At 36.2% G+C, this 126,569-nt stretch overlaps 3 protein-coding genes across 3 annotated transcripts; 2 read left to right on the top strand and 1 right to left on the bottom strand.

Annotated features, from left to right (window-relative positions):
- Positions 1-22,163: 22,163 nt before the first annotated feature.
- On the top strand, positions 22,164-23,477 carry LOC110116305 (cyclin-D3-3-like). Its single transcript, XM_020849836.2, has 5 exons — positions 22,164-22,415; positions 22,504-22,590; positions 22,678-22,969; positions 23,075-23,208; positions 23,289-23,477. Exons 1-5 carry the CDS (start codon positions 22,164-22,166, stop codon positions 23,475-23,477), a joined length of 954 nt encoding a protein of 317 aa, XP_020705495.1.
- An 8,911-nt stretch (positions 23,478-32,388) lies between these two features.
- Positions 32,389-91,439, bottom strand: LOC110116304 (calcium-transporting ATPase 10, plasma membrane-type-like). Its single transcript, XM_028694937.1, is given in 20 exon segments — positions 32,389-33,200; positions 34,306-34,604; positions 34,815-34,986; positions 43,128-43,286; positions 43,381-45,423; positions 45,426-45,482; positions 50,729-50,921; positions 56,390-56,616; positions 58,758-59,095; positions 64,736-64,847; positions 65,056-65,147; positions 68,070-68,198; positions 70,985-71,105; positions 72,450-72,545; positions 84,893-84,979; positions 85,110-85,210; positions 85,293-85,416; positions 85,538-85,711; positions 89,258-89,430; positions 91,288-91,439. Coding segments are annotated over 20 exon segments (5,016 nt in total). The 5' UTR covers positions 91,358-91,439; the 3' UTR covers positions 32,389-32,951.
- Positions 91,440-98,675: 7,236 nt separating this feature from the next.
- Positions 98,676-125,632, top strand: LOC110116303. The gene is made up of 6 exons (XM_020849834.2): positions 98,676-99,029; positions 99,114-99,209; positions 99,302-99,342; positions 99,478-99,595; positions 99,854-99,934; positions 125,307-125,632. Exons 1-6 carry the CDS (start codon positions 98,835-98,837, stop codon positions 125,379-125,381), a joined length of 606 nt encoding a protein of 201 aa, XP_020705493.1. The 5' UTR covers positions 98,676-98,834; the 3' UTR covers positions 125,382-125,632.
- Positions 125,633-126,569: the final 937 nt, after the last annotated feature.

Here is a 126,569-nt window from a genome sequence, read left to right as displayed (position 1 = left end):
ACACAATCAATTGCCCTATATGCATACAAGATAGGAAAGCTCTATCCTAGAAAGTCAAGGAATCATAGTTCAAGAGTTTTCAATCAGTGACTCTATAATATGCAGAAGGATATACCTAACGCCATGTATGATGCATGAAATGGATATGAAATATCCCTAAGTCTACTGATGTAATGCATGTATGTAAGTGGAGTACAATGTGAAGTAAGGTGTGTAAAAACAAATGCATGCATGACATCCAGAGTACAGAAAAAGTAAATAAACACACCAGATACCCTCCAGGCAAGGTATCTGCACAGAAAATCATCCTAGCAATGCCCACTTCGTATGGGAAAACAGCGATGCCAAATGGCACAATAGGTGGCCTACTCTACAGGCCTAAATGACTCTAATAGTCTTTAGGGCTCACAGAAAGTGGGGGATATCATACCCAAAACCAGAAGACCAAAATCCTAGCGATGCCCACTTCGTGTGGGAAAATAACAATGCCTAATGGCACAAGTAGGTGGCCTACTCTACAGGCCTAAATGACCCTAATGGTCTCTATGGCTCACAGAAGGGGGCAAGCTTTGACCTATAAGGCCAAAACTTCGTTAGTGAACTAACCTGAGGCTGGCTACCTAAACATACTAGAATACTTATTAACATGAAGTGTGTGATGTGAAGCAGTTCCGGTATATAATTAAAAAATTTGATTTACAAGTTGCAGAAATTATACCTGATTGTATGTGGCGCTGCCACTTAATAGCTCCAAGCAGGAAAATAATCTCAAATTGTGTCACTGCCACTTAAAAGCTCTTAATCAAATAGTCCCGCTTAATTCTTGATCATCAAGCTCCGATGTACCTCGCAAGATAAGATAAAAGAGAAATATGCATATATACTAGAATACCTATTAACAAGAAGTGTGTGATGTGAAGTAGTTCCGGTATATAATTAAAAAAATTTACTTTACAAGTTGCAGAAATTATACCTGACTGTATGTGGCGCTGCCACTTAATAGCTTATAAGCAAACGGTCCCGTTTAGTTCCCAATCATTAAGCTTCAATGTACCTCGCAAGAAAAGATAACAGAAAAATATATATATGAGCGTAGATGTCATTCAGAAAAGAAATGCAGGTAAATAATAAAAAAAAATATAACTAACAAGAACTTTAAGAATTGCATTTATAAAGCATGTGAATGTTATTGCTAGAACACAAAATAATATGCGAGTTAAATATTATTCAGGATTACAAAAAGGGTAGCCTATTGTTATTATTAAAAAAAAAAAAAAGAGTTATTATACTAACATATATATATGAGCGTTAAATACAACTCAATGATTTATAAGAGTTAATTCCTCAAATTGCTTGAATTATATGATTTCAACATAATTCGATATCTAATTAAGTATAATGATATAACAAGTAAACATTCAAAATAAATTAAGACATAAGATGCTTTGCAAGTATTTGCCAATCATGCTCAATTACCTACTTCTCCCTAATCATGAATTGTTGGATGACTTAGAAAACTTGTATGTGAGGTGATAATAATATATACTTTATGACATTTAAATCTTCAGTCATTAATATACTTACATTATTCTTATCATATTTGGAACAAAGAGGCTAGTAGTTATCACGATTAAAATCTAGTGTAATAAGAAAGGAAATATATGTGCCCAGAATTTATTAACATCAAACTTATATACAGTCTATGAGCGACAAATGTGTTTGAAACTTCACCGATCTTAGCCACAATTTAATATTTTATTAAATATTGAAGAATGCGTAAGCCTACAATCATCACAATTTAGTATGAAATGTATCCTCTTATTAGTCGAATAACAAAATTATCAAAGAAATAATAATAATAACAATAATAAGAATGATAAATAAAGTAAGCTAAACTTTAGTTATTTGAAAAAAAAAAAAGTAACTGAAATTAAAATAGTGACACACATACAACTATCAGGATGATTGGAGGGATTCTATATCTAGGACTTGAATAAGCAAGTTATCTTCCTCTTTTTAATAGTATTTAGTAAGCTGATTTACGACAATGCAAGGCTATAATCAATCTCAAATCTTTTATTAAGATAGGGTATTAGCGGAATTTATCTGTGTTAGCAAAAGAATCTCACATAGTATCAACTCCAACCCACAAATTTAACTACAAATCATTTGAGAGAATATATTTTGAGACTACAATTATTTTTCAATATAAATAAAATTATATATATAAAAATAATAATAATCTGATTACCAATTGAAAGGTTTCAAGAAAAATAAATAAATGAACCTTGTAAGTCATTAACACTAACGAGATAACGAATGAGTTTCAGTTAAGTAAAACAAACCTCATATTGGTTCTATGAGACACCTTACCAACAAAATATTTGCATGACATGTAAGATAATATTATTAAATATAGAAATTAAATTAAAAAAAATGATAATAATAATAATAATAATGAAATAGAAAATTTGAAACATAACTTTCCTTCGAAAACGATAGAGTAATGAGATAGTAGACTAAACATCTTAAAATTATTAGCATTGTATTCTGATGAAAGTAATCACAAAATTTAGACCACTACACGGGTACTGTATAGATTTAATTTTGACAAGAATATAACAGTAAAAAAAAAAATTCCAACAACATAATGGTTTGAAAGCTCTTTTCTCTTAGTTGATGAGGATAAACTTTCAAATGCTCATTGTAGAATAACATGTATGTAACTGATGTCATTCAAAATATAAGCAAGAATATTAATTACAAAGCAAATCCATGAAAGCATCCAAACTCGCTCAAATATTCCTCACGAGAATCAAATATACATTATGAGAATACGAATAACTCGATCATTTATTTATTTATCTTCCTTTTTTTTACACTCATTCTTTAAATAAATAAAATTTAGACATTATGTTTTCAAAAAAATCTCTTGATTTTATTAAACAAATATATTAAAATCAAAACAAAGTTCAAGAATATCATATTTGACCATATTATGATGCAGGACCTAAATACAAATTTGTCTAAATGTTATCACTATCTCACAAGAATATATCTTAGTTAATTTACTTCCTCTTGCAGAAAGTCTAATTGAATTTCAAGGCAATTAATTATCGACGATGACAAGGTTTCGCTCATGCAATTTAAATTATTATTATTTTTTTTTTGCTAATCACCATCCACTTCGATAACAAGGGACTTAGGAAATTAATCACATCGTAATATACAACTTGAATACTCAAACGAAGTAACGAAATTTAGTTAAAATTCATAATTTAATCTTAAGAAAAAAAAAGTCTAGAGGAAGATGAATATTCAATTTTAAATTAGCAGATATATGAATACGGGTTAAGATTCCTAAAACATGATTTGTGTGAAATAAGATATTTATAAGAGTTCGTATGTCAAGATAATATCCATTATGAAAGTATGAGCTTTGATCAATATACACAAATGCACGTGATGGAGCTTTAAACACCTACCTTTTTGACACAAATTTCTAATACAAATAAATCATAACATATTTGGTTGATGCATTTCATCAAACAGCTAGTAGGTGGTGCTTAGATAATGAAGGATGTAAGGCCATTGATATGAACTTCATGCTCGACACAAACAAGCTACTGGAAATAGTACTTTATCGAACTTGATATTTATAACAACAACATTCCATGTTTCATATATAACATCGCGAAATAGTTTAGATAAAAAAAATATTTATTTATTTTTATAAACAGTTTTAAACTAATCAAATTTATCCGATGGAAAGAAAGTAATAAATACATAAATAAATGAATAAATAAAGATAACATGGTCATTTCCTGTAAGCCTTACAATGCCATGACTCAACAAATAAAATAAAAAGAGTAAAGAAACAGGGAAGAATCTCACAAGGATAAGAAGAATCCTTCTTGTGGAGAGATCACGTACAGCTTCTCCTGATTGGCAAACTTTAAGGCATTTTGATCCTATCAGTTTTCTCAAATTTTCTTTGATAGGATTACTTGGCTGCTGTTCTTTTGAGACAAATGAATGGCTGCTGCTCTTGCTTGGCCGAATTGATGCCGATTTCTCTTCATTTCTTCCAGGAACTTGTGTAGGTAAATGGTACAAGAGCTGATTTTGTTGCCGCATTCAGGTCATAAAGCAGCAGCCTTCTTGCTTTGAACTACTTCAACCAAATGAGGAGAGACGAAAGGGAAGGTGACCACTGGACGGTAGGAGATGGTGATCACTGGATGGTAGGAGATGATCGAATATGTGCTTGTAGACTGGAGGTGTGGTCGAACTGTTGAAATCTAGAGAAGGAGAGCGTCATGGAGAGAAAAAACTCTCTCTCTTTGCGGCTGCAGTCTTCCCCTCTTTTTTTTTGGGTGAATTCCCTCTCTCAACCTGAAAATGAGAGCTAAAAGAAAAGCCCCCCCAAAACCCCTCATCCAAGGGTCCAAATTTAACCTCTTTTTGATGCCCTAAATCTAAGGGTTAAAATTAAATAATATCATTGACGAATTTTAACCATTCGATTTAGAAGTTTTTCTAGATTTAGGAAATAAAAAAGTAAGCCAAAAATGAACTTATATTTAAACTAAATATATATAAAATAATAATAATTAGAATGAGATATTATTATATATTTTTATAATATTATATAAACTTATTATTTCATATCCATATCTTAATTAAAATATGCTTTATTATATTTATTTAATAAACAAGCAAATAGAAGGTGTATTTTTATATTATATACATTTGAAAATAATGATAGTAATATAAATAATGATCTAAACCTCTCTCCTCAACATGCATGAAATGGTGTCCGATCCAAGCGCGAAAAGACTCGCTGAATTCGTCTCGACGAGCCGGATGTACTCAATCAGTCCATTTTTGCAAAACGAAGTTTCGATCAAAAGATATTGCACATAGAACGAACATGCGCGATAAAGGCCCAAATGCATGAAATCACATCGAATCGTTATCGACCCAACCACATGTATTTTAAAACATGATAAGAGGACAACATGTGATCAAAAGGACTAAATCCTAAGGCCGACGACGAGCCGATGTCGCATACGCAAGGTGACCTTTCATCAACACAGCGGTGCAACATACAAGCTGATGAATCGATCTACAAAATGCAAAACAAGATAGTGTAAGTGACCAATGCCGAAAAGAGGTCAACAAACACAACCCCAACATGTGCGGTGAACGGCAAGTGAATCGTACGTGTTGGCGTTGACCTCCTTATCTTAAAAATGGTACAACCCAACAACTACGAATGAGATCAATTAGGAAGATGCAATCCTATGCTTAACTAAAGAAATTCGCTAGGAAAGTGCAATCCTAAATCCTACGATGAAATAAAAAGACTCGCTGGGAAAATGCAATCCTACGATCTATTAAGGAGACTCGCTAGGAAAATGCAATCCTACGCTCAACTAAGGAGATTCAAGAAGCATACAATCACACAACAATCATGTAACAAGTGTCCCACCATGTTATGAACATACAATCACACAATGATCATGCAAGTGTGCAATGATGGATGATCATTCACTCATACAATCATCGTCAAATTACACTATAATCATATACAACCATAGAATCATTATATACTTATACCACATTGATCTTATCATCAAACTATGCAATAGTCATGTATTCCAATGATATTATACAATATACTCATGCCATAATAATGCAACATATAACAATAATCAAATCACAGCATAATCACACTATTATACAGGAACCGCACAACCATGCGATAAATATACGATAAACATCTAATCGTACCAAACCACATAATAATAAGCAAATGATCGTGTAATGGTCACTAACTATCATATAACTATGCAATGGTCATGCACTTACACAATCAACCAATCTTTGTTATGATTGCACAATAATGCAACTATCTAATCATGCAATAGTGATGCGGTCATTTAATAACACATAATCAAATCATAAATACAATCATATAATGCTCACATGATCACACAATAACTGTCTAGTTATATAATGATTATCAAACCATATAGTAAGCAAACAATCATGAAGTAATAACATAACAATCATATAATCATACAATGATTCACATGATCATGCAATAGCCACTCAATTATATGCTCACATAATCATACAAAAGTCATCAAATCATGCAAATGATCATATAATCATACCACAATTGTTCATTCATATAATGTTCACCCAATCATGCAAACATGGTGGGACAAAAGAAAGAAAGAAACCCATCATTCGTCTAACCAAATCGAAACAACGAACGAAGAATACTCAATGCTCACTTAATTAAACCAGGATATTGAGAAAGAGCTAAGAAAAGAAGCTCAACTATCTGCCTAATCACAACAACATAATAGAAGGGATAGCATGCGCGATAAAGGCCCAAATGCATGAAATCACATCGAATCGTTATCGACCCAACCACATGTATTTTGAAACATGATAAGAGGACAACATGTGATCAAAAGGAGTAAATCCTAAGGCCGACGACGAGCCGATGTAGCATACGCAAGGTGAGCTTTCATTAACACAACGGTGCAACATACAAGCAGATGAATCAAGCTACGAAATACAAAAGTGATAAGAATGTGCAAGTGGTCGATGCCAAAAAGGAGGTCAACATCTATTAGTTGCCGATAGAGGATCGAGTTCATTGTGGGCTTCAAGCATTTATTAGTGAATTTTTCTTGTTATAGATCTTGAATGCTTAATATGAATATATAAAACAAATGTTTCAGTTGACACTACGACCGTACATTTGTTTGATAGCTCGAGTTTTGTTTACTCCTATATGCTTACGTAGGAGGATTGGGCTTGAACTTAAGCTTATTTCTTGGCCCACAGTATTTGCAAATGTTACGTGTATACATACATCACGCTTGTTAGGGCCCATGCAGGTGTATGTCTTTGCATGTATTTTGTATAATATGTTCATACAATAAATGCTTGCATGTAGTACAAAATACATATATGACATATGCATGTTGCAATGCAAGCACGAGGGCATGTAAGGATATTTGTCGTTGATAAGTTATGCAGGCAACGGTCATTTGAATGTGCGCAACGCTTTATTTGAGAGCTTGTACATGTCTTATATCCTCTTGTGTGAATGTTGTGGATCTGGTGACGTGACATTATAGATTGAATCTCATCTTCCGCACATTGTCTTTTCTGGCATGCTATGTATGAGAATGGGTAGACGCCCTATGTTCGCTCGTATACATGTTGCAATATATGTGCAAGGGCATTTTAGATTATTTAGCGTTAATCAGCTACACGGGTAACTATCATTTGAATGTTTTCAATGTTCCATCTGAGAGCTTATACATGCATTATGTCCGCTTGTATGAATGTTGTGGAACCGGTGGCGTGGTTTAGCGGAGCTGCTGGTCCTTCGTTGCTTTTTGCAGGAAAACTGTCGCGCATTATCGAGTTTTTTGTGATTGTTGGTAGATGCTGCCATGTGCTACAGTTCATTTGTATCTTTATTGTATATGGCATGTTAAGTGTACAACGGTTCTTCTTCAACTTCTCACAGGTACTTGCATTCGTTACATGTCTTTCGCCTCTGCTTACAAGCTACATGTTGAATGTAAAATAGGTCTACTGCAGTGGCCCGTAGATACCTGCATTTGTTGGATATCATCCACCTTTACTTGGTAAAAGGCGATGTATTCTCTTGATGCTGAATGACGCTTGGCTGCACGGATGCTGTAACATCCATTGTTTGTCGTTTGCTATCATCTGTGTAGATTGTTGTGTGCACCTTGGATCTCCAACTACTTCCCATGAGCAACTCGCATTCACATGTGATGAGCTTCCTACAGTTGCCTGTAGATAGCATCATGGATGCATATTTGTATTCATAGAGGATCCATAACACTTGCAGTGTACTTAGCATACCATCGTCTAGCATTGGTTGTGAAGGATGTTATTATGTATGCTCATACTTTTTTTTGTGGTTGCTTGCAAGTACATTTTCACGCTCATTGCACATTGGCCCCTTCTATTTGTAGGGAATTCCTATACTTGTTGGAAGTTGAGTTATTGTCGATGATGTGGATGTTAAAAGATTCATTATGTACTCTTCATGTTCTACCCATGGACATCTTATGTAATTGAATTACATGTTCATTACATATTGATCGATTTGGATCGCGGAGGTTTAGTGCATTTGTTGCACAGTCGAGTAGCATTGTATATGCACTAGCTTTTATTCACTGCCATCATCTTGCCTCTCATTGCTGCTTGGGAGTAGGTCATCATATTCTTTACAATCCTCATTGGTTATATATATATATATATATATGGGTGATGTTGCATGTTACAAGTCTTTCACCATCCTTTGAAGATGAATTGTGGCTTGTATAGAGAACTCGCTTATTAATGTTTTCATTCCAATCAATGTAATGACTTCTTGATGTCTCATTGAGGTTTCATGTTTGTTGATTGCAAGCATATTGTTGCACTTTCCATTTAATTTTTATTTGCATAGTTAATTTTGTCATTTTGCAAGGTTGCTGTTTTTATTTTAATTGTTAGGGCAGGTTCTATGTAATTAAGTGTTTGGTTCCAAGTAATTCATTCAAGTTCAAGTCCCTTGCATTTGGTCTAGTTCAAGTCAAGTATTACAGTGGCCCGTCGATACCTGCATTTGTTGGATATCATCCACCTTTACTTGCTAAAAGGCGATGTATTCTCTTGATGCTGAATGACGCTTGGCAGCACGGATGCTATAACATCCATTGTTTGTCGTTTGCTATCATCTATGTGTAGATTATTGTGTGCACCTTGGATCTCCAACTCCTGCCCATAAGCAACTCGCATTCACATGTGACGAGCTTCCTACAGTTGGATGTAGATAGCATCATGGATGCATATTTGTATTCATAGAGGACCCCATAACACTTGCAGTGTACTTAGCGTACCATCGTCTAGCATTGGTTGTGAAGGATGTTATTATGTATGCTCATAGTTTTTTGTGGTTGCTTGCAAGTACATTTTCATGGTCATTGCACATTGGCCCCTTCTATTTGTAGGGAATTGCTATACTTATTGGAAGTCGAGTTATTGTCGATGATGTGGATGTTAAAAGATTTATTATGTACTCTTCATGTTCTACCCATGGACATCTTATGTAATTGAATTACATGTTCGTTACATATTGATCGATATGGATCGCGGAGGTTTAGTTCATTTGTTCCACAGTCGAGTAGCATTGTCTATGCACTAGCTTTTATTCACTGCCATCATCTTGCCTCTCATTGTTGCTTGTGAGTAGGTCATCATATTATTTACAATCCTCATTCGTTATTTGATATATATATATATATATATGGGTTATGTTGCATGTTACAAGTCTTTCGCCATCCTTTGAAGATGACTTGTGGCTTGTATAGAGAACATGCTTATTAATGTTTGCATTCCAATCAATGTAATGACTTCTTGATATCTCATTGAGGTTTCATGTTGTTGATTGCAAGCATATTGTTGCACTTTCCATTTAATTTTTATTTGCACATTTAATTTTGTCGTTTTGCAATGTTACTGTTTTTATTTTAGTTATTAGGGTAGGTCCTATGTAATTAAGAATTTGGTTCCAAGTAATTCATTCAAGTTCAAGTCCCCTGCATTTGGACTAGCTCAAGTCAAGTACCCTGACACCCTATCGCTCATTTAGGCCCCTTGTTATTTTTCTTAAGTTCAGGCCTCCTGTCAATGAAAATTTCGACAGCCTCCCGACATCTCCCCGTTTAGAGGAAATTCGATAGTATGGGCCTTACCACCATGCTATGAAGAGCATGTATGGTAAATGTCGGATGACATTATGGGTATGAATCCTTGACCCCCACCATGCTACGAATAGCATATATGGGTCTTCGAGGTATATGTTTAAAAATACACAATTATTTTCCCTGCAGGCTCTGAGGCACTTAAGAGTGTTCCCATCTATGATACAAAAAGCGTGTACAAGGAATACCCGCCTCATCGTTAGCGTTGCCCCGGGTTTCCTCCCATCATGCTACGAAGAGTGTAGGGGTCTGCTGGAGTGCTGCAAACGTTAAAAATAGGATTTTTTTGGATATTATGAGTTTTAGGGGAATTATACCTAAGCAAACAAGGTCAACGGCGACGAGATGACAGTGAGGTCAATTTCCTCGATTTTTGTGTTGTTGTCTTGGAGTTCGTGTAGTTTTTCTTGCACGACATTAGTTGAATAAATTGATAGTCATTTCTTGGTATTGGCGATGTTCCGAACGCAAGGCGAAATCCGCTTTACGATCAGACAATGTAATATATCTTGGAAGAAGCTCAGCTAAAGCAAGCTCAGACTTTATACTCAGTCGATTATGCATATATTGCACCTCAAGAATGGTATATGCTACAATTCGCATCCGAAGAAATTGGCTAACGGCCTCAAATTTTCATGTCTGACATAGGATTAACGAGAGCTCTACTTTATTCTTTTTTATTTATTAAATTTAATTTTAAGTGTTATATAGTTATTAAATAATCAATTTTTACTGAATTAATAATTATATATTTTTTAAATATGAATTCCATCTATACTCTGTACTCTGCAAACAAATTATTGTGCGCGGTGTACATTTATTTGTGGTTTTACCTACCCAGAATACTGTAGTTTGAACCTTTTTTTCTTTTTTTTTTTAATGAAGAAAAATGGTAATAGTTCAAAATTTATAAAAGGGGTCATCATTTAATACTTTATAAGTATAAATAACCTTATTTTTATGTCAACATCTTAAAATAGGGACAAATTACTGAGGGTCTATTTAATTCATTGTTAGTTTTTAAATTTTAAATTTTAAATTTTAAATTACAAGGTTACAGATAAAATTTAATTTGTCCTTTTTAATATTTTTTATTTAAAAATATATTATTATTTTAAATAATTTATTGTCATTAAGATAAAGTTAATAACTTAATATACTATTTTAAAGCCATCAATATTATGGTATTTAAATATGAATATTTAATTTAGCCGCTATTTAGTTTACATTTAAATTACTTCAATATCAAAAATACCGTCAAATAAAATATTACATTAAAGGTTGATTAAACCATACAAATTACACGGTTTTTTCTAAGTCATCATTTTCTTATTGTGAAATAGTAAATGCTGAAATAATATTATATAAGATTTATGACAAATTTTAATATAGTATTATAATTAAAAAAAAAATTAAAAACTGATGTTTGTTGTTCTTATTTATAAATTAGAATTTGCTGTAATTTTTATTCATAAAAATTTGAAGTTATTATTATTTTCCTAAACAATTAAGCTACATCAAATTTTATATGCGCAAATGCCCGCATAGAATGTTGCCCGTTTTTAAAAACGACCTTGAATCTGCTTTGGAACTCATGCTCTCTGCATTGTTTGATATTTAAAAGTTTCGGGTTGTGTGCCTCAATGAACATCTAACGAACGAATGACCCTTGTCCTTGTCGATATATGATACCACATGTTGAGCAATAGCATCCTCACCCTTGTCACTACCCGGCTCGGTACTGCTCAGTACCGTAGCTTGGTACCCGGCTCGATACCGCTGACGTGACATATTTTGATTGGCCTCTAAACAGTGAATTGCATTCAGTGTCCAAACAGAATAATCTCTCCTCCCTATGAGTGTCTAATTGTCTGCCACATGATAATCATAGCAATTCAATCCATTAAGAGCACTTGAATCAACTTATTATTTTATAAAATAATTCTTTAGTATAAAAATGTTTTAAACAAAAAAAAAATTATACTAAAAAATTACTCAAGCAAAAAAAACATCTTAAACAAAGCCTTACTCCCCAAAATAAAATTCAGTAGCAACATATTCTTATAGAAATTAGAACAAAAGATGATATAGCTAGGGCTGCAAGCGAACCAAACGTTTGACGAGCTACTTGTTGTTCGGTTCGATTAAAGCTCGTTTTTGATCGTTTAATTAGCTAAACAAACAAACTTGAACAATATTTTAAATATTCGATTCTTAAATAAACAAACTTGAACACTAATGCGTTCGGCTCATTTATGTTCGCGAACAACATCATTTGAAGTTCGTGAACAAGCTCGACATTAAGCTCGATTCGTGTTCGATTTTGAACTCGTGAATAAGCTGGATAAAAATAATTAATATTTGATTATAAAATTAATAAATATGAATAATCATTGCTTTTATTATAAATGTGTTTGTTCATAGATATGTTCATGAACATATTTGTTTGATAGTTAAAAAAAATTCGTTAAATATGTTCACGAACAAGCTCAATAAGCATTAAACGAACGAACATGAGCTGAACATGAACTGAACATTAACATTCATTAATTTAAATGAACCAAACATGAACACAAACAATGAAACTCGAACAAACATGAACCAAACTTGAACAAGCTGATATTAGATGAACACAAACAAACATGAACATTCACATACTCGGCTCGGCTCGGTTCTAGATATAGCCATTAAACATCAGAACCAGCAGAATGGACCTTTAGAAAAAAACAGACAATCATGATATAAATAATAATATTATATATAGCACTCTTCATGTGCTAATTACTAATTAATTAAACCAATAATAGGCGTCCCTTAAAAATTTATCGTCCAGTATCGAATCATCCATCGTTGCCTCATTTGAATCCACGGGGCCTGGAGCAGCTACAGGCGGAGCAACTGGAATGCCGGCGATCGCCGGAGCTGCCGTAGGAGGGTCAACGAGAGATTCCGCAGCCACAATGTCCTCTGCAAGCTCTGCAAAGGAATGCTGATGGTGTCGGTAATCGTGATGATGGTGGAGAATCTCATGCTCCGGGGCTTCCCGTCCTGCATCTGCAAGCAATCGTAATTAATTAATTAAATTTTATATTACACTTATCTAAAAAATATTTTTTTAATTTATTATGATGATCTGAATGTAAGAATAAATCGAATATTTTACCGGTGAAGACAGCGAGAGCTGTAAAACAGAGGAGGAACATGAAAGCCTTCATTTTCTTTGCTATTTTTATTTTTTTCTTCAGAAGGCTCCAGTTTGATGCAGTACTGTTAAGCTACTGCAAGTTGAAGCTTTGTGTGAGGAGATTATTATATATAGAGCAAGAGAGAATTAATTAGGAGAGAAAAAGCCCGAGAGAATAAATCGGTTCTTGAAACCTGGGAACGTTTCTTACCCCCCTCATTAAATTCCTTTAATTGCTGATGTTCCATGTGGCATAAAAATATATTAAAATTGATTAGCAAAATAATTTTTTTTTTGTAAATGCTACTGAACTCAACATTAAAATAATAAAATAAAAATAATCTATTTTGATATTCATTTTTTTAAGTCTGTTTTGGAGCGGCTGTAGCTTTTTATAAAATAAATTATAAAGCTGATGTTTTTTACAATAATAATAGGCCTTTATCTCATTATGTGGGGTCGACTACATGAATTTTTTTTCTCAATTATGTTCTATTAACAGTCAAATTCTCATATAAATCTAATAAAAAATTTTATTTCTAATTTTTTCTAATCAAGTCATTTTAGATCTATTTTTATCTTTCTTAACATAAGTTAAATCTTATACATCTATTATCTTAACCGGGTCATCAGAAGACCACTGTTTTATGTGACCAAACCATCCAAGACAACTCTCTCTAATCGTATCTTCCACTGGAGCTACTACAACCTTTTCACATATATGCTCATTTTGTATCATATTTCTAAGGGTAAAAAGCATATAATTTTTTTTTTAAATAACAAAAATTAATTAAATAAAAAAATATAATTACAGCCTCAAAGGTGAAGTAATAAGAAAGATGCCCCCAATTTTATATGGCTATGCTTTATTCTTTTTATTTATTAATTGAAGTAAAAGTACAATATTATAATAAAATTATCATTTTAACATTTGAGGAATAATATTGAAAAACAACTTAATTAAGATGTGCTGTTCAGATTTTTAGTTGTAATGTGTCAAAATTATTGAATTTAATTTGAAAAGAGTATAATATAATTAAAATTTGATTGAATAGTCATCTCAAATTTGATGAATTTAATACTTATAAAATATAGTATGATTAAAATTTGCTTAAAATATTCCGATAGATTTTTTTTTTCCATTTATATTAGCCAATTTTCCTTTTAAAAAAGCATTTATTCTCATTTAAATAAAATATTCTTTTTTATTTTTTTTGTGGTTTTACATGCAAGATTATAAAAAATCAAAATACTTAATTGTTCGTATTTGAGTTTTGGCACATTAATAAGCTCGACAATGACTAATTTTTTAAGATCATTTATTTAGAGTCAAAATGAATAAACTAAGATGCACAACAAATTTTTTTCTCCAAAAAATTTGAGCTTGCTTTTTACAGAAAGAGGATAATAATAAAAAAAATTTAAATAAGAGTAGCATTTTTTTAAAAAAATTATAAATAAGTATATCTAGTCTTAATTTTATGGCATGAATATTTTGAGACCTCGATCGATACTATTAGTAAAAACTTTTTTTATGCCCCTATTCAAATATTGTGCTGGCTGAAGAGTTAAGTGGCATATATATATATATATATATAAGAATCTGATAAATTTGTAAGGCAAAATAAATTTTTTTGAGGAAATCTTTTTTTTTTTTTTGTGCGCTTCTTAGTTTATAAAGACCAATATAATTTATTCTTTTTTATTTATTAAATTTGCATAGAAGTACAATATAACTATGAAATGAACATTCTAAAATATATTAGTATATTTTTTAAATATAGTAACAAACCTATATTTGTTTATATATAGTTTTAATGATGCTGAATAACAAATGATTTAATTAGCATATTCTAACAAAAAATGTTATAACAAAATTTCTCAAAAAAAATTATATTTATTTTAAATTTATTCATAATTGGGCGACGGTGGTCGAAAGATTGTAGTTGGACAGCAGTGGTTATAAATTGTAGTTGATCAATAGTGATCTGGAGACTATAAATGGGAGATGGTCAAGAGGTCTTAATCTGGAGATGACAGTCAAATGATCATAGTTAAGTGGTGATGGTTTGATGACCATAGCTAAGAGATGAAGGGAGAACTGTAGTTGAGTGACGTTGATCAGTTCGCAACACTTCCACGACAATGGTTGTAGTGGCGATTCAACAAAGACGGTTAAACGACGATGATTGTTCTATAGAGACTGTCAATCAATGGCAGTATATATGACAGTGATGGTCGGATGATGACAGTTTGATGATAGTGGTCTGGAGACTATAAATGGGAGATGGTCAAGAGGTCTTAATCTGGAGATGACAGTCAAATGTTCATAGTTAAGTGGTGGTGGTTTGATGACCATAGCTAAGAGATGAAGGAAGGATTGTAGTTGAGTGACGTTGATCAGTTCGCAAGACTTCCACGACAATGGTCAAGTATTGACGATTCAACAAAGATGGTTAAACAATAAAGGTGGTCAAACGACGATGGTTGTTCTATAGAGATTGTCAATCAATGGCAGTGTGACAGTGATGGTCGGATGATGACAGTTTGACGATAGTGGTCGGATAACGGAGGCCCGATGGCGGCGGTCAAACAGCGGTGGGCAGATGAAGGTTGGCAATTTATGATGGTTAGATGGCAGCGGCCTAACAACGATGGTTTATTGGTTTAGGGTTTAGAATGGTGATTGTCGGATGTTAGTTATAATATCCAAAAATATTCAAAATAATGTACGCATAAACTTTCTCTAAACGTTTATTTAATTTCATTAAATTTTACTTGTAATTCTGAAGCATTAAATCTCAACCATTTGTTCATTTCTTCCCTTCCCATTCACGCGTGAGAAGCAATTGTTGTGTAGACCGTGGGATAGCTGGGAGCTAAAGGAGATGGGCTATTACGTGGAGCTGAATTCTTCTATTGGTTACTGGAATTTGGTAAGACAACAGAGTGTGTTTATAGTTAGGAATTATGCAATTAGTAAGAACAGTTGGTGATGTTGTAGTTGCTGAAATTAGTGTGTATGTGCTGAAACTACTGGCTGAAATTCAGTAATTCAGTAAAGAATTTCTGAAATAAAGTAATTTCTGAATGCTAAATGTTGTTAATTGCTGAAATTCTTATATGTTGAAACCAGTTATTGCTTAATTCAGTCGGAAAAGAAAGGAAAAGTAGGAGATTAGGGAGAAGAACAGGGAAGGTTTTGGGTTGAAAGAGAAAGAGTGCTTTTGAGGTTATTTCTAAATAAAAAAGAGGTTAGAGTTTCAGAGAGCATCACCCTACTACCTTAAAGTAGTAGCAATTACATTAGTATTATATAATTATGAAAATGGACATGAAAATGAAAGAGAGTAGAAAAGTGAATTAAGTCATATATGAGGGATAAGCCCGCACAGGTAAAGACAAAAGACTTGATGAATTAAGCCTACACTATCTAAATTATAAAAGTTTGGAATTCGGACCCAACCTTAAATTGGAAAGTTGAAAGGGTGCAAAAGCTTATAGCGATCATATGACTTATCTAAAAGTATTGAATAAAAAATAAGATAGAAAGCGATTTTATGCATTTCTTATGTAGTATGAAATTTCAATGTATTTTAATTTAATTGTCGAAATATTATTATTATTTCTTATATATTGCTTACATATTTCTTATACATTGCCAGAAAGGGAAAAGAGCCAGTAGGGCACTAGACGGAAATTAAAGGGTGACTGTACTTTTTGGTATACATACATATTGAGTGTATATAGAGGTTCAAATGGAGGCTGTACAGAGACTCTTGGGGTTTGTAAAAAAAATTTAAAAAGTTTTAGTGAAGCTCTATAATTCTTTTTAAATGTGTATTGTATTTAATATTATTGGAGGTGTATTACATACTTATTGTTTTTAAGTATAAAACTTAATATGTTTATGAGAGTCTAAATTGATTATTATTCTTATTGTTATTTACTCATCCGATTTTTATATATGTAGTTCAGAATGGGTGCCAGTAAAAAGAGATATGTTTAGATTTTCTTTCTCTGTTACACTCTAGATTGATTGTTAATGGGTCAAAATAGGGAGCGACAAAAATTGGTATCATAGACAAATCACAATAAAATGGAAGCATAATTGGATTTAGCAATGAAGTAGGATAAGATATAATGAATTTGATTTATACATAGCTATAGGTTAGATTGAGGTTGAATTAAATTGTGCATTCATTCTAATAGAGTTGAACCAACATACATGCTTAATATGGTTAAATGTATTAAATGATCAAATATATTATATGAATTGTGTGTGTGTATATATATATGTCTAAGGAATTACCATAAAGAATGACTGGTCAATCATTCATGCTATATGTAGAAAATGCAAAAATAAGAATGCATGAGAAAAATAAGTCTAAGGAATTTTAAGATATTTTATATTTGATCTCACAAGTGGTGGATAAAATAACATGTTTGAAGAAATCTTTTACTAGTAGTGGTCTCAGATTTGAAAGTGACAGTGAAGTGTATTGACATTTAAAATTATTTCAGACTTTTAAACCGTCAGCCTTCAAAGGTGCAAGTGATTCAACAGTAGCTAAAGATTAGGTGTTAAAGACAGGGAAGATCTTAGATGGCATGATGTGTTCTGAAAATAGAAAGGTACCATTGGATACATTTATTCTAGAAGGCGAGGTGAAAAGGTGGTGGCAAGCACAACATAGAGAAAAATTTGGACATATATTTGTCACTATCATACAATAAGATGATATTGTGAAAGTCTTCAAAGATTGTTTCATTCCTCATTTAGCCAAACTAGCTCTTCAAGACAAATTCTTCAATTGACTTAGTGTTCAAAAACGATTATGCAATACAAAGCTGAGTTCACTTCCCTATCCCACTATGCTCCTCATTATGTTAGTACCAGAAGGAGAAGTGTCACATATTCTTGAGAGGCATTAGGGATTAATAGTGACTCTCATTGGCACATTTTGATATCAGTGAGTTCTCCGTCTTAGTGGAGAGAGATAGAAGGTTTGAAAATGACATGAATTTTTCTAAGCACTATTTGGAGCAACAACAAATAGGTAAAATGAAGATATTTGAAAAGAATGATCGATTTAGAAATAAGAAGCCAAGGTTTTAGGATAAGCAAAAGTAGAGTTAGCTTGAAAAAGCATTGTGTGAGTAGTGTGAGAAGCTGCATTTTGGTTAGTGTTTGATGGGATTTGGGGATGTTTCAGATGTGGTGAGTTGGGTCATCGTAGGGTGAATTGCCCTCAAGAGAGAAGAACTAATGTCATGCTACAAGGATATCAGGGGTATCAGGAGCAGACACAATATATGAGACATCTAGATGGAAATCAGGCATGAAAAACTCAATTTTAGAGAAGGTCAACAGTGCAAGAAAAACCTCCAATTCAGTTAAAACGAGAAGCATGAGATGCTAAAGGTAATCAACCTATAAAAGCTAGAGTATTTGCCATTACACCTCAGGTGGCCAAGGATTCAGAGGAGGTGGTTACATGTATACTTTTGATTTCCAATAAGTTTGACATATTTCTTTTTATTCTTGTGAGTCCCATTCATTTATTTCCAAAAACTTTTGTTCTGATTTATCTGTTGAGACTGTATATTTTACACCTACCTTGTATGTTATGATGCCAACGGGGGATAGTTGCCTATAAGAAGGCGCTTGGAATAAAGTGACTATAGAGAGCTGAATAAAATGACTATCAAGAACAAATATCCACTATCCCGAATAGATGGCTTGTTTGATCAGTTAGCAGGTACCATAATATTTTTTAGAATTGATTTAAGATCGATCAAGGCATCATTAAGTGAGAGTTAAAAAAATTAGATGTCAATAAGAAGGCTTTTGGGACCAGGTATGATCATTTTGAGTTTAGAGTCTTACTGTTTGGGTTAATAAATTCTACTGCTATCTTTATGGATACGTCGAATCAAATTTTTAAAGACTGCATAGATAATTTTGTGATTATTTTCGTTGATGATATTCTGATATACTTAAGGACTAATGAGAAGCATGCTGAACATTTAAGGATAGTTTTGGAGACATTAAGAAAAAAATCAACTGTATACAAAATATTCAAAATATGAATTTTGGCTAAGGAATATTTCCTTTTTGAGGCATATTATCAATAGTGAAGGAGTTTCAATAGACCCACAAAAAGTAAAAGCAATTATGGAATAACTTACACTAAAGAATGTTACAGAGGTTCGTAATTTTTTAGGATTGGTAGGATACTACAAAAGATTTGTTAAAGGATTTTTTAAAAATTACTTTGCCTTTGTCTAAGCTGGTGAGAAAGGATGTTCTGTTTGAGTGGACTGCTAAATATGAGCAAGTTTTTAGGTATTAAAGATACTTCTAACCACAACACTAGTATTGACACTTCCCTCAGGAACAGAAGGATTTCAAATTTATTGTGATGCTTCTTTGAAGGCTTGGGATGTGTTGTAATGCAAAATAGAAAGGTGATTGCATATGCATCGAGATAGTTGAAGCCCCATGAAAGAAATTATTCCACTCATGATTTAGAGCTGGCTACAATGATATTTACTTCAAAGATTTGGAGATATATATTATCTGTATGGGGTACGATGTGAAATTTTTACTAATCATCAAAGCTTAAAATATATATTTTTACAAAAAGAACTCAATTTGAGATAGAAAAGATTGTTGGAACTTGTCAAAGATTATGATGTAGATATTCAATATTATGTTGGAAAAACTAATATTGTGGATGATGCTTTTTCTCACAAATTTACAGGAATGATGAATTGGATGATTACTCAAGAAGTTCAATTGATCAAGGAAATAAAAAATCTATAATTAGAGATTAGAGATTTAAAAAATATGGAATATTTGCATCAGATGACAGTTAATTATTAAATCGTATTAAAGAATCTCAGAAATTCAGTATGGAATATTCAAAATTGACGGAGCAGGCCTAGTCAAGAAAAAGACCAGATCTTTCTGTTAATGTTGATGTAATTATTATGCACAAATTCCAGTTATGGGTACTTAGCGATCTGGATAAAGCACTCCGATTTTGACCTAGATAGGAGGGGAGAAAGAGAGCTATAGAGAGAACTCTTGTATTTTTCAGTCATCGCCATTAACGATCACTACCAGCTATTGCTGCTAACAACCATCATCACCACCGACTACCGACATAAAAAATCAACACCATCAACATAATAGTAACAAGATTTGACCATGTTGCTAGGTATCTTTGTCTTTCTATGGACATCTATTTCTATAATCTCTATTGAAAAAATTAAGCCTTGTTGTTGGTTATAGGCTATCCCTCTATGAAAGCTTTACTTTTGTACTCTCCCTCTTCTTCAATAGTAAAGAAGGGATGATATTTGTATCACTCGCTACATAGTAAATTTTATAACTAGGTCATACCCCGTGCTTTTTTCTCTTTTCAGTTTTTCCACGTAAAAAATGCTTTGCTCTTACAACCTTCATTTATACATATTGAATTTTTATACACTACTAAGATGTGCACACACTCTACTGACTCAAATTTTCTAGCACGTAATAATTTGGATGTGAATCAGATGAAATTTGGTTTTGTTAGATTTGTCTTTTCAAAATGTTCAGTTTGACCATAAACTTACTGTGAATCACGTAATTTTTTTTTTTTGAACGGAATATCCATCCACCGTCACCCCCGAAAGGGCACTTGGTGGCGTGACTAATTCTCGGCTGACCTAGAAAAGACACCCACCCCAAAAATATCCTCGCCCGCACTTAATTTGACCCCACTTAAGAATCGCTGCAGCTCAAAAGTTGCATTTCTAACTCTGGTAAAGTAATTCGTTTGAAAGTAACTAAGGAAAAAAAAACTCCATTAAGAAGTTCATATCTATTCTGAAGCAGCTGGGTCCTTGTCTTCAGTGATTGCCTATTCATGTAATATAAAATGCCTAAATTATCATGGCGACAGTATTTTGGATCTTGTGTTTGAATTTTGGTTTTTTTTTTTCTCGGAAATAGTTATCATTTAAACGGTTGAGATGTGAATTTGACCAACGCCCAACAGATCTAATGACTCTTTTTTTCTTTTTTTTCCAACAAAGCCCATGCCATAGTTATGGAGAGATTCCAGCTGTATATATGCTCCAGTACATTTCCAGTCAGGCATTCAGAAACCTTAATTTTATAATTTGAAGCTCCTTACTTAATATTCTTTGCTCTAATTAAAAAGGTCTGATATCTGCAGTTAAGAAATGATTAAGGTACAATTTAAGTTACATGCATCTTCAATCACCTCATTAAGAGCAATCTATTTTAACAAGTTTATCTATTATACTATAATCTAAATACATACTAATTATTGTCAATATGTCAGATAAAAAATAATGAGAAAATGCACATATTTTTAACTTTTTTTAATAAACATTTTAACATATCAAGAACAATTTTAATTATTCGAAACTTTTTTTTTTTCAATTTTTTAGATCTTTAGCATGTAACTTAAAACTCAACTGATATATATTTACATAAAAAAAATTTCAAAATAAGAATTGTGTGGTATATTTTACTAAGTAAGATTTTTACAAATCTAGTTGTTTTTTTCTGAGTCATTTGCTATTAAGGAACAGGAGCAAACTAAAATAAGTTGATGAAAGACATGCTTATTTTGTTCTTTTGCACCTTCCCAGAATAAAAAACACTTCTTTGGCACATGGGAAGTAGGACCAGTGAGAGTTGAATTCAAGTTCAAATTTTTAAATGCACATCAAAAGTAGAAAAGTAGGTTGGACGATACAAAACCTGTCTTGATCCTACAAAAACTAATTATTAGATTATAAGGTTCATATTTCACATGAAAATACTAAAAAAGTTATGAAATTTAACTGCTCTGTCTTGTTCCATATAGATAAGGAAACAAATTTTTGGTAGGCAATACTCATCATTATATAGAGTTGCTCCAAAAAAGTACTGCTTAAGAAGCTTTTTTTTTTTCTTAGAAAAATAAAAGACAAAAAAAGTTCAAATTTTGAACGATTCTTTGCTAGGAAAGAAGGCAACTCACATCTTTCATCCCTAGCCGTCCAGATCAAATTCAAAGGTCTTAGCTACAATGTAAAAAGGTTCCTTTGGAATAGTATAAATGGAGTTCTTTGTTTGGATATAGCAAAAGGAAAGAGCAATGGAGGATTCTGATTGCTCTCTTTCTATCTCCACCCTCATCTGCCATGAAGACCAAGCTTTCTCTATTGATGATGATGAGATACAAAAGAATGAACTGCCTCACCTTCCTTATAACTCCTTTCATTTAGACACAGACGACGACTACATAGAGACTCTAATATCCAAAGAAATTAATACCGAAAGCACAAATATTGAGTTCCTTCTTCACTGCGACTGGCTTCGCTGTGAAGCAATACAATGGATTCTAAGAGTATGTTAGCTTTTAATAGATTCACTCGCATCATATTTTCAATCTTTTTTGTTTTTCAGTTCACTAATAAGTATTTTATGTTTCCCAGATGAAAGAATGCTTTGGCTTCAGCCCTCAAACTGTCTACCAGGCTGTAAGTTATTTCGATCGTTTCTTGATGCGGCGAACCATTGATGTAAGCTAAAGAAGTAGTTTTTATACTGTTTTGTGATTTTTTTTCTTTGCTTCCAGTATTTTGTTTCAATGGTCGCTTGTTTTTCAGGATGAGAAATCTTGGGTGCTTCAGTTGTTAGCATTAGCTTGTCTGTCACTAGCAGCAAAAATGGAGGAAGTTACTACACCTGCATTAATGGATTATCATACTGAACAATGCTATTTTGATTCCATTACTATTCAAAGAATGGAGCTCCTTGTCTTAAGCACATTGGAGTGGCGCATGAGCTCTGTGACTCCACTTTCTTATATTAATTATTTCGCTAAAAAGTTCTATGGAAGAAACTTATCAAGAGAGTTGCTCTCAAAAACCATTGGTTTCATATTTTCAATACTTAAAGGTATGTTTTTGTCCTTTTTTTTTTGCATTTTCACAATATATATTTTGGCTTTTGTATGCTTTCTAGAACCCATTAATTTGTTTGTATCACTATTATAAAAATCAGATATCAACTTGGTGGAATTTCGAGCATCAGTGATAGCTGCTGCTGCTGTTCTTGCTGCAATTGATCAGAAATTAACAATAAAAGCACTAGAATCTAGGATGAAATCAGTCTCCTCTTCAGGGCTTGTGGAAACAGTAAGTTGGAAACTTATCATTTCTTAATGGAGGGGATAAGTATGACATTGTTAATGTTTGTAATTTAAAATTCACCGCAGGAACTTGTATATTCATGCTACAAATTGATGACATGGGAATCAAAGAAGAGTTCCATATTGTCAAATTCAATGGATTCCTCAGAGTTGTTTGAATCAACCATCGACAACTTTGTTGATGTCAGTGACTGTTCATCACTTGCTGGCAATAGCAATAAGAGAAGAAGGTTTCAGAAGTCTCAAATTGATTAAAGTTCACTTTACACATACTTGTGTGAATAGAGCAAGGTGTTATGATTCTGGTGCAGTTTTTTTTGTAGCACAATATAAGATGTGTCTTGTTTGCTCTTGTTTGAGGATGCTTTAGCTTTGATAGTAGTGTAAAAAGGAGAGGAAGAAGAAGAAAGTGGAGAGGAACTTTAGTTCAGAGGAAAATAAAGCTGACTGAGGAGGAGAAAAAAAGCGCTAAAAGGCCTACAAAGACTGGAGTGAATAGTGTTTGCAAATGGCCTCTAGGTCCACAGCTCTTATCATTCATGAATGAATTTATCTCTGATATGGTGAGTGGGCTTAGTACTTTGTTCAGTATATATATTTTTACTGACAATCTTACCTCTAATGAAATGATAGAGGTGCTTTGGATGCTTTTTTTTTTCTCTGAAAAGGATGGAAGTCTTTGATCAGAGTGTTTGCCTGCGCTTTGATGCACTTTGCTGTTGCATTGAAGTGTAAAGATTGATTTGATTTGATTTCTTTTGGATCTTCTTGGAAAGGAGGTGGTGCTTCCTGTGCTTCCTTTAGACTTCAAATCAGAACTATGTTTTTATAGTATCTTTATTTTTCTTTCAGCTCCTTTAGTTTCCACAATAAAAGGAAGAACAAATTACTTTGTTCAACAATGTGATTAGTATGATCCTAGTATAGTGTAATAGGGGGCATGAAGTATTTTCATTGATATAAGAGAGATTTTTCTTGCGTTAGCTCAAGAAAAATTCTTAAGCTAGTAGTATTTGTCAGTGTTTGGCTGGTATAATATTGTGTTACTATCAATATCAACCAATGCTAAGCACTATATTAACCATTAGAGGGAAAAAAATTTCTTGAGCTAAGCTCACATAAATGAACTATACAGTACTTTATTATTTTTTATAACTTTGTTTCAAATTCAAATGAAAAAAGTTATCTACAGCTAAATATTTCAATATTTTTACCGGATTAAACAACCCTATAAGGTAGGTATATTCAATCCTATGAAAAGATTCTTACAACTACAACTAGCTGGTAATTCAGAAGCAGAAAACAGTAGCTCCAGCATAGTAAATGATACTTATTGAGCTCTTTTTCCCTGCTGCTTGTGGTCATGGATGTTTTCTGCTTAGGCTTTGTTTGGGACAGCTTTCTTACTGCTTATTAAAGCGGCTTTCTAGTATAAATTTTTTAATTTTTGTACTAGAAAGCAGCTTTAAGAAGCAGGAAGAAAACCATCTCAAACAAAGCCTTAATGAAAGATAAGATCTCATGGTGACAAACAAGACTCCTGCTCCCAGTGCATGTTAATGCTAAGGTGGCTGGGTAATCAACCAAGTCAGCCACACTAATGCAGTCAAAGGGGAATATATATATATTAGCTTGATAAATGTGATGATTTCAAAGATTAACTCTTTGGAAGTAAGTGGTAGCTCTCTTGCTAGCTGGCCCTGTCTGCAGCAGAGAAGAGAAAATGATAGAAAAATAAAAGGAGAGCTTGACCAGTGTAGTTGGAATTTATGCAGTCTATTGTTGTTCTGCCCATATCTGAAGAGCTAAGGCATCTCTCTACACCTCCCAAATAAAAATAGAAACTAGTAAACAAAGGTTGGTTCGTCTTCAAAGCCCAAGAAAAGATAATTGGAAATCTAACTTTGACCTGGTCAACAATTCAATTTTTATAGCCTTTAGTGAATGATGATTCCTGACTTATTGTAGTTCATGAAAGCTAAGGCATGGATTAAAGAATTTAGGGGAGGAACAGGTGCTCTCTTAATGATTATTATTTTTTTTCTGCTTTGATGATGAGAATAATCGATTGGTGCCCCATAAAAGCAGGTTGCAGCTTATCCTGTGTTGCTGACATGTTGCACTAACTAGAGTTTATGGAGGTATATTCAGTGTTGGATATAGGGATTAATTATTCTGTGCAGACGCCGAACATCGTTCGGAGACCAACCATAATGCGCCATGTCACCCCTTCGATCGGTACCGCAGCTCGGTACTGCAGCTCAATACCGCTGACATGACGCATTCTAGTTGGCCTTCGGATGTAGTTTTGCGTCTAGTCTCTGCAATGGATCCCTTGTTTTCCTTCTCTTGGGTTCAAGTCTTCTGAATCCAAGCTTTGTTTTGAGATTATTTTGCTTAAGAATTTTGCTGTAGATGAATATGTGTGCTTGCATGCTAGTTCAGTATTTTGAATTCATGAGTTTTGCATGCTTGCCTTTAAAGGATTTTTGTTTCTTTTTTTTATTTAGCAAAGTACTCTTCAGTCCCTATGATTTACTTCATTTGCACTTCTCTTTGTATTTTAAAAATACACAGATAGCCCATGTGATTGAATAGTTTAATATTTTACTTCAATATTTTATTAAGGTCTGACGAGGTAAAATATAAATTTGATATTTTATCCAAATTACAAGCTAGTTATGATATAAGGGATAAGGGAATGGATATAAGAGTAATAAGCTCAGAAAAATAAAAAAGATTTTATGTTTATTAATTATATCTTTTTTATTGCGATAAGTATTGAATAGTTGCAGCAGAAGTTTTTCCAAGCCCAAGTAGTTATATTAACCAGCAATTTAAGAGGTCGCCAAACACTTTCATTGCTATAAACTTCAATAACATATTATATTTTTAGATTTCATTGAAGTTTCATTTGGAGCAATTTTCTTATTTATTTCGAAAGTAGTTTTTTAGTAAAAAGAAATTTTGAACTAAAAATTTATGTATTAAAATGTTTCTTTAAGAAGAAATAAGAAAGCTTTTCCAAACGAAACATAAATTAAATTTTCATAAGAAATTTGAAAGTTTGTAGAAAGTACTGTCAAATCTAAGGGTCTCAAAATGGGGTTTCTAGTTGGGTTTGGGTCCAATCCGAAATTGAATTGTCTTCAACCTATGACACGAACCAGACCCGATTTGCAAAACATGTCAGATTCTCAGACTCGAACCCAACCCAGGTCTAATTCGGGTCGATCCAACCAGACACGCCTACTCGCAATGCAACGACTACGAGATGTGAGAGGGTGGGAAACACGAGCGTGTGCAGGCGAGCTTGTGGGTGGCACATGCGGGTACGAGTGCAGGCTCGGAAGTGAATGTGGATGCAGGCACGGGTACGGGTCAATAAATGAAACCTAAGCCTAATCCGAACTCGAAATTTTTCAGATCGGGTTCAAATCGGATCAAACTAGATAAAATATTAATTGAATGGTTGGAATGATCATACATCTTTCTTGAGAGAAATTTGTTGTTTAACTTAAAAGTTAACTGCATGAATAAAATCAAAAGATTATTAATCTACTAATTAAACATTGAGTTCTTAAATATTATTGCATTAGTAACACTACAAATGGTTAAACTTCTGACCATTTTATTTGTTGCGGGCTAGAATACACGTGGCGATAGAGTTTGTAATTTTACGTCCAAGCGTTGTACGAATATTTAGCACACACAAACAGGAAAGGAAAAAATGAACACCAGGATTTTTACCTGGAATACCCGAAAGAGGGAAAAAACCACGAGGCCATGCCCAGGTGAAGTAATTCCACTAGTGTTTGTTTGAAGTACAGAGATTGATTCGTCCCACAAGTCAGGACGATCAGATTACAATCAGTTTCTTCTAAATTGAAACAAAGTTACAAAGTTTTGCAGAATTTCAACGTCTACCGAAAATCCGGCAGAATTCCGGCGTATTAAGACGGCGGAAAGAACTCCGGCGGTGGTCGAGGAGGAGCTGATTCTCCTCCTTCTTCTCTTCTCTTCTTCTCTCTCTTCTCACCTGAGTCCCCTTGTGAAGAATGAGGGCTCTATTTATAGTTTTTTCTAGAGTGGCATGACTTGTAAATAGGTGTGAGATCAGGGGTAAATAGTGAGTGGTCAAATGGACGGCCGATATTGAATCCTTCGATCGTACACCGTTCGTTGGACATTTGAAGGCCTTAGTGATGTAGGAATTTGGCGATCTTGGGCTCGTTGGATTCGTCTCGTCGAGCCGCTAGATTCGACTATAAGCTCGTTAAAATCGGAGATCGTTTGGTAACTCAAATTGTGGTACGAGCTTTCCAACAGCACTTCGGGTGCTTGATTTGGGCTCACTTGGGCTCGGATCGATTTGAATTCGGTGTCGTTGGGTTCGTATTTCCGAGACGCTCCGTTTGACTATAAGCTCACTAAAATTGGAGTTCATATGCTCCTGAATTTATTTTTTGAAGTTTATGGTTCGATTATGCCTCGAGATTCGTGCTTGATTAAGATAATTTTTTGAGAATATATCAATATTCTATTTCTCTCTTTTAATTTTTACTAAGTTTATCCTAATTAACATTTAGTACTATTCAACAATTTGTCGGAGCCGAACAGTACAGTTGCAGCCAAAATTTTTTACAAAGTTTATCCTAATTAACATCAGTCGCACAAATTTACTCCAGATAGTGTTGAACCCTTAGCATATATGCTTTATGAAAAAAAAACAAACTGAGAATATTCTGATCGAATTTTAATTAGGAAGAATTTTAAGGTTAATGATTTATTTTAAAATAAGTTAATATAAATTTTAGTTATTCATAATGCAAATTTAATACCTTAAAAATGATCCTAACAAAAAATTAATTAGTGTTGCGACCAGTAGGCTGCCTTGAACAATTGTAATCTCTATACTAGGAGAAATTTTTGAATGCGGATTAATAGGAGTATATAGTTGTGTGCTCTCTTTTTACTATGTCCATAATGGTGTACTTCTTGTATGCTCTAGTTTTTTAAAGTACACAACTAATACCCAATTATGTATTCAGATACTTTGCTCGTGGACACGTCATAAAAATTGTCTTGATTGGGCATGAACCTCGAGACTTTTTATTTTTTAAAGATATAAAACCCACTAACAGGGGCCTACGCGTTAATGAAAAGAATTATTACAAGTCCTTAATGAATCCAAAGCTCTCTAAAAATACATCATTTAAAGAAAAACCTACGAGCATTTGATTCAATCTAATTATAATAATCAAGTAAAAGAAAAGACAGCAAACCAAAAGTCAGAATCACATAAAGAGCCACCCATGAGAGGGTATCAGAAAGAAGCTAATGCCAACACCTCAAGAGGACCAATAAAATATCAACCTGTAAGAAATGAAACAACAAAGAAAATGCAAAAGGAGAAGACAATTAAAAAGAACAAGCCACCAACTACCCAACAGAACAACCAGCAACAAACAGAACTAGAGACAACATAGCCAAAGCAGAAAACACAACCACCCCCAGCCCAACAACACCACAAGATTGGACCAGCCAAATAACCACACAACCGACAACCCCACCCCACCAAAATAGAACCAACAGGAGAAGAGACCCCTCCATAAGAACAAGCAAAGAATAACCAAAGAAACAAAGCACCAACACACTCCAAGCAAACCGAAGAGCAGCACAAGAGAAAAGAGGAAAACAGCCAACTACCCAAGGAAAACAGAGCCAACAACATAACAAGAAAAAGGCAAGCAAAAGGAAGATTATTTCTTTTTATAATTCCTATGTCTTAATTTACCAACTTTTTTTTTAAAAAAAAAACCTTCCTCAACAATTTGAATAACATTTAAGTTATAAATTTCTCGAGAATCCACGCCATGTCATCAACTTCCTCCCCAACCTCCCAGTTAGCTGAAGAATTACAATCAGCTAACCAATCCCCTTGAGACACCTCATTATCCATCGAATTGAGAGCTAATTGAGATAACAAGGCATCATTAGTTACAAGAGAAATGGGCATATCAATGAGAGAAACTTCGACATTCATATTCATAGGATTAACACAATCGGAAACAACAACAGTGTTATGAACTGGAGCAGCTACAACATTAGCAAAAAACCCCAACTCAACAGGCACGACCACCCCAACATGCAACTGCAAGATACTCCCCAAGTTTCATGATGACATAAATAGGGTTAACATCAACACCATCACCAAAATTAGCAATAACATAATTAACATCAACACCATCACGAACATTAGAACAAGGGGACAAGATGGGACTAGCTATAAGGTTAACCACACAAGCATTAACACCCTTTCTTTTTTCACAAGCAACAGCCAAAGGCAAAGCATTATTCGACCGATTAGCTTCCTTCTCATCATGGTCGACAACATCCCCATTGTCAATAACACGAGGACCATTATCCATCAACACAATAATAAGAATCAAATTCGGGGTAGCTAAATTATTCAAAGTTTCCAAAACATTAGTAGTATTCCCAACAGAGCTAACACAATTAAGAGCAGTAGAAACTAGTTTTGACATGCCTAATTGGAGATTTAAAATACAGCATTCCTTTTTATCATGACCCAAAGCTTTATAGTGATCACATAAAGAAAGCAAATCTTCCATCACAACAAATTGAACACGCCCCAAGCTATCCAATCAAATCCAAATACAATGGAGATAACATTTAATGATATCCAACTCAACTAGAACCCACACAATCGAAGGACGAGAGCCCACAGTAGTTGCATTGTAAATGCGCAGAGACCGACCAAATAATGAACCCAAGCCATTTAAAATGTGAGGAGAAAAGAGGTGAGGACGCAAATTAGGAAAAGATATCCAAATAGGTATAATGGGAGATCAACTGTTAAATCCAAGTAAGGAGACCACTTAACCAACTTCATGAAGCAATTATTGACAAAAGCTCTACAGTAATCCAAATCATTCGTAAGTTTAATCAGAACATGCTTCACATCCAAGAGAGTCATAAAAATTTCACCAGCAAGCTTAAGATTAAAGAAGAACTTCCTAGTTGATTCAAAAGCTAGTCTCTTATTGGAAAATTTTCCAACCAACAAAAATTTAAAATGAGCAGCGATAGCCAAAATTTCCTCCTAAAAAATTCACAGTGATGGCATACCTTGATAGGTCAACATTTTAAGAGGCATGAAGGCCACCTAAGAGACACCGATCAAGGCATCAATAAATGGCCTAAAACTATTTTTACCACAAAGAAAATCAGGATCGCTCAAACAAACCCGATTAACTGCCATCCGACAAAGTCGGAGGAGGAAAATCAAGTAAGAAAAGAGCACATCCAGGAGAGGACATGAAAAACAAAAGAGAAAGAATAAGAAACTTCACTGACATGAGCTCTAATAAGGAAGAATGGCGGCTAGGGCGAAGCCTAACAGAGAGGGTGAGGAGACACACAAGAGAATGAATCTCGAGGCATATCTAAATTAGAAACTTCTAGGATTAAGTTTAGGATAATCTGAACTTTAATTTTAGCTAACTTATAATCAAAATGAAAGCCTTGATAGATAAACCAGCGACACAGAAAAAGATCCAATTCGTGCTCAAATTAGCTCAAATCAAGGGCCTGAAGTGTAATGTTAAATTTCATGACATTAATTGGATGACTTAATGATACACAAATATGGTATGCTTATAATCGAATCGAGAGGCTTGAGGAGATGAATCCAATGAGCCCAAGATTGTTTGATACTGATATAATTTATGTACCTAGGTGTTGAATAAATGGTATATGATTGAAAAATCAATATAAGTCGTGTGATAGAGTGCTACGGATTTTTTCCATATTTATGAGGCATGTCAATCCAAAAAATCTATAAATAAACCCTCACTTTCTACATAAGTGAGTAAAACGATAAATAAAATTATGATACATGATCTGTACTTAATAATTTCACTTATACAAAAGTACTTTTGTAACATGCAACACATACAGGATTGCTTAACCAACATAAAGTCCTTTACAAATGATTCTGCTAGGTGCCTAGCATCTTGAAAAGATTAAGGCTTCGTTTGGAATGATTTTTTTACTGTTTTTTAAAGTAGTTTCCTAATACAAAAATTTTTTGTTTCAAGAAATTCTTGTACTAAAAAACTGCTTTAAAATACAATAAGAAACCTATCCCAAACAAAGACTAAGGCTTCGTTTGGGACGGCTTTCTTATTGCTTATTAAAACAGTTTTTTCATTAAAAATTTTTAATTTTTGTACTAAAAAGCTGCTTTAAGAAGCAGTAAAAAAATTATCACAAACGAAGCCTAAGTTTGTTGCACACATGTAATTGTTTATGGTTCAATTTGGGTGTCACTTGTTTATAATTTGATTTACATTATCATGATTAGACTTCTAGAAAGATGCCATGGAACAGCAATGAGTCAACAAGTTAAGAGTACTATATATATATATAAAAATTGAGCTTGTCTCATTTGCTTGAGTTTAGGATCATTGAATAATAATTGAATTTCTTCTACAGGCTACACTGTTTTTTTATATTTGAGGAAGGCCAAGCTTGTGAAGAAGTAAACAGGAAGGTGAGGCTTTTATAAATGCAATGCACACAATGCAAGTTGCAAGGGCTTACTTAGATGGTATGTTGATATTTTGGTGGATATTTAGGCTTCATTTGATACGACTTTTATACTGCTTCTTAAATCAACTTTTTAATATAAAAATTTAAATTTTTATACTAAAAAATTACTTTAAAAAATAGTACAAAAGTCATCCCAAATGAAGCCTTAAAAAGCTTAAAATTTTGTTTTCTGAACATTTTAAGTTGATAAAATAACTTTTTTGACAACAAATTTTCAGTCCTCTTCATATAAGGAGAAAAATTCAGTCATGAGAGCCTATGTCTTGAACATGTTGTATTTGCCTCATAAACATTGTAAAAGTAGCCCTTCTTCAATAAATTTCAAAGAAAACCATGCTTTTTGCTGCAAAATTTTGGGAAAAATCCAATAAAAGGAGACTTTAATCTAAACCTCTTTGAATCCTCATATTCAAAAATTCCTTTTACAGTAATTATTACCATTGCATTTCTAGCTCAAAGCAAATTCTGTTATAAAACTTTTGGATATGGATCATTATTGTTAGCATTGACTGACAACTGGAAGCTATAGTTGAAGAAAAAACAACTTGCCATTTCAAGTATCATGGTTTGCATATGAATTTTTTAGTACATAAACACTCAACAATATATAAGAAAGAAAAAGAAACGACGATGACCAAAAGAAGTACAAGAAGACAAAATTGAGTTAAATATTTCCATTAAAAAAATGGAATCGTAGACAAAAGAAAATTGAAAAAAAAGTTTGTGGTCCTCGTATACAGTTTTAGAGCAGCCAGAGAGCAGATACAAAGGCCAGCAAAGAGATCTGAAAATTTTGGTTCTATCCGTTTCTCTGTCCCAGACAAAAGTACTGGATTATCTGCTGAGATACTGAAATGAATCAAAATAAGCAAATCTGAAACATCTATGTAGAGGAAGCTAAATGATCTTTTTTCTATTTGTTGGGAATTTTGATCTCAAGCCAAGGCTTTATTTGGGACGGCTTTTTTTACTGCTTAAAACGACTTTGTAGTATAAAAATTTTAAGTTTTGAATTAAAAAGACGTTTTAAGAAGCAGTAAAAAAGCCATCCCAAACGAAGCCTAAGTAAAGTCAGGTCTCCAGCACATGGCTTCACCTAGATTCAACTGGAATCAACTTAATCGCAGCAGCAATTGGCATGCTTAGGAACCCGATGAACACAGTAACAAGCCACTGCCATGGTGTAAGAGGTGTTGTACTGGCAAAATCACCAAGTAATTGAACAATTATGACTTGGAAGATGACAGTACTGATGACAACTCCAACAAAGATGTAGTTCTGTAGGATGCCATGGAGTACATCAATTTTTTCCATCTCTCTGGAGCTAATCTCATTGAAGACCTGCGTTGAAATCTCGTTTGAGCAGCAGAGTAGCATGCATAAATAAATAAATTATCAAAACATGAAGAATTTTTTTTCAAACATAAGGGTCATTAATCCTAAGGATTTATCTGATATAAGGTCTTTTACTTTGAAGTAAGGATTTTTTACACTTATACAAAGTGTTTGATCCAAATCTAGGAATCCTTGAAAGTTATTAGTTTTATATATGGTTTTATAGCAGTAACTCTAAATTTGAATTTGGCCGTATTTATAGCAGCAGATGTAGCTCATTCTTAGTGAATGATTTGTGCGCTAAGTATAGCATTAGTCAAATACTAAAGCTTTTCGGCTGAACTGAATCAATTTTGCTTTGCAAGTACAAACTGAAAACCTTTGATAGTAAGTTACTAGTTTTGTTTTCTTTGAATTTGAAATTGCAACTAGCATATCTGGTGGGCATCTGCCATGTGCATAAAATCATAAACGAGGGATTATTTACCTCTTTGATAACAAATTCATTCCTAATTATTGCATAGAATAAATACAAAAAATCATGGCATAAGTCCATATGTGCCTGAAAAAAAAAAGCATGAAAAAATATTCATAATTCACTCAATTTTACCTATGGAATATGGCTAAATTGATCATGTTCTTATTTTCCTCCAAATATTGGATGTCAGAAAGGAATGAAAAACATCCAAAAAAAAAGAGGAATCATCTTCTTCCAACCCTCTTATTCCGATCATTATTCGCTTTAAGGTTTTCATTCCCTTCAAACGGCTTCAAGATTGCAAAAATAAGTTTACCACTCTTCTTATGAGCACTAAGTAAGAATAAGAGAGAGGTTATTGTATTTTAGAAGAAGCACACCATGAGCCCGCTCCAGAACTTGTCCAAGGAAAAGGTTGTTTAGCGTGCCTATTAGGCACCATCTCATGCTCAAGTGGCAAGTTTTTTACTTAAGACTTCAAGCATATTTATCATTAAAAAAATATTGGTCCAATACAAACTATATTAAGTAAATATGCAGAGGCCTAAATTAAACTATCACTCCATTTACCAAGAGCTACCACAAGCATTACGAGATACCACAACAGAAATAAAGAGGTTTAGAAAGCCATACCTGACAGAAAACAAATGTGTTGAATATAAGTGTATTCAAGGTAAGTTCAGTTGTAGGCCCCTCAAGATGAAAAAGCCGCTTCCCTTCTGTCTGGAGGTACCAAATTACAATAAACTGGTAGAATGCTTGTCCTAAAATGTTTCTCCACATTATATTTGTGATAAAATTGCCTTTTCTTCCAACGGGTGTTCTTTTCATTAATTCATCATTAGGCGGTTCAGTAGCTAATGCAAGAGCACCTAAAGTATCCATAATCATGTTGACCCAAAGCAGCTGAACAGCAGTAAGTGGTGCATTTCCTAGAGTAACAAACAAGTGATGAAAAGAAGGAAATAAAAAAGGTGATTGAAGCTAATGAAGCGACAAATTTAGGCTTCGTTTGGGACGGCTTTTTATTACTTCTTGAAGCAGTTTTTTAGTATAAAAAATAAAAATTTTGTACTAGAAAGCTGCTTTAAGAAGCGGTAAGAAAGCAGTCCCAAACGAAATCTTAAGTTGTATTTGTTCACCTGTAAAGCAAGCTGACAAGAAATTAACAATCAGAGCAACAATATTCACAGTGAGTTGAAACTGCACAAATTTTTGGATGTTTATGTATACAGAACGCCCCCACTTCACCACAGTCACGATTGTTGAAAAATTGTCATCAAGTATTATGATATCAGCACTCTCCTTTGCCACCTAACAAAGGAATGCAAACTTGTCTCACTTATTGCGAGCTATGACATAGCTAATAATACAATGCCCATTATTCAGAATCATGCTAATATTAGCAATTTCAAACAATGCTAGTTTTCTATAGATGAAAGTGTCTTTCTGTAGAGTAACTACAAGTACATGAATGACTGAGAAATAAAGGAAGACTTATCAACCATTGCATGAATGATCTGCATATAATAGAATTAAAATAGAAGTGTCATACAAAGTGATAAACAGCTGCATACACAGGTTGTTAACTGATAAGCTCATAAATAAGCAAGCAACCAGTTCACTGATTCTCCACTCCACCTTGGCCACAGACCTGACAACAACAGCAGCAGAGCACCTTTGTCAGAATTCGGTTACAGCGCTGATGGCTGGATTTTTCTTTTTTGGGATATTTAGGCTAATTAAGGCAAATTATCACACACATTACATGCGCAAGACTCGAATCAAAGACTTTTTAGTTAGTAGTCAAAGCTCTCAACCAATAGTTAAGTTGAGTCGTGTACTGATGCCTGGATGACCTTTCATCAGCACCGTTAATCAGCAACAGCATACCTGATGCTTTCCACTAACTTTATAAATACTAAACTAGGCTGTAATAGAAAAACTAGTTTAAGCAATACAAAATTATTTCTTCTGCTCTGCATTCTTCCTCTTCTCTGTTCTTTCACTGATCTCTTTTTTTCTCAGTTAAGCAATTTCCTTATGGTATCAGAGCAGGGAAAAGCTTAGCAGCCTCTTCATTACCCAAGTAGAGGAGAAATTACATAAAAACTACAGAAATTCAAGAATAAAATATGCCACTACAGTTGGCACAACAGTATTGAAGGTCTATAAAGCATAATTCCTAATATAGACTCACTCTACAGAACAGACTCCATGGAATATTATGTGATATGTTCTTTTAAGAACATTTAGAAGTTAAATAAGTAATTTCCACTCTATTTGCAAACTTAGCCGTCTAGCATTTAATGTGCTATTTGTGGGCTCCGAAAATTCGCGCCTAGCCTCCCCTTTTTTTCGGGAGAAGTTTTAACACTTTAAGTTCCCGGGTAAATTTTCAGAAGGCAAATTGAGTTTGTAGATAAGTCACTAACAAGAGATTTCGCCCTCATTTTGACAGGACTTTATGATATGAGTTATGGTTTCATATAGGCGCAAGCCCCTGTAGTTAACTACCTCTCCCAATAGCGAGAGAGAATTTTCGATTAAGGGTAGTCATCAATCAGATACGTAAGATACATGTATCTGACATATAGTAGCAACATGGGTTTAGTATTTGAATGTTTGATATTTAAAATTAGAAATTTTATCATCTTGCACTTAAAGTGGATGGTGCGAGAATGGATGGACCCGATCAAGATCCCATGGTTCCATCATCCCATGTCATCATGGTTCCTGGTCTACTAATTAGTCAGAGTAGGTAATCGACCTAACCTGACAGAAGGATCCTTGTCGACAGCTATGGGTTACGTCGTCCAAGGGTATCTTGTAGACCTTGGGTGAGTATTTGTCTAAAAGGACAAATTTGAATCCACCTTAGCTGACAGAGGGCTTTGTGTCCTATTGATTATATCTTATTTATTCATGTGTCAAGATTTAGTGTCATTGGGGAGCATACAGACTCTGAACTTGATCGTAATTTAGTGGGGTCATTTGGCGGCAAACCACCCGGTTCAAAGGGCCCCGATCATAACCATTTACTTGCGGTGCCATTTGAGGAGAAAATCGCCAGTTAGAGGACATGTTCCACGCCCTTGCTGGCAAGAGATTGTTTGAGAATGAATCTCAGTGATATTCTCGACCAGACATTAACTCTTTGTGAGCTGAAATGATATTTGAATTTGTCCACCTCGACAAACTATTATGGAGGATGGATGAGTTTGGCTTTAAGTGTTTAGTGATTGATTTCAATTTTAAATATTTGAATTTTAGAACTTTTGGAATTTGGATTTTCATGGATATTGATGTAGTAAAAAATTATATAATCTTTTATGCTTGCTTTTTTTTTATATCCTATGATGAAAGACAACCGATGATCTTGCTAGGTTGGTGCTCTTAGGAATTTCTCTCCCTTTTCCTTCACTTTGTCCCTTCGATTTCTGTGTTGTTGTGTGTTGCTTCAGTTGTTGTTCGTTCCCCCCTTTTTTGCACGGCTTTCCCTATTGTGTGTTGCTTCAGTTTTCCCCTATCCCGCTATCTATTTCCCTCCCTTTTCATGGTTTGGTGGTGGTTGGTTTCCCGCTGGTTTCGTAGGCAAAATTTGGTTCTCTATTTACTTTTCTGGCGGTTTGGTTCCCCATGTTGTATGTTCCCCTCCCTTTGTTATTTTCAATGAAATGTTGGCTCTTATTTGATGCTTGTGGGTGGCACATTTATGGGGCTATTGGACTCTTTTTTCCCCTATATATGGGAGTTGTTTCTTGTTGTTGGAGAGGAGTTGTTGGTGAAGTGTTTACATACAAACCTCCGGGTTTTTAGCTTGCAAGCTAGTCTCCTATTCCCTTCTCATCTTATATTTCGTCTTGGTCTTCTTACTCTTCTTCTATTTCCATGATAACCGTCCAACTGTATCCTTCTTCTCTTGTGAACTTTAAGGTGTTTGCTGCAACATTTCGGTTGGTATTTACTGGCGAAGGGTGGTGATGTAAAACAAACTAGGAATTGCTTAAAAATTCATAAAATTTGATATAAGCATAGTAACATTAAACTAATGTTTCACCAAATGGTATTTAAGAATTTAAGGATATCAAAATTGTTACGATAATCGGTTACACAATAGAAGAACAAGAACTTAAAATAACTTCAAATGTAAACATAAACTTAAATGCTGTAAACTTTTAAATCCACCACATAACATTTAAAAAAGTCACCTCGAGTTTCCCTCACTCAGGTTCTTTAAAGGGATTTAATGGAAAGAAGATGCCAGCAATCTTAGTGATGCCACCAAAAGTGATAGGACACCAAGTGTCTTGATCCATGGGAAGGTAGACGGAGGAAGAGACGCGAGTGGATGTCCGACGATTTGTCACTGTTCGCAGGGTAGTTGTTTGTCGATATTCTCAGCTAAGTGGAATAGGATACAATCGACGTAATCGTCGACGGTGTCTTATATCTCCCAGTCATGGTTGAAGAACGGCGATTGAAGAATATCTATTTGCCCTTGAGAATCGTATGTGAAGCCGTGGTCTACTTCGTCGATAGTCTTCAGTCGATGTCTTATATCTTCCAGTGGGAAAGGATGAATGTCTTCTTCTTCTCTTGGAGTGTTATTCATGAAAGAAGAAAATCCAAGAGGGAGGAAGAGAGAAAGAGGGGCGGCCAAGGGAGGGGAGGGACTTGTTTTGTGAAGTTAGGGTTAGGGTTTGGAATAGGGGAAGGTGACTACACAACAACAACAACATCAAGCCTTTATCCCACTACGTGGGGTCGGCATAATAGGGGAAGGTGACTAAAATCTGAAATTAATTTCATATTTAGTAAAATAAGAAAGGGTTTTGAAATTTGATTTCAAATTCAAGTGGAGGGTAATTAAAGTGGAGAGAGGAGAGAGGGCTAGGAGGGGGTCGGCGGCATGTGTGGGAAGGGAGGGGATTGAGGGGAATAAAAAGCTTCTTAAATCATGAATCTAATTTAGGAAAAGGATAATTAAATCAAATCTAATTTAAAATTAAATTAGACTTAAATTTAGGAACTTTCCTAATTTAGCTTTAGTTAATTTAGAAAAGTACTTGAAATTCAAATTTGAATTTCAAATTGAGTTAATTTATTTCTCAAATTGCTTAGGCTAATTTAGGTAGGTAGTAATGATGATTGAAATCATCATCAATAGGGAAAGGAGGGTGTCGCCGGCGATGGAGCTTAAAAAAAAGGCTTGGTCGGCGGTTGTGGGGGATTGACCGGTGGCTATGTATGGGGGAGGGGTTAGAGGCTGATTGGTAGGAGGATGGTTAGAGGGTGGCCGGTGGTTGGAGCAAGGGGGGGGAGGCCGGCGGGTTGAAGGGGTGAGCGGTGGTCGGCCGGCGGGGAGAAAAGGGAAGAAATAGATAAGCCGCGAGCCACAGACTCTTCCAATGACTGACGGGTATTACATTCACCATCACCTAGGGTTCTCTCTTCTCTCCAGTGCACACACAAGAATAAGACAAATCTGAAATTTCATTCAATCATTCATCCCCAAAATACAATAGAGAGGGCTTTTATATATCGGCCTCAACGTGACAAAATAAAAGGACTAAAGTGCCCTCTGGGCTACAACATCAAGCTAATTACCCATAGGGGTAAAATAAGAAAAACTGAAATATAAAATTAAATAATACATAAAATACATCAAAAATAAAGGCTCCTGATCGTAGCCGTCGATCTCCGATGTCTCCTCTGATAAACTCGCCAAAATCTCCTGTTGATATCCTCATCAGATGGACTTGTGCCGGATCGTTTTAGTGGTGGATTCCGGGATAGATCTTTCTTTGAGCACATATCCTAAAATTTAAAAGCTTTGCAGGTGAGGTGACCACTTGTTGGTTGTTCTGAAGGTAACTTTATTTTACCTTTTCTTATTTGTTTTTCCTTTTGGATATCGTAGCAGTTTTCTAAATAGACTTATTTCTTTTTTGTGTTTTATTTTGTAGATGTTTATGAGTTATTGAAAGGAAGAATTCTCTATTTGCTTTCCTAAGTGTTCTCCATAAAATTTTTAGAAACTTAGGTCGCATCAATTTGGTATCAGAGAAAGGGTTGTTGTTTGAGTCGTATAAACTACGGTTCGTTCAAAAAGGATCATCGGACTTGAGCTCAAGTCCACTTTTGACCTGCGCAGCATCCTCAGATGCCACATGTGTATATACATGATGCTCGTCAAGGCCTATGCGAGTATATGATTTTGAATGCATTTTGCATGATGTGTTTGTATAATGGTTGTGAGTATGTAATGTAGTGGATGTACATGACATATCTATATGCTCACATACATATTTACATTCTCATCTACACGTTAACAAGCTTACGTATCCATTTGCATATTTGAAAGTATGTATGTATGATGCATTTTATATTTATGTATTGCTTAATCATGCTTACATGATATTTTGCATGTTGCGTAGTGGTTTAATGCAATAATATATGATAAGAATGCATAATACATCTATGCATCGCCTGTTTGCTTGCATAATGCATTTGCATGATGATTCAACGCTTTCGTATAATGCATAAAGTATTTGCATGTCGGCATAACGTGCTACCATTACACAGTGCATTATACATGTTGCATAGTGTACTTAATGCATTTCGTATGTTGCAATATGTATATGCACAATGAATTTTGCATGTTAATGCAATGTGTCGCCAAAGCGTGGTATATTTTGTACTTTAAATGGCATATTTGTATAATGCGTCCTGCATATTACAGATATATGCATATTATGAATTGTGTCATTGCGCACTTTAATGCATGAGGAGGTGTTCTATCTAATATTTAAATATGGTTGATGATATAAGCGATGATTTTTTTAAAAAAATATGCAAATTTCTATTTAGAGGCCTCTGAATATCTTCTGTCCGCTTGTATTAATTTTGCGAATTTGATGGGTTATTTAGCAACGCGTTGAGTTTCATTTTTCATGCATAGGTGGTGCAGTTTAGCTCATTTCATCTTTTGTATGATGTCATGTTTTTTAGTGTTCAGCCCGCAAGAGTGTACTGTTGGCAGACGAGTTGTGCGGTGCACCGGTAGCCTTCTACTTGTCGCTTGCAAGTAAGCTGATTTATTTGGTGTGATAGTCTGCCGCCGCAAATTTACTGTCTCATTTTATCAGTTGTTCGTAGTTTTTACTATAAATTCCATGTTTCTGCTTACAGGTGAATCTTATCGTTGTGTTATAAGTTATTTATTGCTTCATGCAAATAGGTCATCACGCAATGTGAGCTCTATTAACAATATTCGTGCTCCAACATTAGGTATTATGGAGCCACCAGTTGTTGCGTGTAGATGGGTCGTAACATTGCGCTGCGAGCCATTTGTTGCTTCTGCAGGCAAACTATTGTGCATTGCAAGCTTTGTTGGATTTGTTCGTAGGTAGTGTGTCATAGGCAACCAGTCAAAAGTCATCCGCTATTGCATGGAGTTGATTGCATTCAACGTATATTTTACTTGTAAGCTGGACTACTGTGTATATTTCAAACTTACGCTCCCTACTTGTGGGAAAGTCGTATTCGCCATGAATTTGATGCTTTGATTTGTGTGCAAACTTTTGTATGCATGATGAATCATCTATTGTTATTTGCAAGCATTGACACAGGTCATTTGCCGCTTCCTGCAGGCAGGCTGCCATGTGCAACGCAAGTTCTCCAATGCTGCTTGTAGGTTCTTGAACTTGTCACATATTTCTTAACCTTGCTTATAGCATGTTGTGCGCATTCCTATATTTATAGAGAGCTCATCATGCTTATTCATCTCCATATTTTAGGGTGTCGGATGCCGATTTTGAACGTTTTCAGCCGATTTGACTGAGAGGGGCTTCTTTATAGATAAATTTAACACTGATCGCAATAGCGCAGTCTGTTCGGAGATCGGAGGTCGTTTGACCACTTAAGTGATGCGTCACGCCTGTTGACTGTCACTCGAGTCGCCAAATCCGCTTCTTTTCATGTGTTTATTAGTGTATGGATCAACATACAGGAAGGCCACAAAGAAGCCTCAAAAAATTTAGATTACTAGCGAAGAGAGAAAAATCTGGGAGCAAACACATAGGAACCATCAAATCACAATCCAAGTGGCACCATCAACCCATAGAATGAAGCAAAACAATAAAAAATATATATAAAAAGAACCACTCAACACAAAAATATATAAAAAAATAATACGAAGGATCTAATTTAACTCTAGCATTAGCCATTATATTATATTGCTCATAACTATTCCATTGTGACATAGTTGATTCATGGGTCAACATTCATTTCTTACCCTAGGTTTGATTTCCCTCGGCTTTGTAATTCTATGATGCCACAATAGATTCAGTGGACAAACAAATTATTAGTAAATATAGACAGGATTCAAGTCTTTTAGGTCCCTCCAAGTATATTCATTAGGATATAGTCTAATGAAATTACTAGGCATCCATAGATTCATGGAATTCTCTGAATTTGTTTTGCTTAATTTCATGGTGTCACAATTGATTCAGCACAGCAGCATTGATTTTTTGCCTAAGGATTGAATTCCCTTGACTTTGTGCCACAATAGATCTAATGGACCAACATTTTTGGCTAGTAAACTACTTAAGATTCAAGCCTCAAAGGCCCATCCTAGCATAGTCTCCTTTAGTCCTAGTCTAGCTTAATTATGGACACTCATAGTTCTACCATTTGGACTTTAACTGCAGTAAGTTCACAACTTTGCAGGTTCCACTCAACTTCATTTTTCATCAAAAATGATAATGGCTGGCTTTTTTTATGAGTAACGAATATCACATTGATCAAAAATTTTAACCAAAGGTCTAGAAATAATTGAAACATTTCTCAATTAGTTCAAGAGTTATAAGGAAATTACAGAAATCTCCAAGATCAAGTAGTAGAGACAGGCTAAGGCAATATGTATAATTTAAGCATGATTAGGAGTGCCATTAAGCCAAGTTCTAGCAAGTGAACCTTAACTCAAATTCAAAAAAATTATTTTCAAAAAATGCTCTATTTTACTCAGATATTTTAGTTAACTCGGCCCAAGTTTCATAATTAACATAGAAAAGAATATTTATATATACATAGAAACACGCACATATTTGTACGATTCTAGTTGAATCAAATTAATCTTGAATAAGCCCTACTCAAGTCGAAGTAAATTGATTTCAATTTTGAATTAATTAAAAAATAACTATTTACTAAGCAAGCCCCCAGTTTCGAACAGAATTATCAACAGTATGCATAGTAGCTATATGTAACAAGGATGCATCATAAAATATTATGGTTGTAAGTTCATAATTGCCTTAACTAGGCCAAAATAGCAGTAGATGAACTTAATGAAAAATGAATCATCTACATCCAAACAATTGGGATTGAATTTTATTTCTAACAAATAAAAAAAGGTAGATATAGAGATATTGATGATCTAGAAAATGTGAGTGTACCTCCGTCCCTGCAATTCCCATTGCAAGTCCAATATCCGCCTCATGAAGTGCAGGAGCATCATTTGTTCCATCACCAGTCACAGCAACAACCTCATTACATGAAGACCTCAGGTGGTTTACCAATGTATGTTTATCCATGGGTGAAGACCGAGCCATTACCTGATACCCAAACAAAATCAAACCTCAACAAAGACATTATTGACACACCAAAAGTCCAAAACATTCTTTATCATTCAAAGCCATCAAATGTAACCTGAAGATTGGGGATCAATTGCATCAACTCTTCTAAACTCTTCTCCCTGAACTTGGGACCTTCAATAGCTAGACCCCCATCAGTAAGAATACCGCATTCCCTAGCAATTGCTTTTGCAGTATTTATGTTATCTCCTGTGACCATTCTTACAAAAATACCAGCTGACTTGCATATCGCTACTGATTCCTTAACACCAGGTCGCACAGGATCCTTGATACCAACAATTCCAATACAGGTGTATCCCGACACCGGTATCTGCTTTGCCGCCATGAAATTATCTTCAATATCCATATAGGCAAGGCATAACGTTCGAAGAGCTTCACTGGCAAAGTTCTCAATTGTTTCTTTCAATTTATTTGCAGCTGCTTCATTCAGAGGAACAACATTACCTTTATGATCTATAAACTTGTCACAAGCAGCCAAAATTATTTCTGAGGCACCTTTACAATGTGCACGATATCCTCCTTCAGCCAACTGAAGTACCACACCCATTCTCTTCTTTGTGGAATTGAAAGGTTCAACTTTGATAAGCTTTGTTTGTTGACGTACCGCCGGGAAATTTCCACCCAATGACAAACCAAATTCCAACAAGGCAGTTTCAGTTGGAGAGCCTAAAATCTCAAGCTTTCCATTTTGGTTTATCACAACTTCACCACTGGTGTTATTGAATAAGGATTCGAGAATAGTTTTTACAGCAGAATCAGGAAAGAGGGACCTTATGCTAATATCCTTCTGGGAATTGTTCAATTCATGGATATTTTCACAGATGCAAACTTTCACAACTGTCATGTGATTAGTTGTCAGGGTTCCAGTTTTGTCACTACAAATTGATGTCGCCGAGCCCATTGTTTCACAGGCTGCAAGGTGGCGCACCAAAGCTTTATCATTCATCATTTTCTTCATGGCAAAAGCCAGGCTCAAGGTCACGGCTAAGGGCAATCCTTCTGGCACTGCAACTACTACTATTGTTACTGCAATAGCAAAATATTCTAACATCTCTAATGCATCATCACCTGACCAGCTAAAATATTGGCCATCCTGATATTTAATGGTCAAAAGGCGTTGAGAAAGAACAGCAAATGTCACCACTGCAAAGAATAAACCAATTTTTCCAATTATAGTTGCAACCCCATTCAGCTTGACCTGTAAAGGAGTTTCATCATCGCCGCCTTCACAAAGTGTAGCCATCAGCTTACCCCACTGGGTTCTCATGCCCACAGTTGTTATAAGCATTTTACAAGATCCATCCAGAACTTTAGTTCCAGATAGAAGGAAAGGATTGTCGCAATTAACAGCAACAGGTTCGCTCTCCCCAGTGAGACTAGATTCATCTATCAATACTGAGAAGCCAGATACAAAGAGGCCATCAGCAGGTACTTGATCACCAATTGCTAGATGAACAATATCACCAGGAAGAAGATCATATATAGAAATCTTCTTTCTATAGCCATTTCTTGTAACTTGAACAAAAATCTTCTTTTTCTCCTTATCTAAATCTTTGAATTGTAAAGACTGCCGATAATCGCTTGTTGCAGTCACAAAAACAACTAATAGGATGCTTGCAACAATCCCAAGACCATCATGAGCTCCTTTTGGCCATCCTTCCGTGGCAACACCGACAATGAGGGATATAACAGCACAGACGGCAAGAATCATAAGAGTGGTGTCTTGAAGTGCTTCCCATACAAATACCCAAAAGCTTCTGTGCTGTCTTTCAGTAAACTTATTTATACCAAAGACATCCTGCCTGCATTTCAGTCTATCTTCATCAGAGAAAAGTCCATTTTCTGTTGATGTAGAGAGCTTGGTTGCAATACCTTCTATACCACCATGCATGTTCAGTTTCTTCAAGTCATGGCCTTCAACAATGGACCCCAATTCATCAGCATCAATGCCAAAGCCAGCTGCCTTCGCCTCGTCGGAAACAATGTACTCACTGCGTGGTAGAATGCCGGAGGATGCTGCCACTAGCATCAAGTATCAAAACAAGTACAATACGTCAAAAGTCAGTTAAGATTCATGGAAGCTATTAAAAAATTCAAAATACCTTGAATGAACTGCAATGCAGCTTTTGAAACAAGAACAGCTATCCGTAGCTTCTCCTGTAAATGTGCATGCTAATGTCAATATACAACAGAAGACATTCAGAAGTTCTCTCTTACTATAATACATTTCTTGTAGATATTTTAAGATACACCTGTAACATGATTCATCCCACACAAAGTATCATGCAAGTCGTTACAAGATGAATTATGTCAGCTGATTGATACGTTTACCTGTCAGTAAGTTCTTAGAAAGGCGATTCCTGAAATATAATTCCTTGAGGGAGGGTAGCTCACAATTATCTGGCTCCTAGAGTTATAACTTCAAAATAAACTAGGAACTGTCTTAGCTCACACAGAACAAGCTGGAAAGCCGGCAAACCTCTGTAATGTTAGAGGGGAGTACTATGAGGTGTTCCAATCGGTTCTGTAGAAAGAAGAGTAAATTCAGTGACTACTCATATGCTGGGAAAGTTGTTAAGGCCATTACATTAGTCAGATATGGATATTAAACAATTCAGGTTTTGTACTCTTTAGTTTATGTTTATATTAGGCAGAGAATTGGATATGTATTATAATGCTAAACTTATGGCTTCCACCTATTTCAGGTATATGGTCTGCCATTTCTGCATTGTCTCAATTTTGGTTTGGTCGGTCGCCACTCCTTGGGATACCACATGTCTTAAGTACTCCATACTAGACTGGGCAAAGTTGCATTTCTTCATGTTGGCTCTCAATTGATGCTCCTGAAGCATTCCCAAAACCACGTTCAAGTGTCCAAGATGCTCCTCCACTGTATTGCTGTACACCATAATGTCATCAAAAAATACCAAGACGAACTTCCTAAGGTACAACTTGAATACCCTGTTCATCAAAGACTGAAAAGTAGCAGGGACATTGGTAAGGCCAAATGGCATTACCAGAAACTCATAATGCCCTTCATGTGTCCTGAATGCTGTCTTCGGAATGTTTGTCTCCCTCATTCTAATCTAATGGTACCCAGATTTCAAGTCTAACTTGGAAAACATCACCGCCCCATATAACTCGTCCAAGAGCTCATCAATCACCGGAATAAAAAATTTATATGGTACACTCCCCTTATTCAAAGCTCTGCAGTCCACACAGAATCGCCAACTCCCATCTTTCTTTTTGACCAAAAGGACGGGACTAAAGAAATAACTCACACTCGGTCTGATGATCTCTGCCTCCGGCATCTCCCGGATCAACCTTTCAATCTCATCTTTCTGTATGTGAGAGTAACGATGGGGTCAGACACTGATCGATGTCTCTCATTCTCTCAAAGTAATGGCATGCTCCAACTCCCTTTGTGGTGGTAGACCCTATGGAGGTTAGAAACCTTGCTGAATTGTTGTATGAATGGATGTACTGAAGAGGGGATGTTTCCCTCTTCCTCCAATTTGACCCCCTCCAGGCGATGCAACTCAACCAAGTATCCTCCTCCCAATTCCTCTATGGTTCTGATCAAAGACTTGAGAGATACCCTAGTCTTAGTTAGCCCTGCATCACCCTGAATAACCATCTTCTTTCCCTTATCCACCAGTTTCATCCTCAATGTCCCCCAATTCACCTTGGTATCTCCCAAGGACTGTAGTCATTTCATCCCCAGGATAATATCAGTGCTTCCCAGTTCCAAGGGAAGAAAGTCCTCCCTTACCTTGATCCCCTGAATCATCAACACCACTCTCTTACAAACTCCCCTATCCATCTCTACCTTTCATGTGCCCATCATCAACCCATAGCCTCTTGTATCCACTAATTTCATCGCAAGCCGATCAACAATCTGGGTGGAAATGAAATTGTGGATTGTCCCATTATCTATTAATACCACTACCTCTCTATCCGCTATCTCTCCCTTCACTTTCATAGTGTGAATAGAAGTGAATCCCACTACAGGGTTCAGGGATACTTCGGCCACATCCAGATGCAACTTTTCCTCCTCCAATTCTAGCCCGCTTCCACCTCCCTCTTCAGCTTCCTCGTCATCACAAACTGTGAGAACCTAAAGAGTTCGATCCTTGTACCTATGCCCCGGCATGTACTTCTCATCACACCTGAAACACAACCCCTTTGTCCTATTCTCACGTATCTCTTTCTCAATCAGTTTCTAGAAATTTCCCCCTCCTCCGGCTCTCTCCCTGGGCACCTCCTTCATGCTCCCTGACGCTGGTCCCCTGGGAGGTAAAAAGGTGGTGGTCATCCTATACAACCCTCCTGAGTTGCTTCCCCTAGCCACTCTCTCCATCCTCCTTTGTTCTTCCACCATCTATGCCAACTCCATGGCTTTCCCTAGGTTCCTTGGCTCCAAAACTTTAACTGCTGCCCATATCTCTGGTTTGAGCCATTTCATAAAGTTTCCCTCTAGTGTCGTCTCTGAGATATGATCCAATCTGCTGGCCAAATACTCAAATCTGTCTTGGTAGTCAGCTACGGTCCCCTCCTGAGTCAAGGCAAAGAATTGCTCATATAAGTATTCTCATCCTCGGTTCGGAAACGTTCTAGTAAACATTCTTTGAACTCTTTCCAATTTCAGATGGGCTCCCTCCTTTCACGCCATTGATACCATGCAAGTGTCTTTCCTTCCAAACACAATTCTGCCACCGTCAGTTTCTCCTCCTTCGTCAACCCATTGACGGCGAAGTATCGTTCCACTTTATAGATCCAACCATGGTCGTCCTCACCCTCAAAGACGGACTTTTTTAGTTTTCTCGCCCTTGGATCACCCCCATTCCCCCGGAATCCTCCATAACCTCCCATTCCCCGAAAGGGAGGTGCTCTCCAATATTCACGATCCTCTCTCCTACGATTATGCCCAAACCTTTCATCGTACTCCCCCTCCTTCCTCCAAAATCAGCACCCTGACGGTAGAATTTTTCCCTTCTTATAAGAAAATCAGCACCCCTCCTTTCATATCCCATACTCATCTCTTCTCTAGAAAGCGGTTCTAACCGAGGCATTCCATCCTCTCCCTCGAGAACCTCCACTTCCGAATTTTCCCTCCCCCTAAATGGGTTCGGAATACCTAACCTTGGATGCCAGTGGTCTCCTTCGATTCCGATGTTGCCGGTTTTTGTTTGTCTTCAAGCATCTTCTTCATCAAATCTTTCAAAGTCGCGAACCTCCAATCTATCTTTTCATTAACAACCACAAATTAACTTTGAAAATCTGAAACTTTCTCCTCAAAACAAGTCTTCAATTGACCTATTTCTCTCTCCAAGACTTCAACTTTCCGTCCAGCCATAATTCCTTCGATGAGGCACCAAAAAATTCTTGCGTGTGCACAAAAACTGCTGAAATTATAAAATTTCAGCCTCTGATGGTCCCAAGACAAAGCAGATCGTATGGTTACCTGCATGTGGCACCTCCCAAGATCTTATGATTAAGTATTGTCTACAGTGGAGCACTTTATACCTCAAATTATGGTAGACCATGCTATGCAAAGATTCAAGCATTCGGAAATGCTATCGTACAATTTTATGAGACTAATGACAGCTTTATTTCATAAAGCACAACAAAATAGAAGAATGCCAAATGAAATGAAGTTTTCCCTCAACCAATGGCTAATCTTTTGAATTTGAGCAATGCTTAATTTTTTTTTTTAAAAGGATAGAAATCTATCCATATTTTTATTAGGCAGGCAGGCTCAAGGCCATTACAGATATAAGGTGAGCACAAGATCAATTACAAATATTAGGTGGGCACAAAGTCAATTACAAATATAAAGTGGGTAAATCCAATTGGGATCTTAATGTGCTATTGTATTGCACCGATACACCTATTTATGAAGGCGTGTTGTATCTGATACACCGATACACGAATATGCCTCCAATACGGCACCGATACATGTCAGATACGGCAAAGCCGTATCCAATTAAAATACTATTAAATTTCAAAAGGACACTCGTATCCGATATGCGTGTCCGTTGAAAAATAAAAAAAGACGCGTCGTATTTACTTCCGCGACTGCGAGTGAGGTTCTCTCATTTACGGGATTAATTTGAGTCTCTTGATGATATGGGAATATTAGAAATTGCAAATCTTTCACTTGATGAGCCTGAATTAGAAGCCATGATATTTATTGAAGATGATATAGAAGTTCAAAGGCAAACCACTGAAGAAGCTAATCATATCATTCCTTATATTGAATAGTTGAAACTTCATGTGCTAGACAATTTATGTTTATGCTTTTGTTGTTGTACTAGACATTTAATGCTTACTTTTATTTTGATATTATAAGCTACAAGGCTACAAATTATGTTGTTTTCATTTTTTTGTAATTTCAAATATTATGCTTTGATTGATTTCTTAATTTTTATGTACGATTTATAAATTATAATGTCGTGTCCGCGCCGTACCCGTATCCTATATTTTAAAGAATTGGCATGCCCCGTATCCGTATCGTGTCATATCTGTATCACCATATCCGTATCGGTGCAACATAGATCATAATTATATTTCTTGAAATTGATTCTTGAGACCTCTATTGTTAAAAATCAAGGAATATACCACTTGAACCAAGGCTATTTGGTGAGCGGTGTTTATGCCTTGCATATTTAACCCAATTTATGCCCTGCTAATCCATACCCACAACAGAAGGCAACAATAAATGCAACAAGATAAATATGAAAAAGAAAATGACTGCTAGGAAGATGCTGAATATTCCCAAAATATTTTGGAATAACACCTTCTATATATAAATAGCCCCTCTTTTATATTAGTTCAAATGAAATTGAGAAAATGGATATCGATGTTCTTGAAGACATTCTAATCATAGCATATTAGTCCACTATTGTTGGATTACAATGACATAGATCTTTCTTTTTAAAAATCCAACTTATGAAGGGATTTCAAATATACAAATAAACAAACAGAACATTCTTAATAGAAAACAAGTGCATTGATGGTGTAGAATATCAAGTTAGGAAACTAAGCTTACAAATTGATATGACCACCGTTGTGGATTGATCATTTTCAAAGACTATAACTTGAGAAGAAGGATGGAAGCTTTAAATCGCAGAACAATAAATCCATCTACGATGATGATATAAATCAAAACTTATAGGCCCTAATGTAATATAAATCAACCCCCTTGAAACATCTGTTCAGATCGAGCAAATTAAATAGGAAACCAAACTAAATACCCATTTCACTTTCACTTTAAAAAAAAATTATGACTAAGAATATCATGATAAATCCAATAAAACATCAAATTGGAGATGAATATATATAGAAAAAAAAGACTCAACTCATGAATGGCACCTTGTCAAGTGAGTAAAGAAGACAAATACCTGATTAGTTTTCTTCATGGCCTCGGCCTCGGACCTCTTGGAGAGATTAGCAGTGAAACGGAAGCGCCGTTTGGGGTTCTTCACCAAAACACAAAGCTTCCGCCATCGCCGCAAAGCTTCCTCCGAAGAATTCTTCGGCTTAACCCCGCTAAAGTTCTCGTTCAGATAGCTCTCCATTTTCCCCGTCCCACTTCAAAGCTCCTACCTTTCTTCTCCTACTCTTCTCGAAATGCTAACCAAAGAAGCACAGACGGCGTTGATTCGCTTCAAGATCGTACCTTGAACGAGGGCAGACAGGAAAGAAATTGGATCGAGAAAGTCGAAGATGAAGAAAAACCAAACAAAGCTTCTTTTTTGGTTATAGTAGAATCGAGAAGCGGGAGTCAACGTAAGGAGGGACCAACAAGACGACGAGAAGGAACAGATCCGATGGCAACCAGTGCAAAAATAAATACATAGGGAACTTGTGCAAGAAAAGCCCAAAAAATCACGGCAATGCGAATTGCAAAATAAATTGCAGAGATATTTTTTTGTCACGATCTTAATGTGCTCATAAAGAATTTTCTTATAAATAAATGAATAAATCGATCATGAGATAAAATTTACGAAAAAAAACAACTTTTATAATATCTTCTCTGGCATTTTGTAATACAAAATATATTGAGGCTTGAGTAAATAGGCTCATGGCCTGACTTACATTTGGCTTGATAAATGATTTATAAGTACTCCATAAGCTAATGAGTCAAATTTGAGCTAGCTCGGACTTGACTCATTAGCTCGCAAGCCAGCTCATTTAAAAAATATTAATATAAATATATACTTAATATATATTAGAATTCATGATTTTAAACACAAAATTATTAAAAATATTAAAAAATAATATCTCACTTTTTTATTAAGTTTTTTTTACTATAATTTATCATTTTTTTCACCATTTTATCAGAATAATTAATTAAATTAGATTAATTTTCTCTTTTTCGTAATATCGATTTATAGATTTTGAGAGTGGCGTAACCTGTAAATATGATGGATATCTGAAGCAAATTAAGAGTGTTTCATCGGACGGCTCATACTAATTACATCGATCATTGAGCATTTATCAAGCATTTAAGTATCTTAATGATGCAAGAATTAAGGGTTCTTTGATTCGTTGGATTCGTCTCATCAAGCCGCTCGATTCGACTATAAACATATCATAGTTAGAGATTATTTGGTCATCTAATTAATGCTTTGAACTTTTCAAATATGCTTCAGTCTCTTGATTTGGACCCATTTGAACTTTTCAAAGTACACCATGACGTTAGTATGTCGTTTGCCAGTATGATCTGAGTTTATTGTTTTTACTGTTGAAGATGATGATGTTTGTGATATGGTGCTCTCTCTTGCTTGCAATCAAATTCTTACACTTTATGTCGATGTTATAGAGCTACATGATTCTAGTAATTTTGAGCAAAATTTGATATCCCAATTTGTTCATTCATACTATTCAGAGGATCATGAATTCGATGGTTCTTTATGTTCAGTTGTTCAGTCTTCGAGGTACCAAATAGTGTTTCAAAGGAAGGAGTATGACCTTTGAGTCGGCAACCTGAAAGTTTGGAAGAATGTTATGAAACAATGAGTAGTGGATCTAGCGAGAATGTATCAGACAATGAAGATGATAAATTGATACCTAATTATATGAGAGGCAAATGTAGAAGTAAATGGTGATATATATGAGGTCGTTCAAAGTTATTGTTATAGAACAGTTGACACTGAAGAAGGTGTGGTTGTGAAGAATGATTTCATGCGTACATGTAGAATCACCCGTGAATGGGATAAAGAAATAACTTTTGACCTTTGGGGAATCAGGAGAGCAAATGGAAGAGGAATTTTGAATTCCAAATTAGTTGGTAGGGGCATGTGTTTCAATAAGAAAGCAAACCTAAAATTTGTATTGCAAGGATGGTCTATCAATAACATGGAGTATGTTGTGTTTGCCTCAAAAGGCAGAAGCTTCCAGTTGTATGTGCTCAGCAGGGAGCATCAGGAACTTGTTGCTTATGGTTTTTGCATGCTGGGCTTAGAAAATATTTGTATAAAAAATCTCATTTGTGAAGCATCAGTATACATGCACGAGTCCAATCCTTGCTGCTGGTCACCGTCATGAGTTATGTTTGAGTTGGACAACATTTGAAGTTATATTCAAACTCTTGTTGAATATACTATCAATCTCCTCCATTCAAAAAATCCTTCTTCTTTTTTTTTTACACATCTCTCATCAGCTTCTTGTAGGAGTCTAAAAGTCATTCATTATGTACATGATACCATTTATGATACAGAATATAGTGATCTATATCAACCAATAACCTTTCAATAATCACCTCAATTGAACCTTCTTTATCAGGTTTAATTTCATGAATTCGTCTCTTTAGTATGTCTAGCAAAACCAAACGTCCATCTTGTTCTATGAACCTCTACTACAAATATCTCCAACCCATGTCTCTATGATCATCGTCAGCCCAATATAAGTTTATTTTCATAATTTTATCATGTGTATGTCACAATAAGCAATCTTCATCTTTACTCTAAGAATATATAACACAACGAAATATTTCATTACTTTTTGCCTTTGCTTCAAGGCTCTCATCAGTACATAGCGTCAAACTTTCTTTCAATTGATTGCTTCCCTCATAAATCTTTTACTTCTTGGGGATGCTTCAAATCTTATCTATAGCTGACATATTTATTGCTAAGTTATTGATAAGAAGTTGCACAACTCTTGCAAAAAAACTTTTAAGACTAGAAGATGCAGCTTCTACTCATCCAAGGAAGCTCTCCATCAACAACTTATATAGCCTCATAATCACATGTAAATGATATAAAATATATAATATAAATCATTTAATCATATTAAATGCTATTGACTATATAACAAGTCAACACAAACGTCTATACCTGATTTGATAATACATATTGATTTTATAAGATAACTATAGCTCAATGAAAGTGACCACTCACTACAACTTTATGGCTCCATCAATACCTAAGCTGCCACCTGTACTAAGCACCTATAAAATATATCTCGTAAATATAACATTAATTGATTAATGTCTCTTAAAAAAAAATTAATTCATATAAGTCACCCATTTGACGAGCGACTTATCTTTAATCACCAGTCACCCGTCAAATGGGCAACTTTGACGAGTTTTAAAACTTTAAAATATGTTGTTTAATTACACAATTATATATTAAACTGCCCTTAGTTAAAAACTACCCCTTTGTTATTATGTTGTCTAGTTAGCCTTCAATTCTTCCTTACGTACTCTCTTTGGCCGCTTGTGGCTCTGAAAACTTGTGTTAGGCTTTGGTGGATAATTTCACCATTAACTTAGGGGTTCATTTGGCTACCCTCTCTGATTTGCCATTATGATTTATGACTAGATAGCTATTATGAGTCAAGTAGTTATTAACTTTAAAAAAAAAAACATGATTATCAAAATAAATATTTCTATCAATAGAGAGAGTTCTTATTTCAGATTTGTATGAAAATTTAGCACAAATACAAGTAAAAGAGAAGAATACAACATACACTAATTTTTATGTGAAAATTGTGAGAGGGAAAAAAACCAACTGGCTTAACCCTAAAATAACTTACTAAATATTTGAAATTATAGAAATTTGCTCTTATCTACAATCGGATAAGGAAGGACTATAAATTTTGATAAGATTTCAAATGCTCTTGTCATCAATTTTGCATTAACATGAAGAAAGAATGAAGAGTTTCTTGTTATTTTACTGCTATTAGTTATACTTCTGAGACAACATTGCTTCACCTGCATAAATGATTATTTTATTACTAATGTACTTAGCCTGCCAATAGTATGTCCATGCAAGTTTGAGGCATATTGATTATGTTTATACTTTGAAAATTTTATAATTTGATTCCACTGTATTGCCCTAATTTTAAACTGTCTGGCAATTTTTAGAAACAATACAAGTTGGATTTCTTATTTTCAAAATAGAGAAAATAAGTCCTTGTGGTTTGGTCTAGTCAAGAGACTGTAATACCCTTTCAAACAAATCTTTTCATACTCACGTATTACAGCTTGTTGGTTGACACGAATTCGTTCCTCCTCGCGAGCCCGAATTCGAAGCACCTTGACTTCCACATGGAGCATTCCCACTAGGATTACACCTCCCTAGTATTTGTATATGAGTGCGCTAAGATGCTCTAAACTAACCATGAATTATTTTCGTTAGTATGATTTTTTATTGGCTTATCAATAAAGTGCTTTTTGAAACTAACTTGATTATTTTCAATTGTTTTACTATAAGGCATCATGATTTTTAAATTAACTAATCAATAATGTAACTTTTTTATAGTGTAAATTTCATAAAAAGCATCATTTTGATGATAAAAATCACATAAAAAGGATTCAATTCAAGCATGTACACAAGCCAAGCTCAAGAGCTGATTTTTCGAGCTAGAACTACTGAGCCGAATTCGAGCTTGGGATTCAAATACACGAGTCGAACTCGAGCTGGACTTCGAGCCACCTGCATAATTAGCGAATCAGGCTCAAACTACATCTAGCTCGAGCTCAACTCGACTAATTTACACCCCTACCTAACTGTGCCATTCAAAATTTCCATGTCAGCTTCTTTTAATATCTGTGCAATTTCTGGGTTTTTCTCTCGTTAACAAAAACAAGTCTAAGAAATTTTGAACAAACATATAATAAATCAGACGCTGATAAATTTCAGAAACCTCAAGCATGAATGCGCAATGCAAATGGAATAATATAGCCTAATTAAATTTGAATAAACATATAACTGAATATTTGCATAAAGAAAAAGTAAAACAAGGATGTCCAACAAATCAAAAATAGCTATTCTAAACAATTGACGGCATTCCAATTATAATAAAGGATTTTATCGAACAAAAATTTAGGGAAAATCTATCGAACAATTGTTGGCACCAAAATAACCGTCTTCGAGCTAAAAAAGTTATTATTGGGTTACCTTTAACTTAATATTAGGTTAAAAATATATCAATAAATTATGGATCACAAGATCAAGTAGCAGATATGTACATAGTGAAAATGTTTCATATAGCTTATGAGTTTTTCTTGCACTTAGTGAAGAAAGCTTCAATTGGGATATGCTTGACCTCATTTGGCGGGCACTTTTGCTTTTTCCTTTTGCCTTCTCTATTATGCCCCACCTTCTGCACAAACCTAGGAAGTACATTCAACATGGTTAGCAGATGAACCAAAGAATGTCAAGATAAAACACTTAAGCTTTGTTTGGAACGGTTATCTTCCTGCTTCTTAAAACAACTTTCTAGCACAAAAATTTTAAATTTTTTGTACTAAAAAGCTGCTTTAGTAAGCAGTAAAAAAGCTGTCTCAAACAAAACCTTAATTGCTTATTTACATGACAGCACAAATCTGGATCCAACATAAATAACAGACGCAAAAAGGTATAACTGATTAATTTCATTTTTCCTGCATTTCTTGCATCTTATAAATATAATGCGCTCACAAATTATGCAACTCTAGCCATACAAAAAGCACTAGTACTTTAAGAAGCAGAAAGAAAGCCGTAACAAACGAAGCATTTGTTACCCCGTGAAAACAGTTCTAATATCTCAACGCTAAAGAAAGGCACATTTCGTACCTCTCTTGTGCAAGATGGCCTCTGCCACGCGAAGATTCCTCCTTCTGGAGCATCTCCGCTAAGTGATAATCAGAATGTTCTCGCCTCTCTTCAATAAAACTTGGTGGCAACTCTATACCACAAACTGAACAAATATAGTCATCCACCCATATCAAACCCACTTCCTCGATTAGTCTCTCAACTGAACAAGTTAATTCATCTGGTTGCACTGATTTGTTTGGTTTGGACTGGATTGAACAATAAAAAGAAGGGAAATCAGTCGAGATATTAGCAAACCACAAAGATGAGATTATATGAATCGTGGGCGTGAATTACTGATTTATGAACTAAAGAATCTCTGTAACCATGTTCTTATGAGGTGCAAAAATTAAGGTAAATGCCAAACTTGCATCAAGTTCTCAAGTAAGATCATCTGAAGTTGAGACAATTGACGCTATGATTCACAAATGCATAAAGAAAAACAGTTCGTCTGTGATGGGTTAAAAAGAATGTAATTATATGAAAAGTAGAGTTAAAGCTAGGGGTGTAAACAAATTGTGTCGAGCATGAGTCATCCTTTGCATAAGCTTGATTAATTAATCAAGTTTGAGCTCGAGCTCGAGTTTAATTGTGCGAATTTGAGTCTGCTCACAAGTTGGTTATTTTATTATGAGAGCTATGTTGCACCGATACACCTATTTATGAACACGTGCTATATTCGATACACCGATACACGGATACGCTTCCGGTACGGCACCAATACGTGTCGAATACGCTTTTCCATATCCAATTAAAATACTATTTAATTTCAAAAGAACACGCGTATCAGATACGCACCGTTGCGCATCCGATACGCGTGTCCGTTGAAAAACAAAAAAAAATCCAAAAAAAAAAAAAGACTGGTGGTATTTACTTCCGTGACTGCGAGCGAGGTTATCTCATTTCCGAGATGGATTTGATTCTCTTGATGATATGGGAATATTAGAAATTGCTAATCTTTCACTTGATGAGCCTAAATTAGAAGCTATGATATTTATTGAAGATGATATAGAAGTTCAAAGACAAACCACTGAAGAAGCTAATCATATCATTCCTTCTATTGAATAGTTGAAACTTCATGTGCTAGACAATTTATGTTTATGCTTTTGTTGTTGTACTAGACATTTAATGCTTACTTATATTTTGATATTATAAGCTACAAGGCTACAAATGATGTTACTTTCTTCTTCTTTTTTTTTTTGTAATTTCAAATATTATGCTTTGATTGCTTTCTTAATTTTTATATATGATTTATAAATTATAATGTCGTGTCCGCGCCGTACCCGTATCCTATATTTTTAAGAATTGACGCGTCCCATATTTGTATCGTGTCGTATCCATATCTGTGCAACATAGTATGAGAAAGAAAATGATTGAGATTCAAACAATTACTATAATGAAATGATAAAATGAATGAGAAATTAAAAGAAAAATAATTAAAAATCACTTTGTGTAAGAAGGTCAAATATAATTTTTAAATATTTTTAATAACTTTTTACTTAAAAAAAAATCCTAGTATATCTTAAATATATTTTATATTAATATTTTTTAAACGAGCCGTCTTATAAGCTGAGAGGTTGAAATAAGTAAGAGCACTGAATATTATCTGATAAAAAATATCACAAAGAACTAAAGATGTGTTTGGCAACGAAGACTAAAGAGGTGCTGTGTTTTTATGAACCAGAACATTAGGCAACAAAGAAATTAGTAACTGAGGCCTGAGAATTATAAGATTTATGTGTGGCAAAACTAAGAAAGCATGCAGGTGTTAGGAGTAGCTCTTAACAATGGTAATGCGATAAAAAATACACTTAGATAATTGAACATAAACAATGGAAAAAAAAAAGGTCAAAACAAGGATAGATCTAAGATAACATCACTAGAGGTTGTGAAAGAAAGCTAATATAAACTTAAGTTAAAACCATAAGTTGCACTCAAGGAACTGAATGTAAGAGAAAGATCCATAAAGAGTACTCAAAATAGTTCGGATAGCGTGGCTGTTGTACGTGATGATGACAATAATATACCAAAGAAAAGCTACAGTAAAGAAAATTGCAAGACTTTTAGACCAACTGTAACATTTGTTAACAGGTAATGCTCCCAAGCCATCAGAAAACGCAAAAACCACCTTCACCCATTATGTAAGAGAATAAAAGAATGATAACAAAAGATTCAATGCCGAAGACTGGCAAGCCTCTAGTATCGTATACTCGCATTAATATCAGCTTATTACTCAAATCTTTCAGAAACTCTATTTTCCATGCAAGCCACGATAGAATAAACAAATAATAAATAAGAAACGATGATTTTAATAAAACAAGAGATGGATTTTAAAGTTAGGCAAACACACCTCGTCCAAATACGAATCATTCATTTTGAAATTCTCTGCAATGCTGCTAGAAACGGAACAATGAGAATCACATAAAAGCGAAAATCTATCATCATTTTTATCATCAGTGTGATCATCAGCAACTCGAAAATCAAGTTCCACATCTTGCTTGGATTGCCCCTCGCTAAAATCTAAACCATCGTGATCCTCAAGCTTATCACCAACTTCTAAACAAACTTGTTTCTTGGGCGGCGTAGGAGTTGAATTTGCATCCCCACCAGACAAAAAAGCAACAATACTTTTCTGCATAGGATCCACATGACTGTTTTTGTCATCACTGAACTGTGACATGCGCAGACCTGTCAAGATAGTTTTATCTTAACGTTATTTTGAGTTATCACAAGAAGCAATGTTTAAAATTGTGTAATCGGGTATTGAGGCGTTTTTCATTCGTGAGACAAGGCGTAAGCCTCAAAATCAAAAAATTGTATAACCATAAAATGATAAATTTTATATATACTAAGGAGTAAATAATATATAAAACATAAAATGCACAAGATATGAAGTGAAATCAAAATATCTCAATAATAAGACAACATGAAATATAGTTCAACTCAAACTCCATCTTTCCCAAATCACAGTATCCTTTTCATTAACATATAATTCCAAAAATAAATAGCAATGACATATCACATAAGAACTCATAAATTATCAGCTTTGTCATCACTAAGGGAGTCTTCATTTGAATCATCAGTATAATGAACTGCTCTCTCCCCTTCCTACTCTCCTATAGAGTCCAATGTCTCCCAATTAGGTCCATCCTCAATATCAGTTATCTTCCTCTTCCCTAAATATTTTTGAACAATCTCAAAATAAATAAGTGTAATACATTAATAAAAGTCTAAGAAAACTTTATTATTTATATACTTTTTTTGATTTGTTCTTGAGTTGTGATGGAGGTAGATGATTTAAGACCATCAAAGAAATCGTTTGGCAATTGTATCCTTGCTTGTTGTAATCTAAAAAAACATTCTTTGTACCTAAAAGGTACCAATTGCATGTCAGCATTTGATCTTTCAGTTGCATCACTTATTAGCTGATCCATGCAATGATATAATCACAAGTTTATTTCAGGGTTTGTAGACTTATTTTCTACATATTGATACTAAGGGTTTAGGTAATAACCAGCTGCATGCAAGTGCCGGTGAAGTTGTAGCTCTCATCTATCATCAATAATATTCCAAATTTCCCTAAAGCTACTCTCTTCGTCTCCTAAGGTGGAGGCAATCATTTCTTTGGCGTCATCTATGACATTGTAGATGAAACCCATTGCAGACTTCTTCTCAACATCCACCATCTTTAAGACTTGAACTAAAGGTCTAGTGGTTATAATGGCATATAAGATACTTTGCCAAAATCTATCATTTAAAACAATCTTTATAATCTCTTTTTCCTCAGCCTTCTTCGCCTAAGCCCAACTCAACCACTGTGTAGATGTGAACATAGCCTCTAAAAGTTGTCTAGAATCCAACATGCTCTCTAAGGTCAAGTAAGCGGTGGCAAATCTTGTTACTGCTGGCCTAAAAATTTCTTTCTTTAAAAATTTTCTCATAAGAGCTAGAACCCAAGAGTGGTTGTAAATAAACTTTTTTTTTTTTGCTTTAGTAAGTGCATTCTTATGTTGAGATAGCTCGTCAAGCTTCTCAAGAATCAGATCCATACAATGTGCAGCACATGGAGTCCAGTACAGATGTTTCCTCTTCTCCATAAGTTTGTTACCTGTAGCCTTGTAAGCACTTGCATTATCTATCACAACTTGTACAACCAAATGTTCTCCAACCTCCTCAACAATACTATAAAATATGAACTCAACATCTTTGACCTGGTCAGATGCTTCAACTGATCTTAAAAACACAGTACCATAAGGATTATTAATGAGAATGTTAATTAGACTTCTATGTTTAATATCAGACCACCCATCTGAAATAATTGTTACTCTTGTTTGGGTCCAAGTCCTCTTAATTTCTTCGATGCTTTTACCAGTGCTTTCCAACCCCTTCAGAATCTATGTTCTCAAATCATACATTGTTGGAGGTTTGAACCCTCTCCCAAATGCTCCAACTGAACGAATCATGTTGTATTAGGAAGGTGATGTTGCAACATTAAATGGAATTGCATTTTCATAGAAGAATTGGCCTATATCCTTACACACTCTTCTTCGTGCCTCCCTTGCATTTTCTAGGGCCATCTTCTATGTAGTAGAAGGCATATCCTCTGATGTGTCCACCATATAATGATCCATAGGCCGTCTAGCACCCCTAGATGAAAAGGGCTTCATCGAAGAAGATGAATCCCTAACGCTGCGCTCACTCCCGTAGTAAGAGCCAACATTAACTCTATCCTCAAATTGCTTCTGTGCAAGATGTTTTGACGTGGTAGACTTATTCATGTATGACTTTATCTCTTCCATTACAGTATCAGGAACTTGGAGCATAGAACAACATTCTTGTGAGACCCTGAAAGGTGATCTTTCATCCTAGTCACACCACCCTTCACAACTTTATCACAGTAATTGCATTTTAGATAGATATATGTTTTATCACTTCCCCCTACATCCATCTGAGTGCTATGTTTCCATGATCGATCTTTTCTATGACATGACGCAACTTTATCCTTACTTCTGACCATCCTTTATGAGAAGAATATATTAGTGCAATATATTAAACCCCTAAACATAATGCTTCACTTATTCTATATTAAGAAAAATTATACAAGCATGCACTCATGAAGAAGCAGACTAACTCTAACAATAACTACTAAAGATGATGAATACAACAATATACCGGTCTGTCGGGGGTCCAAAGGGGCGCTACCCCTTAGCGAGGTTCGACATAGCTTTTAAAGTTCGTAAGTTATTTGTATGGAAAGATACCGCTCGTTACCGAGCATGTACCGCTAGTTACCGAGCATGTACCGCTCGGCACTGAGCATGTACTCAGCGGTACCGAGCATGTACCTGCTTGGTACCGAGTTGTACCGAGCAGTACCGAGCATGTACCTAGTGGTACCAAACATTGTCGTACCGAGTGGTACTAAGTATATATCTAGCGGTCTTAATGTAGAAGGAAGCGGACGCCGAACGAAGAGAGAAAAAGGTCGCAGTTGAAGATAACTCCAACCCATCTCGCGGTAGAAGACAACTCCAAGCAATAAGCGAAGAGCGACTCAATGTGGAAGGGCGCCGACGCCGAACGAAGAGGGAAAAAGGTCGCTCGAAGAAGAAGGGAGAAAACCTGTTTTCAAGAAATGACGGAAGGCCGCGCGGGGGTTGGGGGTCCTAACCGAACAAATATATATTATGTTAGTTTTTTTTTTTAGAGGGGAACGCCTCTCAACCGTGAGGTGCGCCTCAGTAAACTTGAGGCGTACGCCTCAAATCCTGAACTCATTGCGTAGGCTTTGAGGCATAAAGGGACGAAATTGCGCTAAGGCGCGTCTCTTATTGCGCAATTTTAAACCATGACAAGTACAGAAGAACATAAGGAAAGGTGCAAAATTTTATTTAACATAACGTTCTAGTGGCTAATATGGTACAAGCATACCACGCAATAAACTGAAACAAATTATGGAACTGAACTACATTACTATGAGCAAGTTGAACCACACTCAAATATTTCTCTAAGTACTAAATTTGAAAAGCATGTAGGATGGAAAAAAGTATGTGATTTGAAGCTATATGCTTAAAGTAATTTCAGAAATAAACTAGATAGAACAATTATTTTTGTTGTTTTAGAGCATGTAAACCTCATGAATGCATTCTCTAATGCTAGTCCTATCGATGCCTTCTCCATTGCCGAGCTTGTTGATACCTTAGCGATCTCCTGCCATGACTTCCTTGACAACAACCATTGGCCTTGTCATTACCTTCTCAAGCGAACATCCACCGAGACTTCTCTATTCGCCTGGTACTTGTCTAATCGATGCTTGCCCCAACTAATTCTAGAGGAAACTTCCCCCAACGTTGTCGCTGACTTTTCCAACGAGCCTTTATCAATTCCATCTCCAGCAAGCTAACATCCTTCTCCAACAAGTTTTCATCGCAATGTTTGATCGAGCTTAAGAGCCAAAGTCGAGCTCAAGATTAAGCAGGTGAATTGAGCTCATGTTAGCCCTAATTCCATTATATTGTAGGAGTTAGTTTGATTTGAAGAGTTTTGTGTGTATTATAACTATAACGTAAAGTTTTGAAAATTTGTATTTGGCTGGCTTACAAGTAATTTCAAAGTTTTTTTTATGAATTTCAATCTCATCCTTAATTTAATTTTTATATATTATAAAATCGTCCAACTCAACCAATTTTGAAATACACCCCAATGTTCTTACCTACCTGCAAGGTCCATGATGTATTCACATAACGTTGATAATCCCCACCTCTCCTAAATCATGATCCTATCACAATTTTCTCCTCTCTCAATTCATCGCTAAACCCATCATACCCTCAATGAGCTTCCATCGTGATCTCTCCTTTCTTTAGTTATCAACTTATCATCAAATTGACAACTTGTCAATGCCCATCCCAATAAGCTCCCGCCCGCATTATTCCTCCCTTTCACCTATCGCTAGTGAGCTCTGGTTAATGGTTGGCACCAATGAGCTCCCATCCTACTCCCTCCACTACATCATTACTGTCGATGGTCCCTCACATGCCGTTCGCATCCATCTTGTTCCCTAAAGTTTTTTTTATAGATTATTTTTAATAGTTACAAACAAACACAAAAAAAATAATTAGTCCATGTATATATCATATTTAAAAGTCTCCTGAATTTTAAATACTTACAACCAAACAGTTTTGTAATCATAGTAATTTACTTGGCCATAGCATATCTTCTTGTAGAAAGTAGCTTCAGTTTTAGCAAATTTGATAACTTCAAAAGCTCGGGTGTAGGTTGATCCTACTGTCTTTTCTTCAGATAAGGAGCCTTCTTCCCCTCGGCAAAAAGCCTCTAATTCAATTGGCTCTTCATATAAAGGCTCTCTTAGCTTGGACTTATCTCCCATGAAACTCTCACGATCCACCTTAACCATCAAACCTGTAGGGCCACTCATCCAATTTAGAAAAAATAAGGTACATGCAAAGATCATAATGGGAACGCCACCCCAACTGAAGGGAGAGGATTTTCAATCTTCAACGAAAGAGGAGTAGGGCTAGCTTGAGCAGTACATTGCCAAGAAAGTATATGATTAATGTATCCAAGCGAAACCCTTAAAAAATGGATAGTTTTCCTCACAAAATAGACAAGCGAAGAAGAACACGAGGACTTTGGGGAAGCAAGAAAAGCAATAAAAAGGTACCACCCTATCCTGTGGAATAAAAGCTAGTCCAGTATCCAGACAGTTTTGAGGCCCCTTAACTCAAAAAGTTTTCTGGGTTGTGCAACCAATGCAACACCTCACTCAATTCCGCGTCAATTACTGTAGCACAACATGTGAATGATGCCCACCTACTATGATGATTTGTCAACAGTAGCTGGTATCACATTAGAGAGGTATGCAGAGCTCCTGAATAATTTGGTGAAGGTGTTAGAACACTAAAACTTGCTTTGATAAGCACTGAACAAAATCATCTAGATGAAAACGTTGAAGATAGATCTGCTTAGGAAGGCGTACATATTTAAAGGGAAGATTCTAAATTGATAAGGTCTTTCACATTGAAAACAAGGGCTTACTTGTGGGAAATAATTAGTAAACTAGAGCCCAAAAATGATGAAGATTAGTCAGAGTTCAGTATTTATATAGAATTAGCACTAACAGTTATTAATATTTGAGCTTCTAGAAAACATAAAAAATTAGACCCATCACAACTATTATTTATTTATTTAGTTTTGACATCACACTGCTGTCACTTATATTTATCACTGCTACAGGCAAGTCATATGAAATGATGATAATGATACCAAAAACAAAAAGCAACAAGCATGGTATTTAAATAATCTCCATACCTATCAACCTCAATGAAAGAGGAAGTTCAGCCTCGAGAATCCTTGAAGCGCAACTTAGAATATCTTCCTTTGAATGAATCCATTTTTGCAGAGATATTGCTCTAGTTCGGACCTAGAAATTATTTCTTGATCATCAAATAATCAAGTATAAAAACATGTCCTAAGAAACTACATATGGATTTCCTAGGGAATGAACAGTTGACAAAATGTTAAGGATAATCTACAAAAGATTGAAACATCACTTGCAAAGACTCCTATGATGAACCCAAAATCTGCAGCAGCTCTGCAAAAAATGCCTAACTAACCTAAAGAAAGAATACCTCAAAAGAAGCAGTTTTTAACTTCAATGTCAATGTCCGCCCACTAAGACATTTCTCTTTCATGTCATTTGATAGTGTCTCAGCAATGTCAGCTGCAGCACAGAAAAGGTAATTATTAGTAGAATCAAATCAAAGGTTAAGCCAGAAAACCAGCAAAAAATAAATAACCAGGGCGTATGTGATGTAGACAAAGGGGGGGTCAACTCAGGTCCAAAATAATATGAATTTTGGCTTCCCTTGAGTCTACTATTTGAGCTGAAATTTTAGCTCATTTATGAGTTGGACTTTAGTTCATTTATTGAGCTAAGGGTTAGCTCATTATTAGCTAACATTTTAGTTCATTTATTATCTTACTTTTTATTAAATAATATTTATAGTTTTAATGTCTTCCTTTATGATGTCTTTTGGGATTCCAAAAAGGGCTTTTGGAATCCCAAGTTATTTGTTTAGTCTTCCCATGTGTGGCTCCTTGAATTCCACCATGGTTTTATTGCTCTCACCTCCTTGGATTCCGGCCAGCTGCTGGTTTCCCGTGCCTGCACTCCCTCCCGTGACCGTGCCCCCTTGGTTCCCGCTCAGCCTCCTTGGCTCCCGCAGCTACCTCTTCGGTTCTTGGGTTTGGGTGTGTTTTTTCGTGCAAAATATTATTGTTATGTGATGTTTAGAATTCCTATGGGAATTTAATGTTATGTGTCTTTTGATCTTCCCCTTTCATACCTATATATATATATGGGGGGTATTGTAATGTTTTAAAAAGTTGAATGATAAGTTATTTTTGGAAGCTTTAACCTGCGGGTTTGCTTTGGAAATCCTGCGGGCTCTTTCCACCCTTCTTTCTCATCCCCTCCGGAAATTCTGCAGGCTCTTTCCAACCTTTCTTCTCGGGCTTCTGACATCTTTCGTCTCTCCGCAACTGTCACTCCACCTGTATCCTTCTTCTCTAAGTGAAGCAACTTTATGGTGTCTTTTTATTTTATTTGGAGTCGTTTGTAAGAGTTTAAGTTGTTGAAATTATCGTTTGTAGTTTTAATTTCCGCTTCTTAGTTTTATTTAAGTTACCTCTTCTTTTTGAGGTATTTTGTGTCTTCTTTTATTTAGAAGTCCTGCTTTCTATTTGTGATCAAAAAATATAGGCTCCCCTATATTTTTTGATTGCATCATTTGGTATCAGAGCAAGTTAGGAAATCTTAGGATTGTGGTTTGTCAAATCTTATTTTGTTTAGTCAAGTCAAGTCTAAGTTTGTCAAGTTTGTCAAAGAGTCTTATTGTGAGTCTTGTAATTTTTTAGTCTTTTTTTGAGTTTGTCAAAAAATGAAAAATATCAAAAATATGGCTACATTCCAGGAAGAAAGTGATCAACATAATCCTGATGTCCCGCAACCATTGGACAGATGGATTCCTACAGAAGGTGACTCAACGGATCCGCTTCAAGATCGATTGTACAAGCTTCAATATCACATGTTCCTATGTGATCAAAAATTCGAGAAGTGGAAAAGATATCTACAACAGCAATTCGAGAAGGAGCAGGAAGAAATTCTGAAAAGGTTTGGCGAGAAACTCAAAGAACTGGATGAACAGTATGCACCGCCTTAAGGGAATCATCAACCAATTCATCAGGAGCTGAATTCGCAAGAAGGGGAGTCTGACGTAGACAAAGGGGGGGTCAACTCAGGTCCAAAATAATATGAATTTTGGCTTCCCTTGAGTCTACTATTTGAGCTGAAATTTTAGCTCATTTATGAGCTGGACTTTAGTTCATTTATTGAACTAAGGGTTAGCTCATTATTAGCTAACATTTTAGTTCATTTATTATCTTACTTTTTATTAAATGTTATTTATAGTTTTAATGTCTTCCTTTATGATGTCTTTTGGGATTCCAAAAAGGGCTTTTGGAATCCCAAGTTATTTGTTTAGCTTCCCATGTGTGGCTCCTTGAATTCCACCATGGTTTTATTGCTCTCAACTCCTTGGATTCCGGCCGACTGCTGGTTTCCCGTGCCTGCACTCCCTCCCGTGACCGTGCCCCCTTGGTTCCCGCTCGGCCTCCTTGGCTCCCGTGGCTACCTCTTTGGTTCTTGGGTTTGGGTGTGTTTTTTTGTGCAAAGTATTATTGTTATGTGATGTTTAGAATTCCTATAGGAATTTAATGTTATGTGTCTTTTGGTCTTCCCCTTTCATACCTATATATATGGGGGGTATTGTAACGTTTTAAAAAGTTGAATGATAACTTATTTTTGGAAGCTTTAACCTGCGGGTTTGCTTTGGAAATCCTGCGGGCTCTTTCCACCCTTCTTTCTCATCCCCTCCGGAAATCCTGCGGGCTCTTTCCAATCTTTCTTCTCGGGCTTCTAACCTCTTTCGTCTCTCCGCAAGTGCCACTCCACGTCTCCACCTGTATCCTTCTTCTCTAAGTGAAGCAACTTTAGGGTGTCTTTTTATTTTATTTGGAGTCGTTTGTAAGAGTTTAAGTTGTTGAAATTATCGTTTGTAGTTTTAATTTCCGCTGCTTAGTTTCATTTAAGTTACCTCTTCTTTTTGAGGTATTTTGTGTCTTCTTTTATTTAGAAGTCCTGCTTTCTATTTGTGATAAAAAAATATAGGCTCCCCTATATTTTTTGATTGCATCAGTATGGAACTGTACTTCAACATTCAAATGAAGGAGAAAAGCTAGCTAATTTGCTATGACCATCTACATTACACAAAAATAAATAAACTGATGTCATCCATAATATAGCCTATGAAACGACCAAAAGCATATTTACACAAGGAAAATAATAATAGGGTGGACAAATGCTTGAGCAAAAATCAGCATACGAAGAACAGTCAATTTATTTGAATAAGAGAACGAAACAACATAAGATACATGAGTAAATAAGGCATATTTGAATGCAAACTGATCATGATATTGACTGTATACATTAGCTGATTAGCCAAAAGGTTGCTAAAGATTCTTCTGTTGACAAATTCAAAATGATAAAAAGTAGCAAAGTTAACTGCGTGCAAGTATATCTTACCTAGTTTTTGAAAAAGGAAATTCTCATCATTGGTAGCATGAAATGTTCTTTCACTACTGATACTCTTCCGCGTCTTAATGTCAGGAGTGTCAGTTCTCCCTAAGCCAAGCCCAACAGAAAGGAAGAAATCTATAACAGGAGTAATGAATTTGCATTAGCTTATCAAAAGAATAAAGTGGAGTGACAACTATGAATCATCAGTAGAAATAGCACTGTAAAAGTTATTATTGGCCCTCTAAATACTGAAAATATAGCATTTTATCATTTGGAGGGACCATCACGGGAAAAACTAAATGAAAATTACCTTTTAGCAAAGTAAAACAAAGTAATGAAATCACATGCAGGGTATGAACAATGATTAGAATTCTTCTCCAAATGAAAATATATCCTTAAAGAATTTAGTCACTTCTAGAAACTTTTATCTCATCATCAATAGGCATTTTCTCCATCAAACACACTAAGAAGAGGTAAACAAATTTTTAAAAGGCTTAATAGATTGATGTGTAAATTCAAGTTCCGAATTAGTGAGGTGATTAAGAGCATATTAATCCAAATAACTTAAGCAATGAAAGAATTAATGGTGATATGTCTGAAGTGTCACCCAAACATAAATATTTTAAGCAGTATCTAGGAAAAGAGCATGCCCGAAAGCCATAATGTAACACGGCAACCCATAGCACAGTACAGGAGTACAGCACATGCGATACATAACACTTCAATGACAAGGACAAAGTCTTCATCTACCCTTACCATCAATAGGTGAAAGATGTATCAATAATAAAAAACTATTAAGAAATCTGGATTATCTTTCTAGCTTGGAAAGTTACATAGATTGAGCAAAACGCCTAATATAGCTTTTCAGAGATATTCCACAGAACATGAAGATTATGGCCTCCGTTCAATCGGTAGAAAAAACTGATCTGGTGCATTGAAATGGTTAATAGTGAATTATATCTGCAGCTCGTCTATCCATCATACAAAGAACTATTCATAAGGTTAAAGCCTAGGAGTTACATATGCAATCAATCTTGGAGTTTTCAAAAGGTTCGCATGGCGCAATATGGGAAGTGGCAGCGAGTGATGTGCAGGAAATCCAGTGGATATTTAAATATAATGTAATATTCCTAAGGTTTTAGGAAAAATAAATCATCTAGAGGGGAGGTATTGAAGAAACAGCAGGAATCTCTAGTAAGATATTATCTTGAAAGAGAGAGGAGAGGTTTTGCTATTATCAAGTAGAGAGAGAAAGAACAAAAGGGAAAAAAATGTGCCAGTTGGGTTAGAGAGGGATTTCAAGAAGTGCGATGGGTATCTTTTGAACGAGAAAGAGAATAGTGGGATATAGATAATGGGTAGAGTGAATAAATAAAAGGACACAGGATAGAAAAAGTTGTTATGCAGAGATAACATTTGTTATAGAGAATGAGGGAGATTTTTTAAAGAGGAGGAAATTTCTGATCTGAAGTAAAGAGAGAAGAATTATTTAGCCTTTAGAGATAGGCAAACAGAGGGGGAAGGGAAAGTGAACTTCAAATCTTAGACAGAATAACATATGGAGATATGGGAGAAGAGAGAAAATGCAATATAAATAGAACGAGCATCTAGAGAAAAAGTAAGAGAGAACCCAAAAAATTAATAGGATTTCTCGATTAAAAAGTATGAAAGAAACTATCTAAATTTATAATAAATGAGGAAGCTAATGGAACCTGACCCATTTCAAATTTTTGTCAAGATAGCAATTTCTATCAAAATTGACATAATAAACTTAACATCGATCCAAGACATTGTAGGTTTAATGCAATTTAATAACACATAATGCATCTAATGGATGATCTAGATGGTCGAAGACATTAATGGTCCTGAGTGTGTCCAAAAAAGTGAGTTCCAGCAAATTTAAGTCATATCTCCTTTCTTGTTCCTTCCGCTCTCCCTCTCTCTCACCAAAAAAAAATAAAGCTTTCTTTCTACTATTTTATGTTAACACCCAGCAACAAAAAGACATACAAAACAACAGGCCTGCATAATCTCCATCTATTTCCAAATTAGAACCCATTGACACCTCTCAACCTCAGTGTGATTAGACAAGAGTATGAAAGCATGATGCAGCACAAAGAAGAACAAGCCTCAAGCTCCACTGATACCACATTAAGAACTTTAGTAAAAGAAGATGAAAAAAATTATTCTCAAGGCATCTTAAATTTCAGAATTATACAGTTTTATATTTGATTAATATTTTTACATCAGCCGTGTTGATTCTGATAAGTTGAAATGTTTAAATCATTATCAAATGAAATCCAATTTGACACCGACCACATTTCATTGCTGAACCAACCCGAAATTTACTTATCATAAACAAATGCAACAAACTACCAAGATCTGATTCAGATATAATCCTAACTCATTTACAAGCTCAGTCCATTTTCTCTCATCTAACCTCCAATACTACTCATAGATGGGTCTTGTAATGCCCAGTATTATTTAAGCCCTGTTTTTTTTTTTTTTTTTTGTCCTCTCTCTCTCTCTCTCTCTCCTAAGAAACAACGCAATACATGCAAATGAAAAGTTTCCTGTCATTTCATTTGCCTGGACTTGCTCGCCTTCCATCCTTTTTTATTAGGTAGATTCAAGCTTGTTCATGATAGTTTCAAGTGCATAGCAACAGAATCTAAACAGTTATTGCTAAACTATTGATTTGGTACATCTGCAGGTATCAATTAGATAATATCACTCCTAGAAAGACAAATGACTAGTCAATAATGTCAACATTAAAACAGATGAAAAGTTTAAAACAGCAGTTCTTGCTTCTTGTGTTTAGGACTACAACAGAATTTGTTACACTTGGGCACTTCAAAAAAGGAAGGTTCAAAATTTAGTTTTAAAAGATGAAAATGAGAATAGATACCATGAATACCAACCACTTGAACAGCTTGAAAATAGTGCACAGAGGAAAGCACCATTCTGTAGAATGTCCTCACAAGTTTTGATTCCAAGAACATCTCTAAGAACATGTTCGGTCACCTTACCGATACCCCCTATCTGTACCAAAAAATTTATAAGTAACACATCAGATGTATAGAATATAAAAGAAAAAAAAATCATGAGATGTGAGTAGATTGATCAATCCTATAGCAGGCCTTTGTTGTTAATAGTAAAGCTTAAAGCACAAGTTTTGTTAGCATTAAATTGTATGAATATCTATAAGATTATTGTTGGAGCCTAAAAGATAACCAAAACAATGGAAGTAAAAGGTTGTAAATTCCCTAGATTCGATGCAAAAAATAAGAATGAAAAATAATACCAACATTAATCACATATGCTCTGTTGAAGCAAATGGATAAGACTAAGAATATAGCCAATATCAAAGCATACTACTGACATAATAAGGAAAAGCTCTGGTAGACGCACAATTTTTTTTCAAAAGGAAGATTACCTGGCTAAAACTTCTTGGAATTTGGATAAAATAGTTTAAATTTTATTCAAATGTCCATTGAATCTTGGGTATTTTGCTTAGAAGTCATGAGCAATCAAAACATGACATTATTTTCCACTGATAACAGCCCATTTAGTACTCAGCAAAAGAAAATTCTGAAAAGAATAGCTTGAATATATACTTCAAATATTTTTTAACAAAAAATCACCATGCGCACTTCTCAATACAGCATGAAAATTGATGTAGTGAAACTTTAACTGTACACCTAAATATAAGTTTAAAATCATAAACCAAAATGAGGTGGCAAAGTAAGATGGAACTGCAGAAGCAGCCCCAAAAAGGACATTTATAATCTCATACAGATAGCAGACCTGATTCTAAGGGTATGAAGGCATTAAATCATAATTAACAAAACTTTAGGCGCACAGAAGCACTATCATGAAATAATCTTGTTCTTCAGCAACTTCATGCAACATACAACATACAACATACATCGACAGTTGTAAAGTAGTCATTTTTCAAGCAAAAACTTGGCAGGACTATAAAGTAGAGTGATAAATAGATTGTCTGAGATGAAAAAATAGTCAATACTTCATGACAGGTACCAGGATTTTCCAAAAAATAAAGGCAACTATTTTCTTCACTGTTATAGTTTTTAAATATAGTTTAGCCAATCAGGAATCTTTTTCCAGCATGTACTAGCTTTGCCTGCTTCAGCTAAACTTTCGGCAGGACATCATTCATAATGCCTTCAATATTGTTAGAGAAAAATTTAGTATCTTTTAATAATTATGCCTACTCTCAAAAAATGCTATTACATCAAAATATGCATTCAATCAAATAATTCCTTCAGACGATCTTAAAAACAGTGAAACATTGAAAAGAATAAAAAAATTATTGAACTCTCTAAATTCTAGTGAGATAGACTTAAGAAGAACATGACAGGATACCTTCCGGATGGGAAGCGATGATATAAAGGTCATGATAGCCTTCCTGTCATTTGGCAGTATGAACTGTCCATTGGGCTTATTAATGTCTGAGCAAACCTAAAGATTGAACAAAGAAACAAGAGAAATAGAATAAGCAGCAAGAGAAATAGAATAAACAATTACTTCAACATATATATCATAAACATCATAGATATTTAATATCAACTTCCAAGAAGACCAAAATGATGTCGAGTTTGACAAAACTGAAGCTAATAGCAGGTCTTCTGTCCTTGATGAGAAGGAAAAAAATAATAAGTCAAGGTTAAAATGGCAAGCCATCAAGGGGAAACTATAATTGAAAGTTAGTAAAAAGACAAGCCAAACGAAAACACACCAAAAGGGTGTTTTTCCAACCAAAAGCTGCGTTTAGTATAGCGATGGCATTTAACCCTTTCAACATCAACGTTCATAGCTTTATGCCAACTAAATGGGTTGTCCCATAGTTTAATTTCACGATGCTAAATAAAAAATGCTTTGCCTCCTGAAAAACTCTCCAAAAAACTCCCAAACATTGCTTCGATAAGGGAAAAATTGAACGTAGAACCCACAACTGAACCCTCATTGGTCTATAAATTTTTTGGAAGATTTTAATTGGGAACTGTAGATTGTTCAAATTTATAATATAAAAGGGACGTATCACCATAAAAAGCTACTTACAATCTGCATCTAAAATAATAATTTATAGCAGCTAACAAGAAATCCACATATGTGAGAGCCAGTTGCAGAATAAACTTAGCAGGGCTTTGTACCCATTAAAGTAATAAGATTTTAGTTAAATATGATGGCATATCCGTGGGATCTTTCCTCAACACAAAATGTCTATTAGACCGGTCCATGCGGGACCGGCCCAAGCGCGAATGAGGCTGAAGCCTCCGCCTCCTGCTTTAGCCGCACGCACCGCCGAATCAAGCAAAGCATTTAAGGAAGGATTTTTGAGGGATTTGGGAGGGAAATTGGAATGTAGGGACTGTTTAGGGATTTCCTTTTGATTTGTATGCATTAAATACTTTGTTTTCCTAGGGTTAGCACATTTTGAATTGGCTAAAATTTGATCTCTCAGATTTAGGTTTTTTTTGGGCTCTAGCGGCGTCTAGAGATTTGGGAGAAATCAATCCTCCTCTCGAATTGAGAATCAATTGTATCTTGTTTTTTTTTTCTTCCGTTAGTTGATTTATTGCAATAAAATCTACTATTTTCCTTAGATTTCATTGGATTTTGGAAGAATTTCTCGCTGTTTTAAGAAGATTGATAGGAAATACTTGAGATCTACAAGTGTTTCCTATCAAATTGGTATCAGAGCAAGTCTTGGGACCGTTCGTAGGCTAATTTTGATGAATTTCAGCGACTGATTTTTAGTCGGGAAAGGACGAAGTTGCTATTTTGTAATCCAAATCCGGAATTTTTGGATTTACAAAAGTTCGGATCGAGATGGCGGCCAAGAAAGTTGATACGCTAGAAGAAAGGCTTAAAGGGGAGATGAACCAAATTAAGACAACGGTGGAGGAAAGGATTTTCTCCATGGAAGGACAAGTAGCCGATCTTCAGGATATGATGAAGAAAATATTGGACATATACAACCAAACGGCAGCTTCCGTGGCAAAAGGGGAGGAAGGAAAAAACACTAATTCTGAAATTCGTAGAGAGGAAGATAAGGTGAAAATCGTTGAGGGAGAAAGAAGGAAACCCTATCTGGAGCCTTTCCAGAGGGAGGATAGAGGAGATAGGTATGAGGAAAGGCATGGGTATGGAGAGACAGAGCAAGTGCTGATTGAGAATGCCATGATGGACATTATGGTCGCCGAGGTGCTGATTTTGAAGAAAGAAGAGGGTAATTCGAATAGGGTTTGGGCTATGGTAGGGCAAGGGAGGACCGGGAGAAGTGGGGTGGGTCGAGCACTTGGGAGAGTGGAAGCTATGGAGGAATGAGGGGGAATGGTGGAGATCATAAGGTGAGGAAGTTGAAGATGCCTATCTTCAAGGGGGAGGATGCATATGGGTGGATGAGTGGATCTATAGGGTGGAGAGTTACTTTGTCATTAATGGGCTAACGGATGAGGAGAAGCTGACAGCAGCAACCCTATGTTTGGAGGGGAAGGCACTGTCATGGTACCAGTGGAGAGACCAGGGAGATCTATCAAGGATTGGAGGAATTCAAGGACTGCATATAGAACGTTGTTGACCTCATTTTTCTCCCGATTTGCCATCGGACGCGTTTGATTGAATTGATCGAGCCTCGTCGAGCCTGACTCGATTCGAATCAACATTAATTTTAGTTTGATTTTATTTTGTATTATTTTATTGAATTAATTTTGGGTCGAGTCGAGGCGACTTTGAGGTGACCCGGAGCGAACCAAACCTGTCTCAGTCTGAACCTAATTTCTTCCCTTGAGTGTAGCTAAATCCTAATCAAAACTTAATCAACTTTCCAAGCCAATTTGAATCCCATCGTTGGATCAAGAATTTGATTGGACGGCTCTGATTTTCCTTTTTTTTTCCCTCTCGTGCCCTAACTAAGGCGGAATCCCCCATCTCACGGGGTATCTCTCGAGTTCCCAAGGAAAGCCGCTGCTTTTTTTTTCTCTCTCTCTCGGGCGGCCGTCCCTTTCGTCTCCCCCTCTCTCCCTTGTTCTCGATTTGCAAAGACCAAGAGGCCGAAGCCTCCTCCTCCGATCTCCTTGTGGTTTGCACGACACCAGAGGCCGAAGACCCCTCTTTCTCCGTCGACCTCTCTCTCCCTCTGGTTCGCGGAAGCCAGGCGAAATCGAAGCTCCCTCCCGCTGCTCTTCTCCTCTGCTCGGACCAGACTCTAGGATCTCAAGCCGAAGCCTTGCCTCCGCCCGATTCCTCTCCCGGACCGAACCCGACGACCCAGCTCCACCTTCCCAGCCGAGCCCAATGCAAGTCTAGTCGCTGGAATCTCTGCTCTAGTCGACCAACCTTCCTCCAAAGCAACAGGATTTGTGTCAATAGGAAGATAAGTTCTTCTTTGCATAAATTTGTTTCTGCTTGTTTCGAACCGACGTACTCATGTAGCCAAAACTTCAATTCGTCTTTTAGGTGAAAAATTGAATGCCTTGAGTCTTATTCTGTTAAACAAATAGGTGTGGCATGAGTTATGTTTAATTTCTTTGGTACTTATTCAAAGTAATCAAGCATGTCTGTGAGGCTTATTTCATGGTTGAGTTCGCAGTTAACGAGCAAAGCCTATGATTTGATTTATGTTGTTTGAAGCCTTAACTTTTATAGGCAAAAATATGTATTCACCATTAGTTTACGTTATGCAATGCATGGTTCAGAACTTGGTGTGCAGATAGGAAGGGATCATGGCATTCCCTGTTAAGTGCATGTATATACATGAGTCATTCTTCTTGAAGCTATATCTCTACATTGCCACTTTTATCACTGTTGTTACTATAAGAACTTATCTCAATTGGTTGGCTTCTTGCATATTTTAATTCCATTAGAAATTTTCATGATGGGATGAATTAGAGACATTTAGCAAGGTTGCTTTCGCATTATTGATATTCGATCAATTTGAAAACTTGGCGGATTTTCTTATGAGCATATCGTGGTTGCTGTATTCATCATAGAGGTTTTGAGGGTTTATGTGTTACAATCTGAGAGGATTTATTTAAATCCAGTTATATAGGTTTTGAGAAAGAGATAGTTTCCTTACCTCTTCAAAGAATAGCAAAAAGTTGATTCGCTGTGTGATCATCCCTCTCCGAATTCACAATGTTCAAGATAATGAGAATTCTGACACTCTTTTACGAGAAAGGATTATGTGGAATGGGTTGTGGTTGTTTAAAAGTTATTTCTGATTTTTACCAAGATTGCTCTTTGAATTTTAACACCGCTAAACGTTCTTTGTGGTTACCAAGAGTAGCTTGTAATCTTGCATTTTGACATTTGGAAGAATGATGGCTCTCTTATTTTTGTTGTTTCAATAGATCTCCCTACCACGAAACTTTTGACTTGTCATTCGATTTTGTGTCTAAAAAATAGAGAGATGCTCTCCATCGAAATCGACTCCTACGTTTGTGAAGTATGTATACTTGGATCGATTCTACCCATATGAAAAGAAATTGCTATGTTATGGATGTTGGGAAGTTCTTGAATGCAGAATTTGTTTTGAAATGGACTAAACATGATTGTGAGATAATGACACTATTTATGAGAAGTGGTTTTCTACCTCACTAGTTATTGTTACATTAAGAGTTTTGTTATGCAGACATTTGTATTTTAGTTGCTTTGATGAGGGACACTTAATGAAGGCAGTTGTATGCTTCAGTGATTTTATTAAAAAGAAAGAGAAAGTGGGCTTTTACACTTGGTTTCAATGATTTAAAGATGCTTTTGGGTTGGAGGAATAGTGTGTTATTGAATACCTTGAATTATGTGATTACTGGACGATGTTGTTGGAAAAGTCCCTATAATAGCTGGTTGTGTGTTTCATTCAAGTGCATAATCGTACGATTCGGCCAATAGGATTTGTGCTCAACATTATGTCGATATCGGTTAAAATATAGCTCTTGAATGTGGCAAAGGTCTTTATTCATGCATTAAACTCTTATCTTTCACTGTGATTTATAGCTTGGATTGAATTTTATGTTTGTCATTGTGCTCCGCTTGATTTTGAGAGAAGTATACATTTTATTTTTTCTCATTTCTTAAACTATGTTTTGTCTTAATTATTCCCAACCATTGGAAGCATTTGAGAGAGATAATTTATGAGCAATTTGTCGTTTCAACTGTATCGTGTATACTTATTTGAGCTTTATGATGTTATTAGTAATGAGCATCTTCGTTTGGTTTCTCTTTCTTATATGTACGTGGGTGCTTTCTTACTATGTGGTGGATTTATATGAACCATTGAAAGGTACATTCCTTGTTGTATGACTATAATGTGATGAATATGCAATGTTAGAATGGTAGTTTATATGGATTTCCTTTGTGTTTTAGGAAAAAGCACTTTGATTTGCTTATGTTAAAAGTGATGAATGATTGGTTTTAAATTCGGTTTTCGTATTAGAAAGTTTACAGAGTTTTGGTGAACTGTTTTACGACGGAGCGAGTTTTAAATTGAAATTTTCTGAAATATAGAAAATTTTTAATTGTTTTATCTCCCACATCTAACATAAAACACTCGATTGCTCTTTGTGTTGAAAAGTTTCTTTTGTAAGATGTATTTTTGTAGCGTCTTGTGTAGTATTCAACTTGTTTAGAAGTTTTCATAGAGAGTCTTTGAGCTTCTAATATTTTGTGACTTGCTTTGAGTAGTAATGTCCTTTAGTAGCGCTTCTTAGAAACAAGTTAATGATTAGTGTATGGATTGTCTCTATTGATTCATATTTGTTTCTAAAGGAGGAGTTTTGGGAGATTGCAAAGAAAAGGATTTGTTTTGTTTTGATTTCGGGAGGTGTGTTTTCTTTTTATTTTTGGTGAGTTATTTTGTTTAGCAGGGTATTAGTGGGTAGTTGAGTAGTCGAGTCAAATATATCTAAGGGCTGTATTTGGATCGTGGGATAGATAATAGGCATTAAAACCCCTTCTCTCTCTGTTCATTTACATTGAATAGGAGTGAAGGGTGTGTTTTTAGAGACATGCTTGGCTTGAAAAAGCATGTACAATTAATCAAATGCCACAAATTCCTTTATATTTGTCCTTCTCATTCATTGGCTTCCTACTCTTTTATTGGTATTTTGTAGTTTTGTTCTTCCTTTGGCATTTCTAACTATCTCCTATTTATTGTCTTATTTCAACTTATAGACTCCTAAACCTATTAAAATATGAAAACATGTTCTATAATAATTAGTTATTGAAAAATTTTTTGTTATATTTAATATTTCTTTGTTAGCTATATTTAATTTTCTGTTAGTCTATACTTTTTGTTATTTACCTGCATTTTCTTTCCGAATGGCATCTACGCTTCATATATCTTCTTTCTGCTTTTATCTTATTTTGCGAGGTACTACACCGGGTCTTACACGATCAAAGAATCAATGGACAATTTGCTTGCTTGGAATTAAGTGGCTGGTGCACGCTCAGGTATGATTTTTTGACACCTAAACTCTACTTATGTATCGAACAGCTACACATCACACACAACTTGTAATAGGTATTCTAGCATGTTTAGGTAGTCAGCCTATAGGTTAGTTCACTGACGAAGACTTTGGCCTATAGGCCAAAGCTTGCCCCCCTTCTGTGAGCCTAGAGACCATATAGGTCCATTTAGGCTTGATAGAGTAGGCCACTACTTGTGCCATTGGGCATGCGTTATTTCCCACACGAAGTAGTTCATCGCTTAGGATTTTGGCCTTTCCCAGTTTTGGGTACGATAACCCCCCCCCCTTTTCTTTCTTTTTTTTTCTGTGAGCCTATAGAGACCATTAGGTCATTAGGCCTGTAGAGTAGCCACCTAAATTATGATGCTAGTATGGGCAACCGTTTGAATGCTTTCTCGTGCGGAGTACCTTGCCTGGAGGGTCACCTTAAAAAAGGGGTGTAGTGTTATATTTTTTCCGTACTTTCTGATGACATGCCATGCATTCGTTTTTATAGCACCTACTTCACATTAATCATTTCTACACGCAATCACATCTAACTAGATCTAGGTATTATTTGTATCTGTTCCTGCATTTATAACATGCCGTCAGCTAGGTACATTCTTTCGCATATTGTAGAGTCCATGATTGAAATCTTTTAAACTACGAATCCTTGATTTCCTAGGATATAGCCTTCCTATCTTGTATACATATAGGGCGATTGATTGTGTTTAGGATGTTAGCTGGCAGCTCACTCCAGGCAAGCATAAGTCCAGGTTGTACATCCCTCAGTGGGTCTCCTTTCTTCTGGTGTGTTTTGAGTATGTCTTTTCTCTTAAGATAGTAATTTGATCTTTGATCTTTTAAACTCAAAATTTTAATCATATCTTTATCCACTCAAAAAGGTCTAATCATCATTAAAGATAAATAGAAGAGAATCTTTGGAGTAGAATTTAGGAACTTTATCTGTGCACCAAATTAAGAAGTGAATAATACAACATCCTTAATCGAGAGTTTTCTTAGATCAAGGTCTAAGATATAATTAACTACGGGGGCTTGCGCCCGTAGGAAATCGATCCCCACAATCAAATAAACCCCATTCGAGCTGATGTATCGAATGGGGGAAATCTCGTGAACTTTTGGGTTATAGATATTATTATCCATCGAGGTTGGTAAGTGAAAGTCGCTATCCTCCATGGTTAATCGTATATATAACTCCATCTGCTCTTCCATCGGCCTGCTTGTGTCGCTTGTAAAGGTCTACGACCACTTCGTCCTACGGGGCAGTGTGATCGTGCTCTTTGCATCCGAACCACACGAGCAGAATCCTTTCGGAGACCCACAAACGTTATCAAACCGACCATGAAGGAGATTTCTATGAGCAATTCTTTGTTTTGGCACAAGAGGGATCAATAGCATGCTACCAGGAATAGTTTGAGCACCTAGCCAGTAGGGTGGAGCGAGTATCAGATACGGTATAGAGGGGGACTTCATGAAGTGGTTGAAGGCGGAGATCCGAGCAACAGTGAAGGTATTGATGCCTCGTGACTTGGGGGAGGCCATGAAGTTGGCCCAGCTGGTGAAAAATCTGAAGAATCTAGAGAAGAGAGCCAGGAGCAACAGCTCATGAGGCTCTTACAGAACGACGACCACTCTTCTAGCACCCAAGGGGCCTGCATCAGGTAACATTAATGAGACACCAGGGAGAAGCCAGTAGGAGGAGGGAGTAGAAAAAATTTCAAGAGGCTGACAGAGAAAGAGATCCAGGAGAGGAGGGCAAAGGGGTTGTGTTTCAGGTACAAGGAGAAGTATACGTCAGGACATCAGTGCAAGGACCGAACTCTTCAGGTTCTCACAGTCTGTGATGACGGGAAAACTGAAGAGGAAGGTGAGGGGGAATTAGAAGAAGAGATGGAGGAGAAGTTGCATTTGGATCTGGTCGAAGTTTCCCTAGATTCAGTAGTATGATTCACTTCGAATCATACGATGAAGGTGAAGGGGGAAATAACAGGCATGGAGGTAGTTGTTTTGATTGACAGTAGGGCTAGCCATAATTTCATTTCCACTCAAGTCGTCAACCAACTGGGATTGAAATTGGTGGACACCAGTTATTATGAGGTGATGATGGGTACATGGAAGGTGGAGAAAGGCCAGGGGATCTGTAGAGGAGTAGTGATGACCATCCAGGGGATTCAGGTAAGGGAGAATTTTCTCCCACTAGAGTTAGGAAGTACTAATGTCATCTTGGGAATGAAATGGTTGCAAACCTTGGGGGAAACCAAGGACAATTGGGGAGCACTCACGATGGAATTAATGGTGGACGGGAGAAAGGTGATTATAAGAGGAGATGCAGGGCTATCCAAAGCCATGGTATCACTTAAGACCATGGTTAGGAGCCTACAAAAGGTGGGGAAAGATTATATGGTGGGACTACAAAAGCTAGATGTGATCAGGATGGAGGAGAGAGGGGATGTTTCTCTTTCAGGGTAGCCCTTAATTCAGCAATTTGGTAAGGATTTTCAACCACCACAAGGATGGTCACCTCCACGGGAACATGAGCATATCTCCACCTTGAGGGCGAGGTGAATCTTCGGGAGGGGAGTATTGCTAGACCGGTCTAGTATGTCCACGCGGGACCTGCCCAAGCGAGAACGAGGCGGAAGCCTCCGCCTCCTGCTTTAGCAACACACACCGCCGAAGCAAACAAAGCAGTTTAGGAAGGATTTTTTAGGGATTTGGGAGGGAAATTTGAATGTAGGGACTGTTTAGGGATTTCCTTCTAATTTGTATGCATTAAATACTTTGTTTTCCTAGGGTTAGGGTATCTTGAATTTGGCTGAAATTTGAGATCTCTTAGATTTAGGTACTTTTGGGCTCTAGCGGCGTCTAGAGATTTGGGAGAGATCGATCCTCCTCTCGAATTGAGGATCAATTGTATCTTGTTTGTTTTTCTTCCGTTAGTTGATTTATTGCAATAAAATCTACTATTTTTCTTGGATTTCATTGGATTTCGAATGAATTTCTCACTGTTTTATGAAGATTGATGGGAAATACTTGAGATCTACAAGTGTTTCCTATCAATGTCCAACGAGGAGAATCACTTTGAGTCAAAGGTGGATGTTGCCATGTAGGAGCTTCCAAGGCTTAATAGCAACACGAAGGAATGTGTATATCCTGATCAAGGGGAAACCATGCAAGGAATGTGTATATCCTGATCAAGGGGAAACCATGCAAGTTGGTCAAGATCCACTTCCAAGATTAGGAAGATAGACATGCAAAATGTCACTTTGTTGCAATTGATAGCCTTTTGGCTCTTGTTTTGTTGGTCCCAGCACCTCATTTTAGACCCATAGAAGGAAAAAGTTTAAGAGGAGATCATTGGAGGAAATGTGAGGTGCATTTATGGTGGGCAAAGTTTAAGGGGAGATCATTGGAGGAAATGTGATGTGCATTTATGGTGGGACTAGGGCTGATTTTAAGGGGGAAAGTTTGTATATGAGAGGGAATATGTGAAGAATTTTCTGAAGTGGTTTTTCTTAGGTGAATTTGGATTCCTAGTTGCTGCTAGGAAATTAGGGGAGAGTCTATTCACCTCTCCAACAGTGAATCAATTGTATCATGTATTTTTCTGATTGAAGATTATTATTTCAGCTTTGTTACTCATGCATACCATTGTTGTCTTCTCTTAATTTTAGTGGTTGTTTTTTGCTATTTGACGCTGATTTTTCTCTAGTGGCTATTTTGGGTGCTGATTTGATATCCAAAACATATCAAATTGATATCATAGCAAGTTTTTGGGACCAATGGTTGGGAGAAGAGTTGAGGCGTTGGAAGAAAAGTTGGAAGGGCAAGTAGGGCAACTACAAACGGATGTGGGATCGTTGAATGAGTGTTTTTCAGCGCTGGAAGGAAGGTTTGGGAATCTAGAGGAGATGATGAAACGGATGTTAGAGTTTCAAACTAATGCAGTTCCACCGGACGTAAGGGGGGATCAGGGAAATGGCATGCCAAGGGGTGACGAAGAGGTGGAAATTTTAGGAGAGGATGGAATACTCCACCTTGAGCCTCTACTGAGAAGGGAGATGGATACAGAGGTAGGAGGGAATGGGAAGAAAATAATAGGCAGGCTGAATTTGAAGGAAGAGAGGGGTATGAAAGGAGAAGGGAGGAGAGAGAACCATGGAGAGACCCAATGCTCGTTTAATGGTAGGCATGGGGAGCGGAAGGGGAAATTGGGTGGGGAAGATCCGAAGGATAGGAAGCTGAAAATGTCAGTGTTTGAAGGTGAGGATGCGCATGGGTAGATCCATTGAAGGAGATTTAACAGGTACAAGAAGTGTCTCACTATTCTGCATATGTTGATTTTTCTTTCTTTTTCTTGAGTATACATATTGTTGTTCTTTAATTGCTGCTCTTTGTAAGGATTAATTGGGACTAATGGGTGGAGGTTGTGACATAGCAAATATACCTTAAAAATACTCGTTATTTAGATTTCTTTTGATATTTGTTGATTTTGACTGGACTCTGTATGATTGTATAATAAGAAATTTCACTCCTAAGTTTGAAATTCTCCATCACTCTCCCCCTGAATTTCAGAACTAGTAAAGTATGAGTTGTTTTAAAAAAATGAGACATCCATGGTTTCAAATACCTTACTAGAAGTAAGTCAAAAGCATTTGTAACCTCTTTTGGTCCAGGAATAGCCAATAAAGATGCATTTTTTTTAATCTTGGGTCAAGCTTGCTCCTATCTTGTGAATAGATATGAACAAAGGCAGAGCACCCAAAAACTTTAGGTGGAAGATTTGATGATATGAACCGAACATGAGGATAGGCTTTGAGTAGAGTTTGCCTAGGTGTTTCAAATTTCGTCTTTTACCTAGGCTCCATTGAACATTCTTATGTAAGTTTAGTCAATTCTTTATAAGATTAATATTGATATTTTGTACAAACTTCAAAAGAATTAAAGGTTAATCACAAATATGATTTTTGATGTTTTGCAAATAATGTTAAGTTTATTCAATTATGATTTCAAGATTGTGACTTCTTATAATATTGCATTTAAATTGTTATTTAATTTGCATAAATTTATGAGTCTCATAGCTCGTCAATTATTTTATACTGGCTATTGTTACAGGAAAATATAAAAAGAAAGTGGAGACCGATTAGGCAAGTGTTGGAAGCTTTAGGTTTTATTTTTAGAAGTGTTTGTGATGTCTTCTTATAAGGTATGTAAGCTATTTAAATGTGATGAAACATTATGATTTTCTTAGTGGCTTTGTATGTATTATTGTGAGGTAATTGGAATTAGATACTTCCCGATTTCAATTATTGAAAAGGGACTCTTCTTTATGATATTTGAAACCTTAGAACATATATTAACTCATATTTCCTTTTCGATCATCTCAATTGTGATTATGATTCATTTGATGAACTTCTTAGTATACGAAATCGAAGGATTACATAATTCGTCAGAAAAAGGGATGATAGCTACTTTTTTCTCTATAACAGGGTTTGTAGTTATTCGTTGGATTTCTTCAGGACATTTTCCCTTAAGTAATTTATACAAATCATTAATCTTCCTTTCATGGAGTTTATCCATTAATCATTAATCTTCCGTTCATTCAGTAGATGTAATTGTCAGTATATATTTTATACAACTATTCAAATGATATAAAAGTATCATATGTTGAGAATGAAGTTAAGTTCAGTTCTATGACACTCTACGTTACTAATAAGGGGTATCATAGGGTGTTACAATTTTCAACTTTTATATTTGAAATTCCAAGCATGCATGGGTCAATCATTCCATCTATGAGAATGCATTTCTTCATTAAGTGGGTAACCACTCTTAAATTAATACTCCTACTAAATACCTTGAATTAATTTCTTGATACTTGGAATTTATCTGGGAACAATTCTCCATGCTTTGAATTAATCTTGAAGCAACTCTCCATGTTTTAAAATCTAGAAGTGAAATAATGTGGGCCATGCATGGGATGACAAACATGGAGGTCCCATATTTTGAATGACAAAATATACACTAATTTGATAAGATGAAGGAAAATAACTTTTGATGGAAAGCTAAATCAAATAAACATACTTCTTCCCATTTTTCATGACCAATAGCCATGCAAAATAAAATAAAAACAAAAACTTGCTTTTTTTTGTTCTACATCACTATTTGTTCCCTACTCAATCTTTGATTTCTTAATAGAGGTTAGGCTTGACCTCTCATCATGCACAACAGAAGAAGCAAAATGCTTGGGCAGTTTTGTCAACCTAATAATTTTATCACTATCATATATCTTCCTCATGCTTTAACCACATGCTTTAACTTAAATGAATTTCATGACAACACCTTTGCAAGCATGAGATTGGGTGCCACTCCAGTACTGCACGTCAGACCAGTTTCCTCAAAAATAGCATTCCGGAGTTCGCCAGCAACCTTTGCAGAGAACAGAGGCAAGGAAATGAGGGACCAGTATCAGTTACGTCGTAGAAAACTGACACCTGAAAGAGCCATACAGTATAGCAGATAAATTTATGGATGAAAAACCTATCTATTCAATACTTACTTCATCACTGCTAATCTCCCTATTGATGCATACTTCAGTTATATTAAGGTAAGCTTCATCGAGACTTGTTGAAATAAAGTCAGGATCATATCTCCTAAAGACTGAAAAAAATAATCAGCTAAACAAATTGGAAATGAACCACCACTTATGTAAAACAACTTTTCAAAATTTTATAAATTTGACCTTTTCTTGCCAATTCACTGTAGAAAGTATATTTTTCAAAATTTGTTGGCACAAAGATCAGATCGGGACATAATTTACATGCAATGAAGCCAGGCATTGCAGCACGAACGCCAAATTTACGAGCCTGAATCATGAATGAATGTTTTTACAGCAATTAGAAGATATATTTCTACCAAGGTTCACATATCCAAATCCAAGTCTAAGAATGGCTTTCTAACACTAGCAATATTGCACTAGAACTTCACCTCGTAATTTGCAGTGGAAATCATGGACAAGCTACCAACTGCCATAGGCTTTCCCCGCAATGATGGATTCTCTAATGTCTCCACGGCAGCATAGAAGGCATCCATATCAGTATGCAGCCAAACCTTTGAAAGATCACGTGAAGCTTCCAACTCTAAGATCTTTTTATTGGCAATCTGAAATGATATATCAACCAATAAGAGTATATGTACATTTGTATTGTGAACGGTCAAAATATCTCCATGAATCAACGATAAAGAAATATTTGGGTTTGAGTTTGAAATACTACTCCAGAAATGCATGCTAACTCATGTACTGAAATAAACAGAAAACTCTTATGAAAAAGTGATATTCAACATATTTTATGAAAAATAATGAGATACAATTACACCATCATCATCATTAACTTTATCCTAACTATTTGTGGTCAGTTTTATGAATTCATCTCTCATTCCAATTGAAAGATACATAAGATGCTAGCTCTAGTTTACAGATTTCTTACAATGAGATATTCTCATATTAAACACTTGCAACCAACATAGCTACTCCTAAAATGTCAAATAATACATTATTATTTGGTTATCTTAAATCATGAACTAGTCTGAGCATAATTTACAACATGTAGATCAAATCATTGCAAAAGAATACTTAGTTAACATGTGTCGCAGACACTTGAGCTTCAAACAAACAGATGAAATAAAACAACTGCTCTAAAATTTATAAACTACAGTAGTTACATGTTAAAAATGAAAGTAAAAAATAAATAAATAAATAAATGTTAAAAAATGAAAGTCATATTCAAGATGTACCAATAGCATTCCTAGTATTGATGCGGTTATAACAATAAGACGAGAAGTTGGTAGCGCTGGTTTGGTAACTCGGAGAAGTTATTGATCTTGCACATCTAGTTTTCTCATACCAAATATAGCTGAAAAAAACAAGTTGATATTTATCTGAAAGTATCACCATATAATATGAACTGGGTGGATGCAACATATCTGCTAACTCCATTTCCCTTCCAAAAACAGTCCTACTGTAACAAAACTTTTCTTCTCTGACCAGCAGATTTTCAAAGGCCTTCATGACGTTGAGGACAAAAATATCAAAAATCTTTTACATATAATTCGCAATATCTCATAGTTTAGTGAGATTTGGTTCAATCAAATTAATCCTACGACTCGCCAACATGAAGAGAGGTTTCGCATTTGCACCTTTAAGCTGGGAAAATTTTCACAACTTTGGAACATCTAAGAATTTAGCGCAAAGACTAATGAGGTTTTAGATAGTCTTGAAGAGGCTTGAGGTCTTGTTATTAATAGAGCTAAAAGTGGATTTGTGGTTCCTAAGAATTTGGCCTTTTCTCGACTTGCTTCTAAAGCTAGAGTTGCCAGATTTGTTCAGCAGAATCTCCCCTTTAATATCTTGAACTTCCTTTGTTTAAGGATTAATTGAGAATCTTTCATTATGGTGAGCTTATTAAACATATTCAAAATAGAATTTATAGCTGAGAGCATAATCTTCTTTCTCGTGGAGGTCATATAACTTCGTTGAGGAGTGTTTTGTGCGCTACCCCATTTATTTAATTCAGGTTTTGGATCCTCCTGAAGCAATTATTGATAAACTTAAAAGTTTGTTTAGTGGATTTCTTTTAAGTGAAAATGGAAGTCATAAAACGATTAATTGGGTGCAAGGAAATAAGCTTTGGTTACCTATAGCTGTGATTTGGAACTATGAAAGACTTAAGTCAACCATTTGCAATCAAATTGAGAGAAACTGTAGGTCTCAAAGCAGGTTAAGGTCTAATTTCTTGAGGGATAATTATTGCAACGGTAATCATTCCATGTTGGTATCCGTATGGGGTTAGGTTTCTTTAATTTAGAAATCTTAGCCAAAATAGAGATGCTGTTGAGAAATCTGTAAGTTGGGGAGTTGGATTTGACAATGTTATATTTAGGTAAGACATATATTTGGTCATAAACCCCTTGCTTTGTTGGTTCCCGAGACTTTTCATTCTTCTAAGGTAGCATATTTCTTTTAGCTGCATCTTGGCCTCCTGGGATGTTAATAAGCTTGCTTCTCTCCTACCTCAACATTTAGTTCTTTAAATTCTTGAAATTTCAAATGTCATGCTGCGTTTTAAATAGGCCTAGGAAATGATTACAATTTGTTCTGGTAGATGTCTATTGTTACTATTTGCTTGGATATTGGTTAATGATGCTTTGCCTGTGAATGTGAGATTACAGAAATTTAGCTTTCAGTTGGCATCAAAGTGTCAATGCTGCTTGAGTTGTATCTGTTGATCATATTTTTTGGAATAGGCATATTCCTAAACAGGTTCGGTCAGTTTATTCTGGATTGCTTTCTGTTAATCTTACTGACGTTGTTTCTGTTGCAAGGATTTTGAGCACTTGGAGAACTTCGTTGACTGGAGTTAAAAGCCTAGACACATGAGATGTTTAATCCCACTCTATGTTAAGGTTCTTGTGGGGTGAACATAACGATGCAAAAAATAAAGAGATAAACCTGTCAATTATGCTAGGATGCTAGCGTTATATGACAAGTGGACAATCAGATCATAATGCTCCTTAAAGCTTTTTTGATTTATGCATGTTTAAAGAGATAAAGCAATGTGCTGTAGGTATTTTACACAAGCTATGAAGTCCAAATTCATGTTAACCAAAGGTTTGTGTTGTGGTGTAAGCCTGAACCCCGTTGGTTCAAATTGAAAGGAAGTCCTGGTGAAGCTGCTGTGGTTGGACCGTTAAAAGATGAATATGGTACTCTTGTTTTTGCCTTATTATGATTATTTGGACCTTCAGAATTCCTACTGCGTTGAGATTTCTGCTTTGGCTCTTAGTTTCCAGATTTATCTTCGATGAATAATAAAGAAATAATGAATTGAAGTGGATCCTATGAATATTAAAAATCTTATTTTGAGTAAGGAAGCTGATGATTGGATCATAGTTTTAAAGATGTGGGGAAAAGAAGGTTGCTATGATCTAATTTTCACTTCAAGGTTTGCCCATATATGGAAATAAGGAAATGTTGTTGCAGATTGGTTAGCAAGTGAAAGGTGTAACTTGAAGTATTCTTGAATTTCATCTGTTATAGATGTTCATGGTCCTCTAATTGGTATTTTGAGGTTTCTTAAGTGGGGTGATTCCTACTTCAAGTAATAAAATGGTATTTAGCTTACCGGTTCGGTTGGAATTCTTTAAACATCAACAAGGGATCCTTAGGCAATATCTTGGAGTTAGTAATATCTTCTTCTCTTGCTAATTTGATTAGAGCGTCCATGATTTGAATAAATCGCTTGAGAGTTATTATCTCTAGTTGTTTTTAATTTTTTTACTCAACTTGTCAAGAATGATCTATAATTGCTCAAACTATAATTAATTTGATCTCATCATATGGGAGAGAGTTTTAGTATTTAGGCCTTTCATAACCCTAGTCTCATGGTGCTCATCATTAGCCTTATACCAACTATTTGAAATCGGAATTATGAATCCTAATTATTCGATCATTCCTATTAAGTGTTGTTAATTCTTAAATATATTCCTCACATGTTATCAATTACATAAAAAATAAATAGTGAATAGTTTAACAAGTTAATTTTACAAAGGTATCACATGCATTCCATCACATAAAACAAACAAAATTGATACAAAGGCACCAAGAGAGGTGACAAAGAACAATTAAAACTAGACATTCCGTGCACTCACCATTTGAAAATGAGAAAAATCCTTGTCTGTAAGTTTATCAACTTGAGCACGCAAACTTTCAATCTTCTGCATAATGAATGCCTCCTTCCTTTTTTCATTCTCAAAATATTTTGACCCTTTGCTCATTTCATAAACAATTCTTTGCACTTTCTCTTTATCAACTCCATCCATACCTACACCACAACAGTTAAAACAAGACAAGAATGAAAGATAGAAATTAGAAGATATCACATCAATGTAATAGCTAATCAATAAGGATTTAAGATTTTAAATAATAACAAGTTCAGTTAAATTTTATTCAAGAAAATGAGCAAAATAATCCCATAACTTTTTATAAAAGATCAAAATAGTCCTCAAATATATTAAATGACCAATTTGATCTCTCAACTCCTTAAAAAATAACTAAAATAGTCCCACCATGAGACCATTTTGATTCCTCTTTAAGGAGTTTAAGGATCAAAATGATCATTTAATATAATTTGGGATTATTTTAGTCCTTCATAAAGAGTCAAGAGATTATTTTGATCTTTTTCTCAATTTTATTATAATGGTAACTTACCCCCTTGCCATAATGTTAATCAAGTAAGAAAACACACGGTAGAAATAAAAACTACGGACTCATGAACCATTTTTGGCACAACATAACCATCAACATTCAAATAAATAAATAAAGGAGAAGCGGCTACCTTTGCAATAAAAAATTAAATAAAGGGGGAATATATGTTTCAAAGAAAGCTTAGTCATCCAAAACAAGCAACAAAATTTTAAGAGCCATTAAGATTCGCTTACTGATTCAATTGCTTCAATCATAAATTATAAAGGCAAGAATTTCCAAGGCACAAACTATTGTTAAACTGAGCTTTCCAAGGATGAATATCCCTTCCATTTTGTGTTCTGATTAGCAATAAAAAATGCTGGATGTGCCAGCGCTGAGTACAGCCATATTTTATTGGGCAAATTATTAGGTCCGTACATCCACTAAAAATTTGCCACGTGGACTACGCTTCGAGTCAAAAAATCACAGTCAAAAGAGCAGGTAAAGTGCAGTTATAGCACAGATAAAGCGCAGTCAAAGCGCAACTAAAGCGCACCTAAAGCGCAATCCACGTGGCAAGTTTTTATTGAATGTCCGGACCTAGAAATAGGTCCGGTGACCGGACCTAATAATTTGCCATTTTATTGAGGATATATTTTGAATTCCTTTCATTGCGGTGCAAAATTATATATTGCAAGGATCTTCATTGTTCATTACTGTGATATTCCCACATTATTGAGGATATTTTGAATTATCGTCTTGTTCACTATTTTTATCTAAATGTAGGCTCATATATACGTGTACTAATCACAATACAATAGAGATAAAATATCATCATATTCTCTCTTTTCTAACACTGAGAAGTAAATAGCCTTCAAATGTTGATATCACTAAAACTTATCGAGCAGAAGAACAACAAAGTTTCGTATAATATTTTGCACCTCAAAAAAAAATACAAAAAAAAACTAAAAAAAAAAAAAAACTAAGGGAGAAAGTAAGGAGATACTGCAAAAGCTTTTCCTCTTCTCCTATGTCCTATCCCATACCAAGTTCCTTTAAAAAAGAAAACAAGAAAAATGAGAGGAGGTTATATTTCTTTCCTCGGTCTGATAGAAAAAAAAATGGGACAGACCGCAAAAGGCATGGAGTTTAAGGTAGCTTGCTGATGGAGAACTCTTCCTAAGAGAACAGAAACACACAGTCGGGGACAAAATACTGTGAAAGGAGATAAAGCAGGCCTCTGGAAGGGATTAGTCAGAAACTTCTTAGGGGAATTAATGAAATATGTAACCTAGGTATCAAAAACTCCATTATCTTCTCATCTTCCACTGTTGCAGACCAAAACCCTAAATGGAACATAAAACAGAAATTTCAAAATCGTTCTTCCGTATTGAAAGTGCGTCCTACAGCTCTACGAATTGAAGAATGAAAGGATGGTCAAATGCTTGACATGGATATTTTACTCCTAGAGGAGGACGGACGCGGACTGAAATACCGGCTTTGGCGTTGGTGTAAACCGTGTTATATGACTGCCATGGCCGATCTCCTTCCGAGGATGTTCCCATTCTTCTTAATCGCAATGCGGATGCTAGCGGAGCAGCAGTGTTTAGAACCGCCAAAGCCGAGGGCAGAAAAAACTCATTTATAAGATAATTTGACAGGTATTTTGCGAAATAAAATTTTAGTGGTATAAAAGCAATTTTAGCAAATCAGCATATAGGTGAAAAGTTTGTGCAGCTCCGGTAGAGATAATTTTAAAGAGAGTCGTCTTAGATTGTTTGGTCATATTAAATAGAGGTCTTTTGATCGGTAAATTATTATGTCTGGTCATCTAATATGTGGACATCCAATTCAGAAATGTCACCTCACCCGGATGCACTGATCCCTGGTATTTTTGAGTGACGTGGCATGTTTTTATTGGTGTTTGGACTAATCCGAACACCGGACACAATAATTTGCCCTTCCGATGACCCGGTTAGAAAAGTTAAGGTATTATATTTAACTTATATTAAAAAAGTTAAAGATATACCTAAAAAGACTTTGTTATAAAATATTATAAATGATCTTTTTTTATTAGATTTAAAGGAGAATTTGACTTTTAACTGTACACAATAATGAAAAAAGATTCATGTAGCCGACCCCATATAATGGGACAAAGGCTTCATGTTATTGTTGTTGGTATAAAAGCAACTTAATTAGAAGCGAAGCCCATGATCCTTTTTTATAGATGTCTTAACCTATGTATGGCCATTTTGATTAAAACATATTTTTGAATTTTTTTTTATAAAAAATATAGCCCTGACTGGACTGCCAAAAAGTAGCATCCCATGGTATTCTTTCTATAACTACATTAGTCCACATTAATATGAAATTCAACATAGTTCTAATTCTATTCTCCTTTTAATATCCTACGTTAAAGCTTTAGATTTAGGACTTTTAATTATCAAATTCAGCTGGATCATTATCATTACGTGCTAGAATTTTAAGAGGATAAAGAGAACATTTTAAAGTTTATACAAAGAGTAAATAGATATATAATTAGTAGAAAACCCAAAGTGAAAAAATCATGGGATTTGATGGTTGTAATAATCAACTATATAATTATCAACACGATTGATATGCCACTAAAAATTCATATTGGTCAAGCACGAATCAAGATGCAAATATGAATCCGAGGCTTTTAATATTAAATTTGGGATTATTCAAATTTGAATTCCATCAAACATATGGCTGAATTGAACATCTAAGAGAGATGAAACCAATAACATCAAACTAACTCTGAAATGAGCCCAACTAAGCAGAAATCAAATGACCAAAACATATTTAAAAGTTTCAGAGCAGCAATCGGATAATCAAATTATATCTAAATATGACATGCTTATAATCGAACCAATTTAGCGGCTCGGCGATACAGATCCAACAAGCTCAAGATCTTCTAATTTTGATATTGTTATGACATTTAAATATTCCAAGAATACTCCATGATCGAGGAGATTGATACTAGCCATCTGATGGAACACTCTGAATTTGTCCTAGATCTTCTCCATATTTATTAGGCATGACACTAACAAATAAGTATAAATAAACTCTAAGTTTTCACATAAGAGGGATGGGAAGAGAAAAAAAAAATCAAATAGCTCTCTTACATTCTCCAACCAATGCCGTCGTCGGTTCTCTTCCCGCCCACCAACCATCATGAACTTCCGCACATTCATTGCCCATCGACAACGATCTGTCCGACTATCGTTGTCGTCCAACTATAGTCCCCCGACCACCATTGCCCTTCGAAATTAGTCCTCATAATATTGTTTTGAAGTTTTAATCGTACTACAACATTATTTTTCAAAATCAATATTACTTTCTAGTTAAGTAAAATAGTGCACTTCTCAAGCTGTCTTCTAAAATTAAAAAAAAATACCTAAATGTCTAGAATTATTATCCCTATAACATACAAAAAGTAAGATGATGAAAGTTTAGCGGTTGTAGAGATATTTCAATTTTTATATTATGAAAATATAAATTTAATCAGGAAAACCGCAAACGAGTAGAGTCGAGCTCGAGCCAGAGGTTGTTCGAGTCTGGCTTGCTAATTGTCCAGGTAGCTCAAACTCGTGCTCAAGCTCAACTCGAGTTAAGAACTGGAGCTCGAGCTCGACTAGGGGTGCAAACGAGTCAAGTCGAGCTCGAGTCAGGTGGTGTTCGAGTTGAGCTCAACTGTCAAATACTGAGCTCGAACTCAAGTCGAGCTTGAGCTTGACTCGTTCCACCGTAACCAAGCTCGAGCTTGAGCCACTCGTCGAGCCCCAAATGCGATCCGGTTCGCCTTCCAACAACTGTGGCACAATCTTCCAAAAAATTAATTCTCGAATTCAATTAGCTTAAAAAGTAAAATTACACCCACCACTGCTTGTCCTAGTGGTGAAGAGCCGGCTGGGCAAAGCCTAGGTTCCTAGTTCGAATCTCTTGGCAAGCAGTGAAAGTCTTGAGTGTTGGTCCGTATAAATTGGTGTGGTTTGCATGCTCGGTCGACCGGGATTTTCACTGGCCTAAAGACAGTGCTTCCTCGTCACAAAAAAAAAAACAAAAAAAAGAGTAAAATTGTAGCCGGAGAGAGAGAGAGAGTATTGAGATTTGAGCCCTTTTTTGGGTTGTCAGAAAAGGAAATGAGTGTTTATCGTTTGCATTTATTATAGATGAGAGAGGACCAAATCATAGAAGAGAGTGAGAGAGAGAGAGAGAGTGGCATTTGAGAGTTCGTGGTTTTCCAAAATTTCAAGCGGGATTTTTAAATTTCAACCGGCAAAAAATTTAAGCTATCCATATGGCATCATTATTAATATTTTTAAATATTTAAATTTAATAATTTTCAGCCGGCTCGCAAGCTCGCGAGTCGAGCCTTGTCAACCTAAAACTCAAGCTCGTTTAATGAACGAGCTCAAACTCGAGCTCGAGCTCGATAAGCTCGATTCGTGAGCCAATAAACAAGTCGAGCTTGAGCCGGCTCGGCTCACTTACACCCCTAAGCTCGACTCATGTGTCCAAATCCTAGGCTCGAATTCAGCTCGTAAGCTCGAGCTCACCTAGATTACATGCTTGAATTGAATGTTTTTATGAAATTTTTACCATAAAAATAATATTTTTTATAAAATTTTCAACATAATAAAGAACATTATTGATAAGTTACTTAAAAAAATCATGATGACATATAGATAATATATAATATTAATCCATTAAAAATAACCAAATTATTTAAAAAAGAACCTTATTAATAAGCCTATCACAAATCATGATAACAAAAATAATTCATGATAAGCAAATCAGACATGTTCATTGTTATATAAACAACAATCTTTGATAAGCTAACCAACTTTACAATAATTATATAATTATTGTTTATATAAAAGATAACAATTGTTATATAACTACAACAAAATATCATAGAAATACACCTAGAAATAATCCACACAAATTTCAAATTATATATATGAAATTAGAACGTTACAAAGTTAACAAAAAATCTCAATACATTCTTCATCTTCGTTAACCTGCAATTGATAACATGAGCATTAAAAAACTTATCAAAAATTGAATATAATAAAAAATATATTAATGAAATGATTAATAAGGCATTATAGAAGTTCACTTTTTCAAGTCTTTAACATCTTCTAAAAAATGTTGGTGCTAATCTACCACTTTTTTTAAAAAGGCAATTAATCATTAAATATATTCACTTTTGTTGTGATTATAAAAAAATTTAAATAAGATGTAATTTATCATAAAAATCATCTTAAGTACATGGTCTTGGTATCTCAATTTCTTCATCGTCCTTCTTTTCTTACAAAGTAAGCTAGTGATAAAATAAATATTTAACAAATTACTAAAATATTATAAATGAATACATTCGTCTTGCCCTTCAAATCATGGTGAGCACGAACCTATATTGACCCATATATTAGAGCCAAAAAAGTTCAAATCTGGACAAGATTTAAGCTAAATGCTACCAAACACCAAAAAATGTTAACTAAGTATATTCACAAGTTCATTTTTGCCATAAATCATGCCAAACGCCAAAAAATGCAAAGTAGTCTAAGCCGAAGTAGCGCCTGAAAGGGGAGAAATATCGTTACCTTCGTGGCGAGCTCCCGTCGTGACGCATGACTTCTGATCCAATATCAATAATGGCGTTGTTAGTGTCGGAGAAGCTTCATGTGAAGCAGAACAACAACACTCTTCATGAAGGTATCCCCTAGCTCGAAACAGACACCACAATGCTTTTCACGAAAAATGTAGATTGACTCTTCATTGATATGTTGTTTATTTAGTCTTGTCCCAATTCTTTTTTCACCCGGTTAAAATCTCCCGCTTCACTTCGTTGTCTCCACACCAAATTTGCATTCCGCATCTATTTCCTTTTAATCGAGTCGGCTTGACTCAATTTCACAACTAGTTCCATCCGCTACTTCGAAGAAAATACAAGCGAATCATAAGAATCATCTGATGGAGAAAAATGAGAGGAATTCACAGTCGTCGTCCCATTGGTGAAGGGCAGAGGTGCAAATGCTGAGCAGACATTCTCCATGTTGCCTGTAAATGATGGACTTCTACGTCGATTTTAAGCAAAGTTGAACAGGGAATGTCATCGTCGAAGGGGTGAAGAAGTGCGTAAATGGGAGAAATATAGCTAACTTCACAGAATGCGGTCTTGAAGGGAACATCGTCTTCGAAAGGGGTGAAGTTTAACAGTAAGAAGGAGCCGCTAAAGAAGTAAAACTCTATCTCACGCGACATGAAGGGAACATCGTTGAAGAGGGAAAGTCATCGTCATTAAGGGAGCTAAATTTCTCTCGTATACATCTCATGAATTCCTTTTTCGCTCGAATTTGTGCAGTTTTACCACAAATATAAAATGCAAGGAGTTTGAAATACAATGGGATTTAGTTTAACATTGCTATGTATCAAACTAAACATAAAAAATTAAAAATATAGGTATGTATTTTACTTTACATTCACTTTGCTACCACTCAAACATCCTCTTAGGTAAATCATTCTCCCTTAGTTTTGAGAGTGATCCATTTACATCGCTCCTAAGCTTGCTTGGCCACCACCAATCATAGTCTCCACCACCACCCTTAAATTCATGTAGGTTGTTAGACCTTATAAAACCGTCTCAATGTAACTAAGAGAGGGTGAATTGGTTATTTAAAAAATTCTTGGAGTTTGGAAAACCCTTCTTTTAAAGAAAAAAAATCTTTTTAGAAGATTAAAAACACTAATATTGAAATATGTAGTTGATTATAGATATGACTTTCACAAATAATTTTTTAACCACAAATATAAAGAGCGGTGAAATAAAATACATGAAAAATAAATGGTAATAGAAGAATACCGAAATTTATAGTGATTCGGTCCAACAAGACCTACGCCGACTCCTTGAAAACTCTTTCTCCATATATTACACTAATCAAAAGTGACTCTCCTTTTGTCCCCACAGCAAGGCAGAGAAACCCTTGCAAACTCTCTTCCACAAACCCGGTGCGGCAGATAATCGTCGACTTTTACACTCTCCAAGTGATGTCAGCGTATTTTCTCATCATTTTTCACCCACCTGGTGAAAGCAGAGTACCTATACATTCTTTTTCACCCACCTAGTGAAGACAGAGAATTAAATATCCTTTTTTACCCTCTTGGTGAAGGCAGAGAACTAAGCGTCCTTTTCATACTCCTGGTGAAGGCAGAGAACTAATCATCCTTTTTTCACCTTCTTGATGAAGGCAGAGAAGCATCATGTCTTTTTTAACCTCTTGGTGAAGGTAGAAAACCTTGATCCAGTCTTGAAGATATTCTCTCAAGAGACTCCAAAAAAGTTGGGAAGAATTTAGAAGAAGAACAAAGAAATCCTTACTTTAAGCAACCTTGTGAATCTCTCACAATTTTCTTTCACTATATCTCTTACTTTGCAATCTCAAACTCTCTCTCAAACACACTCCCAAAAGTCACTCTCAAGAGAAAATTCAAAGCAAATGGTTATAATGTTAGTTTTTAGGACTTCTTATATAGAAAACACAAGAAAATCATCCAAAAAATGGATAATACAAGTGAAATGTCTTCATATCGTACAACACGATCGTGGATTGTCTGTACGAACAATTTAAAAATCTCGGTACGAACCAATTTTTTGTACACTGTCAGTCATCCGGACGAATTAAGATCGTACTGTATAAATAGTTCAAAAATAGTGTGTTCGTTTGGTACGCTCTAATATGAACCTTAATTCGTACACTGTTAGTCGTCTGGACGAATTAAGATCGTACTGTATGCACAATTCATAAATTAATGTATTTTTTGTACGATCTAGTACGAACCTAATTTCATATAATATCAGCCATCTATACGACATGACATCGCACAATACAAATATTTAAACAAGTCAGGTTTTGTTTGGTACAATCTTGGACGAACCCAATATCATACTATATTAGTTGTTTGTATGACTTGACATCAGAAAGGTTAAAAAATAAAAGCCATGATTTGATTGATTGCATTCTGGAGGAAAAACTATGATAAATCGTGTGATGCGATATAAATATCATACAATACGATTAGTTTTAAAATTTTAAGTTTTAACTCTCTTTCCCTGTGTATGTACATGGTTACTCAATTACATTCACACTCTCTCATCTCACACTTAAAAAATAAAAAAAAAATAAGATTTACATACTTTATTACGTGAAATCATATTATATTTTGTCTTGAAGTCTTCATCAGTCAGGAGTATGATTTTCCTGAAATGTTAGTACACACAAAAACAAATAGAAATATTCAATACATGCAAGGAAATATAATAAAATTAACAGAACAATAATATTTGCTATCATCAAAAATCACAATCTTAATCTTAATTCCTGAGTTGCAACAATCCTGTTACCGGCATCCACCCGCCACCGCTGGTTGCCAGCTACTGCCACCCCCCAATGTTGTTGCCACCCATCGCTGCCATTGCTTGCCACCCACAACCGTCGCCGATCGTCACCATGGCCGCTGCCGCTGCTGCCGCCACCGTCAACCATCATTGACCATCTCCAAATATAACCCAGCTTTTTTATACTTTACATTATATTTAATTCACTTAAAAAATAAAGTTATTCATTTATTTTACACTCATCTAAATAACTCAAATTATTTATTTACATGACATTACAACCAAACAACCCTTCATTCACGAATAAACTCAGATTTTGAAAAAATACACATATTTTTCATAAATTATCCAGCCTGGCATTGCTTGAGAGATTTAAAAAAAAAAAAAAAATCCTTGCCCCATGCATGGCATTTGTATGTACTCTCTTATCCCAAAAATACTAAAATGTTATTCGAGTCCTTCTCATCAGAACACGAAAACCTAGAAGCCCCACGCAAGCCACTTGTCTTTCAGTTGCCTCTTATCGGAGAAATATTATATTCTGCCCGGACTCCCTCTCAGCAGGTGTTAGATGAGAAAGGCAAGTAGGCGATTCTTCTTCGTCGTCCCTCACTATCTCTTGCATGGCAAAAGACATGGAATCAGGCGAGGCCTCGCGCCATTCACCGCCAATCCTTCCGCCTTCGAGGAACCGGCGGTCGACCGACCCATTTCTTGTGATATGCCGGTGCTTTAGCGTCATCACTGCCCTAACCGCGCTCCTCTGCGTCTGCGCCAACGTACTCTCTGCCATCCGCTCTTTTAGAAACGGCTCCGACGTATGACCTCGTGATCAAACATTGCTCTGAAGTGCAAATATTTTGTTTCACTCTCTGACATTACTTTCTTCTTTCAATTCCAAGATATTTGGTGGCATCTTCCGGTGCTACGCGATCGCTCTGGCCATCTTCGTAGCCTTAGTGGAGACAGAATGGGATTTCATACTCAAGTTTTGGAGGGTGAGATTTTTCTTGCCTTGTTCTTTCTGAACTGATTCTGTTTATAATTGTTATTGAATATTGATTAAGTTTTTAACTCCTTGATAAATTAGGTATTGGAGTACTGGGTAGGCCGGGGGATGTTGCAAATATTGTATGTGACTACCACCCCTTCTTTTTTATTTGAATGCTTTTCTTTTTAGTGGGTGAAATATGTTTATCGGTGCTGCATCGATGTCTGATGGGATCGAGAAGATATTGACTTTGTTTGTTTTGTTGAATGCTTCAGCGTTGCTGTGATGACTAGAGCGTTTCCTGATGTCATTTGGGCGAGGAGGGATTTGGTTCTGCTTCAGGAGATTTCTAGCTACCTGCTTCTTGCCTGTGGGGTGACTTATGTCGTAGCAGTTAAGGGTGTTTTATCATTTGAGTTTTTCTGCATTCGATTTTCTGGGTACTTTTAAATTGTGCTGTTCAAAACAAAGAATTTCTGTTGCCAGCCTGTTTCAGAAATGGCATCAAGCGATCTCAATTTGAGTTATCGCGATAGAATTTTGTGTGATAGCTATTCGAGTTCGTAGTATTCGAATGTTAGAAGTGTTTGTTAATTTGTAAAATGACTTTCATACTGGTAATAAATAATTAACTATAGCAAATTTCCTCAGGGTTTACTCTGCATTGGATTCTTCAAACGTTCACGTATACAAAAGGAAACATCAAGAGAGCACGCAGCAAAAGATTTGGAGGTACGAACCAGTAGAAATTTGCATGAACAGTCAGTCTATGTGAAAATCAGCATTTTCTAGGGGGATTAAATAGCCTTGGTTGCTTTGGTTTTGAACAAATACTTGTTTTTTTTTTTTTTATATATATGCTTAATACGTGTCAAAGTTTGTGCTGCTCGGTAATTCTTAACTTGCTGATTGTGTTTATATGCATTTATTACAAGTGGTTCCATGAACGTAACTAATTCTTATAAAATGTTACTTAAAAAATGTAATATTTATGAGTAAAGGATGGGGAGTGTTTCTGTTTTCAAGTCTTTACAAATCTTGGCAACAAAAACCAAAAACACAAAATGGGGCAAAAAAAAAAAGAAAATAAAAGAGAAGGTGAAAGCTAAACTGAAAAAAGAGAGAGGCCTCCCATATTATTTCTAGCAGTTGACAATTAACCTTGTGATTGTTAATACTGAACGGTTATCCGTTATCTTATAAAATTTTGCAAGAAAATTGATTCTAGGTAGCTCATAACACGAAGATGTGATGCAGGGCAATTCAGGGTTTTGCTTCTTCTTGCAATTAAATGATGCAGTGAATGGAACTCAAGCACTCAAATTTTAGAATTCTCAAGTAACAAATCACTTATTAAAACAATTTTACGCTTTCTTTTGATCTTAGAAAATACGTAAAATATGTACAAACAATAATTTAATGAACATCTTATTTTAGAAATTTGATGGGAATTCTAAATGATTTAAGCCATGTTTTAATCATGATTTATGATAATGAACAGTCAATTTGTAACAATTTTATTAGAATTAAACGTGCTTGCAAAACCAATCACAACCCATGTAGTCTAAAAACAACAAGGCAAGAAATTGCCAAATAAAAAATCCAGGATACACGCTAAAATCACACTCGAAATCAAAGTTTGTTGTTTGCAAACTATCAATTTAGACAATTATTTATCTTTTTTGTGGAAAGCCAAAAACACGTCAACTACGTACAAATGATAATTTAATATTCATGTAATAGGACTTTCTCATAGATTCATGATTAAGGGCAGTTACTCATCAATCAAAAATCAGGATGCTATCAGCGAAATCCATATTGTACAAGCTTTGATGAAATCCAATCACACATGCATACTAATAATTCAAATGTAGAATATGAAAAAAGCAAGGGAAGAAATTGCTAAAGAGCATACAATGCTTTTGTGGTATTAGAAATAGCTTCATCTAGAAGTTGATAGTCTTCAGCTGCACCACACTAAAAATATTCACATCCAACTAGCAAGTGTAGAAAGGAAACAAGCTTGGAAGTAAATATTTTCGGAATTGATTATATATATATGCCTTAGAAACTTCATCTATAAGAATATAGCTTCCAAAAATTTGGAGATATTTTGGTTGGGCAGTTGCTAAAATCTCATAGATAAGACTTGCCGAAAATTCATAGATCAGATACATATAGGATCGTATCTTCATCAAGAAAAATATGATGAATCACGTGCAATAGCTACAACTCATGGGAGCAACAAAGAATAAAAAAATGAGATTTATTATGTTGGTTTTTCTTGAGTAGTGGTAACAGGCTGCAAGAGGCAAAGGCTATAGCTCTTAGGCCAGTGGGATGGGCCCGAGTTTGAGGCAATGGGTTTTGTCATACCTCGATTTATATTTGATATTAATATTTTTATGTATTCCTTAATTTAATTTTTTAAGTTCCTCTTTCCTTTTATGAATTGGTTATTTATTCTTACGTAAAGCAACATTTTAGAATTTAAAGGAAATTTCATCTGCTTGAAGTTAGTAGATTTTTAGGATTTAAATTCTCATATTTTTGTATATAATAGATGTTATGTATAAATTTAAATTTGCTTTTTGACCCTCATTGTTGATCTCTAGACATTTGCAAGAGGATGTATCTTGGTGTATGTTTTTTGCTGATGATATTCTTCTTGTTGATAAGACTAGAGAGGGAGTTGAAAGTAAACTTGAATTATGGAGGTCAACATTAGAGACTAAAGGTTTTCGCTTGAGTAGATCTAAAACGGAATATATGGAGTATAAGAATACACGTTTTAGATATCTTGGATCGATTGTTCAGAGTGATGGTGAAATAGATGGGGATATTATCAGCAGAATTCAAGTTGGATGGTTGAAGTGGAGGAATGTATCGGGCTTGTTGTGTGATAGAAAAGTACCCCTCAAACTTAAGGAAAAATTCTATAAGTTGGTAGTGAGGCCTGCAATTCTTTATGGTGCTGAATGTTGGCCATTAAAAGAGAAGCATAATACTAAGTTAAGTGTGGCAGAGATGAGGATGATCAGGTGGATGAGTGGATTTACCCTTAGAGATAGGATACGAAATGAGCATATACGTGAAAAGGTTGGAGTAGCTCCAGTAGAAGATAAGATTAGAGAAAGTTTCCTTAGATGGTTTGGTCACATAAAACAGCGGCCTTCCAATGACCCGGTTAGGAGAGTAGAGGTATTAGATTTGACTTATTTTAAGAAAGGTAGAGGCAGACCTAAAAAGACTTGGTTAGAAAATATTAGGAATGACCTTTCTTTATTAGATTTAAATGAGAATTTGACCTTTAATAGGACACAATGAAGAAAAATGATTCATGTAGCCGACCGTAGTGGGATAAAGGCTTGATGTTGTTGTTGACCTCTACTAATTAAAAAAAAAATCAAATACGTAATACATACCTGCCTCTGCCAAATCCCATGAATCCGGCTGAAACATCACATACCTCGGACTGTCGAATCCGCGATCTCCGCTGAAATCCTGAAAATATGTTGAAATGTCATTGAATCATTGTTCAGACGGCACCATTCGCATCTCCTCGCGGGATTCCTGTGGCCTGCCTCGATCGAGCGCCCTTGCACATCGTTAAATACCCGACCCCTATGATGCACGGACACGGATACGACGATACAGATAAGACACGACACGGACACGAGACACGTCAGTTATTGAAAATATAGGACACGGACACGGGATGGACACGGTATTATAATTTTTATATTTAAAAATAGTGTATAAAAATTAAATAAGTATAATTTCAAAAAAAAAATTGAAAATAATAAATCATTTAACTAAAATTTGTGCTTAAAATGATTAATATTAGGATGTCAAGAGTCAGACGTCGATGCCGTTTATCAGTCACCGAGAGAGGACATGAAAAAACCTTCACTGCAAAAAGAAATGAAAATGAGAATATTCGATGATTGGGTATTAAACGAGGACGTTGATTTGGTGTTGTGGATAGGAAATAAGAAATTTAGTTTAAATCCCGACATATACAAGAAATTATATTTAAAAAAATTCATAAAATATTTAAGATACACGTGTCAGACACGTGTGTCGAATTTATATTTAATATTTTTTAATAGAACACGTTTTCGACATGTCCGACACGTGTTGAAGGAGTGTCGGACGAGTGTCGTGTCGGATACGGTGTCGGACACTGCACGCCTATTTGAGGAGAAGTGTCGGTGCATCATAGCCCGACCCAAACGAGGCCTTCGTTCGCGGCTTCCCCCATTCACTGTTTCTCCGACTTCCTCCCACACGACTCCAACACCGATTCTCCCTCTGCTTCCACGCTAAGCTCCACCTAGCCTTCCTCCTCCCATCAAGCCAAATCCCTTGCCTTCTTCCTCCCCCTTGCCCGACCACAGCTCCAAGTCGAGATCCCCACTGTCTGTAACCCGTCCGACTTCTCACGCAATACATAGAGAGAGAGAGAGAGAGAGAGAGAGAGAGAGAGAGAGAGCTCCTACCTCTTCAAGCCAAAGTCTTCTCAAAATCTGCCCTAGATGACCTCATACACCTCATTCCTCTCCTCTGTTTCTCTAACTTAAACTACCCACACTCAATCTCTCTAAGCCAGGAGCAATTATTACGTCCGGTCAAAACCGAACGTATCTGAATGTATACCGAGCAATACTGAGTGCTCAATGCCGAGTTTCAGGTGACGTGGCGCGTGGTTATTGGTTTATGAACGCGTTCGGTGACCGGACGTAATAATTGCTCCTAAGCCAGCCCCCATAACAAGCACATTTAACCCTCATCCACCCAGCACACTTAGAACTAGTACATAGCCCATTCCAAAGCCCACTTTAGCCTTCCAAAACAGCCCATTACAGGTATAAATCTCTTCCCATTTATTCTCTGATGTTAACTTCATTGTAATGGCTAGTATAGTTATTATTGCTTGACAAAGTGTAGTTGTTGTTAATGTCATTTATAATAATTATCATTTCCTCGCGAAGGTATTACCCCTCTAAACCCTAAAATTCAGAGAACTCGTTTTCGATGTTTGCAACGCGACAAAACGACAACATATACACGCTTTTCTTAACGTGGTGGAAGGAAGTTCGTCGCGGTGCTCTCGACGAATCGGGTGATCACCTAAAATTCCTTCTTCGAAGTTCGTAGCGCACCGAAAAACCGCCTATACATGCTTTTCTTAGTGTGGTGGGATGGGAACCCTGTGCGATGCGTACAACGAAGTGGGGATACCTATAAGTACCCGCTTGCGGGGAAACAACTGCTTTTCTCTTGCAACATGTACCAAAGACCCATACACGCTTTTCTTAGCGTGGTGAGGGATCAAAAAATACGGCCGCGGTCTCCTCGTCCGAGGACACCTATCATACACGCTTTTCTTAGCGTGGTGGGAAAGGCCTAGTTTCCTGTAGTTTGCCCCTAAACGGGGGAGACGCCGGGAGGCTGCCGAAATTTCGGATAAACGCGAGGCCATACTGAATCTTGATTGAACAAATGGGACTTAAGTGAACTCAACCTTAAGTGAATATGAAAGATAACATAAGCCTAAATTGAACAAGAACTCAAATGATTTGGACTTGAACTTGAACTCTACAAGACAGCAGGGCTACATAAAGAACCAAAGTTGAACTCAAATGAACTTGATGTAAGAAAGGTCTAACTTCAATTTGACCTTGCATATTGAACTATAACTAAACTCAAAAGCTTAAGCTTGAACCAAGGAACATGAACCCTAAAGAACTTGGATATGAATGAAGCATTTGAGTTGAGCCAGACTTTGAATTGTTCAAATAAACATCAACAATCAAATAGAGGACTTATGAAATTCAACATAACTTGAAGCATATTTGCAAGCAAGGATCGAATGAGAAGTAACATTGATATGCACTTAAGTTTGAATGATTTAACTTGGACTCGAGCTAAGCTTGAGCTTGAAGCTCATTTGACTTAAGTAAATCCTGACAAAGAACTCAAAATTGAATCATATGCAAGAGGACTTGAATTGGTATACTAAACTAGAACTTGAACTCAACATGATCACAAAGAAGCTTGGACATAGAACTTGAGCCTGCTACTCAAACTCAAACAGTTTGGGCTTGGACTTAAATGAATGACGGGGAGCAAAACCAAGCAAATGTGCAAGGATTTATGTCAAGACTTCAATGAACATAATTTGCTAATTACAAATAAAACACTTGTGAAGAATCATTCTACATGCTACAAACATGTTGGAGGACCCTCATGAATACAGTCTATCCACAAGCAAAGGTTAACTGGAGAGTGCAACGATATGATTGCAATCAATGCATAAAATTTCAATGAGATATCAATGGATCATCACATTGACTTAAATGCAAATATTATCAAACAAGCTTGCTATACAAGATTTTAATCGTCTTCACATGACAACGAAAGAATTATGGAGTTGCAAACATAACGAGCTCACAAGCAACACACAATAAGGGAAGAAATATGGTCTAATCATAGAAAGATCATGAATTGACTTATCAATGACTTGATTCGTTAAGGTGTATCTAAGAAGTTATTCATAAGTATACATCATGCTACATGCAACGAGTATTATGACTTCTCTCCAATCAATAACAATTAACTTGTAGATGAATACAATAGTTATCTATGAATGTTGAAAGTCAAAATTCAAGAACCTACTGAAGTTTATTGCAAGAAAAGATCAACAATACAAGTTCACCATGCCGACCACAAGCAAATATAGAAGAATTCTCACTCATATAGTTGTCCACTTATGGGTAATGACGATTAATGTGTAGAGGATGCTAAGTCATCCAGACAGTTGATAGCCACTCAGTATTAGTTAAATACATCAGTCTTCTACAAGCAAGGATTAAAGATCTGCAATACATAAAATTTCTCTACGAATATAGATGTATGCATAACATGCCACCCATGGGTAGATACAAATAAACTTCAGTAAATGCAGTATCATGTAGTCAATCTCAATCTGCAAATGAATACATCTACCTACAACAGTAGTGGATATGTTGTAATTACCAAAATCATGATGAAATGTATAAATAATGCAGTGAATGAACATTCATACGAGCTTCTACAAAAGCAGGAGATTCGTTGGTACACCACAATCCACTTGTAGAAAGCAACGAGTAGTGCATGACAGTCTATCTGTGCAAAGCAACGAACGACTCAATTCAGAAGCTGCTACTCTCCGCCATCGGATTTGCAACACTTATGCAAGCAGATAGAAGGCGTCTATAATTTACAACGCCAGGCCACCGGATCTGCAACACTTATACAAGAAGACAGAAGTCGTCTACAATTTACAACGCCATGCCACCTGATATGCAACCTTCGTACAAACAGACAAAAGGCGTCAATAAAGTCGCAAAATGTCCCATATGTGCACTATAGTTTGTATACACATAGGTACACAAAGGGGTAAATATAATTAAACACCAGCATGGGCCCCGACGAGCGTATTATTGGTACACACGTGACGTCCAGGGATGCTGCGCAGGTAAATAAATTTGAACCCAATCATCCTAAGCTGGCAAATATGAGTCGACAAGGTTCAATAAATAATCATAAAATTCTCCCAAACACCCGCATAGGCCCTGAGGAGCATCTTATTGGTACACACGTGACTTCCAGGGATATTGCACGGGTCAATACATTTGAACCCGACCCTCCTAAAAGGGCAAATAAGAGTCGACAAGGTTCAATAAATAATCGTAAAATTCCCCCAAACACCCTCATGGGCCCCAGCGAGCGTGTTATTGGTACACACGTGACGTCTAGGGATGTTGTGCGGGTCAATAAATTCGAATCTGATCCTCCTAAGTAATAGGAGACGACAAGGTTCAACAAACAACTATAAAATGCTCCCAAATACCCGCATGGGCCCCGACAAGCGTGTTATTGGTACAAACATGACGTGTAGGGATGCTACGTGGGTCAATAAGTGAATTTAAGTTCGAACCCGATCCTTCTATACGGATCAATAGAAGTTGACAGAGTTCGAACCATTAAACAAATATACGGTTGTGATGATCGATATGTTTGTTTTAATACATTCATATTAGGCCTTCAAGGCCTATAATCAAGATAATTCACTAACAAAGGCATAAAGCCTACGAAACTCGATCCTCTGTCGATAACCCGAGAGAGTCGATAGGGTTCAATCCATAAATGAAAATGACCCCAAACACCTCAATGATGGCCATGTTGAATGTCTATCTCAACCGGAGGGGTCCATTCTAAGTAATCTAAAATGTCACCCCAAATACCCACAAAAATTCAAAAAATCTCAAAATCTCAAAAATATTTAAAATTGAAATCAAACCATCAAATAACTTAAAGCAAAATACATCCACCCTCCGCAACAGTTTGCCAGGGTGGACAAATTGAATTTTATTTCAGCTCACAAAGAGCTAATGCCTAGTCGCAAATATTACTATGATTCATTCTCAAACAATCTCCTGCTAGTAAGGACGTGGTACGTGTCCTCTAACTGGCGGTTTTGCCGCCAAATGGCACCGCATGATAAACGGTTATGACCCGGGGCCCTCTGAACCGAGTGATTTTGCCGCCAAATGGTACCACATGATACCGGTTATGGCCAGAGCCAATACACTCCTTAGTGGCATCAAATCCTTGAGATATGAATCAATATGGTATAATCGATAGGGCACAAAGCACTCTGTTAGCTAAAGTGGATTCAAATTTTTTCCCTTAGACAAACATTCACCCAATGTCTACAAGGCACTCTTGGACGAAGCAACCCATGGCTGCCGACAAGGAACCTTATGTTAGGTTGGGTCGACTACCTCCTCTGACTAAGTTGACTAGGGACCACGATGGTCCGGGATGACGGAACCATGGTATCTTGATCGGGTCCATTATCTATTCCCCCACCATCCGCTTTAAGTGTAAGATGGTAAAAATTTCTATTTTAAATATCAAAATTTTTTCAATTTTCAAATCTTCAAACCTCTCAGTCACCCTAAGCCCAATGCTGATACTATATGCCAGATAACATGTATTTATACGTATCTGATTGACGACTAGCCTTAATCGAAAGTTCTCTCTCGTTATCGGGAGGGGTAATTAACTATAGGGGCTTGCGCCTATAGGAAACCAGAACTCAGATCATAAAGTCCTCGCAAAATGAGGGCGAAATCTCTGGGTAGCGTCTTATCAACAAACCCATATGCCTTCCAAAATTTACCCTGGAACTTAATTTCGTTAAAACTCCCTCACCGAAAAAAAAAGCAAATCAGCGGGCGGAGGCCGGGGCCGAATTTTCGGAGCCCACACTCATCTATCCATCCCCCCACCCACACACACACCCCTTTTGGTTCTTCTTATATGTTGAGAGATATAAGGCTAGGGAGAAGCCCCATGCGACTTGATTCCATTGAGAGTTTTGATTGGCCAAATTTTCCATTAAATAATTATGCGCATAGCCTACTACATTTAATCATAGGTTAATTCAAGCAATTGTGAGAAGGAAGAAGGGAAGAAATCTCAATTTACTTTTCAATCTATTCCTTACAAAATTTTAATAAAGAACTCGTGCATTAATAACCCAATTTTTGGTTTCTTGATTCATGGGGTGTTGGTCATTTTTCTAGTAAGTGAAAGATGGTGAAGACTAGAATTAACCCCGCTACCAATACCACGAAGCACCGGGTCATAATTTAAGAGGTCAATCTAGTCTCCATCTAAGTTAGCCATACACCACAACAACAAATTTCAGAGGACCTGAAAGGAGATTGGAGGCCCTATAATGGATGTTCATCAGTTCGAGACTCACACAATGAGAAATCATCATGCTTTGATAATCTACTTACCCATGCAAGAAATTATGTGCAAGTGCCGCTAGTCTATATGGAAAAAATCTGGTAGATGACTAGAACATAGAGGATGAAAACATTCATTTGCTTAAATTTTCGTAGGAGACTCAACTATTTTTTAAGGTTGACACTAAGCTCAAGTTGTCAACCTATGACGGGATAGTATCCAACGCCAAGCAACTTGTTGGTTTTTTTTAGCATCAACCTATAATTTTCTTTTTTCTTGGTATATTGATTCCCAAAAGATCGCTTTTGCAAAATTGAATTCAGCTCACCCTTTATGTTGTGGAATGTGAAAGTGAGGAGTCATGATTTGACGAGGATGACTTGGAGCTAGTTCTAGGCCATCCTAAAGTAGTTCTACTTCATTGGACGCAAACAAGCGAGGTGGATCCTATCGCAGAGGCCAAATTTAGGCCAATTCTTTGGACATACAATGAAGGAAATCTCAAACCTAATGAAATTCACCATTGGCCATTGGGCTTCATGACAACCTTCACTTGGAGTTAGAACTGTTCCCAATTACCTCAGTTGATAAATTTAGTACCGAGTTGAATGGTGACAAGATGACCATTAGAAGGACAAAGGCCAAGAAAATGAGAAAGAAGGAAAGGGCAATCGAGGTAAACAAATGAATAGAAAGCCTTTCCACATTCATTGTTAACTTCATGTTCATACCAACACCAATTATTGTGGACTCCACTCTAAAAGATGGTGGAAAGGAAAAACAAATGGCTATGGCATATGTACGAGTGTGGATTATAAAACACATATGCTGTCATGAGACAAACATGGAGAAATGACATAACCATTGAAACTATGACATAATGCATCATGGATGAAATATATTCTTTAAATTATTAATATAAAATGCATAATCGAAACACCTAATGTTAATATTTTTATAAAAAAATTATAATGGTTGCAATATCATTTGTATCACATAAAAGTTTAATAATCAACAAAAGAAAAATTAACAATAGTTCAATTATATTTATATTTCAGTATTTCAAAAAGTGTACAACAACTCATCAACATCATTAATCACTTGTCATAATTTTAAAATTGTAAATATCCACTTTAAATACCAATCCCAAATGTATGTATGTGTGTATATATATATATTCATCAAATTAATCTCACAAAATATGAGCACTTTGATGAATCACGAATTGAACCCAACAAACTCTGATTGAGACATCCTTAAATCATGCCACCTAAACTAGGAATTTACTGCATGAGAAATAGCTTGGGCATGCTGCCCCTCTATGTTGATGCATGTCTTGGCCATGTCAGGGCATATCTAACTTAAATTTTGAAATAAAATACATCAAGCATGATTTTAAACGTGTTGTGCATGCCCCACACTAGGAGGGATGTGGTTGGGGATCGAAGGCATCTTGTATTCAATATATGTTCAAACATAAAGATATAAGGCAGTTTGAAGTGCTCAATTTTCAAAGAATGTTAGAGGAAATAGCCATCAAAAACAGAGAAAACTGCTGAGTTTCAGAGAAAGTCAGCAATCCCCGTGCAGATTTTTCAAAATCTGTAGGAAAAAACAAGAAGAAGGCTCTTGAAATTTAGTAATAGAAGAAAAGAACAACATGATACAATGAATCTTCAATTCAAGAGGAAGATTCAGCTCTCCAAATCTCTAGCCAAAGTCTAGAGTCCAAAACCAACACCAAGATCTCAACTTTTAGATTTAATTCAAGATAACACTAACCCTAACAAGAACGAAACTAATTAAAACAAAATGACAAAGTATTAATTCCTAAACAGCCCCTAATTTGAATTTTTCCTCCAACCCAAAGCTTCATTAGTACGTGGGCCCCATCCAATCAGCCGCCCCCCTCCCTGGTTCCGTCCCCCCTTTGGCCTGCCACCTGTAAATGTGAACTAGTCCAGGATGGATCGGTTCAGCCGGCCCTTGGGCCGGTCTAGCATTACCTCCATCCCAAAGACTCACCTTTTCCTCATGGTGAAATAAAGAAAATTGATGCTTCACCCTCTCATACGGTTCCCCAATGGTGTTGAAGTCTAGAAGGCCCCTCCATTTTATCGACACTTATTTGTTCCCACTTTTACCTAATCTCATCCCTTTTAGCTCCAATGGTTCTAAGACCACTTCCAACTCCCAGTCATCTGTACCCCGGAATGGCCTCCAATCACACTCCCATGAAGCTCCTACAGTAGGTGGGGAATATGAATGGAGGTTCGTGGCATCACAAATCTCCCTTGGTACAATAGCCTCTCTCCCTCCAGGGAGTAGCCTGGGTGGCTGCTCTTATCCTTTAGCAAGTCCCTCTAAATCTTCTTTAGCTCCTCGTCCTGCCCACTTTCTTCCTTGATTTGCCCCCCAATCCACCATCAGGGGTACTAAAATGACCATCTCCTGGAGCTCTCCCCCACACCTGGATAAGACATCAGTCGCCTTATTCTCCAACCTGGGCCAGTACTTGATCTCAAAACTGTACCCAAAGAGTTTAGACAGTCACCTCTGATGTAACTCGGTCACCATTCTTTGCTCCAACATATATTTTAAGATCCTTTGATCTGTCCTAACGATGAAGTATAGACCTAGCATGTATGGACGCCACTTCTGAATGGCTAACACGATGGCCATCAATTCCCTTTAATATATGGATTTCAGCCTAGCTCTAGCCGTCAACACCTGATTGAAGTAGCTTATGGGCCTATGATTTTGCATCAGCACTGCCCAACCCATATCCGGATGCATTGGTCTCCACCATGAAGGTCTGATTGAAATCTGGTAAAGTCAAAATTGGTACTATGGCCAAGGCCCAGTTTCTCAAAAAGCTGGGTAGCCGCTTCTTCCCACAAGAAGCTATCCTTCTTGAGCTGCTTAGTTAAACGGTAGGCTATGTTGCTATGCCCCTTCATGAATATTCGGTAGTAACCTGTCAATCCTAGGAAACTCCTCAGCTCTCTCAAGTTCTTAGGTAAGGCCACTTCTGCATTGCTTCAATTTTGGCTTGATCGGCTGCCACCCCTTTATGTGATACCACGTGCCCCAAGTACTCCACCCTAGTTTGTGTGAAGCTGCATTTCTTCAGGTTGACCCTTAACTGATGCTCCTGTAGAACTTCAAAGACCACTCTCAAATGTTCCAGATGCTCCCCTTCGGTCCTGCTACACAAGTATGTCATCAAAGAAAACTAAAACAAACTTACGAAGTTACGGCCAGCACACCCTGTTCATCTAAGATTGGAAAGTAGAAGGGGTGTTAGTAAGCCCAAACGGCTGCACCAAAACAGTGTAGTGCCCCTCGTGTGTCCTGAAAGCCATCTTTTGAATATCTTCATATTTCATCCTGATTTGATGGTAGCCCCTGATTTCAAGTCCAACTCGGAAAACACCACTGCTCCATACAATTCATCCTGTAGCTCATCAATCACATGAATAGGAAACTTATCCGGTATAGTCTCCTTATTCGAGGTTCTGTAATCCATACAAAATCTCCAGCTCCCTCCTTGATCAGTAAGACTGGACTAGAGAAAGGAGTCATACTCAACCTGATGATCTCCACCTCTAACTTCACACGGATCAATTTTTCTATCTCATTCTTCTGAAATTGAGGCTGGCAGTACGGCCAAACACTGATCGGTGACACCCTCTCCTTTAGGGTAATGGCATACTCCCGCTCCCTCTATGGTGGTAGGCCCTGGGGTGGTTGAAAAAACCCTCTTGAACTGTTGAATGAACGGTTGTACTGACAAAGGGATGTCTCCCTCTGCCTCCAAGGTAATCCCTTCTAAGCTCTAGAGTTCCATTAGAATCCCTCAACCCACCTCCTGTATGGTCTTGAGGGACATCATGGCTCTAGATAATCCTGCATCTTTCTGGATCACCATCCTCCTTCCCTACACCTCCAATTCCATCCTCAGTGCTCCCCAATTGACCTTGGTATCTCCTAAGGTCTGAGCCACTTCATCCCCAGGATGACGTCAGTGCTTCCCAACTCCAATGGAAGAAAATCATCCCTCACTTGAATCCCCTGAATAGTCAGCACTACTCCCCTATATCCTCTACCCATCTCCACCTTCCCCATGCCCATCATCACCCTATAGCCCTCGGTGTCCACCAATTTCACCCCCAACATATCTACAATCTGATTGGAGATGAAATTATGGGGTTTCCCACTATCGATGATCGCCACCACCTCTCTGTCAGCTATCTCTCCCTTCACCTTCATGGTGTGATTCGGGGTGAATCCCACCATTGAGTTTAGAGAGACTTCCTTCATGTCCAGATGCAGCCTCTCATCTTCCTCCACCACTGGCCCACTCTCACCTCCCTCAGCTTCCTTGTCATCACAGATGATGAGAACCTGAAGAGTTCAGTCCCTACACCCATGCCCCAGCATGTACTTCTCGTCACATCTGAAGCACAAGCCCCTTGCCCACTTCTTCTGCAACTCCTTCTCAGTGAGCTTCTTGAAATCCCCCCCAAATTCTTCTCCTCCATTCTTCTTTTGGGCTTCACACAGACCTCTTGGTGTGGGTCCCTTAGGAGCTAAAAATGTGGTAGTCATCCTTTATGACCCATCTGAGCTGCTACCTCTAGCCCCCCTCTTTATATGCTTTTGGTCCTCGACCAACTGTGTTAGCTCCATAGCCTCTCCCAAATCACGCGGCCTCATTACTCTTACAACTTCTCTGATCTTTGGTTTAAGCCCCTTCATAAAGTTCCCTTCCAGTACTGTCTTAGAAAGCTGGTCTACCTGCTAACTTGGTACTCAAACCTGTCACGGAACTTTGCCACGGTCCCCTCCTGCGTTAGGGAGAAGAATTGCTCATAGATGTCTCTTCCCCTACTAGTTCATAAACGTTCTAGAAAACAACCCTTGAACTCCCGCCAACTCCAAATGTCCCTCAATTGATACCAAGCCAACACCTTCCCTTCCAGAATCCAGACACAACCTCGTCACTATCAATTTCTCCTCCTCGGTCAACCTGTTGACTACAAAATATCTCTCTACTTTATAGATCCACCCATGTGCGTCCTCACCCTCAAAGATAGGCATATTCAGTTTCCTTATCCTTGAGTCACCCCCATTTCCTTTGAATCCTCCATAGCCACCCATTCCTCGAAGAGGAGGTGCTCCCCAATTGCCACGCTCTTCCCTTTAGCGCTCAAACCCAAATCCTTCGTCAAAGTCTCCTCTCCTCCTTTCAAAATAAACACCCCGGCGATCAAAATCCTCCCTTCTTCTCGCAAAATCAGCACTCATTCGTTTGTAGCCCATACTTATCTCTTCTCTAGAAAGTGGCTCTAGTGGAGGCACCCCGTCTTCTCCCTCCAAAATCTCCACTTCTGGATTTTCCCTTCCCCTAAATATGTTAGGGTTCCCACCTCTTCCATGGTTGCCGGTGGTTTCCTTCGCTTCAGATGTCGCCGGATTGGGTTTGACTTCAAGCAATTTCTTCAACATGTCTTCTACTACGATGAACCTTCAATCCGTCTTTTCATGGACGGATGCAAACTGATTATGAAAATCATAAATTTTCTCTTCAAATCTGATTTGAGTTGACCCAATTCTCCCTCCAAAACTTGTATTTTCCTTCTGGCGATTGGTTCCCCTTAGATCGACGTGTTCTGATACCAATTTGATAGGAAATAGCCACAAAAATAGAGAAAACTGCTGAATTCTCCGTGCAGATTTTACAAAATCTGTAGGAAAAATCGAGAAGAAAGCTCTTGAATATATATGCCCAAATGGTTGTAGCCTCTTCCATCTTTCTATTAGAAGTGAAAAAACTTAATTGCAAAGTAAATGATCAACATATCGAAGTTGGAGATCACACTCTATTTGAACCTTTATTCCTTGGGTTGGTTCAAGGAGTATAAGATGGCTAGACAATGCTAATTTAAGTTCTTAAATTACATGCCATTGTATCCCTTATAAGGTTATGTTTCTCGATGTGCCTTGTGATCTTTGACAATCCATATATGCTGGAGACAGATGCCATCTACTAACGACAATGAAATGGTCTATCTTTGTAAAAGATGGTATACCTTACATTATTTTCATAACTCCTCTTTAGTCTATTTTTGACTCCCATAATCAAGCTAATAAAATGATTAGTGCAAATTTGTTTTTATATTGATTCTCATATTTGAGATGGCAAGATGACTAGACAAGATTGTTTTTATATTGTAGAGCATGGACTTCCATTGATTGAGGGAGCTCTACTGCTAAACCTGATCACATGTCTTCACTCATCCTTGTTGTCTAAGGAGATTAGATGCCTAGTTAGCAGAATTAGTAAAGGTGTGAAATAGACAAACAATTAACCAATTCTACTTATGTCAAGAATAGTGGTTGAAAGATATATATATCTACTAAAAGGCACTGAACAAGATACCATGAAGAATCGTTTCCATTGCCACATATCGAGGAGTTCATCTATCAATTATAGTTAGCTAAATACTCTCCAAGTTGGACTTAAAATTTAACCACCATCAAATGGAAGTAAGAGAAGAATTTGCTTGGACGATTTCCGTCAAAATGAGGCATTGATTGAGTGGTGAGTGATTCCATTTGGACTCTCTAATGAACCAACTTTTATGAAATCAATGAATGAGGTATTACACCATTTTTTTGATAAATTTATGTTTGTTTATATAGAAAGTATTTTTGTGTACAACAATGGTTAAGAGGAGCATTTGTAGCATTCTGGGAATATTTTGAGGCTTCTATGAGAAACCAAATTTGTACTTATTCTTAACAGTACAAGTTTGGGAACCTCAAACTAGTCTACGTTGGCTTTATAGTGGATGAATGAGAGCTACAAATTGATTTATACTAGGTGGAAATAATCCAACATTGGCTTAGACCTTGTACTGTTTCATTAGTAAGAAGCTTTATCGGTGCTTGTCTGATATAAGGAAGTTAATCCACCACTTCTCAGTTTTGGATGCCCCCCTTGCATGCTCTTATAATTGCTAGTTGTTCTTTTAGTGGGGTGAAAAGGAAGAAGATAACGCCTAACTGTTGAAAAAGAAGGTAACTGAGGCACCGGTTCTTGACCTTCTTCATGGGTGGTTATCTGACGCAAGGAAGCTAATCCACCACTTCTCAGTATTGAATGCCCTCTTGCTTGCTCTTATATGTGCTAGTTGTCCCTTTTAGTGGGGTAAAAAAGAAGAGAACACCTAATTATTGAAAAAGAAGATACTAAGGCACCAGTTCTGGCCCTTCCTCTGACCTACAGTTGCCGTTTGAGCTGGAGAGTAATGCATCCAATTATGCCATTGGTGCCCTCCTCTCCAGGATGGATAATCTATGGCCCACTACTTAGAGATATTCAAAATGTTTCAGAAACTATCAGATGTATGACAAGATGCTCATTGCCTTGTATCAGATGATGAAACATTGAAGTTAGTAATTGTTGAGATGGGAGATTTTTGCATATAGAGCACCAGCCACTATAGTATCTGCAGGCTCAGTCCATGATACAACAATCCTGATACATGAAGTGATGCCATAATTGATCCGGTGATCAGTTCGAAGATGGGTATGTATTACTTTCACTGGGTAATGAATCACATAAGACCTATGTTGCACCGATACGGATACGGCGACACGGATACGACACGATACGGATACGGGACACGTCAATTCTTAAAAATACAGGAAAGGGTACGGTGCGGACACGCCATCATAATTTCTAAATCATACATAAAAATTAAGAAAACAATCCAAGCATAATATTTGAAACTACAAAAAAATGACAACAACATCATTTGTAGCCTTGTAGCTTATAATATCAAAATATAAGTAAGCATTCCATGTCTAGTACAACAACAAAAGCATAAACATAAATTGTCTAGCACATAAAGTTTCAACTATTCAATAGAAGGAATGATATGATTAGCTTCTTCGGTGGTTTGTCATTGAGCTTCTATATCACATCTTCAATAAATATCATAGCTTTTAATTCAGGATCATCAAGTGAAAGATTAGTAATTTCTAATATTCCCATATATCAAGAGACTCAAATCCATCTCGGAAATGAGAGAATTTGCTCGCAGTTGCAGAAGTAAATACGACGCATCTTTTTTTTTTTTTTTTTTTTCGGGTTTCTTTTTGTTTTTCAACGGACACGTGTATCGGATACGCGTGTCCATTTGAAGTTAAATAGTATTTTAATTGGATACGTCTTTGACGTATCCGACACGTATCGGTGGAGTATCGGAGGAGTATCCGTATCGGTGTATCGGATACAACACGCCTTCATAAATAGGTGTATCGGTGCAACATAGTATAAGACTAAATAAGTATATTGATGGGGACATCAGATCATGGAAGGTTTATCAAAGGCATCAGAAAAGAGCTTGAGAGTTTGGAGTGAATTCCCAAGGAGAGGGAAGCTTGTGCAATACCCGCCAACCTAGACGAGTCGAGTTCGTGGTTCTACTTTCGTATCTCTTCCTTTCTCCCTCCACCACCGCCGGCCCCTTCATACCCACAGTTTGTCCCTTCCAAAGCCCCTCCCCTTCCCTCCACCACCATCACATAAGTTCTTCTACATTGATTGAATCCAACCCTCTCCACTCGTTGCTCACCCGACTTCTTTTCCCCACAACCCCCACCCACGGTTTGCTCCCAAACCGCCGGCCCTAGCCCCCTTAGCCGCCGCCCATCACTTCCCACTTCAACCTTGGGTTTCCTAATTTGGTTGGATTTAATTTGGAATCAATTTGAAATTCAAATCATCTAAATTTGAAATTAAAATTCTTTCCTAATTTATCTCATCTATTTTAGGAAAGTTATTAATTTAAATCTATTTGAAATTCAAATTCAAATTGGATTTGATTAATTCCTTTCCTAATTCCTAAACCCAAATTTTGAAGCCTCAATCTCTCCCATTAATTGCTCCCCTTAGCTCTCAATGCCGCCGGCCCCTATAGGGAGATTTTGGATTTGTTTCCTAAATCATCTCTAGCCCCTCTTGGAAGTAATTCTAAATACCATCCCCACCTCCTTAGTCGAAATTCCCTAAACCCCTTTATTTAATTTGTTTCCAAAAGAAATATCCCCTTTTTGGAATTAAATTAAATCCACCCCACCCTTGCCGCCGCCCCCTTTTGGAGTTGTTTCAAATTCCAACTCTCTTCCTAGCCAAAATCTGAAATTAATTTCAGGTTTTTAAACTCTTCCCTCTCTCAAGTTTAAGACAAACTCTGTAGTCTTCTTTCCCCCTTGGCCGGCCTCCTTCTATCACCTCCACTTCTAGAGAAACTTCTTTCTCGTCAACGGAGTTCAAGATTATTGGCAATCTTTGGTGGACTTCATCATCTTGCATTCATGAATTGCCGATCCCGATATGGATTATGGACTTGCTTACGATGAACACGGTTTCGTGCACATTCTCTATTCAAACCTTCTTCGATGTCAACCAGAGGATCAATCACATGGTCGAGGACTATATAGAGCGCATCTTGGACACCTTGGTTGAAGCTATTGAAGAACAACTTGAGATCGTCGAGTAGAGGATTGCCGCCTATACTTAACGGAGGTTTTCTACTCTTTCTTTTCTCGCATTTCTTAAGTCTAACCCTCTCTTGTGATTTGATTGTAATCACGAAGGACACGTTCGTTCGATTTTGCTAAGCTTCGTAAACGTAGGAATTTAAGTGCATTCATTGTTTACTTATCTTATTATTAGACTAGGGATTTTCTTGAAACTACTACCTTGGTATGATATTAGTTTCCTACGTTATTTTGAAGCTTCAAATCTTTTGATGTGCAACTTAGCCTAAACGACAATGACCCCTCTTACGTTTTGATTCGTCGTTTTATTTGCTAATGGATTTCTTTGTTATTTTTCTAATCAAGAAGTTGTGTAAACTCTTAACAAAGTCATTGCAATCATCATAGTCCTACATCATATATGGACCCAAATTGTTTCAGAGGGGAGACTGATGAGGACATCAGTCAGATATTTCAACAGGTGTACCATCGGAGGAATCGTAGATCGACGACTACGATTCGGAGTCTATATCTTTGAGTCATTTTCATGTATTTTTCTATTTGTTATTTTCAGTTTACTAATTTACCCCTAGGGGTATTGAGTATTTGTTGTAGCCCATGGGGCATATGAGTCACTTTGCGTGTCTTTTGTTGAGACCTATATATAGAGGTCCTTATCTTTGTATGATCTTAATGTTGAATCAATAAGAAAATTTCAGATTTTGAGTTCATGATTGTGTGAGCTTGAGAGGAGAGGAGTAGCCTAGGAGAGGCTCAAAGAAATACCCAACTGCCCCTTCGCGGGAGCTCTTGGTTGTGTGATTTTTTCTTTCTTCTTTCTTCCCTCTTCCCGTAGCCTCCAGCACCCCAAGTCCACCCTTAGTCAGCGGCCATCAACCCCGCGCCTCCCCCTTTCATTAGCTGCTGGATCTCGCCTCCCCCCATCTCCCGTCCGGCCCAAAATCCCCCGCCCCTTCCACCGGAGCCAACCCCGAAGCCACCGCCTCACCCTCTTGCATCCCCACCCGTCGGCCAATCCAAGGCTAACCCTTGGAAGTTGATTTTCAAATTCAAGAGGACTTTCATTACTTTCCTAAATTGTCGCTTGTCATTTAGGAAGTTTCCTAATTGAAGTTCAATTTGAAATTTGAATTTCAAATACCTCCCTAATTGATAAAACCCAATTAGGAAACCATTCAAATCTAATCAAATCTGAATTTAATTCAGAATTTGATTTAATTAATTATTCAATTACTCCGGGCCCCACTTACATTGAACCTAGGCCCAATTTTAAACCCCCATAGGGCCGGCCCCTCTCTCTCCCCTTTCTCCCTCCACTTTGCCACCTAAGCAACAATTAAATCCCCCCATAAACTCCCTAATAGCCGCCGGCCCCATTAATCCCTTAATTGGGCTGATTTTAATTTATTTTTGGCTCCCTCTCTCCATAAAAAAATCTGAAATTCAGCATTCAGAATTTTCTTCTCACCTTTCCCCCACCACTTGGCTTGACCCAAAGGAAACTCTAACCCTAGCCGGCCCAAATCCTCTTTCTCTCAAGCCTCAAATTTATTTCTTCTCCAACCGACGTCACCACTATGCATGGCCGATCTGGAAGTCGACCATGGCTTTTTATATGATGATCAAGGACGAACCAACATCCTTGAATCTCCTTTCTTCGACGTGACCCTAGACGTGGACGCTTCCGTGGAAGATTATTTAGATCGCAACCTTTTCACACTAGTACCTTCTATCGAAGAACACATTCGTACCGGACATTGGGTACTCACTAGTCTTCCCGTGGATTCCCCGCCGCCGGCTACTTCTCCAACGAACTATACCGTGGGCACCATTTGTCTCATAGTGGCATCGCTCGGTTTGTTCTCAATCTTCCTCCGCTAAAGCCCCACCATCAAGAGTGTGAGTGAGGGACCCAAGGTGAAGAGTTCTATTTGTTAAACGTGGATTATTATTTCTTAGCCATAACATTACTTTCTCAATTTTATGTTGTTAAATTGAGAGCATCCCGTTAATCTAGTTGTAACCGCATGCCTTACATAACCTCTAATTGATGATTCCGAAGACCTAACTTGGGCTAGCACTAAATCTATAACTAGCAAAGTTTTAATGACCTAATATTAAAATCCCAAGCAGTTCTTGTTTCTTTATATGGTTTCACATCATATTTGATATCAAAGCCAGGGTAGCATGTATTGCATGTGCTAGAAGTTCCTAGGAGTCTAGTTAACCTTTCCAAAATTCGTTTGCATGCATACCATTGCCTAGTTAATCTAGTTAACTGTTTTTCCTTGTTGTCCATTAAATTCCTTCACCGTTTACATCACTTTAGGAAAGTCTATTTCGTTGTTTAAGTCTTGTCCTTGTCACAATAACATCCCTAATTGTCTAGGTTACTTAAACAATCATTATAGCTTGCTGTCCAAACTTTTTCTGCACCAATTAGTGGCCTTTAGGTGAGCCTAACATAGTGTTTAGGTGCTGTCCACACTCTAGAAACCTTCCAAAACACTTAGACAACTTAGGTCTTTGTTGTAGCTTGCTGTCCTGATCATCCCTGCATCATTTAGAGGCATTAGGAGCATATTATCTTAGTGTCTAGGTGCTGTCCCTTACCTCATTTTTTCCCCTAGCATCCCCTAACACCTACCCATGGATCCTGAACATATTCAGGCGACTTTAGACCTCATCGTGGGACAGTTACTCAGCAAATTAGGAACACTTAAAACAGATTTAGCGGACTTTAGACGCCAAATTGGTGAACGCCTAGATAACATGGAACGTTTAGGAAACCCAGCGATCTAAACTCCCTCTAGGCCCCATTCTCCTTACGGTGATGATACCCGAACTGAACATGGACCTCCTAGAGACCACTACCGCCCCAACCATCGACCCAATCAGGAACCTTTAGGGCGCGACATTCCTTGGAGAGATAAAGATGCCCAGTTGCTTAAGAACATCCGTATAGATGCCCCGTCTTTCACTGATTTCGAATAAAAGTGCATCAACTTCCTATCACTTTGTTGATGTTGTACTCAAGGTTAACCGACCTTCGGTTTGTCATGATCGTAAATACTAAATATTGAGAGGAATTAACGCAATGGGCTCCAAAGTTTTTTTAAAAAAAAAGAAGGAAAGTTATGGGAAGTTGGATGCTTATTTTTTATGGTCAAATCCGACCACCTTTTTTGAAGGCCTATAACTTTGTCTCTTACTCCTTGCTTTTGACTACTTATTCTGATGGTAGAGATGTGAGTTTAACTCTAATTTTAAGGATCTTTTAAAAATTGTTATTATTATTTTTCACTTGCATTGAGCTTTGATCGAAATAAACAAGTAGAGTCTGTACCAATTTAGATCAAACTTGAATGAGTTGAGCATATATCAGATCGAACTTAACATATGAACACACTCGCAGACGCACATTCCTATTTTTATGGGTTAAGAAGATATGTTGGAGCAGAAACTTTTCTTAAAAGATAAAAATAGATCAAATTTTGTTGTTTGAACACGAACAATAAATAAATTATTGAGCCAAATTTTGTTCGAATCAAGATCATACAGAGACAACGAATTGCCAAGCTCAACCTTAGATTGAATGGCTTTCATTTAATATTGAGTTGGGTCTTATCTGCTCTAGTTTGGATCATTCACATACCCATATGGTGGTAGGAAAATTAGAGTTCAATGAGTTCATCCAAGCTAAAATTAATACGACATGCAGTTATGAAAATGAATGAAAGGACTCATAAAACTCGACTTCATATGAAATGGATTTGCTGCTTTTGATTATTATGATTTGTTTGAGCTTTGAAATGTACTTAACTTTTTATTTAAACATCTGTAAAATAATTACAGATGATATTGGGAACTGGGGGCAATTCCATTCTCTAGTTATACTAGTAATTTTCAATCCGTTATGTATATACCCTTTATGAAAGTTGGTTAAATTAGATTGTGGTTTCATGTTGGGTAAACTATGTTAGAAAAGAATTTTGTTAATTATGCTTGATGTTGTTGTTTTTGTTCTTTCCGTACCCATTGAATTTTGTTTGGCTAAAATTGAATTTTATTTTTTCCCTAATAAAATATACTTTCTTCTGGGTCATTTAGCATAGAGAGCAAATATTTGTATTTTTGGGATTCAATAGATCGATCACATATAGAAATCCTCTCCCCCGCCTTAGTCCCATCTCATTAGCCATGAATTATGGCATCTTAGATAAAGAAAATAAAAAAAAAAATTAAGACAAATACCGTACTTCCATCTCATTAGCCATGAATTATGGCATCTTAGATAAAGAAAATAAAAAAAAAATTAAGACAAATACCGTACTTCTTTTAACTTCTTTGATGAGTGAGGCAGTTATCGTTAGAATTCAGTTTAATTTAATTGGCCATTTTGGTTTTCAAATTCAGTGAGGGATCAATTCAAGTAATACACCATTCGTCTTCTAGAAGAATGCATGAAACTATCCAGATCTTATGGTGTATTATGAAGTCAAAGTGGCATTATGCTTTATTTAACTTCGTAGAAATTTGATTCTTTAAAGCACCCTAATGAATACATTCAACAAATTAACAGACGACATTTCCTTCTGCGTTTATTGTTTCACCAAGCTTCAGTAAATAAACAATGTCTTATGCGCAGTATATCTAAAATTAGACTTGAGAAGCAGTTTCCTGGCTTGCTTGAGCTTAAAAAAATCTGTGACACCACAGGCCTGTTTCAGAACATATTAGGGGTTCATTTAGCCCCCAGTTTTGCCTGCGGCATGGCAGCATATGCTGTACGAGCATATAACCGGTTTAGCTGTTGTACGAGCATAACCTGTTTAGCTGCGTGTCTGTGTGCAACGGCTCCATTTTTTGTCATGATCAAACATAATACTTTTACACAACTCACCTTGGCCTATTGGTTGAGAGCTTAGGCTTCCAACTAAGAAGTTCTGGGTTTGAGTCTTTGTGTATGCGTTGTGTGTGTGAGTTTGCCTTAAATGGCCTAAATGTTCCAAAAAAACATAAAACTTTTGCCCTAGGTGTGTGAGACTCCGTACCTTTTTTTTTCCTTTAAAATCTGCAGGATGAGATTTTTGTTAGGTATGAGGTTAGACCTTAGCAATAACTTTGGGGCTGTTTGGCAACAAGTAGGATTTAATTTGGAGGGATTTAGTAAATTTTGTAAATCCCGATTTAGTAAATCCTGAGGGTGTTAAATCCTGAAAACTGTTTGGTATGACGTATGTTAAATCCTGATAAATTCTAAGAAGCCGTTTGACAACGTATTCTAGAATTTAAGACGGGTTCATTTACAAATTAAATTTAATGTGCTTTGAATTTAATTTGTGTGTTAACTATGAGCTAGCTTGATTATTTTTAATTATCAAATTAGAACCTGGCTTAATTAATAATTACTTTTTATTTTACTAATTACTAAATCAAACCCATTGATTCAATTTATTTTATCCTAAATTGAGCCAAATTGAACTCTACTGAGCTTAAATAGTCAACCCGATGCAACCCATGCTCAAATTGAGTTCAAATATGATCCATTTAACATATCCAATTCAACTTACACCCAATAGAGCTTTTAAATACCATGTCTTGGCCTTCTAAGGCCTTTCCAAATCACGATCATCCTATCCAAAGGCAGAGAATGCTGAGGACAAGCAGCTGCCGAATATGTGAACCTTCCCCTTACCTTTTTCTTCGATTGTTTGCTCGTCCCATGACATTTGATGCCTTCAAGTGTAGGGAAATTGCACCCAAGCCATCACCTTGCAATTGTTTAGGGGCACGATCAACTTTCCGATCCCGTCCTAGCTTGTATACTTGGATCGGAGGTGACGAAGGGAGCTCGCTTGCTGCGTAAGTAGCCATCTTCGTTACCTCCTTCAGGATGGGAACTAGCTCGCTCGCAATGTCGTAAATTCCATTGTCCGTAAATTCGTAAATCCGCCGAAAGATGGAATTTAGTAAATCCCATATTTACGTCGTAAATCCGGGATTTATGAGGGATTTGAAGTTAATGCATACTTGAAAATTGTTTGGCAGGATTTACTGTAAATTCGGCGTAAATCGTGCTACAAATCTGATACCAAACAGCGTCTCAAGGTCCATATCAATCGAACTATCTAGCACTCACGGACTGTCTTTGGTCTGATTGTGCTTCTAAATTATCTGCCGGTGCTAACTATACTATTTTTCACTACAGTTGTCAGCATCTCATCAGGTTTTTCATGCAGTTTTCTGGTTGGAATGCCGTAGGCTTTTGTTTTGGTCCTCTGCCACCTTGATAATTATTCCTCACCAGCTACCAGCTTCCAAACAGAACCTCGTCTTTTATGAATGTGATTTGATCAGTTTGAAGATATAGTTTTTAGAATCTTTTCCTTTGGATCGCTTCCTTGATATCATTATCATGTTCATTATGGGACATCTACTGGAACCTTTATACCCTGACTTTTATGACCATTTTTATAGCGCTTATGAAGCACTAAGGCTTCGTTTGGGACAACTTTCTTACTGCTTCTTAAAGCAGTTTTTTAGTATAAAAAGTTTATTTATTATACTACAAAGCTACTTTAAGAAGCAATAAGAAAGCCCTCCCAAACAAATCCTAACTCTATATTCATGCCTGCCTTACGTTTCTGTAATCTACCATCCACGGCTTTACCTTTCTGTCATTTTTATATCACTTATGGTATCTGTCTACTCCATACAGGAATTAGAACGAAGAAAGCGCGAACTGGAAGCATTATTGATGGAGGAAAGGGATTCACGTTATGAAATATCATAAAAAATATTTGTGGAAGGCAGGTGATCATCGTCACCTGCTCTAAGAGTTCTCTTCACACCAAATTTCTGTTCTTTAATTTGTAACTGTGATTGTTTTGAGACCTGTGTGATGTTTTGTAAGCTTTTTGTTTCATAGATGCTGTTTCTTGCTCTTTGTAGAACTTTTTTTCTTACCCTTCTGTGAGCTTTCTTTTATGTAAGTTTCTACTGACAAGGCTACTCTGATTTTATTCATTTTTTATTGTTTTTTGTTGCGTCGTGTGATAGATTTATCTCATATTTATTGTATAAGAGAAAATATAGCTCTACTAATGGTGAAATTATTATGTCTGGAGTTCGGACGGAAAGTTTTCGTTCGGACTGTGAGTGCACACAATATGTATAATTTGATTTTTTTATACACAGCGTGTACAAATACTGTGTACGCTCATAGTCTGGACGGAAACTTTCAATGATCATGTGACGTCTATCAGTTCCATGTGAAAATCAATTTACTTCACTTAGAGAATGGTTTGCTTTATAATAGTTAAGTGTATGTTTTACTGTTAAGTATCATTAGTGTAAAGATGTACAATTTTTAAATGTCATGTTTGATTGAAAGAAAAGTAAATATAGAGTATAATAATAGTAAATTTGAAAATTATTATTTAGTTCATTTATAATATATTTCATTTGATTTGAGCTAATTTCTAGTATACTACTTTTTTTTTCAAGCATCCTCAGCAACGAAAAATTTTTACGTGGCGTCAAAATGCGTATGGAGATCAATCTGGATGTGCCATGTAATCTAATGCACTATGCATTTGATGACGTGATTGTCCGAATTAGCCTCCGGATACGTTAGGACACCACATGGAATAATCTTTCCTCAACAACAGCTTTGCTCGTCCTCGTTTTGCCATAACCTCAACTATTGGCCACCTGATGCCTTCAGCATATATGCTGAATTGATTTTATTTTAAATCAATTATAAAAAAAATCTTAAAGGTATATTTTACTTAATCCAACAATTTGAAAATAATTTAATATATTATATATTTTTTATAATATGTATTGTGTATAGAATTAAAAAAATTTAATAATAGATTTGTCCCTAATAAATAAAAGGGAAATTTACATACATACCACTTTATAACATCTTATTTACATATTTAACACCTAAAACTTTAATATTACATGAATACTACCA

This window comes from Dendrobium catenatum, unplaced genomic scaffold (assembly GCF_001605985.2).
Source record: "Dendrobium catenatum unplaced genomic scaffold, ASM160598v2 fragScaff_scaffold_601, whole genome shotgun sequence".
Taxonomy (NCBI): Eukaryota; Viridiplantae; Streptophyta; class Magnoliopsida; order Asparagales; family Orchidaceae; genus Dendrobium; species Dendrobium catenatum.
Note: the sequence above shows the minus strand (reverse complement) of the source record. Positions and strands in the feature narration are given on the sequence as shown.

Bases quoted from the DNA above. Each gene is read 5' to 3' on its own strand.
- LOC110116303 (XM_020849834.2), top strand. From the start codon at position 98,835: ATGGCAAAAGACATGGAATCAGGCGAGGCCTCGCGCCATTCACCGCCA. The intron at 99,210-99,301 runs GTGAGATTTTTC...TTGATAAATTAG, and splicing joins TCATACTCAAGTTTTGGAGG to GTATTGGAGTACTGGGTAGG. The intron at 99,343-99,477 runs GTATGTGACTAC...TGAATGCTTCAG, and splicing joins CGGGGGATGTTGCAAATATT to CGTTGCTGTGATGACTAGAG.
- LOC110116305 (XM_020849836.2), top strand. From the start codon at position 22,164: ATGGAGGATTCTGATTGCTCTCTTTCTATCTCCACCCTCATCTGCCAT. The intron at 22,591-22,677 runs GTAAGCTAAAGA...CTTGTTTTTCAG, and splicing joins TGATGCGGCGAACCATTGAT to GATGAGAAATCTTGGGTGCT. The intron at 23,209-23,288 runs GTAAGTTGGAAA...AATTCACCGCAG, and splicing joins CTTCAGGGCTTGTGGAAACA to GAACTTGTATATTCATGCTA.